General features: G+C 51.9%; 1 protein-coding gene, 1 long non-coding RNA gene and 1 other non-coding gene across 3 annotated transcripts; 2 read left to right on the top strand and 1 right to left on the bottom strand.

The window, feature by feature from the left end:
* Nucleotides 1-47866: 47866 nt before the first annotated feature.
* Nucleotides 47867-71331, bottom strand: LOC122676073. The gene is made up of 6 exons (XR_006335413.1): nt 71265-71331; nt 70681-70766; nt 68904-68973; nt 48905-49056; nt 48519-48674; nt 47867-47984 (listed from the first exon to the last, which is right to left on the bottom strand). It is a non-coding gene; the product is annotated as an uncharacterized LOC122676073 (long non-coding RNA).
* TRNAE-UUC lies at nt 54382-54454 on the top strand. The gene has a single exon. It is a non-coding gene; the product is annotated as a tRNA-Glu (tRNA).
* A 15023-nt stretch (nt 71332-86354) lies between the features above and the next one.
* On the top strand, nt 86355-120673 carry LOC122676072 (proto-oncogene tyrosine-protein kinase receptor Ret-like). Its single transcript, XM_043875388.1, is given in 20 exon segments — nt 86355-86505; nt 93482-93745; nt 95550-95837; nt 98201-98442; nt 99732-99927; nt 101208-101407; nt 103534-103792; nt 104507-104632; nt 106153-106263; nt 107079-107201; nt 108143-108408; nt 110890-111037; nt 112458-112565; nt 113761-113975; nt 114058-114180; nt 116299-116369; nt 117640-117777; nt 118825-118906; nt 118908-118928; nt 120402-120673. Coding segments are annotated over 20 exon segments (3297 nt in total). The 5' UTR covers nt 86355-86369; the 3' UTR covers nt 120582-120673.
* The last annotated feature ends 21335 nt before the right edge of the window (nt 120674-142008 follow it).

Raw genomic sequence — 142008 nt, 5'->3', positions numbered from 1 at the left:
CTGCTGCAGTGCAGAGCTTCCCAGTGCAGTGTATACATTCCCACTGCAGCAGCTTTTCCTGCTGCAGTGCCCAGCTTGCCGCTTCAGTGCAAACCTTCCCAATGCTGTGGCAGTCAATGCACTGCAGTGTGCAGCTTCCTGCTGCAGTGTGCAGCATCCCATTGCAGTATGCAGCTTCCTGCTGCAGTACCCAGCTTCCCGCTGCAGTGCACAGCTCCCAACTTCAGTGGCTCCACTCAGTGCAGTGCCCAAGTTCCTGCTGCAGTGCCCAGCTTCCCACTGAAGTGCCCAGGTTCCCAATGCAGTGCTCAGCTTCCCGCTGCAGTACACAGCTTCCCACAGTAGTGCCCGAGTTCCCACTGCAGTGCACACCTTCCCAATGCAGTGCCCAGCTTCCCACTGCAGCGGATTCACTCGCTGCAGTACCCGGCTTGCCACTGCAGTGCACACCTTCCCAATGCAGTGGCCATCATGCACTGCAGTGCACAGCTTCCCACTGCAGTGCCCAGCTTCCAAATGCAGTGGCTTCTCTTGGTGCAGTGCCCTGCTTCCCGCTGCAGTGCCCAGCTTCCCACTGCAGCGGCTTCTCTTGGTGCAGTGACCTGCTTAGCACTGCAGTGCCCAGCTTCCAGCTGCAGTGCCCAGCTTCCCAGTGAAGTGGCTTCTCTCAGTGCAGTGCTCAGCTTCCCGCTGCAGTGCGAAGCATCCTGCTGCAGTGCCCAGCTTCCCACTGCAGTGCCCAGGTTCCCGCTGCAGTGCCCAGCTTCCGACTGCAGTGGCTTATCTCGGTGCAGTGCCCAGCTTCCCACTGCAGTGCACACCTTCCCAATGCACTGCCCAGTTTCCCAGTTCAGTGCCCAGTTTTCCACTGCAGTGCACATTTTCCTGCTGCAGTGCGCAACTTCCCAATGCAGTGCCCAGCTTCCCACTGCAGTGGCTTCTCTCAGATCAGTGCTCAGTTTCTGCTGCAGTGCCCAGCTTCCCACTGTAGTGCCCAGCTTCCCACTGCAGTGTCCAGGTTCCCAATGCAGTGCCCAGTTTCCCACTGCACTGCGCATTTTCCTGCTGCAGTGCACAATTTCCCAATGCAGTGCCCAGCTTCCCACTGAAGCAGCTTCTCTCAGTGCAGTGCTCATCTTCCCAGTGCATTGTGCAGCTTCCCGCTGCAGTGCCCAGCTTCCCTCTGCAGTGCACAGCTCCCCACTGCAGCGGATTCTCTCGGTACAGTGCCCAGGTTCCTGCTGCTGTGACCAGCTTCCCACTGCAGCAGCTTCTCTCAGTGTAGTGCTTAGGTTCCCGCTGCAGTGCCCAGCTTCCCACTGCAGTGGCTACACTTGGTGCAGTGCCCAGTTTTCTGCTGCATTACACTGCTCCACACTGCAGTGTCCAGCTTCCCGCTGCAGTGCTGAGTTTCCCACTGCAGTGTGCATTTTCCCGCTGCAGTGTGCAGCTTTCCGCTGCAGTGCCCAGTTTCCCCTGCAGTGCCCAGCTTCCCACAACACTGCCCGGCTTCCCGCTGAAGTGCCCCTCTTACCAATGTAGTGCCCAGCATTCTAATGCAGTGCCCGTCTTTCTGCTGCAGTGCAGAGCATCCCAGTGCAGTGTATACCTTCCCACTGCAGCAGCTTTTCCTGCTGCCATGCCTGGATTGCTGTTGCAGTGCCCAGGTTCCCACTGCAGCGGCTTCTCTCGATGCAGTGCCCAGCTTCCCGCTGCAGTGCCCAGCTTCCCATTGCATTGCACTGCTCCCCACTGCAGTGTCCAGGTTCCTGCTGCAGTACAAAGCTTCCCACTGCAGTGCACACCTTCCCAATGCACTGCCCAGTTTCCCAATGCAGTGCCAAGTTTCCACTGCAGTGCGCATTTTTCCACTACCGTGCGCAACTTCCCAATGCAGTGCCCAGCTTCCCACTGCAGCGGATTCTCTCGCTGCAGTGCTCAGTTTCCCGCTGCAGTGCACAGCTTCCTGCTGCAGTGCCCAGCTTCCCCCTGCAGTGCCCAGCTTCCCACTGCACTGCCCATCTTCCCGTGGCAGTGCCCCTCTTACCAATGCCGTGCCCAGCTTTCCAATGTAGTGTCCATCTTTCTGCTGCAGTGCACAGCTTCCCACTGCAGCAGCTTCTCTCGTTGCAGTGCCCAGGTTCCCGCTGCAGTGCCCAGCTTCCCACTGCAGTGCCCAGCTTCACACTGCAGTGCACAGCTCCCAACTGTAGCGGATTCTCTCGGTGCAGTGCCCAGCTTCCCAATGCAGTGCCCAGCTTCCCACTGTAGTGCCCAGCTTCACGCTGCAGTGCACAACCCCAACTGCAGCAGATTCTCTCGGTGCAATGCCCAGGTTCCTGCTGCAGTCCCCAGCTTCCTGCTGCAGTGCCCAGCTTCCTGCTGCAGTGCACCACTCCCAACTGCAGCAGATTCTCACCTTGCAGTGCCCAGGTTCCCGCTGCAGTGCCCAGCTTCCCAATGCAGTGCCCAGCTTCCCACTGCAGTGTCCAGCTTCCCGCTGCAGGGCAGAGCTCCCCATTGCAGCAGTTTCTCTCACTGCAGTGCTAAGGTTCCCGCTGCAGTGCCCAGCTTCCCACTGCAGTGCACAGATCCCAACTGCAGAGGATTCTCTCAGTGCAGTGCCCAGCTTCCCGCTACAGTGCCCAGCTTCCCACTGCAGTGCCCAGCTTCCCACTGCAGTGCACAGCTCCCAACTGCAGCGGCTTCTCTCAATGCAGTGCCCAGGTTCCTGCTGCAGTGCACAGATTCCTACTGCAGTGCACAGCTCACCACTGCAGTGGCTTAACTCGATGCAGTTCCCAGCTTCCCGCTGCAGTGCCCAGTTTCCCACTGCAGTGCACAGCTCCCTACTGCAGTGGATTCTCTCGGTGCAGTGCCTAGCTTCCTGCTCAAGTGTCCAGCTTCCCACTGCAGTGGCTTCTCTCAGTACAGTGCCCAGGTTCCAAATGTAGTGTCCAGCACCCTGCTCAAGTGCCCACCTTCCCACTGCAGCGGCTTCTCTCAGTGCAGTGCTCAGCTTCCTGCTGCAGTGCCCAGCTTCCCGCTGCAGTGCCCAGCTTCCCTCTGCAGCGGATTATCTCGGTACAGTGCCCAGGTTCCCACTGTAGTGCCCAGCATCCTGCTCAAGTGCCCACATTCCCACTGCAGCGGCTTCTCTCGGTGCAGTGCTCAGCTTCCTGCTGCAGTGCACAGCTCCCAACTGCAGCGGATTCTCTCAGTGCAGTGCCCAGCTTCCCGCTGTAGTGCCCAGCTTCACGCTGCAGTGCACAGCTCCCAACTGCAGTGGATCCTCTCGGTGCAGTGCCCAGGTTCCCGCTGCAGTGCCCAGCTTCCTGCTGCTGTGCCCAGCTTCATGCTGCAGTGCACAGCTCCCAACTGAAGCGGATTGTCTCAGTGCAGTGCCCAGCTTCCCGCTGCAGTGCCCAGATCCCCGCTGTAGTGCCCAGCTTCATGCTGCAGTGCACAGCTCCCAACTGCAACAGATTCTCTCGGTGCATTGCCCAGCTTCCCACTGCAGTGCCCAGCTTCCCAATGCAGTGCCCAGCTTCCTGCTGCAGTGGCTTCTCTCGATGCAGTGCCCAGGGTCCCGCTGCAGTGCACAGGTCCCCACTGCAGTGGATTCTCTCAGCACAGTGCCCAGGTTCTCGCTGTTGTGCCCAACTTCCCACTCAAGTGCCCAGCTTCCCACTGCAGCAGCTTCTCTCAGTGCAGTGCTCAGGATCCCACTGCTGTGCCCAGCTTCCCGCTGCCGTGCCCAGCTTCCCGCTGCAGTGCCCAGCTTCCTACTGCAATGCACAGCTCACCATGCATCGGCTTCTCTCGATGCAGTGCCCAGGTTCCCGCTGCAGTGCCCAGCTTCCCACTGCAGCAGCTTCTCTCAGTGCAGTGCACAGCTTCCCACTGCAGTGCACAGCTCCCAAATGCAGCAGATTCTCTCAGTGCAGTGCCCAGCTTCCTGCTGCAGTGCACAGCTCCCAACTGCAGCGGCTTCTCTCGATGCAGTGCCCAGGTTCCCACTGTAGTGCACAGCTTCCCACTGCAGCAGCTTCTCTCAGTGCAGTGCTCAGGTTCCTGCTGCAGTGCCCAGGTTCCCGCTGGAGTGCCCAGCTACCCAATGCAGTGCCCAGGTTCCCGCTGCAGTGCACAGCTTCCCACTGCCATGCACAGCTCACCACTGCAGCGGCTTCACTCGATGCAGTGCCCAGGTTCCCGCTGAAGTGCCCAGCTTCCCGCTGCTGTGCACAGCTCCCTACTGCAGCAGATTCTCTCGGTGCAGTGCCCAGCTTCCTGCTCAAGTGTTCAGCTTCTCAATGCAGCAGCTTCTCTCAGTGCATTGTTCTGGATCCCGCTGCCAAGCCCAGCTTCCTGCTGCAGTGCCCAGCTTCCCACTGCAGTGGCTTCTCTTGGTGCAGTGCCCTGCTTCGTGCTGCAGTGTCCAGCTGCCCTCTGCAGTGCTTAGCTTCCTGCTGCAGTGCACAGTTCCCCACTGCAGTGGATTCTCTCAGTACAGTGCCCAGGTTCCCGCTGTAGTGCCCAGCATCCCGCTCAAGTGCACAGCTTCCCACTGCAGCGGCTTCTCTCGGTGCAGTACTCAGCTTCCCACTGCAGTGCCCAGCTTCCCAATACAGTGCACAGCTTCTCACTGTAGCAGCTCCCTCAGTGCAGTGCAGTGCCCTGCTTGGTGCTGCAGTGCCCAGCATCCCTCTGCAATGCACAGCTCCCAACTGCAGCGGATTCTCTTGGTGCAGTGTTCAGCTTCCCACTGCCGTGCCCAGCTTCACGCTGCAGTGCACAGCTCCCAACTGCAACGGATCCTCTCGGTGCAGTGCCCAGCTTCCCACTGCCGTGCCCAGCTTCATGCTGCAGTGCACAGCTCCCAACTGAAGTGGATTCTCTCAGTGCAGTGCCCAGCTCCCCGCTGTAGTGCCCAGCTTCCCAATGCAGTGCCCAGCTTCCCAATGCAGTGCCCAGCTTCCTGTTGCAGTGGTTTCTCTCGATGCAGTGCCCAGGTTCCCGCTGCAGTGACCAGCTTGCCGCTGCAGTGCCCAGCTTCCTGCTGCAGTGCGCAGGTCCCCACTGCAGTGGATTCTCTCAGTACAGTGCCCAGGTTCCCGCTGTAGTGCCCAGCTTCCTGCTGCAGTGCACAGCTTCCCACTGCAGCAGCTTCTCTCAATGCAGTGCCCAGCTTCCCAATGCAGTGCCCATCTTCCCACTGCAGCACCTTCTCCTGCTGCAGTGCCCAGCTTGCCGCTGCAATGCACACCATCCCAATGCAATGGCTGTCAATTCACTGCAGTGCACAGCTTCCCACTGCAGTGCACAGCTCCCTCCTGCAGTGGATTCTCTCAGTGCAGTGCCCAGGTTCTTGCTGTTGTGCCCAACTTCCTGCTCAAGTGCCCAGCTTCCCACCGCAGCAGCTTCTCTCAGTGCAGTGCTCAGGATCCCGCTGCTGTGCCCAGCTTCCTGCTGCAGTGCCCAGCTTCCCACTGTAGCAGCTCTCTTGGTGCAGTGCAGTGCCCTGCTTGGCGTGGCAGTGCCCAGCATCCCTCTGCAGTGCACAGCTCACCACTGCAGCAGCTTCTCTTGATGCAGTGCCCAGGTTCCCGCTGCAGTGCCCAGCTTCCCACTGCAGTGCACAGCTTCCCACTGCAGTGCACAGCTCACCACTGCAGTGGCTTCTCTCGATGCAGTGCCCAGGTTCCCGCTGCAGTGCCCAGCTTCCCACTGCAGTGCCCAGTTTCCCACTGCAGTGCACAGCTCACCACTGCAGTGGCTTCTCTTGATGCAGTGCCCAGGTTCCCACAGTAGTGCCCAGCATCCCGCTCAAGTGCCCAGCTTCCCACTGCAGAGGCTTCTCTCGGTGCAGTGCTCAGCTTCCCGCTGCAGTGCCCAGCTTCCCGTTGCAGTGCCCAGCTGCCCACTGCAGTGTCCAGATTCCCGCTGCAGTGCCCAGTTTCCCACTACTGCGGCTTCTCTTGGTACAGTGCCCAGCTTGCCGCTGCAGTGACCTGCTTCCCACTGCAGTGCCCAGCTTCCCAATACAGTGCACAGCTTCTCACTGCAGCAGCTCTCTCGGTGCAGTGCAGTGCCCTGCTTGGCACTGCAGTGCCCAGCATCCCTCTGCAGTGCACAGCTCCCCACTGCAGCGGCTTCTCTCGATGCAGTGCCCAGGTTCCCGCTGCAGTGCACAGCTTCCCTCTGCAGTGCTTAGCTTCCCACTGCAGTGCACAGCTCCCCACTGCAGCAGATTCTCTCTATACAGTGCCCAGGTTCCCGCTGTAGTGCCCAGCATCCCACTGCTGTGCCCAGCTTCCCACTGCAGTGGCTTCTCTCGGTGCAGTGTCCAGCTTCCCGCTGCAGTGCCCAGCTTCCTGTTGCAGTGCCCAGCTGCCCACTGCAGTGTCCAGGTTCCCGCTGCAGTGCCCAGTTTCCCACTACCACGGCTTCTCTTGGTACAGTGCCCAGCTTGCCGTTGCAGTGACCTGCTTCCCGCTGTAGTGCCCAGCATCCCACTCAAGTGCCCAGCTTCCCACTGCAGCAGCTTCTCTCGGTGCAGTGCTCAGCTTCCCGCTGCAGTGCCCAGCTGCCCACTGCAGTGTCCAGGTTCCTGCTGCAGTGCCCAGATTCCCACTGCAGTGCCCAGCTTCCCACTGCAGTGCCCAGCTTCCCAATGCAGTGCCCAGCTCCCCAATGCAGTGCCCAGCTTCCCACTGCAGCGGCTTCTCTCGATGCAGTGCCCAGATTCCTGCTGAAGTGCCCAGCTTCCTGCTGCAGTGACCTGCTTCTCGCTGCAGTGCCCAGCTTCCCAATACAGTGCACAGCTTCTCGCTGCAATGCCCAGCTTCCCCCTGCACTGCCCGCCTTCCCACTGCAGTGCCCCTCTTACCAATGCTGTGCCCAGATTTCCATTGCAGTGCCCATCTTTCCGCTGCAGTGCACAATTTCCCAGGGCAGTGTACACCTTCCCAATGCAGCAGCTTCACCTGCTGCAGTGCCTGGCTTGCCGCTGCAGTGCAAACCTTCCCAATGCAGTGGCTGTCAACGCGCTGCAATGCACAGCTTCCCACTGCAGTGCACAGCTCCCCACTGCAGCAGCTTCTCTTGGTGCAGTGCCCTGCTTCATGCTGCAGTGCCCAGCTTCCCTCTGCAGTGAATAGCTTCCCGCTGCAGTGCACAGCTCCCCACTGCAGCAGATTCTCTCAGTACAGTGCTCAGGTTCCTGCTGTAGTGCCCAGCATTCCGCTCAAGTTCCCAGCTTCCCACTGCAGTGGCTTCTCTCGGTGCAGTGCCCAGCTTCCCACTGCAATGCCCAGCTTCCCGCTGCAGTGCCCAGCTTCACACTGCAGTGGCTTCTCATGGAGCAGTGCTCAGCTTTCCGCTGGAGTTCCCAGCTTCCTGCTGCAGTGCCCAGCTTCCCACTACCATGGCTTCTCTTGGTGCACTGCCCAGGTTCCTGCTGCAGTGCACAGTTTCCCACTACCGCGGCTTCTCTTGGTGCACTGCCCAGGTACCTGCTGCAGTGCCCAGCTTGCCGCGGCATGCCCAGCTTTGCACTGCAGTGCCCTGCTTCCCGGTGCAGTGCCCAGCTTCCCAATGCAGTGCACAGCTTCCCACTGCAGCGCCCGGCTTCCCACTGCAGTGCACACCTTCCCAGAGCAGTGCCCAGTTTCCCAATGCAGTGACCAGTTTCCCACTGCAGTGAGCATTTTCCCGCTGCAGTGTGCAACTTCCAAATGCAGTGCCCAGGTTCCCACTACAGTGGATTCACTCACTGCAGTGCCCAGGTTACTGCTGCAGTGCACAGCTACCCACTGCAATGCCCACCTTCCCCCTGCAGTGCCCAGCTTCCCGCTGTAGTGCTCAGATTCCCACTGCAGTGTGCACCTTCCCAATGCAGTGCCAAGTTTCCCAATGAAGTGCTCATTTTCCCACTGCAGTATGCATTATGCCACAGCACTGTGCAATTTCCGAATGTGGTGCCCACCTTCCCACTGCAGTGGATCCTCTCGCTGCAGTGCCCAGGTTCCTGCTGCAGTGCACTGATTCGCAATGCAGTGCCCAGCTTCCCAATGCAGTGTCCAGCTTCCTGCAGCAGTGGCTACTCTTGATGCAGTGCCCAGGTAGCCGCTGTAGTGCCCAGCATCCTGCTGCAGTGCACAACTTCTGACTGCAGCAGCTTCTCTCAGTGGAGTGCACAGCTTCCCGCTGTAGTGCCCAGCTGCCCGCTGCAGTGCACAGCTTCCCAATGCAGATAGAGGCTGGCAAGCACACCGCAGCTTGCTGTCTCATCGTCCCTGCAGGACGCTCGCTTTTCCCGCCTCCTGCGAATTTCCTGTCCCAGGCTCCTGGAGAAGTGCTTCGAGCTGGAGGTCTCCCTTTGGATCAGTGACATTCCCACTTCAAATGGAGGCTGGAAAGCACACTGCAGCTTGCTGTCTCGTCGGTCTTGAAGGAGGCTAGCTTTTCCCGCCTCCTGCGAATTTCCTGTGCCAGGCTCCTAGAGAAGCGCATTGAGCTGGAGGTCTCCCATTGGATGAGCAACATTCCCACTTCAAACAGAGGCTGGCAAGCACACCGAACCTTGCTGTTTCGTCGGCCCTGCAGGAAGCTCATTTTCCCAACTCCTGCGAATTTCCTGTCCCAGGCTCCTGGAGAAGCGCGTCGAGCTGGAGGTCTCCCATTGGATCAGCGACATTCCCACTTCAAACAGAGCCTGGGAAGCACACTGCAGCTTGCTGTCTCGTCGGCCCTGCAGGAAGCTCACTTTTCCCGCCTCCTGCGAATTTCCTGTCCCAGGCTCCTGGAGAAGCGATTCGAGGTGGAGGTCTCCCGTTGGATCAGCAACATTCCCGCTTCAAACAGAGGCTGAAAAACACACTGCAGCTTGCTGTCTCATATTCCCTGCAAGAGGCTCGCTTTTCCCACCTCCTGCGAATTTCCTGTCCCAGGCTCCTGGAGAAGCGCTTTGAGCTGGAAGTCTCCCGTTGGATAAGCAACATTCCTGCTTCAAATAGAGGCTGGTAAGCACACCATAGCTTGCTGTCTCATCGTCCCTGCAGGAGGCTCACTTTTCCCGCCCCCTGCAAATTTCCTGTCCCAGGCTCCTGGAGAAGCACTTCGAGCTGGAGGTCTCCCGTTGCATCAGCGACATTCCCGATTCCCAACAGAGGCTGGCAAGCACACCGTAGCTTGCTGTCTCATTGTCCCTGCAGGAGGCTCGCTTTTCCTGCCTCCTCCGAATTTCCTGTCCCAGGCTCCTGGAGAAGCGCTTCAATCTGGAGGTCTCCTGTTGAATCAGCAACATTCCCACTTCAAACAGAGGCTGGCAAGCACACCGCAGCTTGCTGTCTCATCAGCCCTGCAGGAAGCTCCCTTTTCCTGCCTCCTGCGAATTTCCTGTTCCAGGCTGCTGGAAATGCGCTTCATGCTAGAGGTCTCCTGTTGTATCAGCGACATTCCCACTTCAAATAGAGGCTGGCAAACACACCGCAGCTTGCTGTCTCATCAGCCCTGCAGGAAGCTCCCTTTTCCTGCATCCTGCGAATTTCCTGTCCCAGGCTCCTGGAGAAGCGCTTCTTGCTAGAGGTCTCCATTTGGATCAGCGACATTCCCAATTCAAATAGAGGCTGGCAAGTGCACCGCAGCTTGCTCTCTTGTCATGCCTGAAGGAGGCTTGCTATTCCCGCCTCCTGCGAATTTCCTGTCCCAGGCTCCTAGAGAAGTGCATCGAGCTGGAGGTCTCCCATTGGATCAGTGACATTCCTGCTTCAAACAGAGCTTGGCAAGCACAGCACACCTTGCTGTCTCATCGTACCTGCAAGATGCTCATTTTTCCTGCCTCCTGCGAATTTCCTGTTCCAGGCTCCTGGAGATGCAGTTCATTCTAGAGGTCTCCCGTTGGATCACTGAATTTCCCGCTTCAAATAGAGGCTGGCAAGCACACTGCAGCTACTTGTCTCATCGTCCATGCAGGAAGCTCGCATTTCCCACCTCCTGCGAATTTCCTGTCCCAGACTCCAGGAGATGGGCTTCGAGTTGGACGTCTCCTCTTGGATCAGCAACATTCCCGCTTCAAATAGAGGCTGGCAAGCACACCGCAACTTGCTGTCTTGTCGTCCCTGCAAGAGGCTCGCTTTTCCCGCCTCCTTCGATTTCCTGTCCCATGCTCCTGGAGAAGCGCTTCGAGCTGGAGGACCCTGTTGGATCAGCGACATTCCCGCTTCAGAGGCTGGCAAGCACACAGCAGCTTGCTGTCTCGTCGCACCTGCAAGAGGCTGGCTTTTCCTGCCTCCTGTGAATTTCCTGTCCCAGGCTCCTGGAGAAGCGCTCCGAGCTGGAGGTGTCCCATTGGATCAGCGACATTATTGCTTCAAACAGACGTTGACAAACACACCGCAGCTTGCTGTCTCGTCGTCCATGCAGGACTCTCGCTTTTCCGGCCTCCTGCGAATTTCCTGTCCCAGAGTCCTGGAGAAGTGCTTCGAGCTGGAGGTCTCCCGTTGGATCTGCTACATTCCCGCTTCAAATAGAGGCTGGCAAGCACAGCGCAGCTTGCTGTCTCGTCGTGCCTGAAGGAGGCTCGATATTCCCGCCTCCTGCGAATTTCCTGTCCCAGGCTCCTAGAGAAGCGCTTCGAGCTGGAAGTCTCCCATTGGATCAGTGACATTCCCACTTCAAACAGAGGCTGGCAAGCACTCCACAACTTGCTGTCTCATCATCCCTGAAGGAGGCTCACTTTTCCCGCCTCCTGCGAATTTCCTGTCCCAGGCTCCTGGAGAAGCGCTTCAAGCTGGAGGTCTCCCGATTGATCAGTGACATTCCCGCTTCAAACAGAGGCTGTCAAGCACACTGCAGCTTGCTGTCTTATTGTCCATGCAGGAGGCTGGCTTTTCCCGCATCCTGCGAATTTCCTGTCCCAGGTTTCTGGAGAACTGCTTCAAGCTGGAGGTCTCCCATTGGATGAGTGACATTCCTGCTTCAAATAGAGGCTGGCAAACACAACGCAGCTTGCTGTCTCATCATCACTAAAGGAGGCTCGGTTTTCCCGCCTCCTGCGAATTTCCTGTCCAAGGCTCCTGGAGAAGCGCTTCGAGCTGGAGGTCTCCCGTTGGATCTGCGACATTCACGCATCAAACAGAGGCTGGCAAGCACACCGTAGCTTGTCTGGTATCCCTGCAGGAGGCTCGCTTTTCCCGCCTCCTGCAAATTTCCTGTCACAGGCTCCTGGAGAAGCACTCCGAGCTGGAGGTCTCCCGTTGGTTCAGCGACATTCCCACCTCAGATAGAGCCTGGCAAGCACACTGCAGCTTGCTGTCTTGTCTTCCCAGCAGGAGGCTCGCTTTTCCCGCCTCCTGTGAATTTCCTGTCCCAAGCTCCTGGAGAAGCGCTCTGAGGTGGAGGTCTCCTGTTGGATCAGCAACATTCCCACTCCAAACAGAGGCTGGCAAGCACACCGCAGCTCACTGTCTCGTCGGCCCTGCAGGAGGCTCGCTTATCGTGCCTCCTCCGAATTTCCTGTCTGAGACTCCTGGAGAAGTGCTTCGAGATGGAGGTCTCCCATTGGATAAGCAACATTCCCACTTCAAATAGAGGCTGGCAAGCACACTGCAGCTCGCTGTCTCATCGGCCCTGCAGGAGGCTCGCTTATCCTGCCTCCTCCGAATTTCCTGTCCCTGGCTCTTGGAGAAACGCTTCGAGCTGGAGGTATCCCATTGGATCAGTGACATTCCCACTTCAAATAGAAGCTGGCAAGCACACCGCAGCTAGCTGTCTCATCTTCCTAACAGGAGGCTCGCTTTTCCGGCCTCCTGCGAATTTCCTGTCCCAGAGTCCTGGAGAAGCGCTTGGATCTGGAGGTCTCCCGTTGGATCAGCGACATTCCTAATTCCCAACAGAGGCTGGCAAACACACCGCAGCTTGCTGTCTCGTCGTACCTGCAAGAGGCTCGCTTTTCCCGCCTCCTGTGAATTTCCTGTCCCAGGCTCCTGGAGAAGCACTTTGAGCTGGAGGTCTCCCGTTGGATCAGCGACATTCTCACTTCAAACAGTGGCTGGCAAGCACTCCACACCTTGCTGTCTTGTCTTCCCAGCAGGAGGCTCGCTTTTCCCGCCTCCTGTGAATTTCCTGTCCCAGGCTCCTGGAGAAGCACTTTGAGGTGGAGGTCTCCCGTTGGATCTGCTACATTCCCACTTCAAACAGAGGCTGGCAAGCACACCACAGCTTGCTGTCTCATCGTACCTGCAAGAGGGTCGCTTTTCCTTTCTCCTGCGAATTTCCTGTCCCAAGCTCCTGGAGAAGCACTTCAAGCTGGAGGTCTCTGGATGGATAAGCGACATTCTGCTTCAAATAGAGGCTGGCAAGCACACTGAAGCTTGCTGTGTCATTGTCCCTGCAGGAGGCTCGCTTTTTCTGCATCCTGCGAACTTCCTGTCCCAGGCTCCAGGAGGAGCGCTTCGAGCTGGAGGTCTCCCGTTGGATCAGCGACATTCCCGCTTCAAACAGAGGCTGGAAGCACACTGCAGCTTTCTGTCTCTTTGACCCTGAATGAGGCTTGCTTTTCCCACCTCCTGCGAATTTCCTGTCCCAGGCTCCAGGAGAAGCGCTTCCAGCTGGAGGTCTCCAGTTGGATCAGCAACATTCCTGCTTCAAATAGAGGCTGGAAGCACACCGCAGCTTGCTATCTCTTCGACCCTGAATGAGGCTCACTTTTCCCACCTCCTGCGAATATCTGGTCCAGGCTCCTGGAGAAGCCTTCGAGCCAGAGGTCTCCCATTGGATCAGCAATATTCCCTCTTCAAACAGAGGCTGGCAAGCACACCACAGCTTTCTGTCTCGTTGTCCCTGCAGGAGGCTCGCTTTTCCCGCCTCCTGCCAATTTCCTGTCCCTGGCTCCTGGAGAAGCACTTCAAGCTAGAGGTCTCCCATTGGATCAGCGACATTACTGCTTCAAACAGAGTCTGGCGAGCACACTGCAGCTTGCTGTCTCGTCGTCCCTGCAGGAGGCTCACATTTCCCGCCTCCTGCGAATTTCCTGTCCCAGGCTCCTGGAGAAGCACTTCCAGCTGGAGTTCTCCCATTGGATCAGTGACATTCCCTCTTCAAATAGAGGCTAGCGAGCACACCGCAGCTTGCTGTCTCGTCGTCCCTGCAGGAGGCTCGCATTTCCCGCCTCCTGCGAATTTCCTGTCCCAGGCTCCTGGAGAAGCGCTTCGAGATGGAGGTCTCCCATTGGATTAACGACATTCCCTCTTCAAATAGATGGTGGTGAGCAGACCGCAGCTTGCTGTCTTGTCGTCCCTGAAGGAGGCTCGCTTTTCCCGCCTCCTTTGAGTTTCCTGTCCCAGGCTCCTGGAAAATCGATTCTTAGAGTTTCTTTCTTAAGGGCAGTTACCCCTGAGCCTCAGCCACTAGGGAGTAGTTCCTGTTCAGAAGGAAAGTTACAGCCTCGTGCACACATCCCTTGCATCCCTTTTGCTCTGTAGGAGAGGTCTGGTGAGCCAGGGTCTCTCTGGAAGTTTCTGGGCTCTGATGGGAACACACCCTGTCTGTTAAACTGTATTCCTGACCTAGGGGCACCAGGGCGACTGATTCTCCCAAGTGGGCCTTCATGTTGTTCAGATTGGCAAGGGCATGATCATCCATGCAAGTGCCCTTTTCCAACCTCTCACAGAGCCAGCTTGGTTCCACCCATTGGCAGGCTGGAAGGAACAGGGGCAAAGCCCTTCCCCGGTGGGATTTGGGGCCTACTTCGAGAGGAAAGGCCCCTTTGAAGAGCTGAGCCCAGGAGGGCACCCACTCATGCCAAACACACTCCCGCTGCTTTCTTCCTCATTGGGAACACTGCTCTCAGCCAGCAATGTCTGTGCTAGGATTGCAAAGAAAACGGGATTTTCACGGCCCTCTCACTTGAAGTTTGGGGCTCTGAGCAGAGCTGGAGGTCTCCTGTTGTGTCAGCATCCTTCTGGTTTCAAATAGAGGCTGGCAAGCACACTGCAGCTTGCTGTCTCATCTTCCCTGCAGGAGGCTCGCATTTCCCGCCTCCTGCAAATTTCCTGTCCCAGGCTCCTGGAGAAGCACTTCGAGATGGAGGTCTCCCTTTGGATGAACGACCTTCTTGCTTCAAATATAGCCTAGCAAGCACACCACAGCTTGCTGTCTCTTCATCCCTGAAAGAGGCTCGCTTTTCCCGCATCCTGCGAATTTGCTGTCCCAGGTTCATGGAGAATCACTTCGAGCTGTAGGTCTCCCTTTAGATCAGTGACCTTCTTGCTTCAAATAGAGGCTGGCAAGCACCCCGCAGCTTGCTGTCTCTTAGTCCCTGAAGGAGGCTCTCCTTTCACGCATCCTGTGAATTCCCTGTCCCAGGCTCCTGGAAAAGCACTTCTAGCTTAAGGTCTCACATTGGATCAGCGACCCTCTTGCTTCAAATAGAGGCTGGCAAGCACAGTGCAGCTTGCTGTCTCTTTGTCCCTGAAGGAGGCTAGCTTTTCCCGCATCCTGCGAATTCCCTGTCCCAGGCTCCTGGAAAAGCACTTCTTAGAGTTCTTTTCTTAAGGGCAGTTATCCCTGAGCCTGGGATACTACGGAGTAGTTCCAGTCACAGAAGGAAAGGTACAGCCACGTGCACACAACCCTTGCATCCCTTTTCCTCTGTAAGAGAGGTCTAGTGTGCCAGGGTCTCTCTGGAAATTTCTAGGCTCTGATAGGAACACACCCTGTCTCTTAAACTGTATTCCCAACCTAGGGTTCCCAGGGCAACTGATTCTCCCGAGTGGGGCTTCAAGTGGTTCAGATTGGCAAGAGCATGAACATCCACCCAGCTCACCTTTTCCTACCTCTCACAGAGCCAGCTTGGTTCCACCCATTGGCAGGTTGGAAGGAAGAGGGAAAAAGCCCTTCCCCAGTAGGATTTGGGGCCTACTTTGAGAGGAAAGGCTCCTTTGAAGAGCTGAGCCCAGGAGGGCACCCACTCATACCAAACACACTCCTGCTGCTTTCTTCCTCATTGTCAGTACTGCTCTCAGCTGGCAATGTCTGTGCTAGATTTGCAAAGAAATGGAATTTTCTCGCCCCTCTTACTTGAAATATGCCGTGCTGAGCAGAGCTGGAGGTCTCCCGCTGTATCAGCAATCTTCTGGCTTCAAATAGAGGCTGGCAAGCACACTGAAGCTTGCTGTCTCCTCATGCCTGAAGGAGGCTAGCTTTTCCCGCATGCTGCGAATTTCCTGTCCCAGGCTCTTGGAAAAGCACTTCTTAAAGTTCCTTTCTTAAAAGCAGTTATACCTGAGCCTGGGCCACTAGGGAGTACTTCCAGTCTCACAAGGAAAGGTACAGTCACGTGCACACATCCCTTGCATCCCTTTTCTCTGTAGGAGAGGTCTAGTGAGCCAGGGTCTCTCTGGAAATGTCTGGGCTCTGATGGGAACACACCCTGTCTGTTAAACTCTATTCCTGACCTAGGGGCCACAGGGCTACTGATTCTCCCGAATGGGCCTTCAAGTGTTTCAGATTGGCAAGAGCATGAACATCCACCCAACTGCTCTTTTCCTACCTTTCACAGAGCCAGTTGGTTCCACCCACTGGCAGGCTGGAAGGAAGAGGGGCAAAGCCCTTCCCCAGTGGGATTTGGGGCCTACTTCCAGAGGAAATGCCCCTTGAAGGGCTGAGCCCAGGAGGGCACCCACTCATGCCAAACACACTCCCGCTGTTTTCTTCCACATTGGCAGTTCTGCTCTCAGCCGGCAATGTGCTTGGACTGGAAAGGAAATGGTATTTTCTCAGCCCTCTCACTGGAAATATGGCGCACTGAGCAGAGCTGGAGGTCTCCTGCTGTATCAGCAGCGTTCTGGCTTCAAATGGAGCCTGGCAAGCACACCGCAGCTTGCTATCTCTTCTTCCTTGAAGGAGGCTCGCATTTCCCGCCTCCTGCGAATTTCCTGTCTCAGACTCCTGGAAATGCGCTTCTAGCTGGAGGTCTCCCATTGGATCAGCAACCTTCTTGCTTCTAATAGAACCTGGCAAGCACACCGCAGCTTGCTGTCTCTTCGTCCCTGAAGGAGGCTCACTTTTCCCGCATCCTGCAAATTTCTTGTCCCAGCCTCCTGGAAAAGCACTCTTAGAGTTCCTTTCTTAAGGGCAGTTATCCCTGAGCCTGGGATACTACGGAGTAGTTCCAGTCACAGAAGGAAAGGTACAGCCACATGCAGACATCCCTTGCATCCCTTTTGCTCTGTAGGAGAGGTCTAGTGTGCCAGGGTCTCTCTGGAAATGTCTGGGCTCTGATGGGAACACACCCTGTCTGTTAACCTGTATTCCCAACCTAGGGGGCCCAGGGCAACTGATTCTCCCGAGTGGGTCTTCTAGTGGTTCAGATTGGCAAGAGCATGAACATCCACCCAACTGCTCTTTTCCTACCGCTCCTATCTTCAGAGGTGTCATCCAGGGAAAGGATCCTCTCCAGGGAAGTGAATTGCATGGGGAGGGGTCCTGCAAGCCCCAGTCCACATAGGCCCCACTTCCAGGCACCTGTGTTCCCTGTGCCTCTTGCTAATCTTACCCCTGCTCCTCCAGCCTCACAGCTCAGAGCACCTTCCTATCCAGAACATTCCTACTGGGGCCTCTCTGTCAGCTAAGCCTGCCATACCAGACACCACAGACCAGGGAGCTAAATGACAGAAATTGATTTCTCACTGTTCTGGAGGCAAGGCTGGTTTCTGGTGAGGCCTCTCTTCCCAGATTGCAGGCAGCCACCTTCTGCTGTGTCCTCACATGCCCTGTCCTCTGTGCATGAGCAAAGAGAGAGAGAGGGGGGTGGAGAGCTTTCCATGTCTTTTCCTCTTCTTATAAGGATGCCAGTCCTGTAGGGGCCCCACACTTATGACCTCATTTAACCTTAATCATCTCTCTTAAGACCCTGTCTCCCTATACAGTCACATTCGGAGCCAGGGTTTCAATACAGGCATTTGGGGAGGATACCATTTAATTCATAACTGCTCTCGGGGTGTGTCCCCTGCCCAGCTGTATGCCAGTGACCGCCAGAAGATTCAAGGCCCTCAGAGAGACTGGGAACAGATCCAGTGCATCCCGGGTGTCCTGTCTGCCCTCCCTAGAGTCCAGAAACCCTGAACCAGCCTCCCTTTAGAGGGATGGAATTCATTGACTCTGAGGACCCTTAGTCCCCAATTCTCCTCTCCCCACCAATCCCCCACTACTGTGCTGACCCCGTGCCTGTGAACACCTCTGATGACTCCAACAGGAGCTAGGGTTCCCATGAGAGATGCGAGACTTGTTATGGTCCTTGCGAGGGCAAGACCCTGAAAGAAAAGGGGCCTTGGAATCTGCATCCCACCTCCAATGCTCCAGAGCAGGTCCAAGAGCCCCATGAGGTCCATTCCCGGACCTCTGGGCCTAGGTCCTCTCCTGAGAGTTCCTTTCTGTGTCCCCCAAGGCTCTTGTGCAGACAGAGACCATTACTTCCTTTCAGAAAGAACTCTTTGAAGAAGGAGGACTTTAGAAGGAGATGTTTCGCAGCAGAGATTTCCAACCAGCCCCTGGTGTGGGATTTTTATCATTGATTTTATTGATAAACAGAGAACACAGCTTGACAGAAAACAAGAAAGGGCTATTATAAATACATGAAGATGGAGCAGAGCCTGTTTTCTGGAGGGAGTGGGGCTAGCAGACTTGCCCTGAGATGCCCCTCCCTGCTGCCTGCCTGGGCCTGGGCCCTGCCTGGGGAGGGGTGGGGAGAGGTGTTGGGGCCCCTGACACGTGGTGGTAACCTCCTTTAGTGGCCTCACCTGCCTCCCTGTGTGGGGTCCTGGGTCTGCTGCTCTGGGCTCTGCCAGAGCAGAGATGATGTCAGCAGTGGAATCCAGACACAAGGAGTGTGCTTATGGAGGGGTGGTTCAGCCCCAGCAGGAGAGGGGACGCAGCAGAGGGTCCCAGGAGGGCTGGATGGGGTGGGGTGGGGAACTGATGCTCAGGGGAGGCCCCCTACCATGGGAGCCAAGCCTTAGTGGAGACACAGTCATCACCCCAGGGGGAGGCTGGGGTGGGGCCACCCCTACTCTGCACCTCACAGCTCTGCCCATTCCCAGGTAAATGGACCCAATTAGTTTGGTGGAGGAGGCTTCACTGGATTCTAGGGTGTGAATCGGGCTGTGAGCAGGAGAGAATGTCTGGGGTACACCAAGGCCTGTAAGCACCAGCACCTCCTGCCTGACTGCCCAAGCAGGGCTCCCCAGGGCTGCAGAGCAAGTCAACAACAGTGTAGATTCCCACTTCCCAGGACCAGGGGAGACAGCAGTGTAGGCCAGCAGTTCAGGTGGTTGTCTGTATTTTCTGGGCTACGAGATTGCTGTGAGAGGAAGGCCTTTCAGAGGGCATTCAGTCTGGCCCCAAGTGGGGAAGGACACCAACTTAGACAGGCTCTCAGTGTGGTGGGCCAAGTCTCAGACCAGGCTCTCCTGGCCTGGTTGTCCCCCTGAATAAAAAATGAGGTGACACCAAGGCTGGCAGGCAGCTGGGAGCTGAATCCCACACAGATTCTCCTGGATCCAGGGAGGGACAGAGCCCTGAGTAACAGAGATGCCTGGGGGCAGTCTCTTAAGTACTTTCTTGAAGCTTCATGTCCCATGTTCACGTTACTTTGGCCTGAGTGACGTTGTTTAGCTTTCTTTTTGTGAGGAAAAACCCATGGAATTTACTTCCTTTTTATATTTCCACTGGGCTGCAGCCTACACCTTAAATGTATGTCAGGATAAAGTGGGTCAGGGGATATGCTGAGTGACCACATCTCCAAGTGGTCCAGTAGGAGCATGCCCAAACTCTGTTGGCCCATTTGAGAATGGGACAGGTGCTGACTGGCTTCATGATGGTCATTCAGGCTCTGTTGAGAGGCTCCCATGGGCTCCAAAGAGATCAGGGCTGCTATGTAATTACACAGCCACAAGGCGAGAGCTGCCACCTATCTGCACAAGCTAATGCTCAGAGAAGCTCACCCATGTGGCCATCTTTCCCTCCAGGTAATGGGGTCATAGCTTTCCAAGGGAATCTGGCTTTTTAGGGAGTTGGGGATTCTGACTTTGATCTTTCAGCTCTAGTACCTTATCTGCCCATTTTCTGATTAGTTTTTGTCTGACAGGAGTGTTGGGTCCAGCGTTCAGCCCCAGGCTCTTAAGGTTGGAAAGGTCATATCCCAGATTTCCTACAGAATATTTGATCATGATCGAAGAACCATGAAACTTTCAGTTAAAATTGGCTGAAGGAGCATATAATTTATTTTCACTCTCTCCCCAAATCCTACCAAAATGATCATGAAAGAAAGAGAACTCTGAAAGCTAAAAAGACAAATAAACAAGAGGGTCCATCAAAACACACAGGAAGAGACAACCGAACAACTGATGTCAACACACTTGTGGGAACATGGAAAGCAGATAGTTTGGTAGAAACAGCACTGAGTCCCATGGAGGGAAATGAATGAGAAGCAGTGACTGAGCCCCAGAGTCAGGCCCCAAGACCCCCACCACACGCCTGCAAGAGGTGGGAGGAGTGTTCACAGGAAAAGTGATCCAGAAAGGTCCTGGTATTGGAAACATCAAGTATTAGTATTGGGATTGTAAACTGATATAGCCACAATGGGGAGAAGTATGGAGTTTCCTTAAAAACTAAAAACTGAACTACCATGTGACCTAGCAATCCCACTACTGGGCATATATCCTGAAAAAACCACAATTCAAGAAGACACATGTACCGCAATGTTCATTGCAGCACTATTTACCACAGCCAGGACATGGAAATAACTTAAATGTCCACCAATAGAGGAATGGATGAAGAAGATGCGGTACATATATACAGTGGAATATTACTCAGCTATAAAAAAAGAATACAATTGGGTCATTCATAGAGACGTGAATGGACCTGTGTCTGTCATAGAGAGAGAAGAAAGTCAGAAAGAGAAAACCAAATAGCCTATGTTAACACATATATATGGAATCTAGAAAAAAGGTACAGATTTGTAGGGGGAATAGAGATGCAGACATGGAGAACAGATGTGTGGACAGGGTCGGGGGGAGGGAGTGTGGGGTGAATTGGGGCATTAGGATTCACACATATACACTGCCCTGTGTTGGTAGCTGGGGGAACCTGCTGCAGAGCACAGGGAGCTCAGCTGAGTGCTCTGTGAGGACCTACACGGGTGGGGTGGTGGGGGGAGTGTCCAAAAGGGAGCAGGGGTGTCCAAAGGGGAGAGTATACATGTACACGCATAGCTTGTTCATCTTGCTGTACAGCAGAACTAACACAACACTGCAAAGCAACTATACCCCAATTTTTAAAAAAAAAAAAAATCTACTGAGAAGGGGAGGTGTCTTGTTGAAAGTGAGGGACAGGTGAGGAAACATTTGCCTCCTGAGCACACAGGCTCCCCATCCCCTCCCCCCCATGAAGCAGCAGCCAGTCCCATAGTCTCCAGGCCAGAAATCTGAGGGGTTTTCTCCAGGGAAGAGAATCATCCCAGAGAAAAGGCATTTAGGAAAATATCCCTTACTTAAATGCCGGCACATCTATGACATCTCTCTACACAAAGTTTCAAATCCATTTTTTTTTAATAAAATTTTTTCTTTTAGAAGAGCTTTAGATTTACAGAAGGATTGTGAAGATAGTACAGGGAGTTCTTGTATACCCCACACCTAGTTACCCCTGTTATTAGCTTCTTTTGTCAGTATGGTACCTTTATCACAACCAAGGTACCAATACTGATGCACTGTCATCAATTAAACAGCACACCTTGTTTGAATTTTCTTGGTTTTATCTGATGTCCTTTTTCTGCTCCAGGAGCCCATCCAGGAGAACACATTACCTGTGATCATCATATCTCCTTCAGTTCTACTTGACTGTGGCAGTTTCTCAGACTTTCCTTGTCTTTGATGACCTTCATAATTTCAAGGAGTACTAATCAGGTATTTTGTAAAATATCTATCAGTTGGGATATATCTGATATTATATCATGATTAGGCTGGGGTAATATGTTTTGGAGATGAAGACCACAGAGGTAAAAGGTCCATCTCATCCTATCATATCAAGGGTCTTTGCTGTTAATATGTCTTGGGATTGTCAATATTGACCTTGGTTACTTGGCTGAGATAGTATTAGTGAGGTTCCTCTACTGTAAAATTACCCTCTTTCTTCCTTTCCCCCCCCCTTCTTTCTTCCCTCCCTCCCTCCCTCCTTTCTGTCTTCCTTCTCCTCCACTTTTTTTTTTTTGCAAAGTATACCATATTCTATAAAAGAAAGTAACTAAGAATAGCCCACACTTAAGGAGTGGGAGTTACACTCTACCTCTAAGTGTGTAGCATCTACAACAATTGTTTGGAATTCTTCTCCATGGGATATTTGTCTATTCTCCGAATTTTATTTATTTACTCAGTAATTTAATTATATAAGGCTTTCCTGGTGGCTTGGTGGTAAAGAATCTGCCTGCAGTGCAGTAGACCTGGTTTCGATCCCTGGATTGGGAAGATCCCCTGGAGAAGGGAATGGCAACCCACTCCAGTACTGTTGCCTGGAGAATTCCATGGACAGAGGGGCCTAGAGGGCTCTAGTCTCTGGGGTCACAAAGAGTCAGACACTACTGAATGACTGAATGACTAACACTTTCATTTTTATTTATATCAGTAAGGAATCATCAATATTTATTTTATACTTTGGGTTATAATCCAATACTAGTTTATTTTGTCACTCAAATTATTCCAGCTTTGGACATGAGAACTCTTTCACTTGACTCCTGTGCTCCTTTTAGCTCCATCGTTGTAGACTTTTTTCTTTTACTCTTCTGTTTTTATCATTTTCTTACTTTCTGGCAGTACAAGATGCTCCAGCCTCACCTTGTATGTTTCCAATCCCAGCCTAGATTCAGCCATTCTCCAAAGTGCTCTGGTTCCTTTTATTGGAGAATGGTTTGAGAAACCAAGATCTGAGTGCTGAATATGCTCATTGCTACTGGGGTGTTGTTGCTTCTAGGCTTTCTTAGCTGACAAAGCAAAGAAATAACTGCTTATACTACATGCAATGATTAGTTTTTCTGTGTCAGCTTGGCTAAGCTATAGATCATTCTACCTTTCCCTCCTTGTTCAGTTGAAATCTTGCACTCCAACAAGGAGAAACCTGACTTCCAGAATCAACCACCCTTATATTTAATTGCTCAGTTTCAGTATACATATAGAATGGCTTCAGAATTGTTAACTCATACTTTTGTGAGGAACGACTATATCAACTAGAATACAGTGCTTATGTACAGTTCCTTTTTAGTCTTACAAACTCCATTCATTTTTTTTAAAATATGTATTTATTTATTTATTTGGCTGCACTGGGTCTTAGTTGTAGCATGCGAGATCTATTTCTTCGATCAGGGATCGAAGCTGGGCCCCCTACTTTAGGAGCACGGAGTCTTAGCCACTGGACCACCAAACAAGTCCCTCCACTCATTTCCAAAGTTCCTTAGATCAGCACCTTTTTTCCCCCATCCTTTTCAGGGAAGTAATGTCAGACATTTCTAGTGCAATTAGATTCTTTTGTCACATTCTTCATTCTATTCTAGCACCCTCCAACTTCCTAAATTATTTATTTATTTATTTGGCTGTACCACATGGCGTGTGGGATCTTAGTTCCCCAAACAGGGATCCAACCCACACCCCCCTGCTTTCAAAGTGCTGGGTCTTTACCACTGGACCGCCAGGGAGGTTCCCTTAAATGATTTTATTTTAATCAAAGCTTACTGCATATGAACAGCTCCATGCCTAAGGCATTTGCTAACAGCGATGAGCAGCAAGCAGTTCTCACTCCGACTGTCTGAGGTAGCAATAGTAGTTGGGGCAGACAAGAGGCTGAACAAAAAACTGCAAAAGAAAGCCTAGGAAACATGATGCTTCTAACAGGGGGATTTAAAAAGCTCTGACACATTCCTGAGAATCTGAAAGGTCATATGCACATGCAGGTCTATGCACATGCTTAGGAAAATCTGTCATGAACCTAATCTCTCATTTCTGATGTAACTTGAGGCTCTCTGCAAGCAGAGAGTGAAAGTTAAAGCAGACTTGTAAACTGCCTGCCTGAGTGTTAAAGATGCCCCCTCACTCCCATTTCTCTCTCTCTCTCTCTCTTACACACACACACACACACACACACACACACACACACACACACAAGTCCCTCAGCCAAGGCTAATGGACTTATTGGTTCAAAGCATTTAAGGAAATCTTCCTAAACATTAGCTGATTGTTAATATGTCCACTGTAATCTTCAGGGATCTGTTAAGAAAATAACTTTAAAAATACAGTAAAAGAAACAGCAAGGACAGTAAAACAGTATGCTAGAATATATAACACAAAAGAAGGAAGATAAAATGGTGGAAATAAATGAAGCAGAGAGGAAAAAAGAAAAAAGGATCAAAAGAAATGAGGAAAACCTCAGGGACCTCTGGGACACTGTGAAATGCCCCAACATTCGAATCATAGGAGTTCCAGAAGAAGAAGACAAAAAGAAAGGCCATGAGAAAATACTTGAGGAGATAATAGCTGAAAACTTCCCTAAAATGGGGAAGGAAATAGCCACCCACGTCCAAGAAACCCAGAGAGTCCCAAACAGGATAAACCCAAGGCGAAACACCCCAAGACACATATTAATCAAATTAACAAAGATCAAACACAAAAAACAAATATTAAAAGCAGCAAGGGAGAAACAACAAATAACACACAAAGGGATTCCCATAAGGATAACAGCTGATCTATCAATAGAAACCCTCCACGCCAGAAGGGAATGGCAGGACGTACTGAAAGTAATGAAAGAGAATAACCTACAACCTAGATTACTGTATCCAGCAAGGATCTCATTCAGATATGAAGGAGAATTCAAAAGCTTTACAGATAAGCAAAAGCTGAGAGAATTCAGCACCACCAAACCAGCTCTTCAACAAATGCTAAAGGATCTTCTCTAGACAGGAAATGCAGAAAGGTTGTATAAATGTGAACCCAAAACAACAAAGTAAATGGCAATGGGACCACACCTATCAATAATTACCCTAAATGTAAATGGGTTGAATGTCCCAACCAAAAGACAAAGATTGGCTGAATGGATACAAAAACAAGACCCCTATATATGCTGTCTACAAGAGACCCACCTCAAAACAAGAGACACATACAGACTAAAAGTGAAGGGCTGGAAAAAAATATTTCATGCAAACGGAGACCAAAAGAAAGCAGGAGTCACAATACTCATATCAGATAAAATAGACTTTCAAATAAAGGATGTGAAAAGAGACAAAGAAGGACACTACATAATGATCAAAGGATCAATCAAAGAAGAAGATATAACAATTATAAATATATATGCACCCAACATAGGAGCACCGCAATATGTACGGCAAACGCTAATGAGTATGAAAGAGGAAATTAATAGTAACACAATAATAGTGGGAGACTTTAATACCCCACTCACAACTATGGATAGATCAACTAAACAGAAAATTAACAAGGAAACACAAACCTTAAATGACACAATGGACCAGCTAGACCTAATTGATATCTATAGGACATTTCACCCCAAAACAATCAACTTCACCTTTTTCTCAAGTGCACACGGAACATTCTCCAGAATAGATCACATCCTGGGCCATAAATCTGGTCTTGGAAAATTCAAAAAAATTGAAATCATTCCAGTCATCTTTTCTGACCACAGTGCAGTAAGATTAGATCTCAATTACAGGAAAAAAATTGTTAAAACTTCAAACATATGGAGGCTAAATAACACGCTTCTGAATAACCAACAAATCATAGAAGAAATCAAAAAAGAAATCAAAATATGTATAGAAATGAATGAAAATGAAAACACAACAACCCAAAACCTATGGGACACTGTAAAAGCAGTGCTAAGGGGAAGGTTCATAGCATTACAGGCTTACATCAAGAAACAAGAAAAAAGCCAAATAAATAACCTAACTCTACACCTAAAGCAATTAGAGAAGGAAGAAATGAAGAACCCCAGAGTTAGCAGAAGGAAAGAAATCTTAAAAATCAGGGCAGAAATAAATGCAAAAGAAACTAAAGAGACCATAGCAAAAATCAACAAAGCTAAAAGCTGGTTTTTTGAAAAAATAAACAAAATTGACAAACCATTAGCAAGACTCATTAAGAAACAAAGAGAGAAAAACCAAATTAACAAAATTAGAAATGAAAATGGAGAGATCACAACAGACAACACTGAAATACAAAGGATCATAAGAGACTACTACCAGCAGCTCTATGCCAATAAAATGGACAACTTGGATGAAATGGACAAATTCTTAGAAAAGTATAACTTTCCAAAACTGAACCAGGAAGAAATAGAAGATCTTAACAGACCCATCACAAGCAAGGAAATCGAAACTGTAATCAAAAATCTTCCAGCAAACTAAAGCCCAGGACCAGATGGCTTCACAGCTGAATTCCACCAAAAATTTAGAGAAGAGCTAACACCTATCTTACTCAAACTCTTCCAGAAAATTGCAGATGAAGGTAAGCTTCCAAACTCATTTTATGAGGCCACCATCACCCTAATTCCAAAACCAGACAAAGATGCCACAAAAAAAGAAAACTACAGGCCAATATCACTGATGAACATAGATGCAAAAATCCTTAACAAAATTCTAGCAAACAGAATCCAACAACATATTAAAAAAATCATACACCATGACCAAGTGGGCTTTATCCCAGGAATGCAAGGATTCTTTAATATCCACAAATCAATCAATGTAATACACCACATTAACAAATTGAAAGATAAAAACCATACGATTATCTCAATAGATGCAGAGAAAGCCTTTGACAAAATTCAACACTCATTTATGATCAAAGCTCTCCAAAAAGCAGGAATAGAAGGAACATACCTCAACATAATAAAAGCTATATATGACAAACCCACAGCAAGCATCACCCTCAATGGTGAAAAATTGAAGGCATTTCCCCTGAAATCAGGAACAAGACAAGGGTGCCCACTCTCACCACTACTATTCAACATAGTGTTGGAAGTTCTGGCCACAGCAATCAGAGCAGAAAAAGAAGTAAAAGGAATCCAGATAGGAAAAGAAGAAGTAAAACTCTCACTGTTTGCAGATGACATGATCCTCTATATAGAAAACCCTAAAGACTCTACCAGAAAATTACTAGAGCTAATCAATGAACATAGTAAAGTTGCAGGATATAAAATTAACACACAGAAATCCCTTGCATTCCTATATACTAACAATGAAAAAACAGAAAGAGAAATTAAGGAAACAATACCATTCAGCATTGCAACAAAAAGAATAAAATACTTAGGAGTATATCTACCCAAAGAAACAAAAGACCTATACATAGAAAACTATAAAACACTGATGAAAGAAATCAAAGAGGACACAAACAGATGGAGAAACATACCGTGTTCATGGATTGGAAGAATCAATATTGTCAAAATGGCTATTCTACCCAAAGCAGTCTATAGATTCAATGCAATCCCTATCAAGCTACCAACGGTATTTTTCACAGAACTAGACCAAAGAATTTCACAATTTGTATGGAAATACAAAAAACCTCGAATAGCCAAAGTAATCTTGAGAAAGAAGAATGGAACTGGAGGAATCAACCTGCCTGACTTCAGACTCTACTACAAAGCCACAGTCATCAAGACAGTATGGTACTGGCACAAAGACAGAAATATAGATCAATGGAACAGAATAGAAAGCCCAGAGATAAATCCACGAACCTATGGACACCTTATCTTTGACAAAGGAGGCAAGGATATACAATGGAAAAAAGACAACCTCTTTAACAAGTGGTGCTGGGAAAACTGGTCAACCACTTGTAAAAGAATGAAACTAGAACACTTTCTAACACCATACACAAAAATAAACTCAAAATGGATTAAAGATCTAAATGTAAGACCAGAAACTATAAAACTCCTAGACGAGAACATAGGCAAAACACTCTCCGACATAAATCACAGCAAGATCCTCTATGACCCACCTCCCAGAATATTGGAAATAAAAGCAAAACTAAACAAATGGGACCTAATGAAACTTAAAAGCTTTTGCACTACAAAGGAAACTATAAGTAAGGTGAAAAGACAGCCCTCAGATTGGGAGAAAATAATAGCAAATGAAGAAACGGACAAAGGATTAATCTCAAAAATATACAAGCAACTCCTGCAGCTCAATTCCAGAAAAATAAATGACCCAATCAAAAAATGGGCCAAAGAACTAAACAGACATTTCTCCAAAGAAGACATACAGATGGCTAACAAACACATGAAAAGATGCTCAACATCACTCATTATTAGAGAAATGCAAATCAAAACCACAATGAGGTACCATTACACGCCAGTCAGGATGGCTGCTATCCAAAAGTCTACAAGCAATAAATGCTGGAGAGGGTGTGGAGAAAACGGAACCCTCTTACACTGTTGGTGGGAATGCAAACTAGTACAGCCGCTATGGAAAACAGTGTGGAGATTTCTTAAAAAACTGGAAATAGAACTGCCATATGACCCAGCAATCCCACTTCTGGGCATACACACTGAGGAAACCAGATCTGAAAGAGACACGTGCACCCCAATGTTCATCGCAGCACTGTTTATAATAGCCAGGACATGGAAGCAACCTAGATGCCCATCAGCAGATGAATGGATGAGGAAGCTGTGGTACATATACACCATAGAATATTACTCAGCCATTAAAAAGAATTCATCTGAACCAGTCCTAATGAGATGGATGAAGCTGGAGCCCATTATACAGAGTGAAGTAAGCCAGAAAGATAAAGAACATTACAGCATACTAACACATATATATGGAATTTAGAAAGGTGATAATGATAACCCTATATGTAAAACAGAAAAAGAGAAACAGAAATACAGAACAGACTTTTGGACTCCGTGGGAGAATGTGAGGGTGGGATATTTCAAAAGAACAGCATGTGTACTATCTATGGTGAAGCAGATCACCAGCCCAGGTGGGATGCATGAGATGGGTGCTCCAGCCTGGTGCACTGGGAGGACCCAGAGGAATCGGGTGGAGAGGGAGGTGGGAGGGGGGATCGGGATTGGGAATACATGTAGATCCATGGCTGATTCATATCAATGTATGACAAAACCCACTGGGGAAAAAATAATAATAATAATAATAAAAATTTTAAAAAAAATAAAAAAAAAGAAGGAAGTAATGGAGAAACAGAGGAACAAACCACAGGTAGACTGATGAGAAAGAGAGAAAGGGAGGAGAAGGAGAGGGAGAGATAGAGTGAGAGGATTCAAATTATTAAAGTCAGAATTCAAATAAATAGGGAACATTATTACCAACCTTACAGAAACAAAAATGAATTATAAAGAAATACTATAACTGAGTTGCCAACAAATTAGGTACCTTGATAAAGAATCTATTTCACAGATGACTGAAATGGATTCAGGAATAAATAGAATATCTCAGTTCAGTTCAGTCGCTCAGTCATGTCCGACTCTTTGCAACCCCATGAATCGCAGCATGCCAGGCCTCCCTGTCCATCACCAACTCCCGGACTTCACTCAAACCCATGCCCATCGAGTTGGTGGGTGCCACCAGCCATCTCATCCTCTGTCATCCCCTTCTCCTCATGCCCCCAATCCCTCCCAGCATCAGGGTCTTTTCCAATGAGTCAACTCTTCACATGAGGTGGTCAAAGTATTGGAGTTTCAGCTTCAGCATCAGTCCTTCCAATGAACACCCAGGAATGATCTCCTTTAGGATGGACTGGTTGGATCTCCTTGCAGTCCAAGGGACTCTCAAGAGTCTTCTCCAACATCACAGTTCAAAAGCATCAATTTTTCGGCGCTCAGCTTTCTTCACAGTCCAACTCTCACATCCATACATGACCACTGGAAAAACCATAGCCTTGACTAGATGGACCTTTTTTGGCAAAGTAATGTCTCTGCTTTTTAATGTGCTATCTAGGTTGGTCATAACATTCCTTCCAAGGAGTAAGCGTCTTTTAACTTCATGGCTGCAATCACCATCTTCAGTGATTTTGGAGCCCCCAAAAATAAAGTCTGACACTGCTTCCACTGTTTCCCCTTCTATTTCCTATGAAGTGATGGGACCAGATGCCATGATCTTAGTTTTCCGAATGTTGAACTTTAAGCCAACTTTTTCACTCTCCTCTTTCACTTTCATCAAGAGGCTTTTTAGTTCCTCTTCACTTTCTGCCATAAGGGTGGTGTCATCTGCATATCTGAGGTTATTGATATTTCTCCTGGCAATCTTGATTCCAGCTTGTGCTTCTTCCAGCCCAGAGTTTCTCATGATGTACTCTGCATATAAGTTAAATAAGCAGGGTGACAATATACAGCCTTGACATACTCCTAGATAGACTTATAATAGGTACAGAAGTTGAATTAATAATCAAAAGTATTACCCACAAAGAAAAGCCAAAGCCCAGATAGTTCACTGGGGAATTATACCAGACATTGAAAGATGAGTTGCTACAAACTCTTTCACATACTCTTCCAAAAAATATATGGGATCATTTACCACCTCATTCCATGAGGTCAATAATGTCTTGGTTCCAAAACTCAACAAAGACACCACAATAAAAGAATACAACAGGCCAGTATCCCTTATGAATATAGATATAAGAATGCTAGCAAATCAAATCCAGCAACATGATTTTTAAAAAGGATTACATACTATAAGCAAGTGAGATTTATCTCGGAGTGTAAGGTTCATATAACATCTGAAAAAGAGTCAGTGTAAAATGCCATATTAAACAGAACAAAGGAAAAATATTCACATGATTGTATAGATATAGAATAAGCATTAGACAAAATACAACTCATTTTCATCTGAAAAACAATCAACAAACAAGTAGAAGGGAAATTCCTTAATCTTCAGAAGGGCATCCATGAAAAGCCCACAAAATCATACTTAACAGTAAAAAGACTGAGTACTTTCCCACTAAGATAAGAAACAAAATAAGGATGTCTGCTCTCACCACTTTTATTCAGTACTGTCATAGAGATTCGAGCCAGGGCAATTAGACAAGAAAAGAAAAGACATATAGATCATAAAGGCAGAAGTAAAACCATCTCTACTCACAGGTAACATAACATAATCTTGTGCATAAAAAATTCTAAAGAATCCTAAAAAAACTATGAAAACTAATATGAGTTCAGCAAGTTTTTGAGATAGAAAGTCAACAGACAAAAATCCATGTATTAGTACTTTCATATACTTGCAAACAACAATTTGCAAATGAGATGAAGAAAAAATCCATTTAATAGAATCAGAAAGAATAAAATGCTAAGAAAAAAGTTAATAAAAGATGTGCAACATTTGTTCACTGTAAACTACAAAACATTGCTGAAAGGAATGAAAGAGGATCTAAATAGATGGAAGGGCAGGACTTCCCTGGTGGGGCAATGGTTAAGAATCTGTCTGCCAATGCAAAGGACACAGGTTTGATCCCTGATCCCAGAAGATTCCACATGTTGAGGGGCATCTAGGCCTCCATGCCTCAGCTACTGAAGTGCAAGTGCCTTAGAGCCCATGCTTTGCAACAAAGAAGCCACCACAATGAGAAGCCCACATACCTCAACTAGAGAGTAGACCCCACTTGCTGCAACTAGAGAAAGACTTCACACAGCAACAAAGACCCAGACCAGCCAAAAATTAATAATTGTTTTAAAAAATGGAATGGCGTCCCTACCACCCCTTCGTCAGTTAAACCCACACATAAGGATCTGAGATGAAACACTGAAAATCCCTGAGATAGATTCAGCACCCTGGAAACAGCAGTTGCTCTGGTAATAGCTATGAGAACCCACGTGAGGACTAAATAAATGAGATAATGCATCTAGAGAGCCAGGTCCAGCATGGCTGTGCAAGAAGCCTGAGTTCTCCTTATGTCCACTTCCCTAACCTCCCTGCCCAGCCCTGCCTTGCTGACCTCACAGAACGGCTGTATCACACAAGGTCCTCTGTGTGTGTGTGTGTGTGTGTGTGTGTGTGAGAGAGAGAGAGAGAGAGAGAGAGAGACCCTGGGGAGGTAGAACAAGGGAGAAGGGAAAAACCATGTGCCACTTTCCCCAGAAGCTAATGGAGCCACTTCCATCACCGCCAGCCTTGGCTTTAATCATCCACACTTTCAAGTGGAAGGCAGCACTCCCCAGACACCAGCCGGCTGTCAGCTTCCTACCCGGGCTGCAGAGCAGGGCTGCTGAGTGAAAGGAGAGATGCTGGACCTTCCTCACAGGTTGACCTCACTCGGGGCCAAGACGGCCTCCAGGCTAGGGGTGGGGCGAGGTGTTGAAATCAAACTGCTTCCCATAACCACAGCTCCCACGGTGGACCTTGGTGGGGAGGAGGTGTCTTGGACCTCCACAGAGCTCTGGGTGCCAGACTGGAAGTACTAAGTCCAGTCCTGAATTCAGCCTGGGAGTTGGCTTTGCCCCAGGTCTCCACACAGCCTCTGAACTATGTTCAAGAGAAATGTTACTTGGAGGTCAGATGCATAAAAACTGTTGGCTGGCACGAGGCAGGGGGTTGCTCCTTTTCTGCCCTGCACCCCGACTCCCAGGCTGTCCCTAAGAGGGCACTAAATGGCACACTTGAGAGGTCCACTCCACCCTACTCCTCCTCCCTGCAGCGACCACAGCTGGTGGGCAGCCACTGTCCCCCAAGACCATGCTGGACCCTCATCACAGGCTCCTCTCTGACCAACCCCTTTTCCCCCACCTGCTCCCACATACCTTTTCCAGGCACCATGGTTCCAATACAATGCTCACTCAGGCTCAGTGCAGAATGAGCCATGGGCCCCACATTCAAAAAGCAAGGACAAAGTTCTGAAATGTGAAGCTTCTTCCTTTCTTTCTCCATCTTCCTCTTTTGCAGTGTTTTAATTTGTTATTTAACGTCATTCTAAGGAAAGAAAAAATTTTAATTTTAATTATTAGCATGAACCTTACCATTTCACCTTTCTGTTTTAAATGCAAGTGTAAGAACATTTAACTGATACCCAAAATTCCCAAGACTGCTATAGCTCATATGTTCATGTATGTTTTTTTTTCTTTTCTCATCAGAACAGTGAAAATACTTCACACTACTGACTCAACTGTTTTAATTTTGCTTCTTGACACCAGGGGACCAACACCCTCAACTTCAACTTACTCATGAGAAAGGAAGTCCCTCTCCTATCATCATTCTCATCCAAGTGGCTGACTGATATGAAAAGTGTCAAAGTGACATGAGAGAGAAAGGACATGATGGGCCCCTGTTTGGATTTCTTACACTGCCAATGCCCAGTGCATTCAGATTCTACCAGAAAGCATGGGCCCTCAGGTCTCACTGCCACCCTTACTCAGTGATCAATGTGACAAGCTCTCTTTGTCCTTGCTGAGTCACTGTCCCCAAACACTGTCCACCCAGGACCCTGTGCTCATGAGGCGTCATGAAGGCCTATGTAGTCCACTGAAAAAATAGTCACAACCTAAAAGTTGAGTTATATTTTGTTTGGCAGAAATTTTTAGGGCTTCAAGCCCTGGAGACAGCATCTCTAGTAACCCTGAAAGAGCTGCTACAGGGAGGTGTGGGGAGGAGTCATGTTATATAGAAGTTTTACAACACAGGTCAGATAGCCCTGAACATCAAGTGCATGCATGTGTAGTTGCTTTGGTTGTGTCTGACTCTTTGCAACCCTATGGACCATAGCCCACCTCTGTCCATGGGGCTTCTCCAGTCAAGAATATTGAAGGGGGTTGTCATTTCCTCCTCCAGGGGATCTTCCCTGGAGATTCAACTCAGGGATTGAACATGCATCTCTTGCATCTCCTGCATTGGCAGGCAGGTTCTTTACCACTAGTGCCACCTGTTAATTAAAGGAAACCAGATATCCCAAGTTAAGGCATTTAGTGCTTTTTTATGTATGGGAAGATGCGAGAGTCTGAGCTCACTGAAATCACTCCTTTCATCTGCTATCTGAGGCCAGTGTCCTGTGTTTTTCACATCCTGAGCTCACCGTAGGTAGTGGCTGCCTGGTAGCTGCCAGATAGCAGGTATTGTTCTCCTTCCTATTTGCCCTGAAGGGCTAGAATCACTGATGACTGTGATGTCCTTGTTTATTGATATGGCAGGAAATAATCCATTTCTCAATATAAAGGAAGCTGCAATTTACATGTCTCCCCTGATCACAGGTGCTCTGTTTTTCTCCAGAGCCTTACTCAGAGAACACAAGGTCAAAGGTAAAATGTTAAGAATTTCAAGATGGCCACAGCTGAGACTAGCCATGCCTCCCATCCCTTACTCTCTGCCTTGTCTGATTCTCTGTCTATGACCCTGGGACCTCACAGGACGGGGACCGTCACTGTGCCCCAGGGGTTCTCTCAGGGATCTCTCCTGCCACTCAGGCTGTTGTTTATGGGTCTGTCTCACCCACTAGAACACAAGCTCAGGGGACAGGGCTGTGTCTGTCCTATTGGCCACTGGCACCACACTGAGCCTGGCACCTGTGCTGAATAGCTATTAATGTTTGCTGAACAAACACATCAGCCACTCGCTGAGTATCCATCATACACCTAGGATGGGCTGGGCATCTCCAGGGTCCAGAGTTACAGACAACATAACAGCTTCTGCCCCCTGGGAGGCTGGGTCCTCCCAGCCTTATTCCCACCTGGATGGCTTCTAATTTTGGGCTCTGTGAGGTGAGTGGGGCCCAAAGGATTGACCCATCTTGCTGATGTAAAAGCCTGGTTGCCAGGAGCATCCCCAGGACATGGGCCGACTGTCCTTTTGGCCCTGGGCCCTCAGGACTCAGACCCTCAGGAGCCTGAGAATGAGAAAGGGCTGGGCAGGCGCCCTGTCCAGTCTGGCACCAAGCTCACCCTGGCCTCCCCACTGCCCTGGGCTGCTGGGTTAGGGAGGAGCAGCCTGTGCCTGGATGGAGGCCTTCCTGACTTGGAACCAACCTGCTCCACCTTCCACTTTCCACTTTAGAGCTTCCAGGCCTGTGCAAGACCAAACATGGGTCAACTGAATTTTGCAAAATGATTTGCATTTACTGATAGAACACCTGCTGTGTTCAACTGGCCTGTTTTTCCTATTTGTATACCTATTCTTTTTAGCTCAAGCTTGTTTCCCCAAAGATGACAAAGACTATTTCTAATGTATTATTTGAACCTGTGCATACTAACATGAATTGATCAGATTTACTGCTCACAAGTTTGCTTTGGGACACTGGGCATGTAAATGAGATGTCATCTGAGAGTTGGCTTCTTGCAGATGAGCCGAGGACGTGGCCTCTGAGCAGGGCCTCTGGCCCAGAAGACAGTTAGACTGGGAATGGTGGACCGCAGGAGCCAGTGCCGGCCAGATGGAGGGCGCCAGCCCCAGAAGGGCCTCAGCCACCGCTCTATCTAGCTGTGTGCTGGGTCACAAGGCGTGAACGTGATACTGTGGCAAAAGCTCTCGGTCTCGGGTGGTGATTGCATTACTATCCTTTCAGGCACTTCCCAGCTCTGAGCCTACCTCCCTGGGGTCCACTGTGAGCAGACACCACGACCATCTTCTTGGGGGTGGGGGTGGGGGATTCAGGGCCCAGAGAGGCCACCCCAGCTCCACCCCCACTGCACTCTGACATGTAAACATGGATGGGCTTCTGCAGGAAAAATCAGATGTGACCATGGAATTCTTTGAGTCTAGAGAGTGCTGCGGGCTGTGGAGAGCATGGCAGCATGCTGGGCCCCTGGAACTTATTTCTGATTTTACCAAGTGCTGGTGAGAAATGAAGAGACCAGCTCCTGCCCACTACTGCCGGGGGGCAAGTATATGTGGGGGACATACCCCAGCCTCTGCCCCTGAAACCTGAGTAGGCCAGATGGGTGCAAGGGTCCGGTGAAGCCAGACATTAACATGAATCAGCCATGGATTTACATGTATTCCCCATCCCGATCCCCCCTCCCACCTCCCTCTCTACCTGTCCCACTCCTTGTGTCCCCATGGACTGAAGCTCACCAAGCTCCTCTGCCCATGGGATTCTCCAGGCAAGAATATTGGAGTGGGTTGAGATTGTTTTTATTTTTTCTTACTGATTTTTTAAGTTGCTAGTTCTCAGTTTGCTGTATGTTGGTTGCTTCTTATTGAAGCAACATCTTTTCTCTGTTGGTTACTTTTCTTATTGAATTGTTTTTGAAGCATAACACCACATAGTGACAGCATAGCTCAAAGGTGTAGCTCCATGAATTCTCCAGAGTGCCTACGTTGGTGTCACCCACCCAGGTCAGAGCACTGCTGGGTCCTAAAGTCCCTTTGCACCCCTCCAAACACTGTCCACCATCTGACCAATTAAAGAGTGGACTCTGTTAATACCCCTTCTACCAGTGTATTGCCTTGCTTACCAGAGGGATGGGCCTCCTGGTTGTGGCATATTATTTTATTTGCTAATAATTTAAGGTTTTTTGCATCTGTCTTCATAGAGGAGAGTGGTCTATGGTCTGGTGATCTCCATTTTTTTTGCTGTTTATTGAGTTATGGTATTCATGTTGGGCTGGCTCTGTAACTACCTTTCAAATATGACTTTGTATTGATAATTAATCCCAGAAGCTGTGTTAGGGATAAGAAAAAGCAGCAAAGAAATGCCCGTTTAACTCTGGGCATCGAGTGAAGGATCCATCCCATAAGCAGAAGCCTGCAGCCTAGGGCAGGTCAGGCTAGGAGCTCAGGGACTAGGGATGTCCGAGAACAGAGTGACAGATGCATCCTGCCCATTGGCTCATGCACTGACTCGTCCCCAGGCAGAGGCCCAGAGCTTGGCCCATGGGATGGAGCCTGTGATTCTGACTTCATCACTACGTCTGTGGTCCACTGGTCCAGCTGGGTAGGGCTCTGGAGGGATGGTGACCTGGTTACTGGACCCTTTTTCATCCCACCTCCCAGCAGGGCCTAGGGGAGGGGCAGGTAATGCATAGCCCCTCCCTGGAGCAGAATAGCCTAGAGACTCAGAGAGGCAGGGGACTGGCCCTGTCCCCAGCCCTGCCATCACAGGAGGTGTCACAGAGGAGGCTCACCTGGGGACATAGAAGGGACAGTGCTGATGGTGCCTAGGGCCTGGGTACATGTGAGGCTCAGAGAATGGGGTGCCCCGGAATTGCAATGGGAGGGGCCAGGGTCATGGGTTGGCCAGTGGGTAGGGACTTTGTGTGGCATGATGGGGTGGCCTCCCCAGGGTCTTCATCCTGCCTGTGTGATGACAGTCCTTCTGTGCAGGAGCACTGGGCCTCAGAGGTGGTGGGAAGCACAAGGCCTCTGTCCAATGCTCTGTGGTGCAAGAGGAGGAGGATTCAGAGGCTGGTGCTAGTCTATGGCCCAGGCTTTCCCTCAAGGAGTCCCACCAAGCAGAAGGCATGGCCAGGCAGCCTCAGTTTGGCAGCTGGGTTGTCTCATGCTCTGAGGGGATATGCCCAGGTCATGGGAAACATGGGGTACTAGGTGCAGTGTTCTCCAGCTTCCATCCCCTTAGATGGCATATGCACGTGAAGAGCTAGAACAATCCATGATCAGGGAAAGCCAGCTTGGACAGATGCCAGAAAACACAGGAAAAACCCAGCCCAACTCCGGAGGAGGAGAGCACAGAGGTAACCCCGTGCTGGCACCGCGAATCAGAGGGGAAACTGAGTTAGAGGGCAAGGCTCCGGGGCTGCCCACTGGGCACAGATTGCAGTGCTGCAGGCTGAATTTCTGGTTGGCTACACACAAAGGAATAAACTGTTCATCATCTCATTACAGGGAGGCATTCAGCTCAGCCCAGAGCCAGGGGAGTTAGCAGAACTAGGACATGGAGGGTAAAATAACAACCTGTGCTGGCTTGTGTTCATTATTTTTATTACTTCCATCCTTTCACACAGCACTGTCACTTGGACTTCAGGTGGCCCTGGAGCAGGCAGGGCAGACCAGCTCCCATGACATGGCTGAGGCCTGGGAGGTACAGGGGGCTTCCCCCACCCAAAGGTCCCCACCCTGGGTGGCTGGAGAGCGTTTTCTGACACTGCTCTTGTTTTTTGTTTGTTTAATAGAGTGTAATTGATTTACAATGTTTTGTTAGTTTTGGGTATACAGCAAAGTTATATAAACAATCAGTTATATGTATCTTTGTTTTAGACTTTTTTTCCCACGTAGATCATTACAGAGTGTTGAGTGGACTTCCCTGTGTTATATAGGAGTTCCTTATTAGTTATCTATGTTATATATAGTTGATTGGGATTGGTCTTCCCTGGTGGCTCAGATGGTAAAGAAACCGCTTACAATGCAGGAGACCTGGATTCGATCCCTGGGTTGGGAAGGTCCCCTGAAGGACGGAATGGCAACCCACTCCAATATTCTTGGGGAATTCTATGGACAGAGGAGCCTGGCGAGCTATAGTCCGTGGGGCAGCAAAGAATTGGACATGACTGAATGATTAACACAAAGATGCAGATTGGGATTAACTGCTCTTGTTTTTAATCCTCTCCACATCCCAAATCTGGCTGCTGAAGGAGAGCACCTTGGAGAGCAACATGGACCCTGAACCTCCAGAGGACTTGCCCTGGAGGCCTGAGACAAGAGGTGACAGGAGGTGAATCCTACGAGAAGGAGGGTGTGTGGCCTCAGCTACCCCATCTCTGCCCCAACAGCCCCAGAAAACCCACAAACCTGGCTGGAGGAGTGGGTGCACCCTCCCTGTGTGGTAGAGCACAGGTGCTGAAGCTTCTTGCCCCTTGCCAGCTTCCACGGAACCCCTGGGAATCCCCAAGGGCTGGCACTCTTCATCTTCCCAGGCTGGAAGATCTCAGGAGGCTCCAGAGGAAAAAGCAGAGTCCCCAAATAGGCCCACACCCAGCAGTGGAGGCCTGAACAGAGCTCAGATTTCAGTCATGAGCGTGACGGTCTCTCTAGCTCCTGTCACCCGGGCCGGCTTTCTTGGGCCTATATCCTCTCATGGACCTTCCCAGCTACCTCCTGAGTAGTCAGGAACAAGGTCGCCTTTGAGGTTCCCGGCTTCCCCAAGGTCCTGCCACTAAGTGTGCTGGACCCCAAGGTCTCCCTCCCGCCCCACCCCAGTCCTCTCCATGACACTTCCCAGCACCTACTCGGGGTGGGACGGGCCTTCAGCACTTGTCCTGCATTTTCATCCTCATGGTGAGCCTGAGGGTGAGGTAGAACTGTTGCCCTGTTTTATAGATAAGTATACTGAGACCCTTGAGAGGTTGAAAGGGGTGGAGCATCAGGAAGTGTGGCCTCTGAGATTCCAAAGCCTTTAGACATCCCATGACACTATCTCTTTAAAAAGCAGACCCAACTGTGCTACGTCTCCACCCCAGACCTCTCAGTCCCCGAGGAGCGACTCTACACACTCACATGCACATGCATACATGCATGCACACACACACACACACACACACACACACACATACACACAGGCGCACGTGCCCGCACACACGTACCTGCAGGGAAGCCCACCTTCTGCCCACCTGCAGCCGACCACTCCCCAGGCTCTGGGGAGCTAATTACGTCACAGGGAATTGCAGTGTGAGTCTCACATCACCAGGGGTGTCCCCAGTGCAGGGTCTGAGACAGAACACATGTGGCAGAGCTGCAGGCCAGGCCCAGCTGCAGCAGATGTCCGCTGCAGCTGGAGGGCCACCAGGCGTTGGGCCATGTGTGGCTGGTCAGGGTCAGGGCCTCGCCTGAGGGTCAGCACAGGCCTTCCAGCCAGTGCTGGCCCAGCTGCTGCTCTGCTCACTGGGGAGCGCCCCTCCAGGGCACGGGGTATGGGAGGCAGTGTTTCCTCGTCTGTACAGAGGGAAGAAGATCAGCACCATGACCCAGTGAACGGAGCCCATGCAGGTCAGGGCATCACACCGTGTACCCGGCTTGGAGGCAGAAGGAGTACTGCCCTCAGTAAGCTGACAGCCTGCGGGGCAGAGGGGGGCACTCTTGTGCCTGAAGCAGCAACCATTCAGAGCATGGGCCAGAGAGGTGAGTCCCCTACTTCTGTTAGCAGAGAGAAGGCCAACAGGTCAATAAGGAACATGCTTGCCAACTCTGACCAGCAGGTCCGTGAAGGGGGCAGATGGGCCAAGGGGACAGGGTTTGCTGGGAGGTGATTCACGCAGGATGGCTGGGAGTGCTCAGGAAGGACCTCTCCTGAGAAACGACAGTTGAGCTTGAGAGAGACAAAAAGCCAGACAGGTGAGGAGACAGGGAGCCCAACAGAAATATAAATGCAGGGACCTGAGGCTGGAAGGATGGATAGGTGGCAGCGTGGTCCCAGGGAAGTAAGTGGCTGAAGAAGGAGAGGAGTCAAGAGGCCATGAAGGGCCCTGAGGGCCATCAGAAAGGATGTGGAATTTATTCTGCTGGCAACAGGAAGCTGCTGGGAGGTTTGCATGAAGGAGTTTCAGGGTCTGACTGTCATTTGGAAAGCTCACTCTGGCTAATGCTTGTGTGAAGGAGGGTGTTGGGGGACCCGAGGGGAGCAGGGAGGCCAGTGAGAGGCATCTGCTCTGGTCTAGGACCCAGATGCTGCTGCTATCCCCTCCCCCCTTTCCCCTGCCCTCTTCCCTCTGTGTCCCCTCCCTTTCCCTTTCTTCCCCCTCCCAACCCACCCCTCCCCGCAACTCACCACCCCCTGTGAGGAGGCCCAGGCCTGACCCCTCAGATAGGCTCTCAGCATCCGGGACTCTGCTCACCCCTATATGCTGACAAGACTAATACTTGACCCACAGGGGCTTCCTGGCAGGTGGGATCATCCACACCTCCAGTAAGTAGAATCTGGGCTCCCCCACCCCCACTCCCACCTGCTCAGCCCCACCCACTGGGCCACTCTAGGCCTGGCGGCTCAGTCTCCTCTCAGGAGGAAGGCAGTTGTACTCTCCTAATCCACAGATGTGCAGCCCTTTCATGATGAATTAGGCCAAGGATCCCTAATTGTCGGTAGTTGATTTTGGTTAAAATGGAAACACCTCCTGTGGTTTGCAGGCGGGAGCTGAAGTGGAGGTTGTGGGGTTGTTTGCATAGACATGGAAGGTTGATGCTTGAAATGGGTCCATGGGCGTGATAGCAATTTATAACTATGAGCTGGGCTGAGGGTGATTTAATTAAGGCCAAACCAGCCCCGTGTCACTGGAAGACAGTGCCGAGCCTGTCCTTCTTCTCTTTTCTCCAGGACAGGTAAGAACACAGTGTTGGAGTGCACCAGTGTTCCATCTGCTTGCAAAGCCAGGTTCCAGGACCTCATACCTAGACTGCATTCCAGCCATGGTGAGGGAGACGGGGACCCCCAGGGTGCTGCCCTGGGGAAGGTCCAGCATGCACAGCAAGCACCCAAGGGCCCCCCACGGGGCTGCTCAGCAGGCCCTCATTGGCAGCTGTGCAGGGCTGGGACTCACACCCCAGTCAGTGTGACTGTGACACCTTTGTCTGGTGCTGGGGGAGAGGCAACACCCTAGTTCGGCCACCTCAGAAGTGCTTGGGTGATGGCTGATGGGGAAGGAGATTCCTCTGGCCACAGGTGCCCCTGGCACCTTGAGACAGATCCCACAGAATAACTAGGATTGTTAGCTCAGAATGAAGGCTGCCAGCAGTTAACTCAGCCCTTTGACTGCGGGGGAACCCCTAGCAGATGCTGATAACAAAGACACAAAGGAGAGCAAAGGGCACAGTACACAAGATCCAGAAACAGACTAATACAGGGCACAACTGATGGAGCTGGCCGGGAGTCCCCAGTGGGGTCATTGACCACAGTCCCACCGAGAAGGAAGCCATGGTCTTGCCTGGTCTCTTTCTGTCCTGCCCCTCAGAGCATGGGGCCAAGCAGAGATTGGAAGGATCCCTGCACCTGTGTGTGGCTGCCTACCACCCCTCCTTTCTCAGGGAAGAAGGGTGGGGGAGAGGCTGGCCGCCTTACCCGCTCCTGGGCGCTGGGGACCAGAGGCGGAGGGTATAAGCTGTGTGCAAACATCCCGCCTTCTCCCCAGGATATTTTCTTTAATAAAATACCATGGAAATGTCAGCTAGTCTAAACAAATAGCCAGGCTTTACAGAGGACGAACAGCCTGCATAAAGCACCCCCAGGGCCCGCTTTCCGGGGTGGCTTTGCAAAACTGTGTGCCAGGAAGGAAGCTCAGAAGCCTTCGTGGTGGGGCAAGCCTTTAGGGCCCAGACAGGTGAGGTTTACAGGGTTCCCGGGGAGGAAGGGGCAGCCGGACTGGGGCCTGGTGTGGGGGTGACTGTCCCAGGTGGTCCTGAGGACCTGGGCTCCCATCAGACCAGGGATCCCTCCTGAGGACCCTCAGGCAAGGCTGCACCCTGTGGGCAAGGAGGTGGAGGAAGGGACTGACGGCAGAAGACCCTCAGGTTCAGTTCCTCCTCTCCCCCTACAGGAAGCCCCATCTTCCTGGCCCATTACACAGATCTCTTAGATGTTAGGGGAGGCACCCATGGAGTCTGATCCTGAGGGGCCTCCCAGGATGAGGTGAGCCTCCCTGCATCCACTGGACTAGGGGACCAGGAGGCCCAGAATGGAGGAGAGAACTTACAACAGAGCAGTTAAGTGATGGAGCCACCAGATCCCCACTCCTCATCTGTGGAGCAGGGCAGTGATTTCCACTGCATGTGCCATGAAGAGGAGGCAGACACAGGGCAGGGCACTCAGTCAGTGGAGGTTTGTTCCCCCCTCATGATCCCTCCACAGTGGGCACCAAGATGGGTGCTTCTCAAGGCCGAGGACACCATCCTCAGGCCTCCAGGAAGGGATCCAATGTAGCAGGTGATATTTTCCAAAACTGGCCACAAAAGTGCTCTTGTTCCACATGCTCTCTCAGAAATCTGCCACTCCCCTGCCAACAGGGAGTCCATTTCCTCTCCCTTTGAACTTGAGTTGGGTGCTGAGCATAGGAGGCTGGGCACCCACATTACCTGATCCACCTCTGGTCAGACAAAACCCGGCAGAGCCCTTGCCTGTTGGCGAGGCCTGACTCAGAAGACCAGGCCCCCTGACCGTTCTGTCCCTCCTACCCTTGGCCCCAGGACAAGACTGAACTTGAATTCCTTGGCCTAGAATTCCTTGACAGTCAGGAATACAGCCCCACCTGTCATGAACCCTTAGAGCCATGCCACTCACCATCCAAGTTCTGCTTCATTTAGTCCACGAAAGAATACCATGTTATCAGCCCTGTTGTTTTTCACATGAGAAAATGGAGGCTCCAAGATCGACTGACTCCCTTGTCTAATATGTCCCAGTTTGACCTTGGGAGAGGCACACTGGGGAGTGATTCAAAAGTCCCCACTTAGGATCACTTCCCGGTGCCCCCATGCCAGCCACCGCCCCACACTGCTGGGGAGAAGCAGCCACTTTCGGCCCCTGGTGCCCCCATCAATCAATATTTTTAATTACTTACATGATTGACTAATAAAATTCTCCACCAACTAATTGATTTTGTGGTCAAGCAAGAGCCTCTGTTTTTATTAAAAAGCTACTTAGATGAATTTTTTCCCCCACTGAAATGGGAGGCTGTATTTCTTTTGGTCATTTTGGAAGAAGAAAAATGGGAGGGGACAGCGACAGGAGGAGACCCAGAGGCCAGGAAGACTCCAGGCCCAAACCAAGAGGCCTTGGGATCCATGAATCGGCAACTGGCTCACTTCTGTGTCCTGCCAAACACCCAGAGGCTCCGCAGTGGGTCAGGTGCTGGCCAGAAGACCCCTCAGGCGCCTACTTTACCCAACTCAACTTGGCCAGAGCCATTTCTATTGTTTTTATAAGTAAACTATAAACTTTCCTCTGAATCTTAATGGAAGCATTGGCTTTTCAGTTATAAAGGTAACTCACGCTTGGTGCACAGATCAGAAAAGACAGGCTAATCTAGCAAAACAACAAAGTGATGAGAAGGCTCTCACCCTGGAGACTCAGCTGAAAAGGAAGTTGATGGAGATGCTGTGAGAAGAACTGAAGCACTGATCCCCACATTTCCAGGGGTCCAAAGCCCCAAGGAACCATCACCATAGAAACCACCCAGAGCCCAGGGTCCAGAGAAAGCTGCTTATGGTTACTGCATTAGCAGACTTCTGGTTTTTGATTTTTTGTTTTACTGCATTGATTTTCGACTGGCTTGGAGTTGTCCTGTGATGTGTTTATAAATGACTCCAGTGTGGCCTGTCCTGTAGAGGAGCCACTGCCTGTGACCTGTCCCTGTGGTACAGGCCAAGGTCACCATTCCTGGGCAGCATGCCAGGTGGGGCCAGGGGCTCAGCATGGGCAGCTAGGGTGAGTGAGCATGGAATGTTTTGTGAAGGAGTGGCAGTGAGTGGGCTGAGGCTGGGAGAAGGGCACTCACTCACGACGCTGGGCAGCACTTTCTGCCCCAGTCCTCAGACTCCTCGCCTGGTGTGGGGCTGCTTCTGCAAAGGGCTCCCAGGCCTGGCCACTGTCAGTTCTCCACTAGGAGAGGCACTGCAGACTGGGCTGTAGCAGCAGCTCAGCTCAGGCCCTTGGGCCTGCCTCTGCTCATTGCATCCACAGTCACAGTCATCCTCCTGTTCCTGACCTTTGTTGTTTTTGTTCAGTCACTCAGTCATGTCCCACTCTTTGCAACCCCATAGACTGCAGCATGCCAGGCCTCTCTGTCCTTCACTTTCTCCTGAGTTTGCTCAGACTCATGTCCATTGAGTCAATGATGCCATACAACAAGAGGATGAGATGGTTAGATGGTCCCTGACCTTACTCTGACTGCATCTTCCCTTAACTGCTACATACCTAGCAACCAGAATGGTGGATGGCACAGAGTGGGTGCTCAGTTACCACGTAACAGGTGAATGCTGAATAAATCTATTTTAACCATGGATACTTGTGATGGCAGTCAGATGGCCCTGCTGAGCTGGCCTTGGAGCCAGGAGACAATGACCTCCATGCCTGCCCTCTGAGGAAGGTCATGGCAGACAAACAGCATGGCAGGCAGTGTTGCCCCTCTGCCCCTTGCCAACCCAGTGTGCAGAGGCCACTTTTCCGTCCTCATGGACAGAAGCAGCAGCACCACAGAGGGGACAAGAGACTCTACACAGGCTGTCTGAAATGGGAGTCTGGTTCTCTCCAGGGGAAGCTGCTCGGGATCACCTAGAAGTCCAGCCCCACTGAACCAAAACCCAGGTGAACTGTCCTCCCCTGGGTGTAAAGTCCCGAGACGCACTTGGTAGCCATGAGGTTATCACTAGCCCACCACTGTGCCTAAAGGATCTAGATTATGTCTGGAACCTAACTTACTTTTTTTTGGCTATGGACATTGAATTTGAAAAAATAAAAAGCAGTATTTGTGATACACAGTACAGCAAAGGATGCTGAAAGGAGGTATGTCTGTATTTAGGTCCTTTGCCCATTTTAAATCAAATTTCTTTCATTTTTTCTTTTTTTTTTTTTTGCTTTTGAGTTGTAAAAGTTTGTTGTATATTTTGGTTATTAACCCTGTAGCTGATACATAATTTACAAATATCCTAACTTACCTTTAAATTAAATAAGATACACTGGTTTTTCTTACACAAAAAAATAACATCTGCTCAAAGTAGAAAACAGATTTTTAAAAAGTCATAAAGGAGAAAAGCTCAGTTGTCCTCCTCCAGAGTGCTAATGACATATCAGAGATGCAGCAGCTCCAGAGGCAGCTGACCCCTCCTTCCTGAATCTCGGGATGTCTGAGGGATGCGCTCGCATCCAAGCTGTCATGCCCTCCACACTGCTGTCTGCCCTTGACGGGGTGAGTCACTCCCTCCTGGCAGCACTCCTCTCCCTGGCTGGGACCCGCAGAGCAGCAGCAGAATCCCGGCTCACACAGCTGGCTTGGAGTCTCACCTCACCTGCCACCCACCCTCCTTGGTTCCCTGGCTGGCCTCACCCTCTTGTCCTGATGTGTGGATTTTGGAATGTCCCAGGAGCCTCCATTCTTGGTAGCCTCCTCTCTTCCCCACTCCTTCCATGGTGAGCTCATTCAGGCAATGGCTTCATGCATCTGTGCACTGATGTCACCCACAAAGGTCACTCTGACGCTCTGGAAGGCACCTCCAGGGTAACTAGCAGCACTTGCACAGCTCTGCCTGGAACTCTCCCGCATAGCAGCAGGTGGCAACCTCGTCCTTCCAGTGCTCCATTCCAAAGCCTGGGAGCAGAGCCACCATGACTGTGCTGTTGTCCCCCATGGTCTATCAGCAAACCCGCCAGTCCCAGCCACAGTGGCCCTCAACTCAACCGTGGCAGATGCTCCTGACTGGTCTCCCCAAGCTGCATGGACACCCTGGGGCTCAGCAGCCCACCAAGCAGGTTGCCTTGGTCCCCACCAAAGCAGGGCCTGAGATAGGACTTGGGGTGGGAGTTGGTTGGGGAGGTGATGGCAGGAGGCAGGAGTAAGAGAGGAGAAAGTCCAATAGAAGGGTGGTCATCATGGGGACCGGGGGCTGCTGGGCCCCCCGAGAAGCTTTCAGAATCATCCACTAGGAGGATGTAAAGTTGGAACTCTGTCTATCCTCCCCTCCCCTGTAAGGACTACTATAACTTTATCTCCCAGACCCCCACTCTGCCTTGGGAAGGCCCCAAGTTACTACTTTTCCTTTTGTAATCAACAAGTTCATCTGCTGCTGATCCTCGTCTGTATCAGTTATCATTACAATTGTTGCCAAATGATAATTTTTCTAAGTTCTATCTATACTTCTTAGCTGACATTCTACTGTGAAGGCTAGCCTTTCCTTTTTTCTTTACTAGGCTTCTCAGGTGGCTCAGATGGTAAAGAATCTGCATGTCATTGCAGGAGATGCAGGTTCAATCTCTGGATTGGAAAGCTCCCCTGAAAAAGGAAATGGCAATCCACTTCAGTATTTTTGCCTGGAGAATCCCATGGACAGAGGAGCCTAGCAAGCTACATAGGGTTGCAAAGAGTGGAACATGACTGAGCAAGCATGCAATCTCATAGGATGCATGGAGTTTTTTAATTCTAGTGGTTATAATTCATTTTTGTAATTACTTATTTTGATGCTCAAAATATCCCAGTTGGGTCAATGGGAGCCTTCAAGTTGGCTCCTGTGTCCCTTTGACACACCCCATCATAGTTTGATTACTTTCTTACCTTCTGTCACAGCAAGCTATTCTAAGCCCATTTAAAAAATTATGTATTTATCTGGCCATGCTGGGTCTTAGTTGTGGCATATGGGATCTAGTTCCCTGATCAGGGCTCAAACCCTGGCCCCCTGCATTGAGAGCACAGAGTCTTAGCCACTGGACCACCAGGGAAGTCCATCTAAGCCCATTTTTAAGTTCCCTGCCCCAACCCTGGAATCAATCATTTCTCCAAGGAGCCTTGGTTCCTGGTTCCTTTTAGTGGGGGCTGTATTTAGAAACCAAGATCAGGGAACTGCATGTTGTGATGGGGTGTTTGCAACATTTTTAAGTATTGAAAGTATCTACGATTAGCAAGGCATGGATGAGGAGCACTCTTGTCCTCAGTCAGTGGAAGAGGGCCTGGGACAGGAGTGAGAAAGGGCACTTGGCCATGCCTGTCATACCTGTTTGATGGTGATAGGTGTGCACATGCACACAAGTGTGCCATTTATAGGAACCCCTTTAACCCAAACTAGCACACAAGTACACGAAAGCAACACATTGGAAACAATCAGTGTCCATGGACACAAAGTTAACTAAGGAAATTGTAGTACTTCCTTCCTAAAATGAACCAAATTTAAGTCCATGAATTATTTTTGGAGAAGCAGAAATTTACAAAATGCCATGTATAGTCTGATTTTTTTAAAATTTAAGATAAGAGATGTGCATCTTACAAAGGTGACTGTGTTTCTGTAGAGAAAACTAAAAGGACACACTCCAATCTCATAGGCAACATTATCCTTCTGAGTTATGGGGAAAGACCCTGGAGGTTGAAAACATAGGAGCAGAAAATCATACTTTGCATTTCACACACTTCTGAACTATGTTAAGGGTTTATAGCAGCCATGTATTTCCTTCACAATTGAAAAAAAAGCTGTAAGGACTTCCCTTCCCTGGTGGTACAGTGGATAAGGCAGGTAGATACCTGCCAATGCAGGAGTTCAATCCCTAGCCCAGGAAGATTCTGTATGCCTAGGAGCAACTAAGTCCATGCACCACAACTGTTGAACCAGTGTGCCTAGAGCCTGTGCTCAGCAACAAGAGAAGCCACCGAACTGAGAAGCCTTCACACCTCAACAAAGAGTAGCCTTGGTTTACTGAGACTAGAGAAAGCCCACACAGCAACAAAGCACATTAAAATAAGTAAATGAATAAAGAGAAAAATGCTCTAAGTGATAATAGGTGAAGAAGAGACAGCCAGCTCCCCATCCTATAAGACTCACCAGTATTACTGAATACTGCTGCTGCTGCTGCTGCTGCTGCTGCTAAGTCGCTTCAGTCATGTCCGACTCTGTGTGACCCCATAGACATCATCCCACCAGGCTTCTCTGTCCCTGGTATTCTCCAGGCAAGAACACTGGAATGGGTTGCCATTTCCTTCTCCAATGCTTGAAAGTGAAAAGTGAAAGTGAAGTCACTCAGTCCTGTCCAACTCTTAGCGACCCCATGGACTGCAGCCCACCAGGCTCCTCTGTCCATAGGATTTTCCAGGCAAGAGTACTGGACTGGGGTGCCATTGCCTTCACCATTACTGAATACTAAAGTAGCTTTAAAAATAAATGAAAAAGATGTTCATCAGAAGTGGGGTTAATCAACTTGGGAAATGGGAGAAGGAAGAGAAAAAATATTGACAGTGTTCACTCATACATGCCCTGGAGCAGAGGAGGGGTCTTGGCTGTCTGTGAAGTAGCCCCAAAGGCTGCCCCAGCCCGAGGCTGTCAAACATTTCAGATCGCAGTTCCTCCAGCTCTGATCCTGGCTCTCCACCCTCCTTTAGCAGGTAGCTGGCTTCCCCGGAGAAGTGCATGAAAGGAAGGAATGAGGCAGCCATGAAGCTCAGGACAAGAAGCCTCGATCAGGGCTATGCTGGTCTCCCCTGACTCTTAATTGTAGAGAGAGAGAGGGTGAGTATCACATGTGACTGTGAGGATGGATCCTGGAGCCAGACTTTCTGAATTCACATCTTGGCTCACTGCTTACTAACTTGAGCAAGTTCCCTCAACCTCTCTGTGCCTTAGTTTTGACACCTGTAAAACGTTCCCCACGGGATTGTTGGAAGATCAGATGAGCCAATATGCTAACTGCTTAGGATAGTTGTTGGCATGTAATGAATACTCAGAAATGTTATTTGTATTGTTATCATTCTTGGTGGTTACAGCGAACACACCCCTATCTCAAAATGTAGTGGGAATGCAGGTAGGGTTTCACTGTCACCTGTGATGCTGGCTGATACTTTGTCATAGTGGTGTGCATTAGCCAGCAGTGCTTTCAGCTGCAGAAATTCCAAACACAACAGCTTAGACAAATAAAGCTTGGTTTTACCTCAGATTACAAGAGGCCTGTGAGTTGACAGCTGCTGGCCTAGGTTCAACAGCTCAGCCATGTCAAGCCCTGTCTCCATAAGGACTTTGCCTCTTTTTCATGTGTTCTGCCTCAGTGTTACAACATGACTGCCACAACTCCTGGTGTCATATCCACCTGCAAGGCAGGAAAAAGGGAAATGGAGAGAAAATTAGAAATACCAGCCACCTATGGCTCTTTAATCAAGAAAACAAGTCTGCCCAGAACCCCCCAGCTGACTGCCAATTATATCTCATTTACTAGAACTGTATTATTTGACCACACTTAGTTCAAGACAGGCTGGGAATTTAATTAGCTTTCCAGCCGCAATTAGTGCAGATCATAAGGGAAAGGAAGGTAAGAATGACCTTGCCGAGTCTGCCACTATTTTCTTTATCCCATGAAAGGAATATCCGTGACCATGTTCAGTGAATCAGGAGTGGGTAGTGAAGTTCACCAAACGTTTTCTCAGCAGCAGAACCCTCTTCCGCTCTTGGGTTCCATCTAAATAGAGGCCCACCTGTTGTGAAACAAGAGGCAAATATTGAGCCATGGGGACCACCTGGGAGCCCACATTTTCTTGAGACAGCAAAGCTGAGAACCATGCAGACCAGGATCCGAGGCTTCCAAAGAACTCCTTTCCAACTTTCAAACCCAGACATCCTTCTGCCAGAAATGGCCATCACTACCAGCCTCAGGCCGGTGAGGAAGCCAGAAGCAATCGGGTTGCTGAACCAAGCCCTTGGCAGCAAAGGCATCTCTGCTCATTTCCTCCCGGACTTGTTAACCTGTTTTCCATCTTCCGGGCTCTCAGGAGCACTGGGCAGGCCAGCTGGAGAGTAGGCGACTCCCATGTGTGACTGCCCTAGTTTTCCTTCATGTCCTCTGAGCAGGCCAGGCTGATGCTATCTAGTTCCTGAGACCCTGCAGTGAACTCAGCCCTCAGATACCGCCTCTTGATAACAGTTTCACCTTTTCCATCTCTTTTAACAAATACCAACTCCTGGCCAAAGCCCAAACTCCTGGCTGAAGACCAACTGCTGGCTGACAGCTCCTTGCTCCTTCCCAGAAGCAAACCTGGTCTGAGACGGCCTGGAGGGTGGGGCAGGGAGAAGCAGGCCAGGTGCCCAGGACTCCCTGCCTGCCCCAGGCAGCTCAGTGCCTTCTCTGGGCCCTGGTTCCCCACAGCAAAAGGAGTATATTAGATGCTTCCTGGGGTTGCTGCTCTCTGCATGCCTTCTGCAGGCTCCCCTGGCTCACCCATCATGGCACCTGGACTCTGCCGCTGTGCCAGCCACAGATTCTGTGACCAGCCACGGGCCACCTTCAGCAAAAGGGTCCTTGCCATGGTCCCAGGCCTCAGCGGAAAGGCAGCTCGTTATTTCTGAGTCTGTGGAAAGTGCACTTTGAACACATTTGCATCAATGCAGGACACAATATCTCCCCCAGGAGGCCAGAAAAGAAGGAAAATTCAATTTGTCAAGACATCCAGCCCTCGCATCCTGCTCTTCCTACCTGCTTTCTTGGCCCCTGAGAGGCAGCAAATCCTCTTGGGCCCAGACAAAGAGGAAGGGAAGCAGATGCTGTTTCAGACGGCATTTTTCCTCAGTTCAGTGGTAGGTTTATACTTTCACAGATACGATTTTGCACCACCCTCCCACCCATCACACAGAGCAACACTTCGACTTTCCAGGGCACTCTCCCCACCCCCCACCACTGGTGCCACCTGAGTCCCTCTCCCAGAAGGACACAAGGTCCCTCCCTGCCCACCTCCTGCTCCTGCTCTACAGCCTGTGAGGTGGTGTTCCCAGGCACGCCATTTGTCTGATGGAGAAACAGGCTTGGGAAGTCCAGCCCCACAGCGGGTGTCTGACCGGGGCTGGTCTTGCAGCCTGGCACACTCGGCATCCCCTGGCTGCACCCTCAGCTCAGACCCATGCCCCCTGAGTCTCTGTCCTTCCCCTCACTGGCACCTTGGAGCTCACTCAAAACGTCTTGGGTTGGTCTCTCCTCCCCTCTGTGAAGCTTATCAGCCCTTTTCTTTTTTTTCCCCAGCTTCTCACAAACCACATGAGACAAGGCTATAGATACAACATGAGATTAAAGGCTGAACCTCATCCAGGTCAGGAAATTCCGAAGGCAGTTGCCCAGTTTATCTCCAGCCCTGCTGATACCCCCAGGGTAACTAGTCTGCTAGTGAGGTGGGGGGCCGGGGGCAGGCATGAACTGCAGGGGCACCCGGGTCCTTGGAATTTCCCGAGGACCAGATGCCCTGACTCCCCACCAGCTCCCAGGGCTGTTGCCCTCTCCCTGTCTTGGGCCTGGTTCCCACTCCCTCCCTTGATGTTGTGTCCTGAGTGTGTCCCTCTGCAGACACACTGTGTCTGTTCCCACCAGATCCAAATATGCTTACTTCCTCGTCCTTCAGACAGGCCTCTGTTGGACTCACTCTACACTGACCGTCCCAGTTGCTAAGTCAGTGCTCAGCCTCAACTCTCGGTAACCCAGCACTTTGGTCCCATGCTGTCCTTGGCTGGACTACAAACTCCCTGCCTCACTCCCACCCCTTGGTCCTCTCCTCACCTACCCCCACGCTCACTCCTGTCCTGTGGCCTTAAATACTGTACACACTGCCTGACCCAACTGCCTGCTCAGCCCTCCGCCTCAAGGTCGGACAGGCATCTTGGGCCTGTGAACCCCAACCGCCAGGTTTCCCCAAACCTGCCCCCTACACCCCACCCCTTAGATGTAGGAACTCTTCCCTCACACCCTACGTCTATTATTATGGTCACCTTTCATGTAAACTGGGGACCTGACACCTCTGGCCATCTCCCTGCTACCCTCCACCTTCCCTTAAACCTATCACCCACCTGGACCCTGTTGAAATGTGCATTTGCTCAAAGTCTTAAAATCCCCCTTTGCCCAAGTTCAGGGTCAAAAAAAAAATGCTAGCGTGACATCCTTCCATCCATCTTTTTCCTGCCCCTGCCTCTTGCCCCTCTCACTCTATTCCAGCCACCCTTGTAACTGCCATCCAAAATCCAACTCTGCCCCTGGAATCCCAAGGCTCAGTCTCCCCCTTCTTCAAGTCTTCTCAAATAATTCCTTCCCTCCTATCCTATTTTAAACTGCATCACCTCCCTGGCACTCTCTATTCCCCTTTGTGTGAGTTAGCTATTGCTGAGTAACAAGTTAGCCCAAAACGTAGAAGCTTAAAGACAGTATTTGCATGTTTATCTTACAGTTTCTATGGGTCAGGAATATGGGTGTGGTCTTGTTATTCCTCTGGGTCTCTCATAACTTCAGGCAAGCTAGGTTGGGGTCCTTTCAGGGCTGGGTCTGCATAAGGCTGTCTTATGAGGCTGTGGGCAGTAATTGTCTCTTCCCAGGCTGCCCTCAGTCCCTGGCACATGGGCCCTCCTGTGCTGCTCAAAACATCAATGTGAGCAAGGGGAAAGGGAGGGCGTGCCAGTGAGACAGACTCACAGACGTTTGTTTTGTTTTTTAATTAAGTAATTTGGCTGTGCCAAATCTTTAGTTGCAGCATGTGGGATCTAGTTCCAAAATCAGGGATTGAACCTGAGCCCCTTGCATTGGGAGTGCAGAGTCTTGGCCACTGGACTGCCAGGGAAGTCCCCTCACAGGCATTTGTAACCTAGTCTTGGTAGTGCCAGCCCATCACTCTGCCTTTCCTAGTCATTAAAAGAAAGTCCCAGGTCCAGTTCAAACTTGGAGGGAGGGAGCTGCACAAGAGTGTGAGAACTCAGAGGTGTGAAGACCTGAAGCCCCGTCTGAAACTGGCAGTCATACGGTTTCTGCTGGTTTGGCTTTCTCATATCCTTCCTTCCCATCTGACGTACTCTCCTGTTCATTATCTGTCTCCTTGAATGCCCTGCAAGCTCTTTGAAGGCCAAGCTTTTCTGGGTTGTTGAAGGCTGTGTCCACACTGTTGCAGCACATAGCCAGCATTGAATAGATCCTTATTGGGTTGGTGCTTCAGGAAGTTCCTGACAATACAGAATAATAACAGCCCTCCACTCTCAGTGACCTTCCTTAATTTTTCCCAAAGTCAGCCAGTGACAGGCACTGAAGGCTGATTTCTGTAAGGGTGAAAGAGGCTAGGGTGTGGGACCCCAGGGCTGGAGTGTGTTGACTACCATGGCCATGGCCAAGGAATGACAGTCCCTATGCCCTCCCTGAGACTCAGTCTCACCCTTGTGAAATGACACTCAGTCGCAGAGCCTGATCTCAGTTTCAAGAGCTCTTTAAAGGAGTGAGGCTAATTCATTCTTTGACATATGGATTTTCAAATATTTTAAAAATTCAAAAATCATAATTTGGTAAAAAATATTTTTGGGTGACAATTTAGGATTATCTACCAAAGCTTTAAATGCACACACTCCTTGATCCAGCAAGTGCAGAGCCTGTAATTGTTGATTTTTCACTATATTCACACATAAATGCAAAGATGGGTGTACAAAGATGTGCAATGCAACTTTGTTTATTATAGCAAAAGAATAAGAATGATAAATGTCCTCAAGTGAGGGGCCAGATAATTAAACCTGAGCATGTCCACCTGTGGAATAGCACACAGCTATTGGGAAGGCCCAGGAACCCACATGTCCTGATGTGGATGCAACATCATCTCATTTACTGAGTTAATCAACAGCTATTTGAGCATCTACTATGTTCCAAGTATTATTCTAGGCACTAGGGACACAAAAGAGCATACTCCCTGTTCTTGGAAGCTTACATTCATGTAAACCCATACATGCACGTGCAAAGCACACCAACAAATATAACCATGCAAACATAACAGGATTCTAAAGAAAGCCCAGTGGAGCAGGGAGAGCATGGGAGACTGCTTCTTAGAGCATGGCCACTGAGGAACATCTGAGCCAACATCTGGGCAAAGTGAAGGAGAGGTCAAGGGCAAGCATCTCCCAGATAGAAGGGACAGCCAGTGCAGAGTCCCCAGTACCAACAGGCTTGCTATATTTAAAGAAGAGCAGTCCTGGGGTGGGCGGGGCACTTCCCAAGTGGCTCAGTGGTAAAGACTCCGTCTGCCAATGCAGGAAACAAGGGAGACAAGGGCTCTATCCCTAAGAGGCGACGAGCCCCTGGAGGAGGAAATGGCAACCAACTCAAGAATTCTGGCCTGAAGAATCCCCATGAACAAAGGAGCCTGGTGGGCTGCAGTCCATGGGGTCGCAAAGAGTTGGACACGACTGAGCAATTGAGCACACACCTACAACAGGCTGGAGAAGCCCAAGTGGAGTGAGAAGGAGGAGAAGAGGGAGGGGAGGAGGAGGCAGGGGGAGGCTGAGGTCATGGAGGTGGGGTGAGCAGAGGTTGGTGGGTGAGCATCAGATGGGTGACAGCCACCCATCTGAGCTGGCTGTGGACTACTTACCCTTCAGGATGCAGGCTCAGGGGCAGGTGAGCTGGTGCAGCTGCTGAGATTCCACCCTGGTGGGGCTGGGACCTCAGCTGCCTGCTCCATGCAACGGGCTGAGTTTTTCCCCAGCACCCCTCTGGGACTGTGGGAAGGGGATGAAACAATGGTGGGAGCCTGAGAAGGAGGCCACTGTGACAGCCTGGAGAGGACAGCAGCTTGGACCAATGCAGACGGATGAGATTCTGAGTATGTTCTGGAGACCCAGCAGAACATGCCGTTGGGTCAGATTCAAGGTATGAAAGAGAGAAGGGAATCACTTGTAACTCTTTGGTCTTTGTCCTGAGAAACTGAGTGAATATGAACCCTGTTACTAAGATGGGAATAAGTGAAGGACAAGCAAGATTTGGGGATGGGAAAAGTGGAAATTAAGAGTTTGTTTTTGGGAATTCCCTGGTAGTCTAGTGGTTAAGACACCATACTTTCAATGCTGAGGTCACTGGTTCAATCCCAGTTTGGGGAACTAAGATCCTGCAAACCACATGACACAGCCACAAAAAAAAAAAAAAGTTTACTTTTGATGCATTAAACCTGAGATGCCCTCTGGGGGCCATGCAGAGAGTCCATGGAGGGCAGGCAGCTTAGTGAGTGGACTTTAGTGGGGAGGAGAGGCTGGGAATAGATGGGGGATGGAGGAGAGTGTTGGGGGTGGGGTGGACTGGGTTTCAAGCTGGGTCTGGATGCGGTCACTGAGGAGTCAGTGTGGGCTAAACTGACGGCCCAGGTTGGGGATCTTTTGTGAACACATCCATGTTTAGTAATGGAGACAAGGAAGGCACACAGATGAAGAAGAGGAGGAGGTGTATCCAGGAAGCCAAGTGAGGAGAGGCCTGGGGATGGGGGTGGAGGAGGGGGTGCGGGTGTGCAGGCAGGTGGAGGAGCAGTCCAGTGCTGCCAGGAGCTGAGTGTACGTGGACAGCAGAGGGTCACTTCTGGCCCATTGGGTGGAGGTCCTTCAGCTTTCAGGCTTAGACAAAGCCAGAGTCAGGGCAGGGCGGGGCCCACAGGGGTTGCAGGGGGCTGCAGGGACCACAGGGGCCAGAAAAGGAGGTGGTTACAAAGATAACACCTGTCAAGAGAGCCGAGGGAATTCCCTGGCAGTCCAGTGGTTCAAACTCCATGCTTCTACTGCAGGAGATACAGGTTCGATCTCTGGTTGGAGAACAAAGATCCTGCGAGCAATGAGGCCCCTCTTCCCCCCAGAAAAAGAGCCAAGGAATAAGGGATAGGCACAAGGTCTTGGAGTTTGGGTTTGAAGATGAGGAGCATTCCAGCATGTTCTGACAGGGAGTGATCCAGGAAGCCTGAGAAGTGGGTTCAAGCTGCAGCAAGACGATGCACAAGGCTCAGGAGCTGTGACTGAGTGGGTGGTGCAGACGGACTGGAAAAGGCTGAGTAGGTCCTTCTAAGAGATCTGGAGGCCCAGGGAGGTGGCTGTGAGGGCTGCGGAGGCACAGAAGACAGGGAGCGAGCAACCAGGGTGGCTGAGACCACTGTTGTGGAGAGAGGGTCCTGAACACAGACAGCCTCCCTCACCTCCTCCAGCCAGGCGAGGACTCGGGGGAGGCAGAAAACTGGGCCACCCAAGGTCGAGCTTTGCCGGGTGAATAGGAACATTTGGGGGGCAGTGTTGGGAAGAGGAAGAGAGATGTCCGTGGATTGTCCTTATCACACTCAGTTCCCAGAGCCCTCGCCCATACCCTGCTCTGTTTCACCCCCACCCTGGGGCAGGCACCACTTTGAACCCTTTCTGCACTGATGACAGGGGGTTTGCAGCTGAGGAAGGGCTCAGTAATTGGACAGAATCTCTGGGAGGGGCCATGGGGATTAGTGACAAGGAGAGAAATGCGGGGGTCAGACCAGGAGTGGAAGAGGCTCCAAGGAGCCCAGGACCCTCACTTTCTGAGGACTCAAGTGCTCCCTTTTCTTCCATTGACCTTGGAGATGGCTGCAGTCCCTTCTGAGTCTCAGATCCAATAGTTTGATCCAGAATTTGGAGGGAACTCCAACCAGGGGTAGGAACACACCCACCCCAGCCCTCTGGTGTCCTCATAGCAGCCCTGCCTAGCATCACAGCCACAGCCCACTCTGCCCCATCTCAGAGACCCTGAGGTCCATGTCTTCCTTGACCTGTTCTGAGAATGAGCAGGAGGCCACGGGACCCTGTGTGTGCCCAGCACTGTGCTAGGCCTCATGGGGAAAGCAAGGGAAGGAGGAGAGGGTGTGCCCCTGGCATCCAGCACTCCTGAAGCTGAGCCCTTTGCTGCCTGTCGCTGCCAGGTGAGTGTCACCTGTGAACAGGTGCACAGGCCTCAGGTGGTGGTGCACACTCACCCATACCAGGCAGTGGAAGACCAGGGCATGGGCCTGGGTCCTGGGTGCAGACAGCTGTCTTTGCAGCCTGGCCAGCTCCTCCCTTGTGTTGGGGTCCAGGGGAGCCCAGCTCAGGGTTGTTTTGTCTCACACAGGTGTCACAAATGTAGAGTGCAAGCTTGAGCCTGCAACCTCCACTCTATGATTTGGCTGGGAGGAGCTGAGCACCCAGGGTCCCCCTCAGGTAGGTGGGAGGAAGCAGCCACGGTACGGGTCACCGGTCCCCCCCATGTGCCCTCGATCCAAGCATCTGCCCTGGCAGCATCATCTCATGCCGGCTGTTTTTCCTAATGGAATCACAGCTTGCCAGACAAAGCAACAACATTCATAAAATGCCCCAGGCATGACAAATCTTCCCTTTGAATGGGTCATTTGCTGAAGGAGATGCCACTGATGACTCATTCCATAGATCAGAGAGTCCTGGCATTACAGACAGCTGAAGCTGAGGAGTCTTGAGAGAGGATTATTGCTGGTCTTTGTGCCGATGGGCCTACGGAGCCAAAGGGGACACAGGTGTGGCCTGTTCAGTGTTAGCTCAGACTCACTTCAGGAGCAGTAGGGAGGCATTTTTGGACTCTGTCCCTAACTCCTGATGGTGGACCACATTGGGAACCTGCCCCCTTGACCCAGACTCCCCAGTGTGACCTCTGGACCAGGATGTCGCAGGCTGCAAATGACCACAGCAATATTTCTGTCCTGCCGGCTCTTTCAGAATCCTGCCACCACCACCCCCATCCAGAGATTGATTCTGTTTCCCCTCTCCTAGAAATTGGGCTGGACTATGTGACTGCTATGATAAATAGAATGTGACGGAGGGATGCAGGGGGACTTTGGAGACGAGGATACAGAAGGTGATACGACTTTGACCGCCGTATTGTAAGGAAGCCCAGCTCCTACAGGGCTGTATGTCTGTGCCCTGGTGGACAGTTCCAGTGAAGGCAGAGGGTCTGGGCTAGCAACCAGCACCACACACAGTCATGTGAGGAAGTCCATGTGATTCTACATGACACAAGTCATGTGATTCCAGTCCTGCTGTGAGCCACCCTAAGCTAAGCGGAGTGCAGCAGAGACAAGGTATGCCTGCTGAGGACTGCCCATGTTATAGACTCGTGAGCAAAAGAAATAACGGTGTTGTTTTAAGACAGTTTGGGGATGGCTTGTTATTGAGTAATAGACAGTGAGAATGCTGCCCTTGATGATCTCTTGGACTTCCCTGAATTTCTCTGACCCAGGGACGCAGCACCTGCTCTGTGGATGACCGACTGAGAATATGGGTGGACACAGAGTTCCTTGTCCTGGGGGAGCTCTAGTACATTTGGGTCAGTGAGAGCTACTCCAGAGGGTCTGCCATATGTGGGAGAGGAAGTGTCTCATTCCTGGAAGTGGTTTCTATTTATATTTTTTTAAGATTTTTTGATGTGGACCATTTAAAAAGTCTTTACTGAATTTGTTACAGCATTGAAAGTGGAAGTGTTAATCACTCAGGGGTGTCTGACTCTTTGCGACCCCATGGTGTAGCCTGCCAGGCTCCTCTGTCCATGGAATTCTCCAGGCAAGAATACTGGGGTGGGTTGCCGTTTCCTTCTACAGGGGATCTTCCCAACCCAGGGATCAAACCCAGGTCTCCTGCACTGCAGGCAAGTCCTTTACTGTCTGGAGCCACCAGGAAAGTTCATATTTACAACATTGCTTCTGTTTTATTTACTTATTTTGCTTCAAGGCATGTGGGAATCTTAACTCCCCGACCAGGGAGCAAACCCACACTCCTTACATTGGAAGGTGAATTTGTAACCACTGGACAACCAGGGAAGTCCCTGGGGGTTTCTGTTTAATGGGAAATGTCTTCTTGGTAGCAAAATGTTTGGTACTAGTTTTGATATTTGGTCATTTTCCCAAAGGTTGTGAGGTCTGTGAATCCCTCCTGTGATCTTAGAGCTGTGGCCTGCAGAGAAATTGCTTTTTTTAAGCCTCCACTGAAACCCAGTAGTGACAGAGCTGCTGTGAGAGCAAAAATGCACTAAGCAGTGTGAGTCAACAGGGTGTCAAACAATACACTGAAATTCCCTGGAATAAGTTTCACCAAATGGGGGTCTGTGATTTTGTTTAGAATTCATATTGTGTGATTACGCCTACAGCAGTAATGCCCACAAAGTCCTTTTCACTAGAACAACACTGACCTGTTTTTATGTGAAGGGACAAGCAAGCACTCAGTAGCCCATTGCTTCCATCTCTTTGGCTGGATGGAGGTGCCCTGTATGGGTCACCATGGGGTTCCTGATCAAGGTCACTGCCATCAGTGTGGACAGAAAACATCACTAAGACAGCGGGAAATGTGGGCTATAGTGTCCTCATCCATTTCACACTTCAGTGGCCCACACACATATCCAGCAATTCTCTGCCCTCTATCCCAGCAACCTGGGAACCCACATCCCAGGAGGGCCTCAGCTCCTAGAATGCACTGAGCAGACTTCCCCATCAGCATCCTCTCCTGAGTCTCTGACCGTTGATAAATACACCCCAGTTTGTGAATTCATAATGAAAACTAAAAGCATACAAATAATTGGAACTGGAGAAGGAAATGGCAACCCACTCCGGTATGATTGCCTGGAAAATCCCATGGACAGAACAGCCTGCAAGCTACTGTCCATGGGGTCACAAAGGGTCAGACACGACTAGTGACTAAACAACAGCAAAATCTGAAACACCAAAAGCACCCCCCCCAAAAAAAAGTAAAATTAATAGTGCTCTATGTTCATTACCAGGACCTTCTTTCCAGTCTGCATCAGTTTCCGGTGACTGCATGGCTTGTTATTATCTCACGGTTCTGGAGTCTGGAAGTCTGAAATCAGGGCTGGTTCCTTTGAGGGCTGTGATGGGAGGATCTTTCGACGGGCTCTCTCCTCAGCTTATGTCTCTTCACCTCACCTTCCCTCTGGGCCTGACTCTGTCCAAATTCCTTCTTTTTATAAGGACACCAGTGATATTGGATTGGGGCCCACCCCAGTGACCTCATTTTAACCTGATTACATCTGTAAAGACCCTGTTTCTGAATCAGATCACATTCTAAGCTAACAGAGTCAGGACTCTAATATATGGATCTGGGGGGACACCATTCAACTCCTGATACAATGAAAATCGTATTTGAGTTTATGTTTCTCCCTTTAGTAGGACTGAGGATGACTGCACAGTAGCCTAGACCAGCATCAGGGTGATTTGGCAGGCAGAGGGCAGAGGGCACTGCCCTCAGGCCAGGAGGCCGGCTTTACCCTGTGGCCTTGGCCAGTCTCAGTGGAACCTCAGTCTTTCTGTGATAAGGCTTAGCCGAGTGGTCCCTTTGGGCCTTTCTGTCCCTGAGATTGCTCAGGGTCACATGTCCCTGGCTTTAGTTCACATGAGGCATGGAGGCCTGTGCTGGGCCCACTCAGTGTGGGTGTGAACAGAAGTGTGGCGGACACCGGGGCACTCAGCCAGGCTGCTCAGGGTGGATGTGCTAAGGAGACACCAGTAGGCCTCCCGGGGAAGGGCCAGGTTCTTGTGGGATCAAGAACAAGGAACCCTAGTTTCTCTTTCCCGCAGACTTTCCTCACTGCCAGCCCTACAGGAATTTCCCTTGAGGGCTGGATGGTCAGAGAAGAAGATGACACTCCTGAAGGGCAATGACTAGGCTTAATACTAGAGCAGAGGGCTGGGCAGTGCATGATGAGAGGCTGGTGCCCCTTCCCCCAACAGCTGCTGCAACTCCAGAGTAGAGAGTGTGGCTGAGGGACCATGGGAGGCTTGGCAGGGAGGGGCTGAGGAGTAAGTAAACACTTTGTCTTCCTTGCTTTCGCCTCTTCCGGGGCCTCAACATCAAGGGCCAGATGACAGGATATTCCTCTGCCCCCCGCTCCACCCCCCAGGGGCAGCCTGGCTGGCCCTGACACCGGCTGGTCCAACCCACTGCCCAGCCCCCGCCAAGTGTGGCTGGTGCACACTGGGGCAAAACTGAGCAGGCATAGCCCTCACCATGGAGGAGTGGGGATGATGCACATCTCACCTAGCACAGCAGGGAAGCCAGCCCTGTAGCTGCAGTGAGGCCCATCTGTTTCCGGGCACGAGCCCCAGCCTGGAGCTCCCTCAGGGAAGCACCCCAGGAATGCCCAACAAGGGCTTAAATCCAACAGCAGATCCTAAGTCTGGGACAGTGGGAATAAATAGTTGCTTAGGCAAGTTTCACCCTAAACCAAGACTTGGGGACAGTAATTCTTGCAGAGCAAAGATGGCTGTGTGATTGCTTACTGTCAGGAGGTTTGCCCAGGCTTCCAGGGTTGGGGTGCAGGTCCCACTGCTCTGGTCTTGGCAGCACCTGGCTCAGCCTGCCCTGCCCTCCTCTCCCTAGGCCGCCTCCTGTAGGCCTGGAGGAGCTGGGCATAGGGGTGAGGACCAGTGAGACCATGGCCCAGGCTTCCAGAAACATGTGGGCCACGGGTCTGGAGCTCACCAGTGAGGCAGAGGAAGGGGAAGAAAGGACAGACAGCTCAAATGGGTTGTTGCTCCTAGCAGCCTGCAGGGCTGCCCTGTGCCCCCTCAGTTCCCCTCCCCAGCCCTGCAGGCAAGCATGGCCGGGTGGCCCCATTTCTCACCCCTATCGATTATGCTGGCAGAGCCCTGCAGCACAGGATGTAAATCATCATCCTTGGGGTATTTAACCCAGGGAGGGTTAGCTGGAGGTGGCATCCCTTATAAATCCTGCATCTGATGTTTTTATATTAATTCCTAGAGTAGCCAGATTACTTTTTATTCCACTGACTATTTATTCCACTGACTTCTTCATTGACTAGGAGACATTTCTGAACAGTGCGTATCTTGTGGAGCATCAGTCATTTAGTGGGGTGCTTCCTCTGGTTGCAAGTTTTTTCATTAATGTAAAAGGAATGAAAATTCCTTTGCTTCAAAGACTCGGTCTTTGGAAATAACAATGCACAGGCCAGCCAGAGTCACTGCTGCCAGCACCACCACCGCCATGTATATGCGCTGTCTGGAGGGGCCTGTGAGCCTCTGACTAAGGGGCAGAGTCCCCTGGCATCCTCTCTTTCCTCTTTTTCCCCAGTCCCCCTTGGCCATGCACAGGACCTGAATTAGCCTCTGTCAAGGGACCATGGCTTGGCAGAGACCAGGTCCCCGAGAGCCAAACACGTGGTCATCAGGATGATGGCAATAACCGTCTTGCTCTGAGGACCCAGTTGAAGACATGGGTGTTAGGGGAAGAAAGCTGTCTGCAAATACAGGTGTGTCCCTGCAGAGGAATGGAGCAGGCATGTTCTGGGTGATGGTGACAGCCCACTTGCTTTGCAGATGAGAGAATCATGTTTGCTGGAGACTCTCTGAAGCTCCACCCCATGCAAGAGTTGGATGGCAGTAGAATCCAGCCAAAACAAAGAGATGACCACCCTTTACCTGCACAGTGAGTGTGCTGGATCACCCAGTGGACTCAGTCGGGTCTGAGTCTCCCATGAGGGACCCAGCTGAAAAAAACGGGTGTTAGGAGGAGACAGCTGTCTGCAAACACAGGTGGGTCCCTGAAGAGGAGCAGAGAAGGTGAGTTCTGGGTGGGCTCCCAGCAAAGCCAGGGCCATGGGCATCAGCCAGGGGCAGATGGAGGCTGCAGAAAGGGAGGAGACACAGAGGAGGGGAGGCTCACTGGGAACAGGGCGTGCAAGCAGCAGAGTGAAGCAGGCACCTTCCTTTTTGAGATCCTCACCTGTGTCTCTCCCATTGCACCATGCTCTGGGCAGCTGATCCCCACCCAGTGGGCCGGGTACCAGCGGCATCAGCAGCCCCAGGGATCTAGTCCCGAGGACAATGTGTCACCCTACCCCCACACCCAGAGTTAGAACCTGGGGGGCAGGCTCACAGTGTGTTTGACCAGCCTTGCACTAGAATTTGGAAACCAGGAACACAGTGAAGTGAGGGCAAGAAGCCCAGAGAAGGAACAGCTGGGTTTGCACCTCAGCAATCTGCCTGGAAAATGGGGCACTACTCCCACCCAGGCGGGTGTTGTGACCCTGAATGAGTTAGAAGCTCCAGTCCAGGGCTGCCCCCATGTAGGTTCTCCACAGCCATGAGCCATTCCCACTGTGCTCACTCAAGGCCGGCCTCCTCTTCTAGGAGAGATGATTCAGGCCTCAGAGCTTTGCCTCCCAGGGAAACCTCACTCAGCTTTTCTTCCAGGGGTCAGACATGCATAATTCAACCTTTAGGATTTTGAGATTGCTGATAAATTACAGATACAAATGGGTAACCAGGCAAAGCCCCTCTGCAGCCTGGGTATCCACCTGGGAAATAAAACAGAGGTCACTCCCTCCTGCCCCCCACCATAGGCAAGGTCGCAGGAGCCCCCAAAGACGAAGGCTGCTTGCATTTGTGGGCAGCTGCTTCCAAGACAACCGTGAAGAAAACAAAAAAAGGTTGTGAATGGTGTTAGAGAATCAGCTGTATCGAAGGGTCTGGATCCTGTAAGGAAACAATTATGAGGCAGGAGCGAAGCTTTAGAAGATCATAGGTGCTTCATCCAACCTCTTCTCTTCCATCCCTGAGGTGGACTCCTGATGAGGGTCTGGGCAAGTCCCAGGAGTGAAGGAGGTAAGCTCGGGGCCCTGGGGCGGGGGTAGGGAGGAGAGCAGGCACCCAGGTGCCTGCTCAGTCCCGGCCTCTCTGCATCAGTCTCCCTGTTCATTCATTGCCTGACACAGCCATGGATGAAATGACTAGGACAGGGAGTGATCTGGTCATTTAGATAAATACATCTTGTAGACCAGCCATCAGGTTCCTGTGGGTAGGAGGGGGTGGGGGTTGGGGAGGGGAAGGAGAGTTGCTGTGAGTGAGGAGGATGCTTCTAAGCTTCTGAATCAGCTTTCCATGAGACCCCAGGGATCTGGGGCAAAGAGAGGGTCTGAGACAGGCCTCTGAGGGCCATTGCTAGGGGGTGGGAGATGGAGGGGCGGAGTGGGAGGGCAGAATTATCCACAGACGTGGAAAAGCCGAGGTTCAGTTTCTCAGTTACAGCAGTTTCTCAGTTATAGGAGTGGTTGAAAATGTGGTTCCGGGTGTCCTCAGAAGTCACCTAAGGGAAACGAGGGGCCCTCCCTGAAATCAGTGTGGAGTCTTGGTGTATTGATTGATTAGAACCTTTCTCCTGCCCCCGGGAGATGTCCTGTGTGGAGAACAGCACAGACACAGTGGTCCCTTCTCTCCCATCCCCCACCACCTGAGTGCTCATCTCACAGCTGTACTAGGAGGTGGACTGCTGTGCCCACAAAGTTCACATGGGCTTCCTTTCAGTTCCATCCATGTGGTTTCCGTGAGCCAGGTCCTAGGCCTTCCTGTGTGCCCCCAGCCCACCCACACCCACGTGTGGTGGAAAGACAAGCCCAAGTTCTGCCTGGCTCAGCCAGGGGGCCTCCCTGTGTGGCTGAGTCACAGCACAGACAATCTGTGGTGAGTTCTTCCATGGTAGCCTCATTCAAGGACAGGTTACAATTCGCAGAGGTTGCAACTGCATCCACCCCTCACAATGCAGCCCCTGTCTTGGGGGGCAGGGCAAGGGCTGAGCAGCACACACAGGGTAGTAGAAGCAGCCCCACCAGTGGCTACTTGGTGTCCGGGCTGGAGCTGGGCAGAGAGCAGCCGCAGGGCTCCCTGGAGGTCCTGGGACAGAGCCCGGGATGGGCAGGTAGGGGCCTGTCTCTAAGCCAGAAGGGAGAAGCTTCCAGACATGATTGCATCTGACCTTCTCCTCATGTCTCCTTTCTCTGGCGTAGGGCCTGCAGTGAGCCCAGCTCCTTTGTATTCCTGGGCTTCAGCGTAGGGGAACTTTGTAAAGTTTCCAACCCACAGAAAATTGCCAACCTCTGTAGGCTTGAGGGGGACCCACGATCTCCACACAGCCCTTCTCATTCCTGTGGACCTCTGTGGAGAGAGGAATTGGGGGTGGGGAGTGGGAGAGCTGCTCTGAGTGAGGAGGGTACTTCTACGCTTCTAAATCAGCTTCCTGAGAGACCCTCACCCCCAACCCTGCTGGCCTGGAGCACTGAGGTCTTCAGAACCTTCCAGAACATTCCTCAGTTGAGCAATCCCAGCCCAGGGCCAATCCCCAGGGAACCTGGAGAAAGAGAAGCTCCCCTTGTTGAGGATCCCTGTATCCTTCTGTTTAAAGGGCCAGAGGGAGGAGAAGGATTCTGAGCTTTTAAGAGAAGGTCTCTCAACAAAACACTTCCTGATGCTCATCTGACACTAAAAAACTATTCAAGTCATAAACTTCTCCTGTGGAACACGTCTCAAGAATGTATTTATCTAAAGGGCATCTGTGTTTGGTCTCAAACTCAAACGCTCCAAATGTCAGGCCCTGAATGATTTATTTGGGGCCTCCTGTTCCCTCCCTGTGGATTGTCTTCCGGCTCCAGCCCTGCTCCTGTCACCCTTTCCACTGATGTTTACAGACTCAACAGGCTTCTGTTCACACCAAGGAGGCAGCCCAGAGGGAGTTGGGGGCAGAGGGGTGTGAGTGTGCACCGGTAAGGACTGATGCTGTCACAGCAGATGGCCCTGCCCTACCTCCTGCCTCCTGAATGCACCTTGTGCCTCTGCCCAGGCTGTCTTCTTAGCTTCCAGGGCCATTCCTCACAGCAGGTCATCCAACTAGCACCCTGAGTCCTCATCATGTCCCCACGGAGAGGGCCGGGAGATAAATCCAGCACAGTTAAACCAGGAAGCAGGACTTCCCTGGCTGTGCAGTGGTTAAGACTCCATGCTCCCAATGTAGGGGACATGGGTTTGATCCCTAGTTGGGGAACTAAGCTCGCACATGCTGCAGGGCATGGCCAAAACAACAACAACAACAAAAACAAAACAGGAAGCACACTGCGTGTGTGTGTGTGTGTGCTCAGTTGCTTCAGTCGGGTACAACTCTTTGCGACCCCATGGACTGTAGCCTGCCAGTCTGCTCTGTCTGTGAGATTCTCCAGGCAAGGTTGCTGGGGTGGGTTGCCATATCCTCCTCCAAAGATCTTCCCAACCCAGGGATCAAACCCACGTCTCCTGTGACTGCTGCAACGCAGGCAGATTCTTTACCACTGAGCCACCAGGGAAACCCAGGAAGCATACTGGGTTCCCTTCAAATTGTTTAGATGGAGCATCTGAGTATCGGCTAGGGAGACTGGTATCTTGGAGCCCAGACTTCTGAGTGACAATTAAGAGTTGAACAACAGAGGGGGCCAGAGGCAGGCAGGAAGACAGAAGGAACAGCCAGTGGAGGTCAGTGGCCACAGAACACGTAGGGAGTCTGAGACCATTGGAGGCAGGGTGGCTCGGGAGCAGAGGGAGGTAGGCCCTGGAGAGGGGCTAGATGCTGAGCTCCCAGCCCCAGCAAGCAAGCCCTTGGGTCTCAGGCTGCTGCACAGAGTCCCCTGACAGCCCTTCATCACAACATATTAACATGCATGAGCTCATCAGCCCCTTTCCAAAGAGGCCCCTGAGAACAGGGCCCTCCAACGCCCACTCTGCCTACAGGAGGCAGGGGTTTCAGTAGACGTGGTCAGGCTTGGTGCTGGGTCTGCAGGGGAACAGAAGATTCCCCAGGACGAGAGAGAGTGTGCCCAGGGGGAACCCCAGCAAGACTGCTGCTGTTGAGGGTGGGGGTGGGGGCTCTGGCACTTTCAATCCACCAGGAAACAGAGTGGAAGCTGCTGGATCAGAGAGCCCACTGGGACTCAGCAGGCTCTGGTTTCTCTGCTCTCCCCACAGCGGGGGAGGTTTGGGCTAGGAGCCTGCCCAGCCCAGGAGCCCCAGGGAAAAGCCGGGAAGGTGTTTCTTAGAGCATCAATGCCCAATAAGTACATAGCCATGTATGACTACTTAATTTTACATTATTGTAAATTCAGTTCCTGAGTCGCACCATCCATATCTCAAGTGCTCCACAGCCACACTTGGCTAGTGGCCCTCACATTGGATGGAACAGAGGAGGAAGTTACCACCATCACAGAACATTCTGTGGACAGCACTGGGGATGAAGGCCAGGCTGGCCAGCTTCTCAGCAAACAGGGGTGCTCAGGGGTGCCCACCTGGGCTGGGTGAGATGTCTACAGCAGAGCTGGGAGCTACCTCCCAACCATGCACCTAGGTACAGATAGCCACCTTTAGGGAGGTGTTAGAGAGGAAGCAATGGTGGCACCCTAGATCTACCCGAGACAGCACTCCCCACCTCCCCTGGCCACCCGGGGCTGCTGCCATCACTGAACAAGGTCTTTAGGAGCACTTCCTGGATTGGGGTGGGGAGAACGGGGGTCAGTCAGTGCCCTGCTGCTCGTGGGCTTGTCTGTAAGCACAGGGGGCTGGGGGAGCCACACAGGTTATGCCCTCCCACAGGCAGGTGGCCGGCCCCCCTCCCCCTCCTTTTCAGGGACGGCGGCACCCCCACACACACACTGCCTCAGCACCCGCAGGCCTGAGATGGATGTAGAAGCAGCACACCGTGCCTGGAGCTGCACCCACCCCATCCTGGGCAAGGAGGCCTCAGAAGCCATTACAGGACATTAAGTCAATGGGCTTCCTATTTGTCAGCACACCAAGAACACAGCAGACTTTTTCCACTCCTAAAGATTGCCTGGGTCAGAGCATTCACTCTGCCAATCCTGCAGGCTGTAACCCTCTCAGAGACCAGAACTGCACCTTCTAGAGGGGTGAGGTGAGGCTGCCAAGGAGGTGCTTCATGGGGAGACAAAGACCCCTTATCCCTGCTGGGGCAACAGAGGAAACCCCAAGGCCCACCCTGTCACTTCCCCCACTCCCTGTGGGCAGCACCATCCCCAGAGCTCTGTCTTCTTTGCCCAAAGTCAACTCCCCGGGACATCCGCCCTGACAGACACCCTGCCCCATGCCCCTCCCCATCTGGGGTCACTTGTGAATGCTCTGTGTGTCTGTACCTTATGTGTTGGTGATTGTCCTTGAGAAGCACCCCAAAGGAAGGGTCTTGGCTTAGCTCACTGTAGTTTGAAAAGGGTGCTGGGAAAATAGTGCCCAGCAAGTATTTATTAAATAGATGAACTTTTCAAGAAGAAGAATAAATGGTAAATGTGCAGATCAGGTGAAATAAAGACTCGGATGTGAATTTTTGAGCAAAAACAAGGCTCAACTTCATGCTTGTTGATCATTTTAGGTTACATGACCAGGGAGGGACATCCAAGGCCCCTCCTTGTAGACCCTGGCTAAGCAACCCTGCCACAAGGCAGACCTCCCTGGCTTTGTGATTCTGCCCACCTGAATATGACAGGTAGCATATGCTACCTGTCACCAGTTTTGTTTTGTTTTTCCACTGTGGGCCACAGAACAAATCGAGAGGCATCATCCATCTTACCTGAAGGTTTTGTCATTTCAGTCTGGAAACTGGAGAATTCATAAATAGGTTTTGTGATGGTAAAGGTAAGCTTAAGTTTTCATTCACCTCTAGCTAATAACTGATGGAGAGGTTCACCTTTGCTTCTAGAAGCAAAAGGGAAAAGAAAAGGCTTCCCAGTGACAGGATAATTTGTCAGAAAGTTATGAATGAGCACAAGCAGGACTGTATAGGAAGTGTGTATTGAATGATATGACATACTGGCTTCTAATTGCTGCTGCCTTTCTGATCAATAATACATGTTTTCAAAAAACCTTCTGTTTGCATTTACACAATGGGCTGTAACTACTGCAAAGGATCCATTAAGACCTATTTTAAAAAGTGCATTCGTAAAAACTTGTCTAAATCTGCATTACAAGGCAGATTATGAAACTGCCCTGGGAGATGTTTTTTCTAAAGAGCATTCAGGTCATACCTGTTAGACTGGCCAATTCGAGCTCCCTGTTACTGCTATGGCTTGCTTGTAAGCTAGGTCAGTCCTTCTCTTTGGTGTCCTTGAGGCAAGAGGCAGGCACTGCCAGGCCTGAGGCCCCATTAGGTTCCAGTGGTCTCCAGCCAGTGGTACCCTTGGGCTGGGGACTTGATGTGAGCAAAGCCCCCAAAGCCTGGGTGAGGTATGAGCAGAAATCAACCCACCACTCCCGAATGTGTAATTACATGCTCAGATAAGTGCTGTGGTGGCAAAGAGGACTCTGGGGTTCTAGGGCTCTCTCTCCTTCCACTGAGAAAGCTGTAGGTCCTGTGGGGAGGGCTGGAGACAGGCATTGGCTCCTGCAGGCTGGTATCATTGGCTGCCAGCCCCATGCAGGTGTGACTTGTTACCTGTGCAGGTGGGAAGCCAGAGCTGGGGCAGCAGACAGCCCGTTTTAGGGGTCACCTGTGTTCTGTGCTACCTGAGCTAGGTCCACCGACCACTCTTGCCTCAGCTCAGCTTCCACAGCTGACGGGAACCAGTGATAACAAGGACAGCTCCTGCCCATTGCCTCGGATTCACCTGTCCTCAGGCACCTAAAGGGAGAGAGCTCTGCTTTCCTGAGGCCCAGAGATGTTGCAAACATGCTGAGGTCACACAGACCAGAGAGAGATGGCTTCGATACAACTCAGAGCCTACCTGCAACCTTCACACCAGGTCACTGCCCCCAGCCTAACATCCAGACAGCACCTTGGACTTTAGAGGACCCCTGGAAGAAGAGCCAAAAAAAAAAAAAAAAGCTCATTTTCTAGACAACCAGAAACAGTGCTGATTCTGTCAAAGCTTCATTTGGGTTCAGCCTCACAGCACTGCCAGGTAGTTACTGTATTATTACTCCCATGTTCTAGTACATGATGAAGACCCCAAGGCCCCAGTGATGCAGCTAGCCTGGTTCTTGTGCTGTGGGGAGGAATGGAGAAGAGATTCTTCCAGAGAAGAGGGAGGGAAGCAGGCAAGGGAGGAAAAGGAAGAACAGAGGAAGGAAGGGAAAAGAGCAAGGTGGGGCCAGAAATTCAGAGGAGAAAAACAACTCCATTGGGGTGGCCCATGGAAGGGTGACTGGGGCAAAGAGTTGATGTCAGGCCTCCTGGTGGAGATGGGCCTTGTCTGGGACTCATGGGGGTCTCATAGATATGCAGGACCCAAGGCCAGAAAGCCCAACGCTTCACCTCTGCCCTCTCCTAGATGATTATCTGGTCAGGTCTCTGGGCATACACATGGGGGCGAGTGTACATCCGTGTCCTGCACATGACACAGGTATATGCTCATGCATACATGTGTACATACACAGACGGGGATAAAACTACACATAGGAGGCTCCCTGGACTTTTTTCTAAGAAGAAGGCAATACCCCCACCATAGTCTTAGATGTCCTCTCAAGACCCCCAAGGGTGGTGGTGGGGAAGGAGTGGAAGGGCCTGAGGGGATCAGGCAGGAGCACAGTGTCCAATGGGCCCTTGAGGTGGTCACCCAGAGCACGACTGGACATCCGGCCTGACCAGTGTCAGCCAAGGCTTGGCTGGGGCAGTTCCACAAGGGTGGGGCCAGTTGGAAAGAATGCACCAGGCCACCCCCCTTCATTCTGCATCCTCCTGTCACAGAAGTCTGTGTGTAACAAAGAAGTCTCTCTTGGGATCTCCCTTCCTAACTCAGGTCCCTTCGCTGTGCACAGGCCTGAGCAGCTCAGCCTTGGTGGTTACTATTAGCACCAGAGGTAGCTCGCCCACACCCAGGGGAATCCCCCACAGCCAACTCCAGCCCCAGATGTCCAAGAGCCTGAAGCCCTGGGAGGGTGAGGCAGGCAACATAAGGTCTGGTGGCCGCAGGGTGGCTCTCCTGAGCTGATAGCACTGTGCCCTGGCCTTCTGCCAACAGGCTGGCTTGGACATCTCAGGGGGCAGAGCCCCCAGCCAGCCTGTCTCGGCAGCTCCTCCTCCTCATGGCGAGTGACTTCACTTTGACTTCATATCTGCAGTGATGTGCACAGCTCTTACTCAGCTCTGAGCTCAGCCAGGCAGGAGGGCGCAGCTCTGTGCACAGCAGGAAGAAAAGACCCTGAAATAGGGGCACCTCAGGCCTAGGGACCTGGGATCCTCCCACCCCAAGCTCCCATGTGCATCCCATTCCTCTGTGCCCTGGTGGGGGCCAGACCTCAAAAGGCAGCTGGGAGGTGGGAGGAGAACAGTGGACTTTTCCCACAGGAGCCTAGTACTCACCTCCCCCCTCACCCCAGGACCTCCCATGTTAGGGACCCAGAGTCTTCCCTCTTTAGTATCAGATGTGTTTATAGGCATCATTTCTTGGTGCAAAAATTAAATTCTTTTGGGCTCCAGTTCCTTCTTGTTACTTGCTCTGCTACCCTGTCAGCCCCACATCCTAAGAACTCTAATGTGTGGTGGGGGGGAAAGGGTATTACCCTCCAAGCATTCCGTTAACGCTGGCTCCAGGTCTCTTTGAAAGGTGTGCCCGGTCAGATCCCTGTTTTCATTGGCTGGACCAGTCCTAAAGAGGGGTTCACAAACTAACGCTAGGACACCCCCAGAGGGACTACAGAAGCCACTCACCAGGCGCACCCCTGGAGTGCACAGAAGGCGCCGGCTCAGGGTCCCTCGCGGGGGCTCTTCCCCTCCTCCCACCTTCGGCCGCCAGAGAGGCCGCGCACCCACCGCACCTCCCCCCTCCGCGAAATGGCGGAGGATGCGCCCGTGCCCGGAGCCTGGAGGCGGGGCACCTGCCTGGTCTGCAGGTCCCTTCCGGCTCACTCCCAGCCAGTCCGCCCAGAATCCGCATCCCCGCCTGGTTTCCCTGCCCTCTCTGGGCGGCAGGGAAGGTCGAAGCGCAGAGACAGCGAGAGGGCGCACAGGCTGAGGAAGAGTGACTGTGCGTGCGGAGGTGCACGGCTTGGGGCTGCGGCTGCCAGGCCGGTACCCGGACCCCGCACCTCGCCCCTACTCGTGCCCCGCCCGGCCTGCACCCCGCGTCCGGCTCTGGTCTACTAACCCTCGCCCTGGGGTAAGCGCACCAGGGATCGCCTGGGGAGGTACCCGGCGCCCCGCCTTTACTTCCGCACCCTGGCCCCGCCCCCCCGCCACTCCGCCCCCCCCCACCACGCCGCCCTCACTGCCCCGCCCCGCCCCTGCTCTCGCCTCGTGCGCAGCCCGCGCCCTCCCCTCCTCAGTCATGTGCTCCGAGCCCCGAGAGCACAGCTGCGGAGAGTGCCCTGGAGCCCGCGCCCGACGCTCGGTGCCCGCAGTGTTCACTGAGTCCTCCGCTCCAGGACGGGCGGTGCTGAGCGCCGCACCCCGCTGCTGAGCCCCCCAGCCCAAGGAAGCGTCCCTCTCGCCGCAGCCGCAGCGTGCATCTGCGATGGCGAAGGCGACGGCCAGCGCCGTGGGGCTGAGGTTGCTGCTTCTGCTGCTGCCCCTGCTCGGGGAAGGTGAGTTCTGTCGAGGACTGGTGCCCGCAGCGGCCGGGGTGAAGTTGGAGCCGTGCGGTGGAGTGGACGCGTTTGAAAATGCCTTTCTGTTCACGGCGGGCAGCGGGCCAGGCAGTTACTGGCCACTTGGGCTCCACTGGGAGTGGGGTGGTGTGGCGGGCAGCGCGCCTCGGGCCCCAGGCTGGGTGGGTCTTGGCCGGAGCCGGACACGGGCCAGGCGCCTGTGCCCAGGGCCCGAGTCGCAGCCACGCTCGCCTGCCTGGTTGCGCCTCGGGCCACAGCAGCGTCTCGGGGCGAACCAAGTGGATCTTGTTGGCGTTTTGGTGCAGGTAGGGGAGGACGGGTAAGGTAGCCCTAAAAAGCCTGCCACTGGGGCAGGAGGAGTTGTGTTTCTGTAAACGATTGCTCCATTTTGGTTTCCTTGTCACACTCCACGTCGGTGCGTTTCTCCTCCAGCTCTGATATCCTCTCTCAGGTGAGAGCGGAGGGGATCTGATCTTTTTAAAACGGTTGCTTTTCCTTGTGAGTTTTTGCCACCCTACTTCTTAAAAATCCCCCAAGCCTGTGGTTTTTAGGGAGGCTGCCCTCGAGGGCCCGCTCAGGCTGGCCCAGCGCCACCGGCCCTGGCTCCAGTCCCACCCACTTCTTTAGAGTCCCCTGTTGCTGCCCCACAGGGGTACCTGAAGGTGCAGCCTTTGGCACCGTTTGACGGTTCGGGGCCAACATGCACCAAGCGCTTTTACCATCCTGGAGTGGAGTAGGGCTGTGTGTTGTCAGCATCAGTGCTGGGAGGATTCGAAGTGGCTTTGCAGAGGCTGGTCACTGCCCCCACCTCCAAAACTCTCAACAGATGAATGAACCCCAAGGCTGTGGAATCTGCTTCTTACCCCCTGCCCCCCGTGGCCACGAATTTTAGTTTCTCTCAAATTGTCCCTGATTTCTTTTTCTTAAATACTTATGTGTATGTACTAAATTTCCCTCTGAGAGTAGCCCCCACCACCCTTCCCCACCTTTCCCTTCAGCCTTTGGGAATACAAGAGGCAGTGAGTGGTTCCCTGCTTCTGGCCCTGGGTCCTGCACAGACGGTAGGTTCACAGGCCTGCCCAAGGTTTCATTTGTATGACTGGATCCTAAACTCAAGAGTCAGATACTTACACTAGGATGGGCCCCCAGCCCATCACAGGAAAGGCAGGGGAGAAATCCTTCCCATGCCCCGGGGAAGAATGGGGGAAGCATTGGGAGTCTGGGGTCAGGGTGCTGTGAGGCGGAAACAGACAGAAGAAGGATGAAGACTCCGCAGAAGTAAACACAGACAAGGCCTTCAGAAGATCTCTTGTAACTCTGCGTTGCAACTTTGTAGTAATGGGCGGGTGATCAGGTGAGAGGCCGAAGCCAGGGTGGACTTGGTGGCCTCAGAACCTAGAAGAGGACTTCCCATGCCTCTCCTGTGCTTAGCCAAGGTGTCCAGCTGAGGCTAGGAGGACTGGACTGGGAGCGGGGCTGCTAGCATGGACCTGTGACACTTGGTAGGAATGCAAGTGGCTTTTTCACAGCCTGGACTTAAGGAGTTGGGTGGTGGGAGAAAGGCCCTCCAATCCAGGGAAAGCAGGTCTCCTGCCCCACCCACTCTTCCAACAGGATGAGTAAGAAACTGATTGACGACACTGAGAGTGGAGAGGTGGCCCCGCGGTACTCAGGAGGAGACAGCTGGGCGTTTGGAGAGGCCTGCGGGCACACTACTCAGAGTGGCAGTTCTGGAGCTCTCTCAGTGTGGCGCTCCAGACTGCCGCAAGTGAGCCAGGGCCGCTGCTCCGGGACTCACCCAGGCTGGGAGTAGCCCGGCCTCAGGGCGGCCCCTTGTGGATGCAGCCCTTCAGTGGCCGTGCCTCTTACCTGGGGTATGGGCTGGGTCTCTAGGGGATGAAAGCCCTCCCTGCTGGCCTAGACCTACCTCCCCCAGACCGGAAGCTCTCTTCTGTGCTGGATGACTGATGAGAGGCAGGGTAGGGAGGCAACCAGATGGAGCGGCAGTGGCCTGGACCCCAGTGTTGGGGAAGGAAAGCACTGCCTCAGGGCTGGCAGGGATGGGCTAGAGGGCTCAGGGGTGCTCAGACCAAGGTCATAGGACATCACCAGACCCCTAGTGTGTGCCCCTCTCCATGTGTACACACTCTCATTGTGTAAGAATTCACACGCCTTCAGAAAAAGGCGCCATCCCAGACACAGACTCCCAGAGTAGGGCAGTACTCCTCACCCACACTCTGGTATCTGTGTGAGGGCACACATGGGCACACACACACACTCTTGAATCCATGCTCACACACTCTCATGCTCACTCTTGGTGATCACCGAGACACCACTGCCCTTTCTCAAGGATATGTGATCATGAGGCCTGTGGACACACTCACACCCATGCTCGGCCCCTCACACTACACCCTTATCTGGGAAACCCAGCCCCTCTCCCTGCTACTCCCACACATTGCGACCCCTGCGTGTATACACAGGGACACCTGCTCCTCCCTATTCACACTCAGGGGGCACAGCCTGTCCACCTGGGGCATCCTGGACCCATCTAGAAGTTGTTCTCAGAAGAGTGTGTGGCGTTTTACTGCTCCAGTGCAGGTACAGATGTCCCCGTGGCATGGATGAAGAGACTGATTCCCAGCTTCCAGGGCTCTCCCTGAATGTCTCAGGCTGACTGCTCACCCAGCACCTTCTCCCTGCTCTTCCTCATGAGGCCTCGCACCTCCCATCTTCCTGGCCTGGCTTCTGGGTTCCTGTTTTGCTCAGTACCTCTGCCCACAAGGAGAGACCTGCCCCCTGTGCCTGCACGCCCCTGGGGCCTCTCACTCCCAGTACTGGCCATGACTTCCAGCCTGCTCTCCAGGCTGTGGGCCCTGCCCCTCTGCAGTTGGACCTGGGTGTGCCACTTTTGCTGGGACCAGCAGGTGCCAGCGCAGCCCCTCAGCCAGGAAGACTGCTCTGCCGACCTCTTTGTTTCTCTTTCTGCCCCTTCCCTCTCTGGCCAGGGACGAGTGGTGGTGTGCTTCATCAGGCTCACCTGGGTCCCCCTAAGCCCTTCTGGCCTCTGAGAGCTGCCTGCGCTCCACACTGACTGTCCTGGGCCCTAGCAGAGTCCAGCCTTCTGAGGGAGCAAGGGGCTGGGTCAGCTGGTAGGCTCCTAAGAGTAGGGTCTGCAAGCAGAGAGCAAATGGGGAAGTTTATTGAGACCATTGCAAAATTGCCTTTATTCTGCAGAATTGCATTAAGGATGGCTAAGTAAATCACTGTTTCCTTGGTGGTGTGAAGAAAATGGGATTCTTTTACCTAATGGGGTGCTAATGGCCTTTTAGCCAGGGGAGGAGAAAACAAATGAAAAATTATGGGATCTGTTAACCTGAAGTATGGGGTGCCAAGCGGAAGTGGGGGGGGGGCAGGAAACTGCTGCCTTGCCTGAGGGCTTCTCCCCCTGTGACCCAAAAGAGGTGCCCTCTGCCTATTGGTCTTAACTGGATAAGGTGATGCCAGCAACAGCCACCCCAGGGGGCCCACAGCATGCTGATCCTGTGCTCAGCACCGCCTGTCTGCTACTCACTGTATCCTCCTGAAACCCTGAGGGATGTGGCCTTGTATTCCCATTTCATAGGTAAGAAAACTGAGGCTCCCACAGCCCGTGTACCTGAGCCCGTGAAGAGGACTTCATGACTCTGTGGCCCTGGTCCTCTGGTTTTCAGCAAGCCCCTCCTCTGGGCCAGCGGTGGTGGGGACCTGCAACAGGGCTCAGGAGGAGTCCGGGGATGGGTGTGGGGAAGGTGGCCCTGAGTCTGCTCACCCACTGGTCACCCTCTGGTGGGGTGCTCCAGGGGCCCGAGGGACAGCCTGGCCTGGGTCTGGGACGGAAGTGTGCTGCCATGCTCCCCAACACCTGAGTCAGGAGCCCGCAGGACTCTGGCTGATTCTCAGATGGGACTGCTACTGTAGCTGATGTCTGGGAGTCCTACAGGTCCAGGAACTGCCTCCAGGTGGGATCCTGTCATAACTGGCCCCAGGGGAGGGAGCGTGCTAGTGGTGTAGGCTGAGAGTGTGACCCTTGTACCCGCCTCTGCCTGGGGACCTAGAACCTGACAGAAGCCACTGTGCTGAGGAGTGGGGGAGGGCAGGGGCTGGGCTTCAGGGCACATGGGTATGACTGTGTCTCCTTACCTGGACTCCAGGACATTCTGGGAGAAGAAAGTGCCCACTGGGCTCCCCAGGAAAGAGGCAGAGCTGGAGAAGTGCCCCCCAACAGCGGTATTGCTTCCTTCTATCCTGAAGAAGTGGCTAGTCTCCACTCTGGAGACCCACCCCCTTCCTGTGGATGTGGGGGAGGACACTTCCTCCTGTGGGGGTTGTGTTCAGGCTCCAGTCCCTCATCTTCTCCTCTTCATTTCTTTCTCTTCTTCCTCCTGGTTTCTGCAATTGTTTTTCTGAGAGAGTGACTTAATAGTAACAATAACAGTACTGGTGAGCAGCCCACATACACGCTCCGAGGGACCACCTGCCACCCAGGCAGCTTCTCCAGGACTAGGGGTGCACCCGGGGAGAATGCAGAAGGTGACTTTGACCTCAGAGCTATCTCCATGTAGGAGAAATGGGCAGTAAAGGAAGCGCCAAGCTGTCATTTATCTCAAATGTGTGTGTGTGATATCAAATGGAAGTGCATGGCAGAAGGCAGGCTGTGGGGCCGGGTGGAAGCAGGGATGGTGGGCTGCCAGGCAGGAAAGGGGCCCTTCTGGGCTTGGGCCACAGGGTGTGAAGGCGGTGGAGGACATCCCCCTCCCTCCCTCCCTCCTGCCTTCTCACTTGCTTCCCCTGGGTCTTCAAGGGCAGAGTGCTATGCTTTATGGGTGGGCATGCTTCAGCTCCTGGAAGACTGGGGGGTTGGTGTGACTCAGAGAGATCACCCAGGGCCATGACCTGGGTAGTCTCAGAGGGGCTTGAAGGGGTATGAAGACTCAGGCCTCCAGAGCCCACATGGCTTTCCCTCCCTACCCCAGAGCAGCGGACTGGCAGCGCAGGTCCCCCTCCCTGACCCCCGTGTTCCCATGCTCAAGGGAGGCTGTGGCTCCCAAGACAGAGCTCCGCCATACCTGAGAGGACCTGAGGGTATTGTCCTCTTTGGGCTGAAGCCCTGGGAGCCCCTGTGGACGGGGCCCACTTCCTGCCTGGCTTCACCTCCCAATCCTCCCACCATCCGCCTTCCCAAGCTCTGGACCAGACGAGACCTGGGCTTCCATCAAGCTCTGGCCTCACAGCTGGGTAATTGTGGGAGCCCCTGGCACCTGTCCCTGAGGCTGGAGCCTGAAAGCCAGTGGCCCTATCAGCTGTCCACTGCAAGACCCTGGGCAAGGTAGGGTGGGGCGAGAGAGAGCAGGGAGGTAGAACTGATACCCCCTAGAAAGCGTGGTTGTGGGTGTGATGACGCCAGCAGGAGCTTGGGGAAGGCAGATCAGGCACCACCTGGGCCCTCAAGGAGAGCAGGTGGCCAGCCCTGAGCAAACACCTCTGTTTGCTTTTGCCTGGTGAGCGGCTCCACAGAGTATAGCAGCCAAGGCACCACTGTAGAAAGGTCACCTGTGCACCTGGACAGGTGTGTGCCCACCTGTTGGTCCGGCCGATGCAGGCTCTCCATGACATCAAGGATACCTAGTGGGACTGGGGGCCTCTGTGGCAGGCAGGGATCAGTTCTGGGACCCACTCAGGGAAGACACCCCTGCCCCTGCAGACCCACGTCCTGGGGGCCCCAGCCCACTGCCCCCAGATTCAGGTACTGGGACTTTACTTTATCCCCATCTTAAGCCTTCACTCTTCTGACCTGGGAGCTACTGTCTGGGTTCCACAGGGCCCTGGGCTCCAGAGAAGTATCTAAGGGGCAGGGTGGCCGGGAGAGGGAGGCAGAGCTCCAAGCTGTGCCCTGATTACCAGCTCTGACTGCCCTGTGATTGAAGAAACAATTTGGCTTCTGAAACAGTCAGAACCTCTCTGGTGAGATAATGGACATCAGAACTGGTTCTAGTCCCCCATTCCTGCCTATGGGATTGCCAGAAAACTCCAGTGGTTCTTAGTCTTAGCAAAAGGGGGAAAGAAACCATGTAAGTTCCTAAGCTTTAATTAACAAAAAAAAAAAAAAAAAAAAAGGAAAAGAAAAACTATAAGTTCCTAAGCTTTAACTAACAGCCTGGAAAATGCTTGGGAAGATATATGTTCTGTGTGCCAGAACCTGAGAGTGAGACAGGTGTGGGGGTGGGGGGCGATCTGGGGTGCACAGCGTGGTGGTGGGAGTCCGAGTGGAGGGAAAGAGTTTATGGAGTTTCTTTCTCAAGTTTTTCTACCCCTGAAACAGTCAAAGACACAGATACGGTGAAACAGGGAAAGACCCAGAAGCTGGGGGGCTGGTTCAGAGTGTGCTTTCTCCTTCCCTCCTCCCCTATCCTGCCTTTCCAGCATTGCCCATGGTGCATCTGATGCTCTTTTTTTTTCTTTCTGGGAAGGAGAAAGGATGGAATCAGCACTCCATTCCGCCACCTCTTGGCCATGACATGGGTGCAAGGTGACCGTGTACTCTGTGCTGTGAGCACATGCTTTGCCACTGGGTTGAGCCTCCTCATCAGATTGGCACCTGCAGGGGATCTTTACAGGAGATCACACATGTGACTCCACAGAGCCTTGAGAAGTTTCCGCTGGGACCCTCTTGAATCTTCTTCTGCAGCCACCTATCCCCTGTACCTATGTGAGCAGGAAAGACTATGAACTTGGGGGTGACAGAAACCCCCAGTCTCAACGTCTCAACACTGTTCATTTGTCTCCTGCTCCCCGCCCCCTGCCCTTGGCAGCCACTCCACACCTGACTGTGTGCACAAGAGGGGCCCAGAGCTCTGAGGAGTCGGGTTTCTAGGGCCCTGGGCTCTTTGCCCATTTCCACAGGCTGGAATCCCATCACAGGGTCCTTTTCTCTGCAAGAGAAGCCAGTGTGCAGAGGAGAGCATGGTGGTTTGGTGGGATGCACACTGGGGCACCTGTGCAGGCTCCTGGGGTCCGCTCTGGACTTGTGCCCCTGCCTCTTCCAGGGTGGTCTCTCCTGCGGAGATGGGGGGAAGAACAGGGTGGTAAACAATTAAAATTCACTTCTTTTGAGGTATGAAATTCACATAACAAAATTAGAGTGAACAGTTGAGTGGGATTTAGTACATTCACAGCATTGCATATTCATCACCCCTGTGTAGTTCCAGAACATTATTGTTAACCCCCCAAAGAAAACCCCATACCCATTAGGCAGTGCGCCTAGTCCCCCCACACTAGCCCCTGGTAACTGCCACTCTGCACCTGTCTCTATGGGCTTGTCTATTTTGGATATTTAAAATAAATTGACCTTTCATTTGTATCAGGCTCCTTTTACTTGGTTGGAGGTATATCCGTGTTGTAGCATGTATTGGTATTTCATTCCTTTTTAAGGGTGAGTAATATTACATTGCATGTATTGGGTTGGCCAGGAAGTTTGTTTGGGTTTATGAACTTTAGGGCCAATGCAACATGTATCACATTTATTTATTCATTCATCTCTTGGTGGACATTTGGGTTGTTTACATCTTTTGACTTTTGTGAATAATGCTGCTGTGGATATTTTTGTGTGAGTATCTGTTTGAATCCCTGTTTTCAGTTCTCTTAGGTGTTTATTTTGGAGTAGAATTGCTGGGTCATGTGATAATTTCAACTTTTCTGAGGAACTGCCAAGCTCTTTTCTGAGGAACTGCCAAGCTATTTTCTGATAACAACTGAAACATTTTACAATTTTACCAGCTGTGTGTGAGAGTTCTAGTTTTACCACATCCTCACCAACACATGTTAGTTTCTGTTTATATTTTTAAATTGTATCAATTTTCTTGGATACAAGCAGTGTCCTCACCTATGGTTTTGATTTGCTTTTTCTTAATTATCAGTGATGCTGAGAGTCTTTTTACTTCCTTCTCGGCCATTTGTATCTTTTTTGGGGAAGCAACTATTTTGCCCCTGTTTCAATTGGGTGGACCTTCTTTTGTTGTTGAGTTTACTTTGCTTTATCAAATTTCCACCAGGTGTTCCCACCTGCTCAGGGTGGGAAGATCTTGACTAGGGGGTTATCAGGAAGCCTTTGTGGGCCCAAGGAGGTCTCATTCAGGAGTCAGGGAGGAGGCGGCTCCTTGCCAGGCTGTCCTGTGGATGCTTCTGGGACTTTGTATGCTTCCCTTTTTCTTCCTCTTCCCACACAGTATCTGGAAGATTTTTGCTCTTTATTCGGACTCCTGGTTATTTATTGCGGGTTGGCAAGTGCTTGGTTTGGAAATGAAGGGTAAGGCTGGAAAGGAGGAAGCAGGTTGGAGACATGGTCTTCCTGACCTTCCAGAGTCAGTCAGCATCCTCTCTCCCTGCCTTCTGGGACCTTCTTGGTTTTCCAGAAGGTCCTGGCTGGGGGAGCTCTGAGCTCTGTGGTAGAACTGAGTGTAAGGGAGAACTAGTGTGTAAAGACACCACACCAGTATGAGGCAGAAACACACATCCTCCCAGCAGCCTGGGTCACCCTTGTACCAGAACTCGTCTGCTGGTGGTCAGCCCCTGCGTGATCCCTTCACAGCCCGAGGCTGGGGCCGCAGCCTGTGACCCAGCAGACACTGACCAGGACCCCAGTGCATTCCCTCTCGCCTGTCCCTCTGCCCTCCTCTTTCCTGGGACCATCCTGCATCACTGCATCTGATTTGCCTCAGTGGCAGACCTGGGTCCAGTGTCCTCTCCTTGACTTTGTGATGAAGGTCAAAAGAGCACAGGGACCATACCCAGGTTAGACTGAACTCCTCCAAAGGGAAGAATTACCCTTGGCAATTTCCACGCCCCCACCCCCCGGCAAGACTCTCAAGGGAGGTGCCAAGAGACCCCGAGACTCCAAGGCTTCCTCCTTGGGAAGCTGCCCCTAGGACTCTGGACACTGGGCTGAATGAATTCAGTTAGTCTCACTCTAAGGGTCAGAATGTTAGTCTGCTTTTATTTTTTCGTTTGTTTTGTTCGTTGAATAAATGCTGCTGACGACAAGTTGTCTTTAATAAACCACAAGTTCTTTGCAAAAAAAAAAAAAAAAGAGAGGGAGAAAAGAGGAGAAGTGGCTCTGGCTCCCACCAGTAGGTGCTTGGTCCCAGCAGCCCTTCCAGGGAGGGTCCCTGTCCCTGTTCACAGCTGGGAACAGACGCAGAGAGGCTGAGCACTGAGTGGGCCATGCAGGAAGACAGAGAAGGAGCGTGGCCTGGGCCTGGCTCTGCACTTGTCTCTCTGCTTTCACGAGTCACACTGAAATCTCTCCTTTGTATCTAGACTCACTTCTGAAGGTGAAATGTGTGTGTGTACGTGCATGCATGTGCACGTGTGCACGCACACATGCTCAGTTGTATCCTACTCTTTGCAACCACATGGACTCTAGCCCTCCAGGCTCCTCTGTCCATGGGATTCTCCAGGCAAGAATACTGGCGTGGGTTGCCATTTCCTCCTCCAGGGGATCTTCCCAACCCAGGTATCGAATAGTAGGATCTAACAGCAGCAAAGAAAAGGACCCCTCAAGGCTCAGTCCTGTGTCCAGGGGGCATGGGCACATCAGGCCCCCAGCATCCCCAGGTACCTGCACACTCAGCAGCCTTGACCATGTCTGTCCCTGTTGGACAGCGCTGGCCGAGCAAACTCCCCCCTGTTCATGCCTTCCTGGGCCTTTGCTCTGTTTCACTGAGATATGAAAGAGCAAATTTCCACGAGGAGACTTTTAAGGGCACCTGCATTTTTGAGGAGACTGAAGAAGACTATGGAGGATTATTTAGGTTGCATTTTCCACCTGGTCAGCAAGCAGGTGGATGGGTGGCCTGGAGTCCCAGGTCATGGTGCCCTGGCTTTTCCACATGTGTGTGCACAGCCGTCACCGAGCAGAGGAGCCTGGTGGCCATGTATACCTAAGAGTAGAACCCTTAAGTCATGGCTCACTCACTCTGTACAGCCTTGGGCAAGGTAGCCTCTCTCTGCCTTGGTTTCCTTGCTCTAAGACAGGAACCAGAAGTTGTCCTTACCTCTGGCAGTTGTCGTGTCCATTAGTAGGGTGATGCACGTGAAGCATTTGGAATAGAGCCTCTCGGGAAGAATGCATTGGCTTGCCAAAAAGTTCGTTTGGGTTTTTCTGTAATATCATGCATTAAAAACTCAAACGACCTTTTTGGCCAACCCAATAAAGAAGTCTCACTCTTGCTGAGTTAAATCCAACTCTTTGCAACGCCATAGACTGTAGCCCATCAGACTCCTCTGTCCATGGGATTCTCCAGGCAAGAATACTGGAGTAGGTTGCCATTTCCTCCTCCAGGGGATCTTCCCGAGCCAAGGATCGAACCTGTGTCTCCTGCATCGCAGGCAGATTCTTTACCTGATGAACCTTCGGGGAAGCCCTTGCTGGTTAATGGTAAACCTGGGCTGGGCGAGACCGGTGCTGGGGGGAGGGGCAGAAAGGGGCAGGACCATGGCTGTTCAAGGAGGTCCAATGAGGTGACACATTTGTTGAGATCTGAGTCATAGTGCCCTGCTGGGTGAGAGGGGGACAGTTGCTGGGCAGCAGCAGCAGAGTCAAAGCCTGGGATGTCCTGGCCAGTCGCCAGGGCTGACCTGACCAGGCCGGGGCTGATACACCTGCCGTTGGCTGGGGTTACAAAGCACAGGAACCCCAGAGCCAAGGGAGCCTGGTGACCTGCAGAACAGTCATCATCAGGCCACTTGGGTGGCCAGTCTTTTTCCAGTCAGGCTTTGCCCTGGGTAAAGAAATTAATTGTAACCTAATTCGCAGTTTCCTTTGCATAGAAGCTGGAAGGAACTGCTAGTGAGGCTGGTGAGTAACTCAGTGGCAGCTGGGAAATCACATTTGGGCATGAGTGTCCATCATCTGAGCGAAGCTGTTGCAGCTGGTCCGGGTGGGTGGGGATGTGGGTGGTGGCCACGGGTGCCTGCTAGGTGCAGCCTGGCCCTCAGGCCTCTGGGAACAGAAGGTTGGGGCCTGGGCACAAGGGAGGAATTTGGGCTGCTGGCTCCATGCAGCTGGGCTGCAGATCTCGTCTGCACACCTCACTACCCCAAACTTCAGCCACACCCTGACCCCTTCCTGCCCATCAGCAGAGGACTACGTAGATGGCATGGCAGAGGAGGGGGTTGTCAGGAGACCTAGGCCTGGTTGCAGTTCCATTCTGAGAGCAAGAAGTGAATTCTCTTCCTCAGAATTGGGAAACAGACGGGGAGACTGAGGTCTACAGTAAGAGCTCGGGTAAGGTGGGCAAGTCAGAGCTTTTCACGTGTGGAGGAATGTACCTGTACGTACAGGTCTGTGGTGCCTCTGAGGCAAGGCCTGGTCCTCGGGTTTCTCCTCCTCTCTCCAGGCCACCAGCCACCCTGTCCAGGCAGGGCCCACGCAGACAGGTGTGTGGGGAGACACAGTACCCCTGCATGTGATCGCCTGCCCTGCCCACCGTGGACCACACGATGAGGCTCAGTCTGAAGGGATGATGGAGGGAAAGCCTGCAGAGCTGGGCTATGTGTGAAGTCCCTGACCAGACAGGCAGGCAGGTGCCTGGGCTCTGCACTAGACAGAATCCTCAGGAGCGTGGAGAGCCCCAGGCATCCAGGGTGTGCCAGGGTGGCTGCTCACTCCTCCTTGTGTGCCAGGCCTTTGTGCCAGCTGGCCTTTGTTGTGTGCCCAGTCCGGGCCAGGAAGGCCACTCAGCCTTGTGGCCACAGTGGCACACAGGCTGTCCACTGAGGGCTGCTGGCAGCATTTGGGAAGAGGGAATTTAAGACTGGAATTGAGGCTGCTCTCATGGTGATTAGTGTCCTCACTGGGCACCAAGTAAAGTAGCTAGCCCTGGCTTGTATTCACCACCCATGTATGCACTTAGCTGTTCAGCTTTGGGTACACCTGCACAGGCCAGAGTTTTCTTGATGATTTTGTAGAGAGGCTTCAGTTCCCAGCATGAGGACTGGGGCAAGCTGTCATATTCCCTGCAAGGAGGCACTGGCTTGTGACATCTAAGCTGAGCCCAGGACCCGTGAACAGAGGTGGCTGGCTCTCAAAGGGCCACCCAGGCCTTCCCTTCTCGCCTGCTCTGTGCCAGGCATCAGGCAAGGTTCTGGGAATGCAGCAGTGAACAGGACAGGCCCGGGCTGGCTTTGTGGGTCTTTCCAGTCCAGCTTTCTTCCCACATCTTATGTGGGTCAAACCTGGCAAAGCTGCTTCATTTGGAAGCCTCTGGATGCCTAGCAGAGTGATGATGGTGGCGATGGTTGGAGGGTGGAGTGATGGTGGGTGGTGATGGTGTAGGCATGGTCAGCAGTAGTGGTGAAGCTGGTGGGTGAAGGTGTGAGGTGATGGTTGTGGGGAGGGTGGTGATGGTGTCAGTAGTGGTTAGGGTGTGGGGATGATAATATAGTGGGGGGCTGGAGTTCAGGTGAAGTTAGTGATGGTGGTGGTGATGCTGTGTAGGTGAGGGGGGTGAAGGTGATGGTGCTTGTCGGGAGAGTGGTGATCATGGTAGTGGTAATGGTGTAGCTGGGGGTGGTGATTGTGGTTGGGTAATGGTGGTGATGGTGGTGATGGTTTTATGGCCACACACAGGAGGTACTGAGCATACCATCAGCCCCATTTATGGCCAAAGTGGGGCTGGCCTGCAGGGCCCTCTCTGCGCTCATAGGCACTGGTTCTCCTGACCTGTGCTTTTTTCCTAAAAAGCCAAAATTACATTACAATCCCTTGCAAAACCAGCCTCCATCTGGGACAAAAAATGGAGATCGTGGGGTGTGTGGAGCATCCTACAGGGTGACCCTGCCTGAGAGTGCACATGTGTGTGTGTGCATGTGTATGTCATTCTGCCTAATGTCTCCCAGTTGGCAGTGTTCCTCAGTTACCAGGCCATCATTTCCTGAGCCGTGGTCAGTGATTTTGTTCTTAGGTGTCCTCAGGGTTTCTTTGCTCAATGCCAACTCTGGCCTCACCCAGGCAGGTCGTGCACTAGAGAGTGCTGTGTGCCCCACGTGAGCCTCATGGGGTGGGGAGGGGCATCCGTGAGGCTCCATTGCACTCATCCTGCCACTGGCCACCCACCTGTGGCTCCCTGTGCCTGTCAGACCAAGCCAGGGGGTCTTGACCAAGGTGATATCACCCATCTCTCTGATACCCTGCCCCCTCTCCTATCCCAAAGTCTCACTGTTTTCCAAATGTGCCCAGCTGTTAACCTCCCGCCCACCTTCCCCCCGCCACTCTGTGCTTAAAACCATTTATGTATTAGTTTGTTCCTTCCTGGATTCCTTTGTTGTTTCACTCACTAGTTTGTTGTTTCAGACAGATTGTGACATGATCTGACTGACCCTGGCTGCTCTGGGGCAAGTGGCCTATGGGGTCAAGAGTGGTCTCAAGGAGGGACTTCCCTGGTGGTCCAGTGACTAAGACTCTGTGCTCCCAAAGCAGGGGGCCTGGCTTCAGTCCTGGTCCAGGAACTTAAATCTTGCATGCCACAACTAAGATCCAGTACAGCCAAAAAAAAAAAAAAGAGTGGGCTCAGGGAGGCTAGGTGGTCCTCTAAGCTGAACTGAGATGAGGGAGAGGATGGAGCGAGTTGGTACGGATGTCTCTGGTACTTGGGTGGAGGTCAGGGCTGGTGAACGTGGCATTCCTTGGCCCAGAGGCAGCCATTCGAGCTGTGGGACTGGCTGCCATTTGCTTAAGGATGCTCTGGAGAGAACACCTAGAAGATAAGCTGAGACGGAGGAAACCCACATGGGGGTGAGCAGGCTGGCTCATCAGAATGAAATAGGAAAGCACCAAACACAGGAGGTCCTGAAGCAACCAGAGAGAAGAGAGAACCAAGAAGGGAATCATCAGAATTGAGTACAGACCTCTCAGAAGCAGGACAGCAGAATCACGCTTTTGAAGGACAGAATAACTGTCCTGTAGAAGTCTCAGGGCTTCCCAAGTGGGCTTCCCAGTTGGCACAGTTGATAAAGGGTCTGCTTGCCAATGCAGGAGATGCAGATTCAATCCCTGGGTCGGGAAAATCCCCTGGAGGAGAAAATGGCAACTCCCTCCAGATATTCTTGCCTGGAAAATTCCATGGACAGAGGAGCCTGGCAGGCTACAGTCCATGGGGTCACAAAAGAGTTGGACATGACTGAACACTCACACACACAGAATTCTCTGCCCAGCAGAAGTGCCTTTCAAGAATAAGGTAAAAGTGTTTTAAAAAGAGGGGCAAGGGAAACAAAGACCCAGATTCATGTTTCTGTGAGTGTATGAGGTGGAAGGGGCGTGTGGGAGGGGCAGCACTGTTGCTAAACGTCCAGTTAAGTTGGCCACAGGTTCATGAGTGTTTGTTGCGGAACACTATTTTGACATAAATGTTCTGCAAAATATACTGCTTGTACATGTCAAATATTCAACTAGAATAAAGAGAAAATGTGAACAGGATATGAGAGGAGGGGCATGGGGTGGACGAGGAGAGGATAATGGTGCCAAAAGTTGCTGTCTGGGCGGTGGGGCTAGGGGGACCCTCCACAGGGACAGCTGGCCCTCAGGGAGAGGGGCAGTCCCTGGGGAGGAGTCCATGAGGTCTGCTTCCTGTTCCTGCAGAAGTGATGGCATTAGGAAACCACCGTCTGTTAAGGAGATTGTGCTGGGCCATAATAAAGCTGTCATCTGCAGGATCTGGTGCTCGTCACAGGCAGGAGCAGGGCTGCCCGGTGAGTGGATTCTGCGGGAAGGTACTGCCTTGCACACACATGTGGGCACTATTGTCACCCCACTCAGTTCTTAGATCAGACCATCTTGCCATGTGTTTTTTTCTTGAGAGCCCCAAATTCTGGCTTTTACATTGCAGTCCTAGGACATTGGTTGTCTGGGGCCTTGTGTGGGATGACCACGGTGACTGCCACTCACTCTAGTCAAGGGTGCCCAGTTAGGAAGCACCTGCCTGGATCTGGGTTGGTATGGTCAGACTGGCAGCACATCCTCAGTCGAGGGTAGCAAGGAGGTCAAAGGAACCTCAGGGGAGTTGTGCATGGCCTCTCATGGCCAGGGCTGACCAGGGGGCACTGGTGAGGTGAGCCTGCAGTTAGGACTGGGTAGGCTCGGTATGTCTCACTAAATGAGCAAGAAGATGGGGGAGGTGGGGGTGGGTCTGCAACAGTGTGAGAGAATGTGCATGTGACATGCTAAGTGTAAGAGAGATGTGTGTATCAGTCTGGGTCCAATCCAGAGACACCCACACAGCGACTGGACCAGAGGAGGTTAACATAAGAGTTGATCGGCAGTGATGAGTGTAAGAGAGCTGTGGGCCACCCTGAGGCAGAGGGCAGGAGCTTGGGGAAGGGGCTCCCTCCCCAGAGTGGGGTCACAGCTCACTGCATATTGAGAAGTTGGCTGGGTTGCAGGGGCCAGGACTGGTCTGCAGCCTCGGGGGCCAGCGGGAGGTGACCCTCCAGTACACGGGGGAGCTGAGGCTGGTGCACAAAGGCTGGTGATGGGTGCATCTGGGGGCTATGGGAGGTGATCGCGGGGCAAGGGCGTGGGCTACATTGGCGCCAAGGGGCTGCGTGCATTTGGCATGGACTGAGGCAGAGCATGCAGGATGTCCCCACAATGTGCTGCAGAAGTGAGGGATGACAACCAGAAACCCTCGTCCACCTGTGTGGTTCTCCACCGCACAGGAGAGCACTCACAGCTTCTGTGTGGGTCTGAGAATGTGTACGAGTATGACCAGTGTTCATGTGTGAGTGTTCACACAGGGCTGAGCTTGTGGACAGTTGAATGAGTGAAAGTGAAGTAGAGACTTGGGCCTGCTTCTCTCTGCATACAAATGTGAGTAAATGACACATCCAGCCAGGTGTGGAGCATTGAAGACTGCCTTTCCAGGATACAAAAATGCTGGTGACTGCGTGTGCCGAATGAGACCATCCATGCCTGGTGGCTCTGCTTGTAAAGATGCTGGAGGAGGCCCTCCTTGGAACAGGACAGCCCGCTGTCCCCACTGAGTGTTAGTTGCACATCTTCTCCTGCAGGGGTGGGGCAGGGTGGGAGCATATGGGGCCTTGGGCCCACATGCCTGTCTCTGTTTCCATCTGCTGCATACCTGTGCATACACATTCATGCATATACACACACATGCCATGAAGGGGGCCTGGGGTCTCTGCAAATGCGAGCAGCAGCCAGGACCTTTGGCAGGTATGTCATGAGCAGTGTGGGACCCATCCCCACTCCTGTGAGAGCAAAGCCCAGCTCCTCACCCTCTGGTGTGATGCCAGGGCAACTTGAGGGGCCAGAACCCCACGTGGTGCTGGCAATATCTGTCGAGGCAGAAACGTGGGACTAGGTGTTGGGGGAGGACCCTGTCACCCAGCAGCATTCGGGGTGGAAGGTGTGGGTGGGGCAGGTTTTACAAGTCCTGCTGTGTCGACCTGCCCCAAGTTCCAGGGGAGACTCTCATCAGAGGTTGGTCAAAAAGCCCTTCCTGGCAAAACGGTGCCAGCAGGGAGGGGTGGTCAGCTGGCAAGGCCTGGGGCTTCCTGGTGGGGCCAGCATCTGCCTTGCTCCTGAGTCCCATCGCCGCTTTGTTAGTCATCGTCCAAACCCCAAGATGCCCACCCTCCAGCTGTTTGACCATGGGAAGTCTTCTCACCTCCCAGCCTCCGTGTTCTTACCTATTTAATGGGGCAGTGAAGAGGTTTGCCCAGTGATTATAAATCGGAAGTGTGAACTTCATACCGCGTGTACCTGTGCAAAGGTGAGGCCTATACCAGCTCCTCCTCTCCCCAGCCTGCCCTTCTCTTGTTCACAGTCAGAGAAAGTGAGGCCCAGAGGAGGCTAGAACTTTACAGAGGCTGCACAGCCCCAGGAAACTGGACACCTCTGATGGCCCTTTCCGGGCTCTTCTCCTTCACCCTCTGGGGTTGGCCCCATCATCTGTAGGGCCCACCATAGAATGCAGATTGTTCTAGAATTATGAATTATTTTAGGACAATGACAGGAGAGCATTAAACCAAGTATGGGGAACTGTGGTCTCCCCAGGCTACACCCCCCTGAGGCCAGCCCTGCACCCACACCCTCGTTCCCTACCTTGGACCATGTGTTTTTCCATCTAAACGTGTCTGTGACAAGGAGGAGCATTAAGGCGGCCATGCCCTGAGTAGGGACCACCTGGGAAGCATTTTAAGTGCATTTAAGACTGTTTCTGCTCACAATCATCGCCCAACCCACAAATCACTTTTGGCAGCAACAGACCAGGCCCCACATGGATCCTGTAGGACCTGGCTCGGAGATGAGAGCAGGCAGTGCTCTCATCCTGCACGTGAAGTCTGTGTGGTGGTGACTGGACCAGCTCGGAGGTGGGGGCTCCCTGGAGCTCAAGGCACCTCCCAGCCCCTGGACCATTGAATGTACATGTGCTCAAGGGGGCCCCAGGGGAGGAGCCCTATTCTGGATCTGCTCCTCACTACCTGGTAGGTGGAGTGAGCATCTCGCCCCCGCTTAGAAGACCGATCTGCAAGCCCTACCCCCCATGGGTGGCTCCCAGGGCTGCCAGTTCTTGCACAGCTGACCGAGGCCACAGGGATTATATCCTGAGAGAATAAGAAGGCAAAAGTCGCGATATTCTGCTGATGTGGGTGCAGGCGTCCCACACCATCCTTGACAGTACTCCGGAGACCAGAATGCAGACCTCACTTCTCCACGGAGAGCTCTGGCACACCAAGGAGAGCTGGTGGCCAGGCAGGCTGGCAGACACAGGCTGCCCTTGGCTGTGTGCCATCTGGGGGACCCACCCACACCCACCCTGGGCTTTCCCCCTCCCCACCAACTGAGTCTCCTGCAGCTCTGGGGTTGGGGCCCTGAAGGCAGCATCTCAGATCGCTAGTGGTTGGCGCTCACCTTTCTGCCAGGATGAGAAGGAGGCTGGCAGCACAGAGCCCCCTTCCCATCCAGCATGGTGTCACAAGCCTGGACTGCCACCAGGTCACCACCCTGTCAAGCCACTGGGAAATCTCTCATTCTCTTTGTGGCCAGAAAGTCAACCTTCCCGAAAGATGGTGCACCCTCCGGGGCTGCTTTCTACTGCAGGCCAGTGTCCCTGACTCGCGGTCACTGCCCAGGACTTGGGGTGGGGGTGGAGGGTGGGCACAGTAACCGTGGGTTCTGGACCATGTGACATGGGGTTGAGCAGGCCGGTGAGGGCTATGCTGCTGGAAAGACAGCCCTCCAAATCCCAATCCCCTGGCTGGCTGCACATGTGCCCTCGAGCATACAAACAACTTTCTTTCTGTCCTGCCCAGGTGTCTGTTTGCAAAGCAGTGATCCCATCAGCAGCTCCATCTGGGGCTGCGAAGAAAATGCAGGGTCACCATGTGCCACGGGGCCTGGCCTCGTGCTGTGTGAGTCCACCTGGCCGTGCTCACCCCACTCTGCACCTTTGAGAGGCGGGGTGGGTGAATGCGGTGGGCCAGGTCCTCTGGAGAAGGTGGCAGTGGAGGGAAAAGCAAGCCACTCCTCTTGCTGTCCGCAGGGCTGTGAGCATCAGCTTCTGCGCTCCTTCCCCAGCCCCCCACAGCCCACCCCAGAGCTCCCCCTAGACTCTTTGACTTGCAACCTTCATGGAGTGTTGGAGGGAAAGGAAGCTGGGCTGCTGCTTATGAATCAGGCACTTGTTTTGGGGCAGCAGGGCTGTGTCTGGTGTTGACCCCCACTTTGAATCTGCCTTCCCAGACCCGGCCTTACTGGGGCAGGACAGGGGGCCACCGTGGGCTCGGAGCCCTTCTGATTTCTGTGAGGAGTGCAGACCCAGGTTTATTACTCTGCCAGGCAGTGCAGTGGGGCTTCAGTGCACTACAGGTGGGGAGCAGCTGCCCCTTCCCTCTCGTTGGCTGAGGAAACACCACAGGAACCCTCCTGCCTTTGTCACAAGAGCAGTATGAGCAGTGCTGTAGGGTCCTCTTTGGGACCCCGAACTGTGTACTTCTCAGGAAGCGTGAGCCAGTGGAGTGCATCCTAGCTGTGCAGGAGGATCTGTCAGCTGTGGCCTGTCACTCTGCCCAGCTTGCAAAAGGCCTGCTCCGAGCTAGTGCCATTGGCTGCCTTTTCACAGAAGCATCAAGGCCAGTCTTGAGGCCATTTGGGGCTGACACAGTTCTCTGAGCTGCCAGCCATCCCTGCTAGGGTTGGCTACTAAATCCCGAAGAAATGAACACTCTGAGTGTATCTGAGAGGCAGTCCATGTCCTCGTGGCCAGTTGGGAGGCTGTGGGACAGGAGGGTGGCATCCAGCCATGTGTGGGTGGCTCCTGTCATGGTCTCTACCAGTGAGACCCCCGGCAAGGGAAGTCAGGTCTCAGTGCTCCCTCCCCAGAGTTCCCCAGAGTGACTTCTTCCTAGGGCTCCTGGAGCTGCCACCCCCTTGGATGGCAGGCAGCATGATGCTCTGGGTGGATCCCTTCCCCCAAGAGGTGGCAGGGCAGGAAGGCCACACGCAGAGCCTGACTTGGGCACAGGGCCAGCTCCTTGGAGTTCAGCTGCCCTTCCCAGTACCTCACCTGCAGAGACCCAGTGATTCTGGGTCCCACTCCAGGGACAGCACTCCTAGGGAGCAGTTTTCCGAAGGTCTAATAAGTCAGCTCCGTACCTGCAGCCCCCTCCTTCCATCTCTGTCTTTAGTGCCGGGTGTGCAGTAGCCTTTGACTACTGGCCAGAGCATCTCTCCCCTCCATCCTCTCTGCCTTACTTACCTTTGTCCTTAGCCCCATTTGTCTTTTCCCTCCTTCCCTCTCTCTCCCTCTGTTTCTCTTCCTGTTCCCTCCCTCTCCTGCTGGCTCCGTGGTCCAGCCTGTTTGGCAGGGCAGCACCCACACTGGGTGGGTGGGACCCAATCAATGCACACTTCAAGTTGGCATTCCCAGCCGGGTTGCCTTTGAAGTCATCCTTGGGAAGCCTGGCACAGTGCTGGCAACCTTCCAGTTTTCTTCTGTTTCACCACTTTGGGATCCAAAAGGTCTTCACCAGTTCTCCTCACCTGACTCTAGTTGGCTCTTGATTGTTTCCCACACACAAGTGTGTCTTCAAGGACCCAGGCAGCCCCAGGGTATCTTCCACTGGTGTGGAGTGGACCAACCACTCATCTTGGTGGCTGCAAGAGAAGCAGAATGTAGGTGGAAACAAATTGATTGAAAAGAGAAATCGCTCACACACAAGTACAATGTTTCTCATGTTTGCTTTGTGTGTTAGTATTTTTTATGCTTTGTAGAGAATATTGGCAGGTTTTCAGTTTTTTTTTAAAGCATCACCTGCCCATTTATCCATCTTTTTAAAATTTCTTACTATTTAAAAATAACTGTTTATGATGCAAAATGTTGAACATACACCAAGTCAAGAGAGTAGTAGGATGAGTGCCCCATTGGTTCACCCAGCGTGGCCATGGTCAGCATCCCTCTTCCTCATGGCATTTACAGCTCTACCCACAGCCTCTCAGTGATAAATTTAGGCCACAATTACATACGTTGAAATGCACAAATCTTGGCTGTATGTTGTTGACAAATGGATGTCCCTGTGTGACCCACACCCCATCAAGATATGAAACATGTATGTTTCCCAGAATATGCCCCCTGCTTTTCCAGTCTATTACCTCCCCTACCCCCAGCTGGTACCCAGTTTGATTTCTGTCACCTAAAATCAGTCTGGAATGGTGCCATGTGATTCTTTTGTGCTGCTTCTTCCACTTAGCAGGATGTCTATGAGATGTGTCCAGGCTGTCGTGTGTATCAATAGTTTGTGCCCCATCCTAACTGCATAGGGTTCCATGGTGTGATGGACTGAGGTTTGTTATCTGATAACCTGCTGGAACACATCTGGGTTCTTCCCAGTTCTTGGCTCTGTGAATAACCCCAGCATTTGTGAACAAGTCACTTGACGGACATATGTTTTCATTTTTCTCAGATAAATGGAGTGGAATTTTTCGGTACTATGGTAGGAGCATGTTTGACTTTAGATGAAGATTTTGTTACTTACAGGGGCTTCCCAGGTGGAACTAGTGGTAAAGAACCCACCTGCCAATGCAGGAGGTGTAAGTGATGCAGGTTCAATCCTTGAGTCGGTAAGATCTCTTAGAGGAGGGCATGGCAACCCACTCCAGTATTCTTGTCTGGAGGATTCCAAGGACAGAGGAGACTGGAGGGCTATAGTGCATAGGGTTACAAAGAGTTGGACACGACTGAAGTGACTTAGCATGCACGAATGTTGTTACTTATAAAGTGCTCTAGTTCATCTTTGGGGACCCCTGCCTGCTCTGCTTGTCTGGCAGCGTCTTGTACACTTCAAAACTCTGGCTCCAGGTGATTTGCTCAGAAGCTTGGGTGAAAGCCGAGTGGTTTACGTGCTTATCTATCTCAGGTAATCGAGGATGATATTGCAACTGTTTATGCTTCCTCACTTCCTCCTTTTTCTGTTTTAAAGCAGTGTATTTGCAGCTAGTGTTTAGCTATACAGATAACTGTGTGTTGATGTTCTTAGGAATACAGATGAGAAAGACCTAAGTTTTCTTTTTTGGCCCACAAGGAAGCTATTACTAAAATGTGAAGTTAGGCCGCTGGGAAAGGTGATCTGCCTGGGAGGGCTGCTGGGCTCTGCACCGTGGTCGTCCCTCAGTCCCTCCTTCCCTCACGTGTTTCCCTGCCTCCCACAGCCCCGCTGGGACTCTACTTCTCCAGGGACGCTTACTGGGAGAAGCTATACGTGGACCAGCCGGCCGGCACGCCCCTGCTCTATGTCCATGCCCTGCAGGACGTGCCAGAGGAGATGCCCAGCTTCCGCCTGGGCTAGCACCTCTACAGCGCCTACCACACGCGGCTGCACGAGAATGACTGGGTCCGCATCCAGGAGGACACGGGGCTTCTCTACCTTAACCAGAGCCTGGACCACAGCTCCTGGGAGAAGCTCAACATCCGCAGTAAGGGGGCGGCCCTGACCCCACCCCCACATGCCTCATTACCCACCCCGCCCTGCCCTCACCTGGTCCTTCCTTAGAGCCCATCACACAGCTCCTACGACTCCTGCTGTGTAAGAGTGGAGCAAGTGAGATGGGGCTGGCCTGTCCTCTTTGTCCAGCCCGTGAGGGAGCCAGGATGAGCTTGAGGACCACTGATGACCCTCAGGCCTCCTGAGGCTGTTGGGATTTTGGAGAACTTATGTGGAGGACTTGAGGGGCTCTCTCCATGCTGGCTCCAAATGTCTTCCAGTTGGATTAACAGAGATGTGGGGTTGTGAGAGAAGAGTTAAGAAAGGCTAGAGACATCCCAAGATCTTGATTTAGTGGATGATCTGGAACTTGGTGGAGAAGCAGCTGTTTGCACAGAAAGCCCACCTTACCATCAGCAGCAGGCTGCTCTTGGCACCTGGTGAGGACTGGGGCCTGGTGCCGGGGAGGAAAGTGGAGCAGGAGGAAGGCCTGGACGGCTTCTCAGAGCAGGGGTCCAAGCTGGAGTGAAGGCCATGTGTGACCCTGGTACTGGGAGGAGGTTGTTTGTGGAGCAGAGTTCTGCCTTGTGGCACCAAATGGTGATCACAACCCCACCTCTTGCTCTATAGACATGGCCTCCCTGGGCCCTCACGCCAGCTCTGAGCTCCTGTGAGTGCTGAGAGGCAGACACTCTGCTGTGAACAGTACTGCCAGAGTGAAATTTGCCAAGGGTCTGAGTTTCATAGGAGGCCTGTTCTGTTCGTGATTGGAGAGCAGCCTCATGCACCTGCCAGCTCTAGTCAGGAGAGAAATCACAGTAATTAGAACAGAGAAAGTTTATACGGAGAATTATTAACCACAGCAGGGGACTGGAGCAACAGAGGACAGGCTAGTAAGAAGCAGAGAACTGATGAATATGGGAGGAGTAGATGTAGCGGGGGGACACTTACCTAGAGCTAAGATAGAAGGCCCAGGAAGAGCCCCCGCCCCAGCTGAGATCCAGATGGGTTGGACGGGGGTTGCTATGGTGCCTCCATGATGGAATTTGCCAGAAATCCCCTCTCTAGGTGCTGGGGAAGTCTGTGTCTCTGCAGGGGTGGCATGGAATTCCCTGGGGGTCCCGTGGTTAGGACTCTGAGCTTTCATTGTTGAGGTCTTGGGTTCAGTCCCTGGTCAGGGAACTAAGATCCCACAAGCAGCAACACTGGCAAAAATAGAATAGAATAAGTGTTTTATTTATTTTTAATTGAGGGATAATTACAGTATTGTGTTGGCTTCTGCCATACATCACAATGAATCAGCCATAGGTATACATATGTCCCCTCCCTCTTGAACCTCTCTCCCCCCTCCCACCCAATTCCACCCCTGTAGTGTTTTTAAAAGTGAGAAAAGAAAGAAAGTGGTTGGGGTAGTGGGTGAGGGAGGGAAGGGAGGTCACCTGAGGTGCCAAGAGCCTGCCTTGGGGAAGCACTCCATCTTAGACCCAGGGTTCAGCGCACCTCTCTGAGGAAGGGTATTTGAACTGAGATTTGGAATAATCAGAGAGATGGACCTGTGAGGCACCCCCCAGGATGAGGGAGCAGAGCCATAGGGCCCTGAGGCTGCCAGATCCCAAGTCCAGGGCCGTAGGGGGCAAGCAGGAGGTAGGGGGCAGGGCGGGGTTCCCAGCAGAGCCCCGCTAGCCTTGGTGAGGACTAGGCTTTGCACCAGCCCGGAGCTCCTGCCCTCTCCCCATTCAGATCCCAGCTGGGCAGGTGTGGCTGACACCCTGGCGGGGCCTGACTTGTCTCTGCAGAGGGCGGCTTCCCGCTGCTTACCATCTACCTGCGGGTCTTCCTGTCACCCACATCCCTACGTGAGGGCGAGTGCCAGTGGCCAGGCTGTGCCCGAGTGTACTTCTCCATCATCAATGCCTCCTTCCCAGCTTGCGGCGCCCTCAAGCCCCGGGAGCTCTGCTTCCCTGAGTCAGGCCTGTCCTTCCGCATCCGGGAGAACAGGCCCCCTGGCACCTTCCACCAGTTCTGCCTGCTGCCCGTGCAGTTCCTCTGCCCCAACGTCAGTGTGGCCTACAGGCTCCTGGGAGGTGAGTGCCAGCCGCATGGAGCCTTCCTCGATGCCTGCCGAGTGCCAGGCATGGCCCTGCAGTTCCTCTACATGAGCCGTCCAAGTTGACTACACCACCCCATCATCCATTCATTCAGAGGTCCACGTGTATCTCATGTATGCTGGCCACAGGCCAGGCATGGTTCTAGGGACCAGGGATGAAACAGTGAACAAGTTCAGGCCCAAATCCTGCCTGTCTGGACCTTCAATGCCTGGGGCAGGTGGAGACCACACAGGCGCTAAGGACGTTGGGTGGCCTCTGAAGGGACCAGGTGGGAGGTAATGCTGAGAAGGCACGGACTGGTGGAGACCACTGTCCTAAATCAGGTGGCTGGAGCAAGGTAAAGGAGGGTGCCCAGCAAGCAGGGTGAGCTCATTCAAAAGTGCGGAGGGGGAGGTGCGGCTGGAGGGGAGGGCAGAGGCTGCTGAGGGCAGAAAAATGCAAGGGAGGGGGCAGGACTTCCTGATGAGGGGACTAGGGAGCCATAGAAGGTGTTTTCAGGAGTGGGGGGAGGGTGTCATTGACAGGATATAACTTACTTTAAAAGGTTAGTCGGGCTGATGTGTTCGAAATGATTTGGGGCGAGTGGTTTGGAGGAAGCAGGAAAACTATGAAGAGGCAGGAGACATCCTTGAGTGAGAGGATGAGGACTGGGGTTGAGGGTGAAAGCCTTTAGGCCACAAGAAGCAGGCAGATTCTGGGCATGTTTTTGCAGGAAGATCCAGCAAGATTTTCTGGGGAGTTGAATGTGGGGTGTTGAGAGATTCACAAGGGGACCAAGCATGGTTCCAGGATTCCGCCTGAGCCACTGTAAGGACAGTGGACCTTGTCACAAGATAGTCCTACCACACGATGGCCCTGGGGAAGCCACATGGATATGGGGTAGGGGAAGGGCACTGGATCCGAGTGGAGATGAGAGAAGGCAACTGAGCCGCTGTGTGTGAGGTGCCATTGGACAGTTTAAAGGGGACTTAAAGGGGACACTTTTATGCTGGATGGCTGGTAAGTGAAGCCTGGATTCCCCCCAGGTTGATGGCACCCACACATGGTCATAACGTTAAAGGAGCACTCAGTAGTGTAAGGAAAGTAGTCACTCACACTTCCACATCCCTTCATTTATCCTGCCACAGGGATGGATGTCTTTGTACAAAATTGTCCCCAAAGCATATGGTTTAGTGTGCTGCCTTTTTCGCTTAAAAAGAAAAGCCATTTTTGTAACCATAAGCAATACAGGGAAATGTGTAGTTCACATGTAATATGTGGCTCTGATGTGATTTTCCACCAAGTGGAGTTGACAGCCCTCCTGAGGTTGGCTATGGGGTGGTCACTGTTGACCTTCAAGCGTTCAGCTTTTCCCCCTTTCTGGGTCCTTTCTGGAGGATGAATTCGAGGACAGGCTTGGGTTGAAGAGTATATTGTTATTACTGGTCCTCCCCTCACCAGGTTGCAGTTAGTCATTGAACTTACAGCAGTGTCTGGCGATGAACACACACAGCATCTCATCTTCTGGGGCTTCCCTGGTGGCTCAGCTGATAGAAAATCTACCTGCAGTGTGGGAGACCTGGGTTCAATCCCTGGGTTGGGAAGACCCCCTTGGAAAAGGGAACGGCTACCCACTCCAATATTCTGGCCTACAGAATTCCATGAACTGTATAGTCCATGGGGTCGCAGAGTCAGACATGACTGAGCAACTCTCACTTCACTTCATCTTCTGGCGAGGAAGCTGAAGAACAGAGACAGAACCATCAGCCTCAGGCCACGCAGCCTGCAGGTGTATAGGGCAGGGATCCAAACCAGGCAGTCAGAAATATTTGTGTGTTAACATGAAATTACACCAGATGTCCCCAATGTTGGTTTTCAAGTGGTGGAATTGTGGCTTTTTTCTCACATTCTCTAAAATGAGCATGTCTTGCTTCCACAGTTAAGAAAATTCCTGACAGTTTTTCAGATACCAGCAAACGCTAGGAGCTGGATCTCTGGGCCTGCAGCGTGACTGGTGCCAGCCCTCGCCACAGAGGAGGCAGGCAGGGTGTGTGAAGGGGTGTGCCCTCCTAGGTGATTGGGTTGAGGACCTGAGGCAGACCTCCTGGTCCCTGCTCTTCCCTATCAGCACCAGTGCAGGCTGCAGGCACAGTGATGCTCAGAGCATAATCTCCACTGCAAACTGTGCTTGGAGGCTGTGCTCCACTGTGGAAGCTGAAGAGGGGCCACGGCCCAGGCCCAGCATGCACCCCAGCTCTGTCTCCTCTTGCACACTGCTCCCTGTGGGGCCCTGAGGAAGGCAGCTCACCCTCCCCTCAGCTCAGGGTCATCCTGGGGTTGCTGGTCTGTTTGGTGCTCAGGTGAGAGTCTGCCTTTCCGCTGCGATCTGGACAGCCTGGAGGTGAGCACGCGCTGGACCCTGGACCGTGAGCAGCGGGAGAAGTATGAGCTGGTGGCCGCGTGCACGGTTCGCATGGGCATGCGCGAGGAGGAGGTGATGGTGCCCTTCCCTGTGACCGTGTACGACGAGGACGACTCTGCGCCCACCTTCTTCGGGGGCGTCGACAGTGCCAGCGCGGTGGTGGAGTTCAAGCGGAAGGAGGTGCCTATGCGTTTGTCTGGTGCTTCTCTAGTGTCTGTCATCTCTTTGTTGTGCATCTGGGTCTCTCCATTCGTCATTTGTTCCTCGGTCTATTCAGCTGTCCATCTAGCCATCCAGACATGTGGCTGACCATCACTGTGGTTATTCGTCTTTCATTTGTCCATCAGTCTGTCTGTTGGGGTTTTGTTGGTTTCCAGGACAGCTGAGGAGGAGAGAGGACCAGCCCCGCTGGCCCCGAGCTGACCTCTGCCCTGGGAAGCGGGTGAGGGGAGGGGTTGGGGTGCCGGTGGGGTTGAGGGTAAGGGTGCCCAGCCTCTGACTCAACCATCAGGGCTCGCATCAGAGGGGCACAACTGTGGTACTGCAGAGGCGGGGCACACTGCCCCAAGGAGACGGAGAGGACATCTGCCAGGAGGGTGTTCCCTTCTTCGGGCTGTCAGCCCCTCAAGGGAGGGCCAGTGAGTTCAGGGAGGGTACCCCGGAGTGGAGGAAGACAGGCCAGTGGATCCGGCAGGGGTGTCCCTGCGCCGCCCCTCCCATCGGGGCCCCGCCTTCCTCTTGCCTGTGCAGGCGGAGCGTGACTGCCACCTGCTGGGCCCTGGGCTGTCCTGCAGCCGGCAGGCTGGCGGGAGCAAGGGGAGGGTCGGGGTCGGATATGCTGTGGTTGCCTGCTTCTCTGGACACCCAGGGAGCAGGTTTGGTGGATGGATGGGCAAGAGGAAAGCACATGGAGTAGGGAAATGTCCCATGAGCCTGGCGGGGCAGCTCCATGGTAACACTGTGGAGCTTGGCCAGGAGTGAGAGCAGAGATGACATGTGGCTTTACTCAGAACCCCCCTCATGACCCCATCTAGCCTGGGGTACAGAAGAAGCTGTAGGAGAGCATTCTGGTGGACACTGTGCTTAGGTCCCAGCTCTGTCATCTGTCACTGCATGACATTGAGCTAACTTCTCCACTGTGCGGGGCCCAGCTTCCTGGAAGGAGAGTGGGGGTGCCCACTCTGCACTGTGGGGACCTGAATGAGGTCTTCCACAGAGCACCAGGGCATCTGTTCTAACCCATAATCATGGGAAGTCTGGAGATGCCATTGCACCTGTTGCAGAGGTGAGGTGCAGTGGCCCAGGAAGGGTGACAAGCAGGCTGGCTGGGGGCCCCTTGCAGCTTGAACCCTGGTCAGGCTGTCCCTGGAGCCAGCTCTGACCGCACACACCTGATCCACCTGCAGGGCACATGCCCTCCTATGGGCTCTGGCTTTCGGGGCCCTGACTGGCCCCCATATTCTTTGCAGGGCACAGTGGTAGCCACGTTACGTGTCTTCGATGCAGACGTGGTGCCAGCCTCTGGGGAGCTCCTGAGACGGTACACGAACACGCTGCTCTCTGGGGATGCCAAGGCCCTCCGGACCTTCCGAGTGGAGCACATGCCCAATGAGACCTTGGCCCAGGCCAACGGCAGCTTTGTGCGGGCAACCGTGCATGACTACAGTAAGAGGGGACCAGTGTGGCCTGACAGGGCCCCCTGGGGAACTGGCGACCTGCTTTCCTTGGGCAGGGCAGCACCCTGCACAAGTAGACACCTGTCCTGGCCCTCTCAGCCCCAGGTGGCCACCCCTTCCAACCCTCTTCCCAGCCTTTGTCTCTGCTGGGCTCACCTTGGCCACCTTGGTGGGTGTTTACAGGCTGTCCTTTCTCGCTGAACTGCCCCAAGGCCAAGGCTGACCCTGGCAGGACCCCCACCACACTACCCTGTGCTGACCACGCCAGGGCTCACCGCAACCTCCTAGGTGCCCAAGTGCCCAGGGATCCTTAACCACCCCCCCCCCAGCAACTCTCCACTAACAGGAGTTGATGTCCAGTAGCAGCTCTGTGCCCTCAAATTGGAGGGTTCTGGGATGACTGTCCTGTCTGACTTCTGAAATGTGCCCACCCTCAGGGCTAAGCACCACGTGCCCCCAGGGCTCACCTGCAGGATTGGGTGTCCTCATCAGTTGCCAAACCTCCCCACCTCCCTCGCCTGCTCTCCTGCCTATGTTTTGTAGGATCACCTTTCAAATATGCCACTTGTGCTTGGATCCTTGTTTGGAGGCCTGCTTCTGGGGAACCCAGGATCACTGGTGCCTTTACCCCTTTCTGCCTGACCTAATCCTATTTCCTGTCTTCTTCCTCACCAAGCTCTGATGACCTCTATTCTGTGCAAGGGAAAATGTCATCCTTGCCCCTGCACACTCACTCTGTATGCCATGTGCACCCAGAGATCCTCGCCTCCTTTGTACTCCACTAAATGGGGATCTTAGCCTTGGCACACGGTGACTGCTCAGGAGTGTGGAAGCTCCTGGGTGCTTGAGGCCTGTGGAATCTGAGGGTCCATAGGAGGCTGGTACTGTTGCGAGAAGTTCTCAGGGGCCAGGACGGTCTTTCTGGGACCTTGCTGGTGGTGGTGGTGGGTCTTTACCTGTGTGTCCTTGCCCTGACATGCATCTTTCTTATACACATGCACACACACACACACCTCACTGAGGTTACCTCCCAGCTGAGGAGGGTCTTCTGGGCTCAGCTCAGCACAGTGACTCACATTTAAAATATTTCAACCTTAGTGCCTACAGCCAGGTCTGTTGTCTGTGTACCGTGTGGGTAGAAGTACCTGTTGTCACACGTATGCCCATGTGTCCAGGGAATGCTTTGCAGGGGAGATGTGCAGCATCGTGGGGCAGTGGTCTCCACCCTGGGCAGGGCCCCTACCTATCATCACATGCCTCCACCTGCAGGGCTGGTTCTCAACCAGAGCCTCCCCATCTCGGAGAGCTGGGCTGTGCAGCTGGCCGTGCTGGTCAACGACTCAGACTTCCAGGGCCTGGGGGAGGGTGTCGTCCTCCTCCACTTCAATGTGTCCGTGCTGCCCATCAGCCTGAGCCTGCCCAGTGCCTACTCCTTCTCCGTGAGCCGGCGGGCCCACCGCTTTGCCCAGGTGAGCTCCTGGCCTCTTGCCAGCCTGGGGAGGGGAATGGAGGAGCAGGGACTCCCAGGATGGGGTCACATGGGGGACACCACCTCCCTGAGCACACAGAGTGGCCCTGGGGAGCAACAGGCACAAAGCCAAGGAGGCTAAGGCCGTGGGAGAAAGGAGTGGGGCTGGTGGGCTTTGTGGGCCCCTCTTTGCCCTCTCCCTTCTCAGCATGTTTACATTTTTTACTAATGAAAGAGCAGTGCCAGTTAAATCTATGCTGACTTGGAAAGACATTCCTGGTGAATGAAGTGGGAAAAGTAGTTTGCAGAAGTATTGGTCTTAGGTGGCTCCATATGTTCAAAACCAAGTCTTCATTGCCAGAAATTTCCAAGTGTGCAAACATAGGCATTAGTGGAGACCTCTGCAAGGAAAGACAGGAAGTGCTTCTATTTCCTACTTTCCTGCAAGTCTGTTTGCTAGAGCTTATTTTGCATTTGTCATCAGAAAATAGTGATTAGAAGTAGAAAAAAAGGGAAGTGGTAAGAATTCATCAAAAGGATATAAGGGATAGATAAGAGTGATCTCTTTTCCTCATATCAGCCAGTGTTTAACGTTTTGGTGCAATTCTTTCTAGAATGTTTCTCTGAAGCACTTTTTAAAGTTTACTTGCAGTTATGGCAGGCATGACTTAACATACTGCATTCTCCTAATGGCATAGCTGTGGCCATGTGCCCTTTAGAATATCCCATTTAGGGTCATCTCCTAATTAGGACAGTGGCTTTGCCAGTTTCTGTGGTTGGTTCCCATGCCACCTCCGCTCCTGGCAGCCACTTAGGACCCAGCACAAGAAGAGCCACATCCTTGGACGTGGCCAGGCCACCCCACTTGCCACCCCCGCCAGGCCTTTCCTGGAAGCAGAGGGCAAGGCTGGTGAGAGGTGACGAAGCAGGGGGCCCTGAGGGGTGTCCAGGGGGGCTGAGGCAGGCATAGGCATTGCCAGGGGTGTGTCAGCAGAGCCAGGCAGTGGGGAGGGTGATGAGGGCTGAGTGGGAGTGGGGTCTGAGAGGGCGGGCCCTGCCAGCCTCTGCAACACCGCCCACCCCTGACGACTAAGTCTTTCCCTGTGCCTGGACTCACGAGGGTGCAGAGACCCGAGTCTTGGCCCAGCCTTACACACACTGCTGTCTCTCACCAGCCCCCCCTTAGTATTCATGATTATAAATTGAAGGTGGTGATCTCAGGCAATTTTGAGGATCACAGGAGAAAGTGGAAGTGAACCTGCTCTGTACAAGGAAGTGCTCGGAGCCTAGGAGGTGGTTTTGTTGTGGTATGAGGAGTGGGCTTGGTGGAGCCTGGCTCTGCCCTGGGCCTGAGCAAGGCTGAGCAAGGGCCTGGCCTGTGGCTGCAAGCAGGGGGCCCTGTGCCATCACTGCCGCCAGGCCCGCAGCCCTCGACCTTGACTGGTCAGAGCTTCTGATCTCAAGCCCCAGCAGCCCTAACTCCACCTTGGGTGGTGAGGGAGGGAAAAGGAGAGTTCAGGCCCCAGTGACCACTGTGGCCATGAGGCATCCCTGGAGAAGTATCCCTTCTCTCCCAGGGGTTCCGGCCCAAGTCTCGGAGGAGGCTCCAGGACCTGGGTGGGACAGCAACCCTGCTGTGTGAATTATGGCCCGGGTGCTGTGCTCTGGCTGACCAGGCAGGTGACCCAGGCAGGACACTGAGGATGGACCCTAGTGGTGCCCAGAGCACGACGGCCCCTGCCCAGAGGGGAGGGAGGTGTGTGGGAGGCATCCAGGCTGCCTCTGTGCCCAAATGAGGGAGCAAGTGAGGGGTGAGCCGGGCAAGCCAGCAAGCGCCTCCCTGGAGGGCCAGTCCCTAAACCAAAGCCCGGCACCCTGTGTTCTTTTCACCTCCGGCTCCCAGGAGCAGGGATGAAGGGTGGTGTCACGGTCTGCGCAGGGCCAGGCCAGGCCAGGCAGGCAGATGGGTCTGCAGATTCCAGGGGCATGGAGGATGGGGAGATTGGGGGCCACCATCTCTGGGCTGAGTGGGAAACTGTCCTGGGACTCAGCTGGCATGGAGCCCCTCCAGCCACTGTCCCAGGTGGTCTACTCACCTGGCTAAGGGTTCCGTGATCCCATGCCTAGATTGGGAAAGTCTGCGTGGAAAACTGCCAGGAGTTCAGCGGCATCCAAGTGCAGTACAGGCTGCAGCCCTCCAGCGCCAACTGCAGCGCCCTGGGGATGGTCACCTCAGCTGAGGACACCTCGGGGACCCTGTTCGTGAATGACACGGAGGCCTTGCAGCGGCCCGAGTGTTCCCAGCTCCAGTACACAGTGGTGGCCACCGAGAAACCAACCCACCAGCAAGCCCAGGCCCTGCTGCTCGTTACCGTGGAAGGGATGTGTGAGTGCCCGGCTGCGGGAAGGGTCAGGGTGGATGGGGCGTGGCAGAGCCTCGGGCTGTTCCTGCAGAAGGGTGCCGTCCTATACCCCGTCACTGACCAGTGGGCTTTCTTGAGCCTCCTTCTCTGTAAGATGAGAAAACAGCGCACAGCTGCACTGGAAGGATGATGGGGGAGGTATGACACAGTTTAGTCCAGTGTGACAGCATTGTGGGTGGCCGCTGCTGCCCATCGCCTCTGTCAGCAGGACCTACCTGTGCACTTGTTTTAGGGCTGCCAGGTACAATATAGGACCCAGGTTGAGTGTGAATTTCAGGTAAACAACAAGCAATTATTGTGGTGTAAGTACATCTCGTGCAGCCTTTGCAGTGAATTAGAAGACAAACTCCCCTATGTCCCTGTGATATTAGGGCCATATTTACACAAAGCAGGTATTCACTGTTCTCTGAAGTTCAAGTTTAATTGGGTGTCCTGCGTGTCCCTGGATGAGTCTGGCCACCTCCCATCCCCACTCCATACTCAGCCCCTTAGCTGCCCCTGCTGTGTGACTATGATGCCACCCCTCCCCCAGCAGCCCCCTCACTACCCTGCGCCCCCAGAGTTTAGTGACTGCCTCCTCTCTGGGCTCAACTCGGGACAGCTCCAGCCAGTGCTGCCTGCACCCATGGGTGCCCATGGCAGGCTGGCCCCCCATGACTGCTTTCTGCCACCCCTAGACATGCCTGAAGAGCCTGGCTGCCCCCTGTCCTGCGTGGTCAGCAAGAGGCAGCCCGAATGTGAGGAATGCGGTGGCCTGGGCTCTCTGACAGGCAGGTGCGAGTGGAGACAGGGAGATGGCAAAGGTAGGCCCTGGGCAGAGCCAGGCGGTGGGGAGTGTGATGGGGGCTGAGGGGGAGTAGGGTCTGTGCATGCAGGCCCTGCCAGCCTCTGTGACACCCCCCACCCCTGCCCATCTAGTCCTCCCCTGCGCTTGGTCCCTGCCGTGGCTCCTGATGCCAGGAGAGGGTGGTCACGAGCGCAGGGAACAGAGAACCTTCCAACTGTTTATCACCGATGGGATCACAGGTGCCTGAGACTGAGCTCGCTCTGGACTTGAGAAGGTCGGGGCCAAAGTTGAGATGTGTGTGTTTTCTTTTTACTTTATTCTAAAATTCTGAATTTCTGTATTGGTGCCTAAACCAGATGGTAATTAACATGTATATATCCATTTCTCTACCCATATACACATAAATACATGTGCAGTTGTGAATGTGAAATTGAAAGTGTTAGTCGCTCACTCGTGTCTGACTCTTTGGGACTCTGTGGACTGTAGCCCACCAGGCTCCTCTGTCCATGGAATTCTCTGACAAGAATACTGGAGTGGTAGCCATTTCCTTCTCCAGGGACTGTCCCAAGCCAGAGATCAAACTCAGGTCTCCAGCATTACAGGCAGACGCTTTACTATCTGAGCCACTATATTCACCCAATGCCTTCTCTTTTTTTTTAACTTTTTATGTTATATTGGAGCATAGTTGATGAACAATGTTGTGTCAGTTTCCAGTGTACAGCATAGTGATTCAGGTATACATATACGTGTATATATTCTTTTTTGAATCCTTTTTTCCGTTGAGGTTTTTATAGCATATTGAGCAGAGTTCCATGTGCTATACAGTAGGTTCTGGTTGGTTATTTTAAATATAGTGTGTATACATGTGTATCCCAAACTCCCTGACTATCCCTTCTCCCCACTCTTCCCCCATTCACCCAATGCTTTTAAACACATAGTTCACAGACACTTTTCGAAGATCTCTTGGTAATATTACTGTGCATCCAAGAAGTGGAGGAATTAAGGTAGACTACACTGTTGACATGTCATTTATGGTTGGCTTTACTTCATGAAAACACAAACCTTAAAATAATTCAAAATATCCAAAGTGGTCTTCAGAGAGGCTCTACCCAGGAGTTCCCAGCCCAGGGGACATGGACCCAAATAGGAGGGACCTGAGCAGCCTTGGGTGTGGACAGTAACTGGCTGCCAGCTGGGCCCACCAATCTGAGGGTCCCACCCACAGTGCAGCCTAGAGAGGGTCCCAGCCTCATCTGGTCTCTTCTGGCCTCTCTGATGTGAGCCTGGCACAGCTCTGGGACTGCCTGGCTCCTCTGGCCCCCACCATCCTGGCTGCCCTGTACCTCAGGGATGCCCTGCTGGTAGGGCTCTGTGTGTGGTTCTTCTCTGCTCAGATCTCAGTTTGCTCTTCCTTGCAGGGGATGGGGTGGGGTACAGGGTTGACCTGGAAGGCCCTGGGGTATGACCCTCCTGGCTCTGCAGTCTGAACAGGGCAGCTGCTCCCTTGTGGTCATAACTGCCCACTCTGTGTTGTAGGGATAACCAGGAACTTCTCCACCTGCTCCCCCAGCATCAGGACCTGCCCCGATGGACACTGTGATGCCGTGGAGAGCAGAGACCCCAACATCTGCCCCCAGGACTGCCTCCGTAAGCAGCCCGATGAGCCTGCACCGTGACTCTGAGCGAGCAGGAGCCTGATTGGGTGGGGGGAGTAACAAGCTAAAGGGGCTTGGACTCTCACCTGCATTTCAGCCAGACCAGCCAAGCTTCTGGGTTTTGCATACTGAGCCCTTTCCTAACATTTTTTTTTAATAAAGGCGCTCCTCCCCCCAAATTAGAGCTTGCTGGCTTGACCCACACCCTTCCAGTGTTGCTCTAGCCAACTCATGGGGCACGACTCCCTGTCCCCCGTTTTGCTGACTGCCAGCTGCCCCCTCTGCCCCTTTTCTGCTTCTGAAAAGTAACCAAGTGTGGACCTTGACCTGGGCCCAGGGCAGCCTGTGGGTTCCTCCTCTCACCTGCTGCAGCCAGGGAGCTGGTTTGGGGGCTCATCATGCTGCAACTGGGGCTTCCCAGATGGCGCTAGTGGTAAAGAAACCCACCTGCCAATGTAGGAGATGCGCAGGTTTGATCTCTGGATTGGGAAGATCCCCTGAAGAAGGGCCTGGTGACCCACTCCAGTATTTTTGCCTGGAGAATCTCATGGACAGAGGAGCTTGGTGGGCTACAGTCCACAGTGTTGCAAAGAGTCGACCTGACTGAAGCGACTTAGCACACATGCATGCATGCTGAGGCTCTTGCCTGGGGTGACCTAGACTTCTGATCTCACTGTGCTCCCTGGGCGTGAGAGTGCTGACATCAGGTGGGGAGGGGCCTCTCATGATCCTGTCTGGTGGTCCTGGCTGGCCAGGTCCCCCTGGAGGCTGAGAGTGGGCTGCTGAGTGGGTGGTGTCTGTCCTCAGGGGGCGGCAGCATCATTGGTGGGCACGAACCTGGGGAGCGCCGGGGGATTAAAGCTGGCTTCGGTATCTGCAACTGCTTCCCTGAGAAGAAGAAGTGCTTCTGCGAGCCGGAGGATAGCCAAGGTGCATTGGGGGTGGGGGGGTGGGGGGCACAGCTGGCCGGGATCCCCACACCTCCCTGAGCCTCCAGGGAGCAAGGGAGAAGATTGCAGGAAGGAAGAGAAACCTAGGAGATCTTCCTCCTTCCCTGGGGTCTTGGTTCCCCCATGTGTGCAGACAAGGAGCTGGCTCAAGGCTACTAAGACTGCCTTGTGGCCCGAAGTTCCTTTTTTTTTTTTGGCAAGGCTTATGGGATCTTAGGTGCCCAACCAGGGATTGAATCTTGGCCACAGCCGTGAAAGCTCCTTGTCCTAACTGCTGGACCACCAAAGAATTCCCTGGCCTCAAGTTCTATAATAAAGATTGGGCTGGAAAACTAGTTATTCCACCAAATAGCTCAGCATCTCCTCAGACTGTGCCTGTGTAGAGCCTTTCCTGGGCCTGTGGCATTGGCCAGCTGGGTCCCCCCTCCCAGCACCCTCCAGGTGCTTCTTCTAGAACAGGGGGGCCCCACTGAACACATGGGGAGCTTTTCTGGCATTTGGGTGGTCATTGCATGGCCCAGATCCTGGGCCACTTGTCTTTCCTCTCCACTATATATTGAACATGAAGAAAATACAGAAGATATTAGGAATGCAGGAGAAGAACTTCTCCCACCCCCCGGGCCCCTGGGCCTCTGGCTTCAGTGCAACGTTCCAGGGTGGGGGAGGTGCAGGGGTGCACAACCTCTGGTGTGTGACCTCAGGCAGGATGTTTATAAATGCTCATTCCTTCCAGAAAAGGGCAATAATAGTCTCTTGTAGCAAAAACATACAGAACAGTACCTGCCATGGGTCAGGAGTGTTGGCAGGCAGCTCACAGTCGGTCACAGCAGCCACTTCCTGGCTGTCACAGGTGTGGCTCTGTTGGGTATTGGGGGTCCCCCTTGTGGGGTGTCTACTCTCACAGCCCCTACTCGCCCGCAGACACCCTGCGTGATGACCTTTGCTGCACAGTGATCACGGCAGCTGTGGTCTTCTCCATCGTATCTGTGCTGCTGTCTGTGCTGCTGTCCACCTTCTGCATCCACCGCTACCGCAAGAATGCCCACAAGCCGCCCATTGCCTCGGCTGAGATGACCTTCTGTCGACCCGCCCAAGCTTTTCCGGTCAGCTACTCCTCATCTGGTGCCTGCCGGCCCTCTCTGGACTCCATGGAGAACCAGGTCTCAGTGGACACCTTCAAGTTCCCGGTGAGGTTCTCCATGTGGCAGCAGGGCCAGGGAGGCAGCCCTTCCAGGTAGCCATGTGGGTAGCCTCTGGTCTAGGGCAGCTGGGGAAGGAGGGGGGGACAGAAGGGGCAGGGCCCTTGGGGTTGTTGCATCCTTGCCTGCCAGGAGGACCTCGTGAGCTTCCAGCTGTCTTCTAACCTCCACCGAGATGTCTTTCAGGGAGGGCAGAAGGCAGGGGTGGGGCAGAGAGCGTGAATCAGTGTGGAAAAGGATGGGTGTGGATTTAAATGACTGAGATCTGGGCCATTAGGCTCCAAGGAGAGGGCAGGCCATGCTGTACCCACCTAAGATATCTCCTACGGAGGCCCCAAGTGCTGGAGGATGCAGCCTTGGGGGAGGCCCTGAGGAGGAGTGTGTGGGTTTTATTCTCAGAAGGTAGGACCACCCTAGGGCTGGAGGCTGATGTTCTGCCTTCATTTCCACGGGTCGCTCTGCTGGGGAGTCTGTTGGGTAGGAGCCCCATGATGAAACACTGTCCCCATCCAGGCGAGAGAGACTGGCAGGTGGGGGGCCTGGCCACAGCCAGGAGGGGATTCTGTCTGTGGCTTGGAGAGTGGGGTTGCTGAGAGGCCTCTCAGGCACCATCAGGGGAGCCTGGCCCCAGGACTCTGTGACTGGCCTGCCAAGAGGGGAGAATCAGCCCAAGCCTCCTCCTCCATGACATGGTCTGGGCCTGCAGTTAGTGTGGGAGGCTCAGACACCACCTCCTGCCCGGCCAGGCTGCTCCTCCGCCTGTCTGCCCTCCAGTGTTTTTGCTGAGGAGACTGAAATACTATGGGGACTGGGGGCTGGAGACCTCCCACCTGCTGAGTGTTTGGAACCAGCAAAGTCAGGAAGGAGGCCTCTGTGGCCACCACATCTGGGAATGGCCCTCGTGGCCCAGGGACGAGCCATTTGATTCCCTTATATGCCCTGACGGTTTGTGCTGAGACACACAATGAGAGAGGTTCTTCTGTGGGGGGGGGGGGGCCACGGACCACTTTCAGCCTCTAGCCCAGAGTGCAGAGAAGCCAGAGCTGGGCCAGAGGCCCAGGACCACACTGACCAGCTCTGAGGTCTTAGACACATTATTCGACCCTTTGGCCTTAGTTCTGTCTTACATAAAGTGGGGAGGACACTTTGGGGTTTTAGCACTTTTAAAGAGAAACAAATGAGAGATATCCCCTCTTAGCCCAGTCTTTATGTGCAGTCAGCTGTTATCCAGTGCAGTGTGGACACCAGGGTGGTGGTGACTCTGTTGTCACCTTTGAGCCTGACTATGGATTCTTGGTAGAGGAGGAAATGGCAACCCACTCCAGTATTCTTGACTGGAGAATCTCATGGACAGAGGAGCCTGGCTACAGTCCATGGGAGTCAGACACGACTGCCTCTTTTGCAACTTAAAGAACAAACAACATGGGTTATTGGGGAAGCTGAGACACCAGGACACCTGGGGAGCTGGCTGGAAGGCGCCCCTGGCCGTGGTGCTTAGAGGAGCCTGCCTCTGCTCCCAGACGTAAGAACACAGGGTTCTGGTCCCTGGGGGGGGGGGCAGTGGGTCACCAGTGTGTGTCTGTGGGTTAGGCGAGCCTGCCAGGCACATCATAAGCAGCCCCTGGAGCCATGCCCACACCCAGCCACAGCAAGACTTGGGGACCTGGGCATCCAGTGCTGACGGGAAGGCAGGTTCCAGACAGGCTTCAGCATCCCCAGAGTTCAGGTCTTCGAGCCAGTCTTGGGGTCTGGGAAGACCCCACCCCAGAGGGGTCTTCAGTGGGCATGGTGTGTTGGGAAGGCCGGTGTGTGCAAGTTCTGGCCAGTGGCTGGGCTGTGGGAGGAGCAGACTCTTCCACACATTGTCAGGGAGGGATGGGGGGGTACCTGAGGGGCACAGTGGTAACTTTCTAGAGGCTGCCACACCAGGAAGGTGTTCTTGACACCCCATCCTGTAGCTGGGAGTGCAGGGCTGGTAGGCAACTGGGGCCACAGCTGCCACTTGAGTTCTCTTGGAAGTCCTGGAGCCTGGGCCACTGTCAGTGCCTGGTGTCCAAAACAGAGGTGGTGCCATGAGGCTTGGGCCTGAGTCCCAGGGAAGAGGCTGTGGTCCCCCTGTGAGCACCTGTGGGTGCTGAGTAAACCCTGACTCTCTCACTGGAGATACCAGGCCCTGGGCCTGAGGTGGCCCAGGGCATCTATAGTAGATGGAGGCCAGTGAGGGTATGAGCATACGGAGTCCAGCCAGTCTGTGGCAACACCTGCCTTCCTGTGGGGGGACGCATCTTGTCATGGCACCTCAGGGCCTGACTGTGGGGTCTTGCCCTTGGACATGGTGACTGTCACCTGTCACTTCAGGTGACAGTCGGCCGTCTGCACATGGAGCTTGTCCGCCGGCTCTTGCCTTCTTCCTTTCTTCTTACCTTCGCCATCTCTCTTCCCTCTCTTTTTCCTTCAAACCCAATGTAGGAGGATCCCAAGTGGGAATTCCCACGGAAGAACTTGGTGCTTGGAAAAACTCTGGGAGAAGGTGAATTTGGAAAAGTGGTCAAGGCCACAGCCTTTCGGCTGAAAGGCAAAGCAGGGTACACGACTGTGGCTGTGAAGATGCTGAAAGGTACGTGCCCAGGCAGTACACAGGGGGCTCTGCCACTCACACCTGCGGGGGCCCCAGTGGCTGGATGAAGCCCTTATGACAGCCAGGACTCTGGCAATCAGCCTGCTGCCTCCTGAAGAACCAATACGCCTCCCCTGCTCTTCTTGAGTGGCTGCAGTCTAGGGACCTCCACCATGGATGATGTGGGCTGGTGTGGTCCCTGGAGAAGCAGGGTAAGACATTCCTCCCTTGAAAGCTTTCAGAGCCATGTTGCTTGTGTATCAATGTTGGGTAAAGATCCAAGTTTAAATGAAAAGCCCTTAAGTTCAAAACCGACAGCTCTCCCCACCTCAGTCTGCCCCATTAATTTCTTTCGCCAAGCGTCCACTGAGGTCCTGGTGAAGAGACCACCTGTAAGGACTGGCCCCTGTCCCCCAGGTCCCTGCCTTTCCCAGTCCCCATCCCCCCCAGCCCTTAGTGGGCCAGCACTGCCCCAGTCTTAGCACATGCTGGGTATCCTCACTGCTGCTTCTCAGCAGGGACTGGGTAGACAGTCCTCTGCCATGGCTGAGTTCTGCCTCAGCTTGACCAACTGAGGGCCCAGTGGCCATGTGATGGGCACATTTTAGGCTGATGCACTCTGATGTTCAGCAGTCGGGGAGCCATGCAGTGCCGGGTACTTTTGTGTACTTACCCAGGCCCTCAGACTGGGGTTGCCCCTTGTCTATGAGACCCCAGGCCCTAAGAGGGCACAGTGAGACTGGCCCTGGGTCACTCATGTGTGGTCCAAAGGGTTCCAATGCCCCATCTTGCAGCTGTCTTCTCATTTCCAGACAAGTCTACAGCCAGAGGCAGTGGCACAACTGGGCAGTGGGATGTGGGGCCATGACCCAGGAGGACAGTTGGCCAGGAGACCTCCACACCCAAGCTCCTGAGCACAACTATCTCTGCCCTTGGAAAACACACACTCAGCATGGCAAGACGACTTCTGTGAAGTCTCATGGCCTTCACCTTTCTCCAGGGCCTCACCCCCCTTTGCCAAGTGCTTGGTTGGCAGGTGTTTGGGGACACCAGGGAGTCCCTTTACCTCCCCAGAAGGGTTAATGAAGGGTTAACGCCACTGTCTTTGAGAGATGGTGATTGCAGGGAAATAATGCCATTTGCATGCATAGCCCAGCCCAGAAGGCTTTCCATGGAAAGACTCTGCTCACATGGAAGTGCGCTCCTCTGGTTCTTACTCCCTGTAGGCAATTGAGGCCGCTGTTGACCCTCCCATGGGCTGAGAGTAGCTCCAAGCAGTGAGGTCCTGGCAGGCCTCAGTCTGAACCTGAGTAGGATGTCTGGGAAGGAGACAAGTCTGTGTAGACCCCTCGTTTGCGCCTGTGACCCAGCATGGTGGTAGCAGGGACTTTGTGACCTGCTTTGTTTCTGTGCATTTCAGAGAATGCCTCCCCAAGCGAGCTGTGGGACCTGCTATCAGAGTTCAACCTCCTGAAGCAGGTCAACCACCCGCAAGTCATCAAGCTGTACGGGGCCTGCAGCCAGGATGGTAAGACCAGCCGGGGACTAGCAGCTGCTGGGCACAAGCCAGGGGCTCTGGGCTGCTCCATTCTGCATTCTCCCTCATCCCCATCCTTTTCTTCTCTGGCACCTGTCCTCTCTCTTCCTGGAAGCATGGTTTCTCTGGCTCTTGCCTGAAACTTGTGTGTCAGTGGACCATGAGGGCTGCCACAGGAGTGTTCCCTGGGGTCTCTGGCGACATCCTGGTTGTCAGCACCCTGCCCCAGGCTGAGCCCTTAAGACAGGGAAGTCCAGAGATGAGCAGTGTCTCCTGGGCACCTACTAGATATGCCATAACCTCCAGGTGATCTCAACCCCACCCCAGCCTGGGGTGGCAAAGGCAATGGCAGATCATTTTTCACATAAGAGCATTTTGCTCTATTAGTCTTCCAAAACTGCTTTGCCACCCTGGGGGCCTCCCACTTTGTGTGTGTGTGTGTGTGTGTGTGTGTGTGTGTGCATGTGCGCGTGGGTGCATGTGTATTTCGGGTGTGAGGGAGATGGGAGGCCGACAGGGAGAGAGCAGCAGGGGCACCAGTAGCACTCAGGGCCGGGCCTCGGGGAGGACTGTGGCCTGAGAGCAGGCAGGGCAGGGAGAGGGTGGCCAGGGGCAGTCCAGAACCTCTGCCTCCATCAGCTGTCCCCAGGCCATACTGTGGCAAGACCAGGGGTACAGAAAGTTCCTGACATCCGAGCAGCAGTGGTTATCTCCCAGGGCAGCTTCAAATGCAGTGACTGCTTGCCCTGGACACCCAGGAAAGAGGTTGTGGTCAACTGTCCAGGCAGCTGGCTTTGGAATCCAAAGCCCCTGCAAGATGGAGGAGCTTCCCAAGTGGCACTAGTGATAAAGAACCTGCCTGCCAATGCAGGAGATGTAAAAGACTTGGGTTCAATCCCTGAGTCAGGAAGATCCCTTGGAGGGGGACATGACAACCTACTCCACTCTTCTTGCCTGGAAAATCCCATGGACAGAGGAGCTTGGCAGGCTACAGTCTATAGGGTCACAAAGAGTCAGACATGACTGAAGTAACATAGTGCTGCAAGGTGGAGAGCAGAGTGATGGGAGAGTGAGCTGAGGCTTGAGTCCTCAGGCTGCTGGAAGCGATTGCCCCGTGCTGGCCCAACTTCTGCCTGCCCAGGGTCACCTAAGCAGCCAGCCCACGTACCTACTGCTCTGCCCCTAGGGCCACTGCTCCTCATTGTGGAGTATGCCAAGTACGGCTCCCTGCGGGGCTTCCTCCGAGAGAGCCGCAAGGCGGGACCTGGCTACGTGGGCAGCGGGGGCAGCCGCAACTCCAGTTACCTGGACAACCTGGAGGAGCAGGCCCTGACCATGGGCGACCTTGTCTCCTTTGCCTGGCAGATCTCACAAGGGATCCAGTACCTGGCTGAGATGAAGGTGCGTGCCGCCCCAGCCCCGCGCCCCCTCCGCCAGCGATTGGCCCGGGGTTCAGGGGTCCCTGCTGTTGTCTTTTCCACAGCTTGTCCATCGGGACTTGGCAGCCAGAAACATCCTGGTAGCCGAGGGCCACAGGATGAAAATCTCAGATTTTGGTCTGTCCCGAGATGTTTATGAAGAGGATTCCTACGTGAAGAGGAGCAAGGTACCAGGCTCTGGGGTGTGATGGCCTGAGGGCAGAGGGCATGGTCAGGGAGCCCACAGGGTGGGGACAGATTTTGATCTGAGGAAGATAAAGCGGGTTTTTAGAGTGCAAACTTCCAGTCCTCATCCCCGAACTCTTTCCTAGTCCTGGGTCCCCAGAGACCCAGAGCAGGACTCAGTCTTGAGCCTGTTCCTTCTCTTCCTCACAGCCACACGTGCTGTTTTGGAGCTCCCTGCTGGGAGTGGGGTTCCTGCAGCTTCTCTCACTTTTCATCACTATCACTTCTAAAGGTCACCCACCACTGCAGAAATAACAATCTTCTTGTCTGCAGTTGCTCCTCTCACTGCTGCAGAGTGAAGGTCACTGTTTTACTTTCTGTGTAACTTTAGTCCTTTGCTTGGGGAAAAGAAATGAATTAAACCCAAGCTTGCTAGTCATTCTTTACAGAAAGGATTGAACCACTTTACAGCAGGGTATGCTCCTGGTCCAAGGGCCTAGGAACGGCTGACTAAGTGAGTTTGGAAAGCAATCAGGAGGATCCTGGAGACAAAGTCCAGAGTTACAGTGTAGAGATTTGGGAAGCTTTTTCCAAGTCACTAAAACAGGTGGTTCGGGGACCTTCTTGGGAAACCTGGTTCCCTGGTATGGTCCCCTTCCCTGTGACATTGGTCTTGACTTTCTTGGTGCTGCTATCCTCCCAACCCCTTTCTAGTAGCCTCCCTGTGACAGACTAGACAGGGAAGATCACAGGCCCCCTCAAGACACACAGCTAAGCTGGCATTCAGAACAGATGCTGCTCAAAAAGAAAAACACAGAAAGCCACGACATACACTTCAGCTTTGCTCTGAGGGGCGAGTGAAGCCCAGGTGCTCCTGGGGCTGTGAGGATGACATTTGATTTCTTGTGGGGTTTCTGTTGTGACAGCACATCTTAGAAGTGCTGAAGGGGAAGTGGAGAGGGGTGCTCCCTACCCCGTGGAGGGGGCTGGATGGAACTTCCTGTTGATGCACTGGTCCTCGGGAAGGCCCTGTGTCACCCAGCAAGGAAGCACAAGGTGCCCAAGCTCGGCCCCTGAGAGCACAGCCTGCAGGTTGCATTGTTAGAAACACACACCCTCGAAGCAGTCACACTTCATGTAGGGTATGAATCCTAAATAGTACTTTAAAAAAAAAAAAGAAGTACAATAAATGCATTAAAATCCAAAGCAAATGCCTTTTTTTTAATTGATTGTGCCTTGATGCTGACCTGTTTGTTGTTGTTTAATCGATCAGTCGTGTCTGACTCTTTGCGACCCATGGACTGTAGCCCAGCAGGATCCTCTGTCTATGGAATTCCCCAGGCAAGAATACTGGAGTGGGTTGCCATTTCCTCCTCCAGGGTATCTTCCTGACCCATGGATCAAACCCGCATCTCCTGCACTGCAGGTGGATTCTTTACCACTGAGCCACCAGGAAAGCCCGCTGATCTATTTGTACCAAAAAGCTATTTCTTAAGTTGCATTAGAAAGGATTTGTTAGGTTGAACTCCAGCCTCTCCATGGTGGAGGACAGTCTTTTAGAGGATGCTAAAAGGGCCCTGGGATAAAATAAGGGAAAAATCAGACTCAAGACACTCACATTGATTTCTTCGCTCAGAGCTTCTTAGAAAGGCCTTTAGTGTGTTCATTTGTGTCAGAAATTCCCAAGATGGAAACACTGGATGTTGGCTTCCCAGACCCCTTCACCCTCAGAAATCAGGGGAGATCTTGATGGAAGTGCTTCCAGCCTACCCACTGGGCAGCACCCAGGGTGCAGTGCCCCTGATCTCCCGAGAAGTGACCACAGTGGGGCCTGGCTTGCACTTAGCATCAATTCCTTGGGATGTGGTGCATGACCAGCACACCTTGTATAGCTGTGGGCAGGCCGACTGACTCCCTCGGGGGTCTCAGCCAAGCCTAGGAAGGCGGGGCTAGGACTCCAGCCCCTGTGAGGCTGGGCTGCTGGCCTCTACCCAGGAACACACTGGAGTCATTACTCAGTGTTCCCTAAGAGCTGAAAGAGCCTGAGATGTGTCCCCCACACACACCAGTTCCTAGGATCTCAGAGCAACGTTAATGCCTTTCTTTCACTCCTTCCTTAGGGTCGGATCCCAGTCAAGTGGATGGCCATTGAGTCCCTCTTTGATCATATCTACACCACCCAGAGTGATGTGTGAGTCTGGGTGTTGCCTTCCTGGGGTGGAGGTTACATGTATGCACCTGTCTGGGCAGCTCTGCTGGGGAACAGAGTTGCCCTGAGTCCCTGTCAGCTCATTCCAGCCGTCCAGAGTGACCTCCCCAAACTGGGGGGCTGTGGATGGGGAAGCTTTGTGTACTCACACAGCAAATGGCAAAGGCCCAGGCAGTAGTTCTGAGTGCCACGGTGGAATGCATGAGGATGTGAGCCATAGCTGCAGCCCCCTTGCCTCCCCCACCTCCCCTGCCCTCTCTTTGGACATCTCAGTGACACACAGTCCCAGCTGAACAGTTCCCTCTCTGTGAGCCTGAGTGTGAGCGGGCTTCAAGCAGGTCCCTGGAGACTGGTCCCCACCCAGAGACAGGTTTAGGGTGGAGTGACCTTGAATGGGTTTCCGGTACCCAAACTGCTCCAAGACCAAAACTCAAGTCTTCCAAGTCCAACTGCATTCTCAATTGTTTTGAAAACCACAACAGACTTGTTTCCAAATGTTCTGCTGTAAACAGCCTTGCATGTTTTAAATAAAGTAGGCTGTGAAAAGGCAATTCTTAAACAGTTTTAACAGCTGTGTTCTGATTACCAAGTGGACTGTAAAACAACTGGAAATGCAGGGGAAAGCATAATGAGACTAAAAGTCAATGGGGCCCCACCATCCCAAAATAACTACGGCCAGCACTCACAGGCCTTGCCTAGAGTTGTCCGTGGCATGCAGGCATTCTTTATTACTGTAAACGGGCTTGTGTGATAATGCTGTTTTGTGATGATTTTGTCCCCACTTGACAGTAAATTTTCCCTCACAGTTGATATTTTCCCATTGCAGTGTTTTTTCCTTTTAACATCTTATGAAAATTTCCAGGCACACAGAAAAGGTGAAGGGGTTTTGCAGAGTGCCCTGGTGCCCTGTGGCCTCAGTTTGACCTGCTCTTCACTGTGCTCATTTGCATTCCCTGTGCCGTCTCTGATGCTACAGAGCTTCACCTCAGGGGTCAGCCACCTGCCCTTTTTGGATATGGGGGCTGAGCTTGGGCAGCAGCTTGCCAGGGGGTTGGGGCAGGGCAGGCAGACACCTGGTCCCGCCTCCATTCCACTTCCATCTGTCTGGTCAGCCTAGGCTGAAACTGTGGGCACTTGGACCACTCTCTGTACAGGGAACTCGGGTCCTGTTGCTGCCCAGGGGGAGGATATCTGGGGCGCTGAGGATGCCACAGACTCAGTGCAGTCGCTCATTGGCCCTCTGGTTCTGCAGGTGGTCCTTTGGTGTCCTGCTGTGGGAGATTGTGACCCTGGGCGGCAACCCCTACCCTGGGATTCCTCCAGAGCGGCTCTTCAACCTTCTGAAGACAGACTATCGGATGGAGAGGCCAGACAACTGCAGCGAGGAGATGTGAGCATGCTTTCTCTGGTCCAGCCTCCCCAGCCACTGACACTCCAGGTTTTGGAGGGGTGGGGTCATGCACACTCATCCTTTCCCACTGCTGGGCAGCCCTGGGTGCCAGCCCTAGGCGAGCTGGGCAGCTGGAAGCAACGGGCTAAGACAAAGGCACAGATGACAGAGAACCACCCTTGGGCATGATGGCAGATGCTGGGGACCCAGATTCCACTGGGGGCTGGGTGGGCCTCCTGGGGGGACTTACAAGCTGAGGGGGAGCAGGACCCCAGGAGAGGTGGTGGAAGGATGAGGGAGCAGCTTCAGTCTAAGGCTAGAGACCTGTCCCAGGATGCTTGGGGAGGGGCAGGTAATTCAGAATGGCCCCAGGGGTACATACAGGGGAGCGCCCAAGTGGAGACACCAAGGCAGACAAAGAGCAGGCAGATGGCACCTGGACTTCAGCTCGAGGGCACCAGAATCTTCTCATCAAATGGTGGTTCCATCAGATGATCCTTGGAGAACAGGTTGAGAACACATGAGAAGGGGGTCGTCCATAGTTAGACACACACTGGTCCATTCATTCTACAAAGTCTGTCATGCACCTGCCATGTGCCTGGCTCAGGGCTGTGGGAGTGCAAGGGTGAGTAGGTGCTGCCTCCCTGGGCACCCTAGACTGGCAGGCACAGGCCCAGCACTCACCCACAAGGTGGCCCCTGCAGCCCTGCCAGAGCCCCAGGGGAGGGAGGGAGGGAGGTGCAAGAGAGAGTGTGCTTGGCAGGTTTTTGTGTTCATACACAGTTCATCCTTCATAAGAGTTTTAAGGACTGGCATTTCTGCGTTAGCTGCCATAACAAGCATGGCTGGACCACAGCGCCAGACACTGTGAGCCCCTGCTGACCCATCATACCCTGGCCCAACTCAGAGAAGGATGTCAGTGACACAGGAACAGCTTTGGGATTTTGGACCAGAGCCTCTGGGGCCCAGGTGCACTGTACTGGGTGTGGTGGTTGTGACTGGGCAATCCTTGCTGGATTGTCACCACCCACCTGTTTGTCTCACCAGGTACAGTCTAATGCTGCAGTGCTGGAAGCGGGAACCAGACAAGAGGCCAGTGTTTGCCGACATCAGCAAAGACCTAGATATCTAAGATGATGGTTAAGAGCAGAGTGAGTACCCGGAGCCAATCCCTGGTGCCACTTCCCTCACCCCAGTTCATGGAATTCCCAATACAAAGGCAGAGTGCGGCTGTGCAGAGTGAGATGGTCATGTCGTCTCCTGGTAGGGGGCAGGGCAGACTGGGGGCAGGGGGCGGGGCGGGCACGAACCTTTATCCTTAATCCAGGCCTCTTGGACTTCTTGAAATTAGGGAGAAACCAGGATTTTTACCTTGACACTTAGGAAGAGCCCTCCACAGACAGGGGTGGGAAGAAGATATGCCAAAGCCAAACAAAATTATTTTCAATAATGGAACTTGAGGAAGTAAAGTTGGAATGAATGTGTCCTAAATTCAGATTCTATGAAGGGTCTGGCTAGGGGTGGGAAGTGAAGGGAGCAGTGGAAACTGTGACAAATAGTAACCTACCAGCTGGCTCTGAAGGACCTGTTACCATAGACAATGTAACCTGTAGGAATAAGAGTGCCAGCATGCCAGGGCTTTTTAAGGGATGTTTATGTTTCCCAGTTTTTATAGCAATTTCCAAAAGCTCAGTGTGGGCCAAACAACATATCTGTGTGCCTCCAGTTTACAACTCTAGGTGATAGAGGAAATCAACACAGTTTTCACTAATATTGATTGGGCAATGGGCTGCCTCCTGTATTCTGCCTTAGATGCTGGGGATGCAAGTAAAGAAAATAGACACAGACCTTGCTTGCCCTCTGGTGGTTTCATCCTTAAATTGACACAGTTACTGAAAGTTGTCATTTCTCCAAACATGGAAGGCAAGATGCATGGACTGGGCCCCTTGGAATAAAACCCAACCTTGGTGTATCGTTTGGGCACATCCTATGATTTGCCCTAAACAGAGGTAATAGCTGATGCCTACAAACAGCTTTCCTAGAACAGTGCTGAGAACCAGCCAGAAACACACTGGAAGCATTCTTGACACCTTTAACCAGGGCAGTGGAAGTAGCCGGTCCTCACAAATCATCCTGCTTGGGAGCTGAAGCCTCTAGCAGCATCTTATGCAAAACCCACACCGATGACTCAGATTTCTTGGTCCTGACTTGATATTGGAGATGGCAGGAGTGCCTGGAGGGAAGCCAGAAAGTGTGGAGCAGATGGGGAATGTGTCTTGGCCTTCCCACATGAGTCACGGGACTGCAATCCCAGAGCCTCAGGTTTTATAAACAGGCCTGTTCTCCAGTGCTGGGCCTGGTGCCCCTAGCGCTGCAGAGAGAGGACCAGAACAATGAGGGAACACATTTCTGCCTCCAAGAGGTGATTTTCTGTGATGAGGACCAGAGGCTGGGGGAACTCATGCTGACAGACCTGGCCAGGGGCTCAGATCTGGCGAGAAGTTGATAGGTGCGGGGTGGGACTCGGCTGGGGCTTCTGCTATCAGGCAGGGCGGGGGTGGGGAGGGGTGGGCATGTCCAGCAATGACCTGCTCCAGGAGTGACCAGGTCTCTCTCCCTTCCAGGACTACTTGGACCTGGCCGTGTCCACCCCATCCGACTCACTGTTGTATGATGATGGCCTGTCAGAGGAGGAGACACCCCTGGGGGACTGTAATAATGTTCCCCTCCCTCGCACCCTCCCCTCCACATGGATTGAAAACAAACTCTATGGTAGAATTTCACATGCATTTACTAGATTCTAGCCACGTTGTTCCTGCTCTCTGCACTGTCCTTACTCTCTGTAATGCTTTTTAAGAGTGTTTCTGGTTTGAATGAAACCAAAGTCTGCTCTGAACCTTTTTGTTTGTAAATGTCTGACTTTGCATCCATTTACATTTAGGCATTTTTTTTTAAAACTATGTTTTTTTTAAAGGATGTGAAAATATGTGTGATGATCACATTGCCCAGCAGCTTAAGATGATAGAGGAGAGGGCGGGGCAGAACTCTCAGGGGATTTTTTTTTTTTTTGGCTCCTCGCATTTTTCACACCTTTTCATGCTCCTCGTCTTTTTTTTTTTTTTTTTGCTCCTCGTATTTTTCTCCCCTTTTCCTGCTCCTGGGATTTTTCACACTTTTCTTGCTCCTCGTATTTTCACACTTTTGATGCTCCTGTTATTTTTCACACTTTTCTGCTCCTCGTATTTTTCTGTTTTTTTTTTTTTTTTTGCTCTTCGTATTTTTCTCCCCTTTTCCTGCTCCTGGGATTTTTCACACTTTTCTTGCTCCTCGTATTTCCACACTTTTGATCCTCCTCTTATTTTCCCCCCTTGTCTGCTCCTCGTATTTTTCTTTTTTTTTGCTCCTCGTATTCTTCTCCCCTTTTTCTTCTCCTCGTGTTTTTCCCGCTTTTCTTGCTCCTCGTATTTCCACACTTTTGATCCTCCTCTTATTTTCCCCCCTTGTCTGCTCCTCGTATTTTTCTTTTTCTTTTTTTTTTCTTGCTCCTCGTATTCTTCTCCCTTTTTTCTTCGCCTCGGGTTTTTCAAACCTTTCTTGTTCCTCGTATTTCCACACTTTTGATCCTCCTCTTATTTTTCCCCCTTTTCTGCTCCTCGTATTTTTCTTTTTTTTTTTTTTTCGCTCCTCGTATTGTTCTCCCCTTTTTCTTCTCCTCGTGTTTTTCCCACTTTTCCTGCTCCTCGTATTTCCACACTTTTGATCCACCTCTTATTTTCCACCCTTTTCTGCTCCTCGTATTTTTCTTTTTCTTTTTGCTCCTCGTATTGTTCTCCCCTTTTTCTTCTCCTCGTGTTTTTCCCACTTTTCGTGCTCCTCGTATTTCCACACTTTTGATCCTCCTCTTATTTTTCCCCCTTGTCTGCTCCTCGAATTTTTCTTTTCTTTTTTTTTTTTGCTCCTCGTATTGTTCTCCCCTTTTTCTTCTCCTCGTGTTTTTCCCACTTTTCTTGCTCCTCATATTTCCACACTTTTGATCCTCCTCTTATTTTCCCCCCTTTTCTGCTCCTCGTATTTTCTTTTTTTTTTTTTTTTTTGCTCCTCGTATTGTTCTCCCCTTTTGCGTCTCCTCGTGTTTTTCCCACTTTTCTTGCTCCTCGTATTTCCACACTTTTGATCCTCCTCTTATTTTTCCCCCTTGTCTGCTCCTTGACTTTTTCTTTTCTTTTTTTTTTTGCTCCTCGTATTGTTCTCCCCTTTTTCTTCTCCTCGTGTTTTTCCCACTTTTCTTGCTCCTCGTATCTCCACACTTTTGATCCTCCTCTTATTTTCCCCCATTGTCTGCTCCTCGTATTTTTCTTTTTTTTTTTGCTCCTCGTATTGTTCTCCCCTTTTTCTTCTCCTCGTGTTTTTCCCACTTTTCTTGATCCTCATATTTCCACACTTTTGATCCTCCTCTTATTTTCCCCCCTTTTCTGCTCCTCGTATTTTCTTTTTTTTTTCTTTTTTGCTCCTCGTATTGTTCTCCCCTTTTTCTTCTCCACGTGTTTTTCCCACTTTTCTTGCTCCTCGTATTTCCACACTTTTGATCCTCCTCTTATTTTCCCCCCTTGTCTGCTCCTCGTATTTGTCTTTTATTTTTATTTTTTTGCTCCTCGTATTGTTCTCCACTTTTTCTTCTCCTCGTGTTTTTCACACTTTTCTTGCTCCTCGTATCTCCACACTTTTGATCCTCCTCTTACTTTCCCCCCTTGTCTGCTCCTCAAATTTTTCTTTTCTTTTTTTTTTTGCTCCTCGTATTGTTCTCCCCTTTTTCTTCTCCTCGTGTTTTTCCCACTTTTCTTGCTCCTCGTATTTCCACACTTTTGATCCTCCTCTTATTTTTCCCCCTTGTCTGCTCCTCGTATTTTTCTTTTTCTTTTTTTTTTTTGCTCCTCGTATTGTTCTCCCCTTTTTCTTCGCCTCGGGTTTTTCACACCTTTCTTGTTCCTCGTATTTCCACACTTTTGATCCTCCTCTGATTTTCCCCCCTTGTCTGCTCCTCGTTTTTGTCTTTTGCTTTTTTTTTCTTGCTCCTCTTATTCTTCTCCCCTGTTTCTTTGCCTCGGGTTTTTCACACTGCTCTTGCTCCTCGTAGTGCCACACTTCTGATCCTCCTCTGATTTTCCCCCCTTGTCTGCTCCTCGTTTTTGTATTTTGCTTTTTTTTTCTTACTCCTCCTATTCTTCTCCCCTGTTTCTTCGCCTCGGGTTTTTCACACTGCTCTTGCTCCTCGTAGTGGCATACTTTTCATCCTCCTCTGATTTTCCCCCCTTGTCTGCTCCTCGTTTTTGTCTTTTGCTTTTTTTTTCTTGCTCCGCGTATTCTTCTCCCCTGTTTCTTCGCCTCGGGTTTTTCACACTGCTATTGCTCCTCGTAGTGGCGTACTGTTGATCCTCCTCTGATTTTCGCCCCTTGTGTTCTCCTCGTTTTTGTATTTTGCTTTTTTTTTCTTGCTCCCCGTATTCTTCTCCCCTGTTTCTTTGCGTTGGGTTTTTCACACTGCTCTTGCTCCTTGTAGTGCCACACTTTTGATCCTCCTCTGATTTTCGCCCCTTGTGTTCTCCTCGTTTTTGTATTTTGCTTTTTTTCTCTTGCTCCTCGTATTCTTCTCCCCTGTTTCTTCGCATCAGCGTTTTCACACTTCTCTTGCTCCTCGTAGTGCCACACTTTTGATCCTCCTCTGATTTTCGCCCCTTGTGTTCTCCTCGTTTTTGTATTTTGCTTTTTTTTTCTTGCTCCTCGTATTCTTCTCCCCTGTTTCTTCACGTGGGGTTTTTCACACTTCTCTTGCTCCTCGTAGTGCCATACTGTTGATCCTCCTCTGATTTTCGCCCCTTGTGTTCTCCTCGTTTTTGTATTTTGCTTTTTTTTTTTGCTCCTCGTATTCTTCTCCCCTGTTTCTTCGCCTCGGGTTTTTCACACTTCTCTTACTCCTCGTAGTGCCACACTTTTGATCCTCCTCTGATTTTCGCCCCTTGTGTTCTCCTCGTTTTTGTATTTTGCTTTTTTTTTCTTGCTCCTCGTATTCTTCTCCCCTGTTTCTTCGCCTCGGGTTTTTCACACTTCTCTTGCTCCTTGTAGTGCCACACTTTTGATCCTCCTCTGATTTTCGCCCCTTGTGTTCTCCTCGTTTTTGTATTTTGCTTTTTTTTTCTTGCTTCTCGTATTCTTCTCCCCTGTTTCTTCGCATCAGCGTTTTCACACTTCTCTTGCTCCTCGTAGTGCCACACTCTTGATCCTCCTCTGATTTTCGCCCCTTGTGTTCTCCTCGTTTTTGTATTTTGCTTTTTTTTCTTGCTCCTCGTATTCTTCTCCCCTGTTTCTTCGCGTCGGGTTTTTCACACTTCTCTTGCTCCTCGTAGTGGCATACTGTTGATCCTCCTCTGATTTTCGCCCCTTGTGTTCTCCTCGTTTTTGTATTTTGCTTTTTTTTTCTTGCTCCTCGTATTCTTCTCCCCTGTTTCTTCGCCTCGGGTTTTTCACACTTCTCTTACTCCTCGTAGTGCCACACTTTTGATCCTCCTCTGATTTTCGCCTCTTGTGTTCTCCTCGTTTTTGTATTTTGCTTTTTTTTTCTTGCTCCCCGTATTCTTCTCCCCTGTTTCTTCGCGTCGGGTTTTTCACACTGCTCTTGCTCCTTGTAGTGCCAGACTTTTGATCCTCCTCTGATTTTCGCCCCTTGTGTTCTCCTCGTTTTTGTATTTTGCTTTCTTTTCCTTGCTCCTCGTATTCTTCTCCCCTGTTTCTTCGCATCAGCGTTTTCACACTTCTCTTCCTCCTCGTAGTGCCACACTTTTGTTCCTCCTGTGATTTTCGCCCCTTGTGTTCTCCTCATTTTTGTATTTTGCTTTTTTTTTCTTTCTCCTTGTATTCTTCTCCCCTGTTTCTTTGCCTCGGGTTTTTCACACTTCTGTTACTCCTCGTAGTGCCACACTTTTGATCCTCCTCTGATTTTCGCCCCTTGTGTTCTCCTCGTTTTTGTATTTTGCTTTTTTTTTCTTGCTCCTCGTATTCTTCTCCCCTGTTTCTTCACCTCAGGTTTTTCACACTTCTCTTGCTCCTTGTATTGCCACACTTTTGATCCTCCTCTGATTTTCGCGCCTTGTGTTCTCCTCATTTTTGTATTTTGCTTTCTTTTTCTTGCTCCTCGTATTCTTCTCCGCTGTTTCTTTGCCTCGGCTTTTTCACACTTCTCTTACTCCTCGTAGTGCCACACTTTTGATCCTCCTCTGATTTTCGCCCCTTGTGTTCTCCTCGTTTTTGTATTTTGCTTTTTTTTTCTTGCTCCTCGTATTCTTCTCCCCTGTTTCTTCGCATCAGCGTTTTCACACTTCTCTTGCTCCTCGTAGTGCCACACTCTTGATCCTCCTCTGATTTTCGCCCCTTGTGTTCTCCTCGTTTTTGTATTTTGCGTTTTTTTTCTTGCTCCTCGTATTCTTCTCCCCTGTTTCTTCGCGTCGGGTTTTTCACACTTCTCTTGCTCCTCGTAGTGGCATACTGTTGAACCTCCTCTGATTTTCGCCCCTTGTGTTCTCCTCGGTTTTGTATTTTGCTTTTTTTTTCTTGCTCCTCGTATTCTTCTCCCCTGTTTCTTCGCCTCGGGTTTTTTCACACTTCTCTTGCTCCTTGTATTGCCACACTTTTGATCCTCCTCTGATTTTCGCGCCTTGTGTTCTCCTCATTTTTGTATTTTGCTTTCTTTTTCTTGCTCCTCGTATTCTTCTCCGCTGTTTCTTTGCCTCGGCTTTTTCACACTTCTCTTACTCCTCGTAGTGCCACACTTTTGATCCTCCTCTGATTTTCGCCCCTTGTGTTCTCCTCGTTTTTGTATTTTGCTTTTTTTTTCTTGCTCCTCGTATTCCTCTCCCCTGTTTCTTCCCATCAGCGTTTTCACACTTCTCTTGCTCCTCGTAGTGCCACACTCTTGATCCTCCTCTGATTTTCGCCCCTTGTGTTCTCCTCGTTTTTGTATTTTGCTTTTTTTTTCTTGCTCCTCGTATTCTTCTCCCCTGTTTCTTCGCATCGGGTTTTTCACACTTCTCTTGCTCCTCGTAGTGGCATACTGTTGATCCTCCTCTGATTTTCGCCCCTTGTGTTCTCCTCGTTTTTGTATTTTGCTTTTTTTTTCTTGCTCCTCGTATTCTTCTCCCCTGTTTCTTCGCCTCGGGTTTTTCACACTTCTCTTACTCCACCTAGTGCCACACTTTTGATCCTCCTCTGATTTTCGCCCCTTGTGTTCTCCTCGTTTTTGTATTTTGCTTGTTTTTTCTTGCTCCTCGTATTCTTCTCCCCTGTTTCTTCACCTTACGTTTTTCACACTTCTCTTACTCCTCGTAGTGGCATACTGTTGATCCTCCTCTGATTTTCGCCCCTTGTGTTCTCCTCGTTTTTGTATTTTGTTTTTTTTTCCTTGCTCCTCGTATTCTTCTCCCCTGTTTCTTCGCCTTGGGTTTTTCACACTTCTCTTACTCCTCGTAGTGGCATACTGTTGATCCTCCTCTGATTTTCGCCCCTTGTGTTCTCCTCGTTTTTGTATTTTGCTTTTTTTTTCTTGCTCCTCGTATTCTTCTCCCCTGTTTCTTCACCTCGGGTTTTTCACACTTCTCTTACTCCAGCTAGTGCCACACTTTTGATCCTCCTCTGATTTTCGCCCCTTGTGTTCTCCTCGTTTTTGTATTTTGCTTTTTTTTCCTGCTCCTCGTATTCTTCTCCCCTGTTTCTTCACATCAGCTTTTTCACACTTCTCTTACTCCACCTAGTGCCACACTTTTGATCCTCCTCTGATTTTCGCCCCTTGTGTTCTCCTCGTTTTTGTATTTTGCTTTTTTTTCCATGCTCCTCGTATTCTTCTCCCCTGTTTCTTCGCCTCGGGTTTTTCACACTTCTCTTACTCCAGCTAGTGCCACACTTTTGATCCTCCTCTGATTTTCGCCCCTTGTGTTCTCCTCGTTTTTGTATTTTGCTTTTTTTTCTTGCTCCTCGTAATCTTCTCCCCTGTTTCTTCGCCTCGGGTTTTTCACACTTCTCTTGCTCCTCGTAGTGGCATACTGTTGATCCTCCTCTGATTTTCGCCCCTTGTGTTCTCCTCGTTTATGTATTTTGCTTTTTTTTCTTGCTCCTCGTATTCTTCTCCCCTTTCTTCACATCAGCTTTTTCACACTTCTCTTACTCCTCGTAGTGGCATACTGTTGATCCTCCTCTGATTTTCGCCCCTTGTGTTCTCCTCGTTTTTGTATTTTGCTTTTTTTTTCTTGCTCCTCGTATTCTTCTCTCCTGTTTCTTCACCTCGGGTTTTTCACACTTCTCTTACTCCACCTAGTGCCACACTTTTGATCCTCCTCTGATTTTCGCCCCTTGTGTTCTCCTCGTTTTTGTATTTTGCTTGTTTTTTCTTGCTCCTCGTATTCTTCTCCCCTGTTTCTTCACCTCAGGTTTTTCACACTTCTCTTACTCCTCGTAGTGGCATACTGTTGATCCTCCTCTGATTTTCGCCCCTTGTGTTCTCCTCGTTTTTGTATTTTGCTTTTTTTTTCTTGCTGCTCGTATTCTTCTCCCCTGTTTCTTCACATCAGCTTTTTCACAATTCTCTTACTCCTCGTAGTGGCATACTGTTGATCCTCCTCTGATTTTCGCCCCTTGTGTTCTCCTCGTTTTTGTATTTTGCTTTTTTTTCCTTGCTCCTCGTATTCTTCTCCCCTGTTTCTTCACCTCGGGTTTTTCACACTTGTCTTACTCCACCTAGTGCCACACTTTTGATCCTCCTCTGATTTTCGCCCCTTGTGTTCTCCTCGTTTTTGTATTTTGCTTTTTTTTCTTGCTCCGCGTATTCTTCTCCCCTGTTTCTTCACCTCGGCTTTTTCACACTTCTCTTACTCCACGTAGTGCCACACTTTGCATCCTCCTCTGATTTTCGCCCCTTGTGTTCTCCTCGTTTTTGTATTTTGCTTTTTTTTTCCTGCTCCTCGTATTCTTCTCCCCTGTTTCTTCAACTCGCGTTTTTCACACTTCTCTTTCTCCATGTAGCGTCACACTTTTGATCCTCCTCTGATTTTCGCCCCTTGTGTTCTCCTCGTTTTTGTATTTTGCTTTTTTTTTCTTGCTCCTCGTATTCTTCTCCCCTGTTTCTTCGCCTCGGGTTTTTCACACTTCTCTTGCTCCTCGTAGTGGCATACTGTTGATCCTCCTCTGATTTTCGCCCCTTGTGTTCTCCTCGTTTTTGTATTTTGCTTTTTTTTTCTTGCTCCTTGTATTCTTCTCCCCTGTTTCTTTGCCTCGGCTTTTTCACGGTTCTCTTACTCCACGTAATGCCACACTTTTGATCCTCCTCTGATTTTCGCCCCTTGTGTTCTCCTCGTTTTTGTATTTTGCTTTTTTTTTCTTGCTCCTCGTATTCTTCTTCCCTGTTTCTTCACCTCGGGTTTTTCACACTTCTCTTACTCCATGTAGTGCGGCACTATTGATCCTCCTCTGATTTTCGCCACTTGTGTTCTCCTCATTTTTGTATTTTGCTTTTTTTTTCTTGCTCCTCGTATTCTTCTCCCCTGTTTCTTCACATCAGCTTTTTCACACTGCTCTTGCTCCTCGTAGTGGCATACTGTTGATCCTCCTCTGATTTTCCCCCCTTGTCTGCTCCTCGTATTTTTCTTTTTCTTTTTTTTTTTTTTTGGCTCCTTGTATTTTTCTCCCCTTTTTCTTCTCCTCGTGTTTTTCACACTTTTCTTGCTCTTCGTATTTTTCTGATTTTTTTTTGTTGTTCCTCGTATTTTTCTTCCCTTTTCCTGCTCCTGGTATTTTTCATATATTTATTGCTCCTCGTATTTGCACACTTTTGATGCTCCCCTTATTTTTCACCCTTTTCTGCTCCTCGTAATTTTCTGGTTTTTTTTTTGCTCCTCGTATTCTTCTCCCCTTTTTCTTCACCTGGGGTTTTTCACACTTTTCTTGCTCCTCGTATTTTCACACTTTTGATGCTCCTCTTATTTTTCACACTTCTCTGCTCCTCATATTTTTCTGTTTTTTTTTTTTTTTCTCCTCGTATGTTTCTTCCCTTTTCTTGCTCCTCGTGTTTTTCACAGTTTTCTTGCTCCGCGTATTTTCACACTTTTGATGCTCCTCTTATTGTTCACACTTCTCTGCTCCTCATATTTTTCTGTTTTTTTTTTTTCCTCCTCGTATATTTCTTCCCTTTTCTTGCTCCTCGTGTTTTTCACAATTTTCTTTCTCCTCGTATTTTCACACTTTTGAGGCTCCACTGATTTTCCCCACTTTTCTAATTCTCATATATTTCTGTTTTTTTTTTTTTTCTCGATCCTCATATTTTTCTCCCCTATTTCTCCTCCTTGGTTTTTTCACACTTTCTTGCTCCTCGTATTTTCACACTTTTGATCCTCCTCTTATTTTACCCCCTTTTCTGCTCCTTGTATATTTTTGTTTTGGTTTTTTTTTTTTTGCTCCTCGTATTTTTCTCCCATTTTTCTACTCCTGGGATTTTTCACACTTTTCTTGCTCCTCGTATTTTCACACTTTTGATGCTCCTATGATCCCGTGGGAATCACGTGGCCATCACCTGGGTATCACGTGGGCAACACGTGGGAATCACGTGGGCATCACGTGGGTATCACGTGAGAATCACGTGGGAATCAGGTGGGTATCACGTTGGCATCAAGTGGGAAACACGTGGGAATCACGTGGGCATCACGTGGGTATCACGTGGGCATCAAGTGGGAAACACGTGGGAATCACGTGGCCATCACGTGGGAATCACGTGGGCATCACGTGGGAATCACGTGGCCATCACGTGGGTATCACGTGAGAATCACGTTGGAATCAGGTGGGTATCACGTGGGCATCAAGTGGGAAACACGTGGGAATCACGTGGCCATCACGTGGGAATCACGTGTGAATCATGTGGGAATCACGTGGCCATCACGTGGGAATCACGTGGGCATCAAGTGTGAAACACGTGGGAATCACGTGGCCATCACGTGGGTATCACGGTGGGCATCCAGTGGGAAACACGTGGGAATAACGTGGGCATCACGTGGGTATCACGTGAGAATCACGTGGGAATCACGTAGGAATCACGTGGGTATCACGTGGGAATCACATGGGCATCACGTGGGTATCACGTGGGAATCACTTGACCATCACGTGGGAATCACGTGGGCATCAAGTGGGAAACACGTGGGAATCACGTGAGAATCACGTGGGAATCACGAAGGAATCACGTGGGTATCACGTGGGAATCACGTGGGCATCACGTGGGAATCACGTGGGTATCACGTGGGAATCACTTGACCATCACGTGGGAATCACGTGGGCATCAAGTGGGAAGCTCGTGGGAATCACGTGGCCAGCACGTGGGAATCACGTGGGCAACACGTGGGAATCACGTGGGAATCACGTGGCCCACACGTGGGAATCATGTGGGCATCAAGTGGGAAACACGTGGGAATCATGTGGGAATCACGTGGGAATAACGTGGGCATCACGTGGGAGTCACGTGGGAATCAAGTGGGAAACACGTGAAAATCACGTGGCCATCACGTGGGAATCACGTGGGCAACACTTGGGAATCACGTGGGAATCACGTGGCAATCACGTGGGAATTACGTGGGCATCAAGTGGGAAACATGTGGGAATCATGTGGGAATCACGTGGGAATAACGTGGGCATCACGTGAGAGTCACGTGGATATCACGTGGCCATCACGTGGGAATCACGTGGGCAATACGTGGGAGTCACGTGGGAAACACGTGGCCAACCCGTGGGAATCACGTTGCCAACACGTGGATATCACGTGGGAATCACGTGGCCATCACGTGTGTATCACGTGGGCAACACGTGGGAATCACGTGGGCATCACGTGGGAATCACGTGGGAATCACGTGGGCATCACGTGGGAATCACGTGGGTAACACGTGTGAATCACTTGACCATCACGTGGGAATCACGTGGGCATCAAGTGGGAAACACGTGGGAATCACGTGGCCATCACGTGGGAATCACGTGGGTATCACGTGAGAGTCACGTGGGAATCACGTGGGCATCCAGTGGGAAACACGTGGGAATCACGTGGGCATCACGTGGGTATCACGAGAGAATCACGTGGGAATCACGTAGGAATCACGTGGGTATCACGTGGGAATTACGTGGGCATCACGTGGGAATCACGTGGGTAACACGTGTGAATCACTTGACCATCACGTGGGAATCACGTGGGCATCAAGTGGGAAACACGTGGGAATCACGTGGCCATCACGTGGGAATCACGTGGGCATCAAGAGGGAAACACGTCGGAATCACGTGGCCATCACGTGGGAATCACGTGGCAATCACGTGGGAATCACGTGGGCATCAAGTGGGAAACACGTGGGAATCATGTGGGAATCACGTGGGAATAACGTGGGCATCACGTGAGAGTCACGTGGGAATCACGTGGCCATCACGTGGGAATCACGTGGGAATCACGTGTGAGTCACGTGGGAATCACGTGGCCATCACGTGGGAATCACGTGGGCATCACGTGGGAAACACGTGGGAATCACGTGGGAATCACGTAGCCATCACGTGGGTATCACCTGGGCATCAAGTGGGAAACACGTGGGAATCACGTGGGCATCACGTGAGAATCACGTGGGAATCACGTGGGCATCACATGGGCATCACGTGGGAAACACGTGGGAATCATGGTGGAATCACGTGGGAATAACGTGGGCATCACATGAGAGTCACGTGGGAATCACGTGGCCATCACGTGGGAATCACGTGGGAATCACGTGGGAATCACGTGGCCATCACATGGGTATCACGTGAGCATCAAGTGGGAAACACGTGGGAATCACGTGGGCACCAAGTGGGTATCACGTGAGAATCACTTGGGAATCACGTGGGCATCACGTGGGAATCACATGGGCAACACGTGGGAATCACGTGGGCATCACGTGGGTATCACGTGGGAATCACGTGGCCATCACGTGGGAATCACGTGGGCATCACGTGGGTATCACGTGAGTATCACGTGGGAATCAGGTAGGTATCACGTGGGCATCAAGTGTGAAACACGTGGGAATCACGTGGCCATCACGTGGGAATTACGTGGGCAACACGTGGGAATCACGTGGGAATCACGTGCCCATCATGTGGGAATCACGTGAGAATCACGTGGGAATCACGTGGCCATCACGTGGGTATCACGTGGGCATCAAGTGGGAAACACGTGGGAATCACGTTTGCACCAAGTGGGTATCACGTGAGAATCACGTGGGAATCACTTGGGCATCACGTGGGCATCACGTGGGAATCACATGGGCAACACGTGGGAATCACGTGGGCATTACGTGGGTATCACGTGAGAATCACGTGGGAATCACGTGGGAATCACGTGGCCATCACGTGGGAATCACGTGGGCATCACGTGGGTATCACGTGAGTATCACGTGGGAATCAGGTGGGTATCACGTGGGCATCAAGTGGGAAACACGTGGGAATCACGTGGCCATCACGTGGGAATTATGTGGGCAACACGTGGGAATCACGTGGAAATCACGTGGCCATCATGTGGGAATCACGTGGGCATCAAGTGGGAAACACGTGGGAATCATGTGGGAATCACGTGGGAATAACGGGGGCATCACGTGGGAGTCACGTGGGAATCACGTGGCCATCAAGTGGGAATCATGTGGGCAACACGTGGGCATCACGTGGGAATCACGTGGCCATCACGTGGGAATCACGTGGGAATCACGTGTGAGTCACGTGGGAATCACGTGGCCATCACGTGGGAATCACGTGGGCATCAAGTGGGAAACACGTGGGAATCACGTGGACATCACGTGGGTATCACGTGGGCATCCAGTGGGAAACACGTGGGAATCACGTGGGCATCACGTGGGTATCACGTGAGAATCACGTGGGAATCACGTAGGAATCAAGTGGGTATCACGTGGGCATCACGTGGGAATCACGTGGGTATCACGTGGGAATCACTTGACCATCACGTGGGAATTCGGTGGGCATCATGCGGGAAACACGTGAGAATCACGTGGCCATCACGTGGGAATCACGTGGGCATCACGTGGGTATCACGTGGGCAACACGTGGGAATCACGTGGGCATCACGTGGGTATCACGTGAGAATCACGTGGGAATCACGTGGGCATCACGTGGGTATCACGTGGGCAACACGTGGGAATCACGTGGGAATCACGTGGGCATCACGTGGGAATCAAGTGGGAAACACGTGGGAATCACTTGGGCATCACGTGGGTATCACGTGGGTATCACGTGGGAATCACATGGGTATCACGTGGGAATCACATGGGCATCACGTGGGAGTCACGTGGGTATCACGTGGGAATCACGTGGGCAACACGTGGGAATCACTTGGGAATCACGTGGGAATCACGTAGGAATCACGTGGGCAACACGTGGGAGTCACGTGGGAATCACGTGGCCATCACGTGGGATTCACGTGGGCAACACGTGGGAATCGGGTATCACGTGAGAATCACGTGGGAATCACGTGGGAATCACGTGGGTATCACGTGAGAATCACGTGGGAATCACGTGGGAATCACGTGGGTATCACGTGGGAATCACGTGGGCAACACGTGGGAGTCACGTGGGAATCACGTGGCCAACACGTGGGAATCACGTGGGCATCAAGTGGGAAACACGTGGGAATCACGTGGGAATTACGTGGGCATCACGTGGGAGTCACGTGGTAATCACGTGGCCATCACGTGGGAATCACGTTGGAATCACGTGTGAGTCACGTGGGAATCACGTGGCCATCACGTGGGAATCACGTGGGCATCAAGTGGGAAACACGTGGGAATAACGTGGCCATCACGTGGGAATCACGTGGGAATCACGTGGCCAACACGTGGGAATCACGTGGGCATCAAGTGGGAAACACGTGGGAATAACGTGGCCATCACGTGGGAATCACGTGGGAATCACGTGGCCAACACGTGGGAATCACGTGTGCATCAAGTGGGAAACACGTGGGAATCATGTGGGAATCACGTGGGAATCACGTGGGCAACACGGGGGAGTCACGTGGGAATTGCGTGGCCATCACGTGGGAATCACGTGGGCAACACGTGGGAATCACGTGGCCATCACGTGGGAATCACGTGGGCATCAAGTGGGAAACACGTGGGTATCACGTGGGCATCACGTGGGTATCACGTGAGAATCACGTGGGTATCACGTAGGAATCACGTGGGAATCACGTGGGCAAAACGAGGGAGTTACGTGGGCATCACGTGGGAATCACGTAGGATTCACGTGGGGAACACGTGGGAGTCACGTGGGCATCACGTGGGTATCACGTGAGAATCACGTGGGAATCACGTGAGAGTCACGTGGGAATCACGTGGCCATCACGTGGGAATCACGTGGGAATCACGTGTGAGTCACGTGGAAATCACGTGGGCATCACGTGGGAAACACGTGGGAATCACGTGGCCATCACGTGGGTATCACGTGGGAATCAAGTGGGAAACACGTGGGAATCACGTGGGCATCACGTGGGTATCACGTGAGAATCACGTGGGAATCACGTGGGAATCACGTGGGTATCACGTGGGAATCACGTGGGCATCACGTGGGAATCACGTGGGTATCACGTGGGAGTCACTTGACCATCACGTGGGAATCACATGGGCATCACGTGGGTATCACGTGAGAATCACGTGGGCATCACTTGGGCATCACGTGGGCAACACGTGGGAATCACGTGGGAATCACGTGGGCATCACGTGGGTATCACGTGGGCAACACGTGGGAATCACGTGGGCATCACGTGGGCATCACGTGGTTATCAAGTGGGCAACACGTGGGAATCACGTGGGAATCACGTGGGCATCACGTGGGAATCAAGTGGGAAACACGTGGGAATCAGGAGGGCATCACGTGGGTATCACGTGGGTATCACGTGGGAATCTCGTGGGCATCACGTGGGAATCACATGGACATCACGTGGGAGTCCCGTGGGTATCACGTGGGAATCACGTGGGCAACACGTGGGAATCACGTGGGTATCACGTGGGTATCACGTAGCCATCACGTGGGAATCACATGGGCAACACGTGGGAGTCACGTGGGAATCGCGTGGCCCAGAAGTGGGAATCACGTGGGCAACACGTGGGAATCACGTGGGAATCACGTGGCCATCACGTGGGAATCACGTGGGCATCAAGTGGGAAACACGTGGGAATCATGTGGGCATCACGTGGGTATCACGTGAGAATCACGTGGGAATCAGGTGGGTATCACGTGGGAATTACGTGGGAATCACGTCGGCAACACTAGGGAGTCACGTGGGCATCACGTGGGAATCACATAGGAATCACGTGGGCAACACGTGGGAGTCACGTGGGAATCACGTGGCCATCACGTGGGATTCACGTGGGTAACACGTGGGAATCACGTGGCCATCACGTGGGAATTACGTGGGCAACACGTGGGAATCACGTGGGAATCACGTGCCCATCATGTGGGAATCACGTGAGAATCACGTGGGAATCACGTGGCCATCACGTGGGAATCACGTGGGCATCAAGTGGGAAACACGTGGGAATCACGTGGGCACCAAGTGGGTATCACGTGAGAATCACGTGGGAATAACGTGGGAATCACGTCGGCATCACGTGGGCATCACGTGGGAATCACGTGGGCAACACGTGGGAATCACGTGGGCATCACGTGGGTATCACGTGAGAATCACGTGGGAATCACGTGGGCATCACGTGGGTATCACGTGAGTATCACGTGGGAATCAGGTGGGTATCACGTGGGCATCAAGTGGGAAACACGTGGGAATCACGTGGCCATCACGTGGGAATTACGTGGGCAACACGTGGGAATCAAGTGGGAATCACGTGCCCATCATGTGGGAATCACGTGAGAATCACGTGGGAATCACGTGGCCATCACGTGGGTATCACGTGGGCATCAAGTGGGAAACACGTGGGAATCACGTTTGCACCAAGTGGGTATCACGTGAGAATCACGTGGGAATCACGTGGGCATCACGTGGGCATCACGTGGGAATCACATGGGCAACACGTGGGAATCACGTGGGCATCACGTGGGTATCACGTGAGAATCACGTGGGAATCACGTGGCCATCACGTGGGAATCACGTGGGCATCACGTGGGTATCACGTGAGTATCACGTGGGAATCAGGTGGGTATCACGTGGGCATCAAGTGGGAAACACGTGGGAATCACGTGTCCATCACGTGGGAATTACGTGGGCAACATGTGGGAATCACGTGGGAATCACGTGGCCATCATGTGGGAATCACGTGGGCATCAAGTGGGAAACACGTGGGAATCGTGGGAATCACGTGGGAATAACGGGGGCATCACGTGGGAGTCACGTGGGAATCACGTGGCCATCACGTGGGAATCATGTGGGCAACACGTGGGCATCACGTGGGAATCACGTGGCCATCACGTGGGAATCACGTGGGAATCACGTGTGAGTCACGTGGGAATCACGTGGCCATCACGTGGAAATCACGTGGGCATCCATGGGAAACACGTGGGAATCACGTAGCCATCACGTGGGTATCATGTGGGCATCCAGTGGGAAACACGTGGGAATCACGTGGGCATCACGTGGGTATCACGTGGGCATCACGTGGGAATCACGTGGGCATCACGTGGGAATCACGTGGGTATCACGTGGGAATCACGTGGGAATCACGTGGCCATCACGTGGGAATCACGTGGGCATCAAGTGGGAAACACGTGGGAATCATGTGGGCATCACGTGGGTATCACGTGAGAATCACGTGGGAATCAGGTGGGTATCACGTGGGAATCACGTGGGAATCACGTCGGCAACACGAGGGAGTCACGTGGGCAACACGTGGGAATCACGTGGGCATCACATGGGTATCACGTTAGAATCACGTGGGAATCGGGTATCACGTGAGAATCACGTGGGACTCACGTGGGAATCACGTGGGCATCACGTGGGAATCAAGTGGGAAACACGTGGGAATCACGTGGGCATCACGTGGGTATCACGTGGGTATGACGTGGGAATCACGTGGGCATCACGTGGGAATCACGTGGGCATCACGTGGGAGTCACGTGGGTATCACGTGGGAATCACGTGGGCAACACATGGGAATCACGTGGGTATCACGTGGGAATCACGTGGGAATCACGTGGGAATCATGTGGGTATCACGTGGGAATCACGTGGCAATCACGTGGGAATCACATGGGCAACACGTGGGAGTCACGTGGGAATCGCGTGGCCCAGACGTGGGAATCACGTGGGCAACACGTGGGAATCACCTGAAAAGGTGTGAAAAATACGAGGAGCCTGAAAAGGCCTGAAAAATACGAGGGCCTGAAACGGTGTGAAAAATACGAGGAGCCTCAAAAGGTGTGAAAAATACGAGGAGCCTGAAAAGCCTGAAAAATACGAGGACCCTGAAAAGGTGTGAAAAATACGAGGAGCCTGAAAAGGTGTGAAAAATATGATAAGCCTGAAAAAGTGTGAAAAATATGAAGAGCCTGAAAAGGCCTGAAAAATACGAGGAGCCTGAAAAGGTGTGAAAAATACGAGGAGCCTGAAAAGGTTTGAAAAATACGAGGAGCCTGAAAAGGCCTGAAATATACGAGGAGCTTGAATAGGTGTGAAAAATACGAGGAGCCTGAAAAGGTGTGAAAAATACGAGGAGCCTGAAAAGTCCTGAAAAATACGAGGAGCCTGAAAAGGCCTGAAAAAAAACGAGGAGCTTGAAAAGGCCTGAAAAGTACGAGGAGCCTGAAAAGGTGTGAAAAATACGAGGAGCCTGAAAAGGTTTGAAAAATACGAGGAGCCTGAAAAGGTGTGAAAAATACGAGGAGCCTGAAAAGGCATGAAAAAAACGAGGAGCCTGAAAAGTTGTGAAAAATACGAGGAGCCTGAAAAGGCCTGAAAAATACGAGGAGCCTGAAAAGGTGTGAAAAATACGAGGAGCCTGAAAAGGAGTTAAAAATGCGAGGAGCCTGAAAAGGTGTGAAAAATACGAGGAGCCTGAAAAGGTGTGAAAAATACGAGGAGCCTGAAAGGGCATGAAAAATCTGAGGAGCCTGAAAAGGTGTGAAAAACACGAGGAGCCTGAAAACGTGTGAAAAATACGAGGAGCCTGAAAAGGCGTGAAAAATACGAGGAGCCTGAGAAGGCCTGAAAAATACGAGGAGCATGAAAAGGCCTGAAAAGGCCTGAAAAATACGAGCAGCCTGAAAAGGTGTGAAAAATACGAGGAGCCTGAAAAGGTGTGAAAAATACGAGGAGCCTGAAAAGGTGTGAAAAATACGAGGAGCCTGAAAAGGTGTGAAAAATACGAGGAGCCTGAAAAGGTGTGAAAAATACGAGGAGCCTGTAAAGGCCTGAAAAATACGAGGAGCCTGAAAAGAAGTTAAAAATGCGAGGAGCCTGAAAAGGTGTGAAAAATACGAGGAGCCTGAAAAGGTGTGAAAAATACGAGGAGCCTGAAAAGGTGTGAAAAATAAGAGGAGCCTGAAAAGGCCTGAAAAATACGAGGAGCCTGAAAAGGCTTGAAAAATTCGAGGAGCCTGAAAACGTGTGAAAAATACAAGGAGCCTGAACAGGCCTGAAAAATACGAGGAGCCTGAAAAGCTGTGAAAAATACGAGGAGTCTGAAAAGGCTTGAAAAATACGAGGACCCTGAAAAGGTCTGAAAAATACGAGGAGCCTGAAAAGGTGTGAAAAATACGAGGAGCCTGAAAAGGTGTGAAAAATAGGATGAGCCTGAAATGGCCTGAAGAATACGAGGAGCCTGAAAAGGTGTGAAAAATACGAGGAGCCTGAAAATGTGTGAAAAATACGAGGAGCCTGAAAAGGCTTGAAAAATTCGAGGAGCCTGAAAAGGCCTGAATAATACGAGGAGACTGAAAAGGCCTGAAAAATACGAGGGCCTGAAAAGGAGTGAAAAATACGAGGAGCCTGAAAAGGTGTGAAAAATACGAGGAGCCTGAAAAGGTGTGAAAAATACGAGGAGCCTGAAAAGGCCTGAAATAAATGAGGAGCTTGAAAAGGTGTGAAAAATACGAGGAGCCTGAAAACGTGTGAAATATACTAGGAGCCTGAAAAGGCCTGAAAAGTACGAGGAGCCTGAAAAGGCCTGAAAAATACGAGGAGCCTGAAAAGTTGTTAAAAATACGAGGAGCCTGAAAAGGTGTGAAAAATACGAGGAGCCTGAAAAGGTGTGAAAATACGAGGAGCCTGAAAAGGTGTGAAAAATACGAGGAGCCTGAAAAGGTGTGAAAAATACGAGGAGCCTGAAAATGTGTGAAAAATACGAGGAGCCTGAAAAGGCCTGAAAAATACGAGGAGCCTGAAAAGGCCTGAAAACCACCAGAAGCCTGAAAAGGTGTGAAAAATACGAGGAGGCTGAAAAGCTGTGAAATATACGGGGAGCCTGAAAAGGTGTGAAAAATACGGGGAGCCTGAAAAGGCCTGAAAAATACGAGGAGCCTGAAAAGGCCTGAAAAATACGAGGAGCCTGAAAAGGTGTAAAAAATACGAGGAGCCTGATAAGGTGTGAAAAATACGAGGAGCCTGACAAAGCCTGAAAAATACGAGGACCCTGAAAAGGTGTGAAAAATACGAGGAGCCTGGAAAGGCCTGAAAAATACGAGGAGCCTGAAAAGGCCTGAAAAATACGAGGAGCTTGAAAAGGGCTGAAAAATACGAGGAGCCTGAAAAGGTGTGAAAAATACGAGGAGCCTGAAAAGGTGTGAAAAATACGAGGAGCCTGAAAAGGAGTTAAAAATACGAGGAGCCTGAAAAGGAGTTAAAAATGCGAGGAGCCTGAAAAGGTGTGAAAAATACGAGGAGCCTGAAAAGGTGTGAAAAATACGAGGAGCCTGTAAAGGCCTGAAAAATACGAGGAGCCTGAAAAGGAGTTAAAAATACGAGGAGCCTGAAAAGGTGTGAAAATACGAGGAGCCTGAAAAGGTGTGAAAAATACGAGGAGCCTGAAAAGGTGTGAAAAATACGAGGAGCCTGAAAAGGTGTGAAAAATACGAGGAGCCTGAAAAGGTGTGAAAAATACGAGGAGCCTGAAAAGGTGTGAAAAATACGAGGAGCCTGAAAAGGTGTGAAAATACGAGGAGCCTGAAAAGGTGTGAAAAATACGAGGAGCCTGAAAAGGTGTGAAAAATACGAGGAGCCTGAAAATGTGTGAAAAATACGAGGAGCCTGAAAAGGCCTGAAAAATACGAGGAGCCTGAAAATGTGTGAAAAATACGAGGAGCCTGAAAAGGCCTGAAAAATACGAGGAGCCTGAAAAGGCCTGAAAAATACCAGAAGCCTGAAAAGGTGTGAAAAATACGAGGAGGCTGAAAAGCTGTGAAATATACGGGGAGCCTGAAAAGGTGTGAAAAATACGGGGAGCCTGAAAAGGCCTGAAAAATACGAGGAGCCTGAAAAGGCCTGAAAAATACGAGGAGCCTGAAAAGGTGTAAAAAATACGAGGAGCCTGATAAGGTGTGAAAAATACGAGGAGCCTGACAAAGCCTGAAAAATACGAGGACCCTGAAAAGGTGTGAAAAATACGAGGAGCCTGGAAAGGCCTGAAAAATACGAGGAGCCTGAAAAGGCCTGAAAAATACGAGGAGCTTGAAAAGGGCTGAAAAATACGAGGAGCCTGAAAAGGTGTGAAAAATACGAGGAGCCTGAAAAGGTGTGAAAAATACGAGGAGCCTGAAAAGGAGTTAAAAATACGAGGAGCCTGAAAAGGAGTTAAAAATGCGAGGAGCCTGAAAAGGTGTGAAAAATACGAGAGCCTGAAAAGGTGTGAAAAATACGAGGAGCCTGTAAAGGCCTGAAAAATACAAGGAGCCTGAAAAGGAGTGAAAAATGCAAGGAGCCTGAAAAGGTGTGAAAAATACGAGGAGCCTGAAAAGGTGTGAAAAATACGAGGAGCCTGAAAAGGTGTGAAAAATACGAGGAGCCTGAAAAGGCTGAAAAATACGAGGAGCCTGAAAAGGCTTGAAAAATTCGAGGAGCCTGAAAACGTGTGAAAAATACAAGGAGCCTGAACAGGCCTGAAGAATACGAGGAGCCTGAAAAGGTGTGAAAAATACGAGGAGCCTGAAAAGGCTTGAAAAATACGAGGACCTTGAAAAGGTCTGAAAAATACGAAGAGCCTGAAAAGGTGTGAAAAATACGAGGAGCCTGAAAAGGTGTGAAAAATAGGATGAGCATGAAATGGCCTGAAGAATACGAGGAGCCTGAAAAGGTGTGAAAAATACGAGGAGCTTGAAAAGGTGTGAAAAATACGAGGAGCCTGAAAAGGCCTGAAAAATACGAGGAACCTGAAAAGGCCTGAAAAATACCAGAAGCCTGAAAAGGTGTGAAAAATACGAGGAGGCTGAAAAGCTGTGAAATATACGGGGAGCCTGAAAAGGTGTGAAAAATACGGGGAGCCTGAAAAGGCCTGAAAAATACGAGGAGCCTGAAAAGGCCTGAAAAATACGAGGAGCCTGAAAACTTGTTAAAAATACGAGGCGCCTGAAAAGGTGTGAAAAATACGAGGAGCCTGAAAAGGTGTGAAAAATACGAGGAGCCTGAAAAGGTGTGAAAAATACGAGGAGCCTGAAAAGGTGTGAAAAATACGAGGAGCCTGAAAAGGTGTGAAAAATACGAGAAGCCTGAAAAGGTGTGAAAAATATGAGGGGCATGAAGAGGTGTGAAAAATACGAGGAGGCTGAAATGTTGTGAAAAATACGAGGAGCCTGAAAAGGTGTGAAAAATATGAGGAGCCTGAAAAGGTGTGATAAATACGAGGAGCCTGAAAAGGCCTGAAAAATACGAGGAGCCTAAAAAGGTGTGAGAAATATGAGGAGCCTGAAAAGGTGTGAAAAATACGAGGAGCCTGACAAAGCCTGAAAAATACGAGGACCCTGAAAAGATGTGAAAAATACGAGGAGCTTGAAAAAGCCTGAAATATACCAGGAGCCTGAAAAGGTGTGAAAAATACGAGGAGCATGAAAAGGTGTGAAAAATACGAGGAGCCTGAAAAGGCCTGAAAAATTCGAGGAGCCTGAAAAGGCCTGAAATATAAGAGGAGCCTGAAAAGGTGTGAAAAATACAAGGAGCCTGAAAAGGTGTGAAAAATACGAGGAGCCTGAAAAGGAGTGTAAAATACGA

This window comes from Cervus elaphus, chromosome 19 (assembly GCF_910594005.1).
Source record: "Cervus elaphus chromosome 19, mCerEla1.1, whole genome shotgun sequence".
In the NCBI taxonomy this organism is placed as follows: domain Eukaryota; kingdom Metazoa; phylum Chordata; class Mammalia; order Artiodactyla; family Cervidae; genus Cervus; species Cervus elaphus.
Note: the sequence above shows the minus strand (reverse complement) of the source record. Positions and strands in the feature narration are given on the sequence as shown.